The sequence below is a fragment of the Brassica napus genome, chromosome C4, assembly GCF_020379485.1.
Source record: "Brassica napus cultivar Da-Ae chromosome C4, Da-Ae, whole genome shotgun sequence".
In the NCBI taxonomy this organism is placed as follows: domain Eukaryota; kingdom Viridiplantae; phylum Streptophyta; class Magnoliopsida; order Brassicales; family Brassicaceae; genus Brassica; species Brassica napus.
The window spans coordinates 7,065,164-7,209,342 of record NC_063447.1 but is presented as its reverse complement, the minus strand read 5'-3'; the positions used below and the strand labels follow the sequence as shown (position 1 = coordinate 7,209,342).

Here is a 144,179-nt window from a genome sequence, read left to right as displayed (position 1 = left end):
TTTAGGCAACAATGATTATTATTTAATGTAAACGAGGGTGCTTTATAAACATATTTAATGTGGTTTTCCAAATTATGGTCACTGAATATCCCCATTTTAAAAAATCAAATCCGGAAATACAAACTATATTTTGATTGACAAAATCTATCAAGTTTCAAATTTAGAATATTTTAGAATATGCTATACACGTTATTTCCTAATTATTGATTTACCTAACACACAAAAGTTCTTCTTCTTATTATAAATATGACACCATCGACGCTCTTCTGAAACAAACATTTTTCAACCCTTTTGGCCTTGCGCTTCTGTAAAGAATGTTGTAGCCATTACGTGTACTAGCCCTGCGACTTCGGTTTTCCGTAACCGAACCGAACCGAATCGTTGGTTTTCGGTTAACCGAAATTTTTAAAACCTCTTCCGAAATTAACCGAATTAAATTTCGGTTCGGTTATCGGTTAATTTCGGTTTTCAAATTTTTTTTCAAAAATAACCGATTTTTTGGTTTTCGGTTAATTTCGGTCTAATTTTCCAAAAAAATGGCAATTTTCGGTTAAATTCGGTTAAGTTCGGATATTTTCAGGTTTTTCGGTTATTTTCGGATTTTTTCGGGTGTTTCGAATTTTTTTTTGAAACTCGAAAACCGAACCGAACCCAACCGAAAACCGAATTACTTTTCAAAATTGTACCGAACTAAACCGAACCGAAAACCAAAAATCTCGGTTCGCCCCGTTCGGTTTGGACAAAAGTCGCAGGCCGTGTACCATTCCTACCATTATCAGTTCTATTACTAAAGTAGTACTAATATAGTTCTGCTGTGAATAATGATCACTTATTGTTTTTCTTTTGGGAGAAAAGTCATCATTTTGCTTCCTTTTTCATATTTGGATGAGGTATGTAATACGGAGATAGTTCTGTTAAAGTCACATAATATATTAGTGTAAAGCCTAATACACTGAATTTTTTTTTACAATTGTATCAACGTACTTATCTTTTACGGTGGTAGTATTGTTTCACTTTTAATCTGGTTCCTTTCAAATTATTTCAGATTTGAGAAACTCTTCATCTACATGTTAGGATATGTGAAAGAAAACCCTTTTTATTACGTTTTGTGAACAAAAAAAAAAAAGAAAAACATTTCTTATTTTGTAAGAGTAATCGAACCAAAAAAATTTAAAGATGAGCAAACGATTCATACCTTGCGATTTCTTGAGTGTGAAGTCGTCTTTTCGAATATACGTGGTAGACCTTGATTTTCACCATCGTGTTTTTTTTTTTTTTTGGAGTTATAAATTTATTTTTTTACTTTATAAGTAAAGGGTCACTTTTGATGATCGAATTAGGTGCATTGTTGGACCGAGTGATCTAATTTCTTTTAGATAGTTTTAATTTTTTTTACTTATGGGCGGATCCATCAAAAGCCAACATTGTTTAATATAATGTTACATAGATTTATAAATAAAATCACTTTATTTCATTTACACTAATAATAAATAGAACTTATTTGAAAAATATATATTATCATTATATATTTATAGAACTACTGCACATACACACAAAATACATTATATTTTTCATTCAAAAATATATGTTACAAACTATAATATTTCAAAAATAGACAATCTCACGCTTTTAAAGCACAGGTCAAAATCTAGTTTATCTAATAAAAGACAATATCATAATTAGATTTTCATCTTCTTCTTCCACTTTCATATATATTTTGACACATTTTTTTCATATTTTTCATTCCCTAACATGATTCATCATTTCAATATGATATGTTTCGTTTTCTCATTATCAATGGCGAAATATAATAGATATAGATATAAACACCGATTCCAAGCTTGAAACAGTCAAAAAAATTGTTGACTCTGAGTTTTTGGCCGCATATAGTGTAGCAGCGGTTACACACCGCAAAATCGCTTTTCCATGGTGCGTTTTAGAACAAGGCTTATTAACGAACTAGAGATAGGTTTTCTTTGTGTTATAGGTTGAATTTTCAGCCTAAATGTAACATTTAATAGATTATAATCAATATTCTGATAAAATAAGACATAAATATGATTTAAAATATGACCCATACAAAAAGATTGAAAATGGTATATGAATATATTTCAGATAAATACATCTGCATGAAATAAATTCAATATGTTATATTTTACAGTAACTTATTCTTTTCTAAAAAAAACTTATTCTTTTTCTGAATTAATCTATGATTTATGTGTTGTGAAACAAGAGAATATGATATGTATGTTTTTTATTATTTATAAACATATGTAGCCCTTTATATATAAGAAATTACACCGTCAAAGAATAATGGAAAAACTAAATAAATGAAATACAAATATGGAAAGAGTACAAATCATAAACCAATAAGGAAAAGAAAAAAGGTGGCCGACTCTCTCTCCTCTAGACTCGCGACCGACTCTCTCTCTAGCATTGGGCTGGTTATGAATCAGACCGGTTATGGACATCCACAATATGATTTATAACACTCCCCTTGGATGTCATAACCATACAGAGTTTGTAATACGCTTTGGATGTTGCCTCATTAAAACCTTACCAGGAAAACCCAGTGGGACAAAACCATGGTGAAGGAAAAAGAGTACAACACGTTTTACTCCCCCTGTTCTGAACATCACTGAAGGTCTTTCAGTCTACGCATCCCAATCTGATGCGTGAGCTTCCTGAACGTGCAGGTAGGAAGTGACTTGGTAAATAGATCAGCTGAGTTGTCACTGGAACGCACTTGGACCACTTGGACCTCGCCGGCTCGTGCGTGAAGAAGAACTTCGGTAAGATGAGCTTCGTCCGGTCTCCTTTGATGTAGCCATCCTTGAGCTGAGAAATGCATGCTTCATTGTCCTCATATATCACGGTTGGTGCGTCCTTGCCTTCGGACATCCCACAATCAAATCGAACATGTTGGGGCATGGACCTCAACCAAACACACTCGCGGCTGGCCTCATGTATTGCCAAGATCTCCTAATGGTTTGAAGATGTGGCCGCGGTCGTCTGTTTCATGGAACGCCATGAGATGGCCGTACCACCATGAGTAAAGACGTAGCCGGTCTGTGATCGAGCATTGTGAGGATCCGAGAGATAACCTGCATCAGCAAAGCCAACTAATCCTTCTTTGTTATGGTTAGTATAAAATAAACCTAAGTCTTTCGTTCCTTGCAGGTAACGAAGAATATGTTTAATCCCGTCCCAGTGCCTTTGGGTTGGACAAGAGCTAAATCTAGACAATAGATTCACGGAAAAACATATATCTGGTCGTGTGTGACTAGCCAGATACATCAAAGCTCCTATGGCACTGAGATATGGCACTTCGGGACCGAGGACATCTTCATCGTCCATCTTAGGACGGAATGGATCTGTGTCCAGGCCGAGAGACCTCACGACCATGGGGCTAGATAAGGGGTGAGACTCGGCCATGTTAAATCTCTTGAGTACTTTTTCTGTATATGTCATTTGATGCACAAAGATTCCATCTCTTATGTACTCAAGCTGTAATCCCAAACAAAACTTTGTTTTTTTCCAAGATCTTTCATCTCGAATTCTTTCTTAAGATATTCAATTGTTTGGGAAATCTCTCCAGAGGTTCCTAGGACATTTAAATCATCAACATACACTGCTATAATCACAAAGCTCTGGCCGAATTTCTTTATAAAGATACAAGGGCTGATCGGATCATTCTTGTATCCTTCTCTCTCTAGGTACTCACTCAACCTATTGTACCACATTCGGCCTGATTGTTTCAATCCATAAAGTGACTTATTCAACTTTATACAATGTTGTTCTCGAGTACTCGATTTGGTTTCCAACTCTATACCCTCTGGTACTTTCATATAAATCTCATTATCCAGTGGCCCATATAAGTATGCAGTTACAACATCCATTAACCGCAAGTCTAATTTCTCTCTTATAGCCAGACTTATTAGGAATCTAAAAGTAGTAGCATCCACCACAGGGGAGTATGTCTCCTCATAATCGATTTCTGGTCTCTGTGAGAATCCTTGTGCAACAAGCCGTGCTTTATATCTCACGAGCTTGTCGTGTTCATTTCTTTTCCTCACAAAGACCCACTTATAGCCGACTGGTTTAACATCATATGGTGTCCGGACTATTGGTCCAAAGACATCACTCTTCTTTAAAGAGTTTAACTCCACGTTTATAGCTTCTTTCCATTTGATCCAATCTGATCGTTGAGTGCACTCATAAATAGACGTGGGTTCATGATCCTCATTCAAATCCATAAGTTGAAGTGCTACCTTGTATGCAAATATATCATCAATGTCGACATTCTTTCTGTTCCATTGTATCCCAGACAAGACATAGTATATTGAGATCTCATTATTATCAGGACCTTCATTACCTTGAATCTTAGCGTCCCAAGAATCAGTATTAGATACATCAGGGCCGGCCGCATCTAAGCATTCATGATCGGCCGTGATCGTTATTAAGGTTTTGGGATCGGCCGCGGTTAAGTCCCGGGATTTAGGAACGGCCGCGGTCGTGTCTAGGGTTTCAACAACCTCGCTTTCATTCTCTGCACCTTTCTTAGTTTTCCGAGGGTTCTTATCTTTGGAACCTATTGGTCTACCATGTTTCAAACGTTGTCTAGACTCTGTAGCAACTTGATTGTGTCCCTCTTGAACATCAATTCTTATTGGTGCATTAGCAGCTGGTATATATGACTTAGTCACTCTTTTCGGGTCAGCAAAAGAATCTGGCAATTGATTAGCTAGCTTTTGTAAATGTATTATCTTTTGGACTTCTAAATCACATTCTTGAGTCCGAGGATCTTGCCAAGATAAGGATGTTTGATTCCATGTAATTTATTTTACAAGCTTATTATTATCTCCCCCTAATGTTGGATGTTCGGATTCATCGAAATGACAATCCGCATACCTGGCCTTAAATAAATCACCCGTAGTTGGCTCAAGGTACTTAATAATCGTGGGAGAATCATATCCAACATATATCCCCATCCTCCTTTGAGGTCTCATCTTTGTTCTCTGTGGTGGAGCAATTGGCACATAGACGGCACAGCCAAATGTCTTAAGATGAGATATGTCTGGCTCATGACCCGTAAGCAATTGTAATGGGGAATATTTATGTTCACTAGACGGTCTTATACGAATCTGTTCGGCCACTTGGATTTCTTCTTGCTTCCCCGCCAACTGCCCTTGCTCATGGGCCGGAAGCTTAGACCTCATAAGCAATGGTCTAGCTATTAGCTGAATTCGTTTTATGAATAATTCGGCCAAGTCGTTCTGTGTATGTACATGTGCCACGGAGTGTTCCACACTTACCCCCATGGACATAGAGTAATCATTAAATGCTTGGGACGTGAACTCACCAGCATTGGTCTCTATCATTCTGGCCTAAGCATAGTAAAAGGCCAGTAGAGAGTGCATGTATAGACTCTAGGACTTTCTTATAGCTTTGGCCGATCTCTATGATCTGAAGGAACTCTTTGTTTCCTTCACCCTTAGTCTCAATATGAAAGCCATTCATTCGAATGTCTTGAAAGCTCAATAGGCTTCTCTTAGAGCTGGGTGAATACAATGCATCAATATCTCTAGATGCGTAACCTTAGGCAACATGATATTAGTCTGGTCGTAGCCCTCTATGAAACTTTAGAGACTTTTATATCAAAATCTTTCATTCATTAATAAAATAAGTTCAAAGCAATCAAAGCATAGAAAACACAAAGCAAAGAACACAAAAACATAGATGTCGAATTCAACTTCATTCTTTTAAACAATCAGACGTTTCATACTCCATGAGATCGTCTTGTTCATGATTGAAATCATCTTCACCATCTTGATAAGTCATATGAGCTTCATGATTCTTCCCTTTCAAACTCTATTGGTAGAGGTCAACGAGATGTTTGGGAGTCCTACATGTCTTAGCCCAATGATTATCCATACCACATCTATGACACACGGATTTGGTCGAGTTTTGTGGTTTAAATGATGTACCACGGTCTCGGCCATGACCACGGCCTCGGCCATGACCACGGCCTCCATAAGAGTTTCCTTGGCCACGGCCATATGAGTTGCCTCGGCCTCGACCAAACGAGTTTCGGCCTCGTACACCACGTCCATGCCATTTTCCACGACCACGGCCGTGTTGGCTATCACTCTGGACATGGTTCGACTCTTTCTTAGGTTCTACAGTCGCATGTGCCTCAGGTAATGGGGTTGATCCAGGAGGTCTCATTTCACTGTTTCTCATCAACAGCTCATTGTTTTGCTCAGCGAGCAAGAGACAAGAGATCAGAATAGCATAAGTTGTGAAGCCCTTCTCTCGGTACTGTTGCTGTAACAACACATTTCTTGTGTGGAATGTGGAAAAGGTTTTCTCAAGCATATCCTTATTCGTTATATCCTCACCACACAGTTTCAATTTAGAAACTATCTTAAACAGGGCCGAGTTATACTCGTCCACGGACTTGAAGTCCTGGATTCTGAGATTCCTCCAATCATACATAGCCTTTGGTAATAACACCTTTCTCTGGTGATCATATCTCGTTTTTAACTCTGTCCAAAGGTCTAGAGGATTCTCAATAGTCAAATACTGATCTTTGAGACTCTCAATAAAATGATGGCGTATAATTAATATAGCTCAATATCTATCTTTCTCACTTGCATTATTGCATGATCTTAGCATCAAGTGCCCATTGCAAGTAATTATCTCTACAGAGATTTAGGGCAGCAAAATCCAAGTTGTTGATTTTCGACATCTGAAATCATATATTTCATTCTTAGGATTTATAATGTTCTTATAATGCATACAAGACAATCAGATATATAATGCAAATTGGTCACACGACCAAACAGATATGATGCATTTAGTTCATACGATTATGCATGCATGATATGCTAACAAGCCGCACGGCCAAACAATCCGAACATGCATAATGCAAGACAAGCCGCACGGCCAAGGGTATGAACAATGTTAGCAATCGGTTTCTATATGATCTTAATGCAATCGGTTATTCATCTTAGCAAGAACGATTCTAAGTGATCATGAAACCTCAATAAAACAATCAAGCAATGCATCAAGGGGTTTAGTTACTATCAACCTAACGATCATATTCAATGAGATTAATGCAATTAGGGTTTCAATATGAACAAGCCGGTCGGTTTCAAGTTTTAAACAAGATGAGAACTAATCAACTTAGGCGATTTCTATCGCAAGATAACATTCAATTAGTTCATCAATTCAATCAACCAAATTCAAATATGAGATTAATCAATCCTAGCAATCGGTTCTATGTGATGATAATCAGATTCAAAACATTCAATCACATAAACAATCAAATCAAATTTCGATTAGGGTTTGCATGGTATGCATGCGGCTAGGCTTTAGGGAATCAGGGTTTCGATTTTAATCAAGCAATAAGATTCAATTTAGGTTATTAGGGATTGGATCTATTGCCTTGGGGTTTGGTTCTTAGGTTTTAGTTTTACCTAAACCTCAAGTTGGGTTGAATGGACCACCGAATAGAGAAGAACGCAAGCTGATCGTTGATGTCGGGTCGCGAACGGGTTGCTGTCTGTCGCGAACGGATTGAAGCTGAGACGAGTCACAAACGGGAGCAAGCAGCTATCGGGTCGTGAACGTGCTGGCTATCGAACGGTATCGGGTCGCGTCGAGCGAGCTGAGATCGTGTCTCGCGAACAGACTGAAGTCGCGAGCTGAGGAATGGACTGAGGTTGCGTGCTGAGACCGGGAACGCCTTGAGTATGGGGTTTTCGGTTCTCGATCAGATTAGGGTTCGTCGTCGGGATTAGGGTTTATCGCCGGGATGAGATTACGGTTTTAGAGTTCGGACTTTAGCTTAGTTTTGGAGATGCACCTGAGTCTGTCTATGTCGAGCCCAAGCCATCAGATCCTTCAAGGATCAATCAAACTCCAACTTCAAAAACCCACAACCCTCATGTTGTTAATTCTCGGTTTGATTATAACTCTTTTGCTGATAAAGTTGAACTCTTTAAATTTTCAGGAAAAAGAGGTTATCATAGATGGGAAACAAACCTTTATGAGTGGTTTCACTACAACAACATCCAGAAAAAGGAGAGGTTGTCTTATGCCATTGATCAACTAAAAGATAATACCTTTAAATGGTGGGTACAAGAAGAAGATGATAGGCGGTTTTATAAGGAGCCAACGATCAAAACGTGGAGAGCTCTTAAGGAAGTCATGAGATATGAGTTTGCACCAGATTTTACAAGTTTTGAAATCCAGGAACTTTATCCAAGGAGGTATCCAACTCATGGTTCCAAAGAGGCAAAGAGAATGGCGCCACAACAAGGCCATAGAAGCTTAATCCACCAAGACCAGATTCGGCCAAATAAGAGGTCCACAGCTTTATATGATTAATACCAACCTTATGAGGTCCCAAAGGCCATGGAGAAGAAGAACTTGGTCAGCCAAGACACATTGGCCATGCACAAAGAAAAATCAGACAAACCGATTTTACAAGAAAAGGCCAAGGTAAGTCCTATACTTGATAAATTGGTTTATAAATCCTGAGGTCCAGGAAGACACGATCTCCACATCCTTGTTGAGATCAAAAGTTGTCCATGATTTAATTCCAAGAGACAAGGATATTTTAAACCTAAAGAAACAAGGGCTATCAAACCAATGTAAGTCTTCTAACTCTGAAGATTTAAAATATCAGACATGTTATAGATGTCATAAGAAAGGACACTATGCTGTAGTTTATCCTACTAAGCAAGTATTGATAGAAACATCACTAGAAAAGAAAACAGATTTATCTATGAAGAGTGATAGTTTTATTCAATCTGATTTATTGGTTCCAAATTCTTGTGTAATGCACTTGTCTTTGTCAAAAAGTGTTGTAACAGGAATTAAAGAGCATGAATTCAAAGGAGAGGAGCCACCAGGCGCCACACTAGTGATGAACCAGGAGAAGGTTCAAGACACCAAGGTGTCCAAATTGCTTAAAGAAGCAAAACCGGTCATAAAAGTATCCCACCAAGGTTAGTGTCTAACACCACCTAGAGATACTAGTACTGACATGTGTGTTCTTGGTACAGGGAGTGAAAATGAAAGCTATATGCTTACTGAAGTTCCAAGGAAAGAACCAGACCATAAGCTCAGCCATGAACCACCTCCCAAGTGCAAGCCTAAAATTGAACTAAGTGTTGTTCAAAAGCCAAGGATTAAGGTAAGTTTCTCTGATCTTAAAACGTCCAAGACACTTGATTATCCAGGTATAATGCACTTGTATTTGCCAAAAAGTTTTGATCCAGGAATAAGACAAGAAGTAGTTCATAACAACCATGATCAAAAGTTGCAAAAAAGACAGCAAACAAAAACAAGTTGTCCAAAGAAGAAAATCATTCTTCAACTTGTGGAAGCTATCAAAGTAAGTATGGAAATTTCTAATTATTTTTATCAGTGTCCAAACACATATATAATGCACTTGCTTTTTGTCCAAAAAGTTGAGAATTTTCCAGGTTGCAAAGAAGAAACCTTCAAAGAAATCCCACCGGATAATCTTTTGTTGATAGGAGAATCAACTCTAATGGAGACCAGAAACGTGGCCACCAAAACTTTGAAGGACTATCCACACCAGAAGAGATGCAATGTACAAAACCATAGGAGAGGCGTGATCCTTTCACATCTTCTCAAAGAAGAGCCACAAGATGCACCATGCATCACCAAACCGAAATTATACCAAGGTTATCCAGTTTTCGAGGACGAAAATTTGTCAAGGGGGAGGGTATGATGCGGCCATCAAACCAGTACCTGAACCGGAGGTCAACCCAAAGCCCTACTCAACCAGCCAAGGCGCCAACCAGGACATATGTGCACTAAAAATGGCATATCTTACAAACCAGGAGGGTTTAAATGACGAGGATAAATTTTATGGATTCTAAACTCAAGAAGGAGTCCAGGGCAATTGTAATCGGGCCAAAATATTCACGGAGCAGGAAATTATGAATTTTACAAGTCAGAGGTTTCTCAGCCCATCCATCTGCGAGTATCCAACTTTAGAAGATGATTCAAGACCAATGAAGAAGTGGCCTGAAGCAAAGCCCATCATAGGAGTCAAGAGGATTTTATCAGCTTTCCAGAAAGCCCAAGTTCAGGAGAAATGACCACGTAATTATGAAGTTATGATCCAATCTCCGAAACCGGTCAAACAAGTTCTACACTTGCCTCAATTGGAAGCTAACCGGTTCAATCAGCTTCAAACCAGACATTGGCGACGAGGAGATCATTTCAACCAATCAGGAGATATTCTAGGCGTCTAGGAGGAGGTCTACAAGTTCATACCATGCACCAGCAACCATTGGATCAGGAGGATCCTCATTTACTCAAACCTGCCTTATTTGGAGCAAACCGACATTAATGTCCAATAGCTCTTTTCTCTTCAGATCAGGCACGACATCAGTACCTATCAAGCACCCAGGAAGATCCCAGGAAGATCCCAGGAAAGCTCTCTTATCCCCTCAAACCGTCCAGGTTCAAGAAGAATCAAGTTTCTCACTTGGAGCCAAAAACCCATAAAAGGCTCCAACGGCTAGTTTCCGATTTTGTTACTTTGCTTGATTTGTTTCCTTTTCTATTTGTTTTAGAACGTTAGGACCTTTTGTCTCTGAGCCTTATATAAGCTCCTAGACGTGGATTGTAAAGAGCACCCTCAATCACCAAGTTAATAAAAAGTTTATTCAGTTTTTATCAAAGATTGTTCTTTGTATAAAATATCGGTCTTTAGGATTAAAAGAGAGATTATTTGTTGTTCTATTGATTTCGTGAGTCTCGTTTGTTTGTGCAAATAAAAAAATCTCAGTACACTGATTGAGAGAGTCAATCACATTGTTTCCATCATCCATCAGATTGAGAGATTCAATGAAACATTCATCCGCAAGTCCACTTCAATCCATCTTTTGATCAAGGTGAGAGTGATACACATCCAGCAGCTTGATTCCACCATATCTATCATTTTTCTTTGTTTATTTATCTTAGTTTATTCTTCATATCATTCGTATCTCATTCATCTTTCATTTGTTTCAGGTTTTACAATCGATTTCAGACCATATCGACCAACCAGTCACATCTTTGATTGATCCGATTTAAACCTCCAACAACCATTTGGGCGACCCAGATTCCAGCCTGTAACACCATGGCTCCCATCAATCTTATCATCATCATCTCTCTGTTTTCTCTCTCTCTCTCTAGATTACTTAAGATGGATTTTCGACTTCAATTACTTGGTGATCGCCCCCGGTGGGGCAGTTCAACGTCTGATGTTGAATTAAAATTTTCATACGTGGCTATGGTTTTCTTTGGCTGGATAATTGGTTTGTTTCGATCTCAAATGAAGGATTTTTGTTTTTGGTTTTAGCACTGAAAGACTCTTCCCTTTATATTTGATTTGTTTGAATCTGCGTTGTGAATCAGTGGCGGCGTTTATGCTCATGCCTGTTTCCCACCCAACAAATGTCTGGATTGGACCTAACGCTTCCATGCTTGTTGAACTAAACTCCATCTTTATCAAAAGCGTTAAGGTTGTTGTTGTTGTTGTTGTCTGGTTACATCTTTTTGTGTTCGTTCCTTCATGTGTTGTGCTAATTAATGTATTTTTTTTCTATGCATCTCCTCCTGTTGCTGTAATGAATTGGTCTGAATCTCGTTTGGTGTATGTCTCACATAGATCTTACGGGGTAGGTTTGAGATTCCTCATGATTGTTGTGGCTATTTGAAAACCGTAGTTGTATTGATTAAAATCATATAAATTTATTGAACTGGTTTAATTAGTCTCAGGGATGGCCTTACTATCTGAACAAAGGAGCTTTGTTGAATATTTCATATAATGTTAAACCTGAAGGTAGTTCAGTTCGGCTTGTGGTCAATAAAGGTTGGTTAATATATTGTTTTGTGCTATTGCTTGTCTTTCTCCTATGGTTGCATGTTGGTTTGATATTGTCATTAAGGCTGTGAACACAAAGATATACCCTAAGTCACTTCTTTAATGAAGAAGATGTAACCGATAAAACCCTTAGCAAAGTCTTACTAAGGAAATAGAGGTGATAGATGTCTTAATTGTGAATGAGTTGTTTGTTTAAAAGTGTTGCCTTTATAGGGATGTCAACATAATTATTTAAATGCTCTCGTTTTCACAGGAACGGCCACTCGCTGGTTGTTGGAGGAACCTCCATTTGGTGATCTGATTCAAGGTTAGTCAACTACGATATCCAACTTAAGTGCATATTGGTTATCCATGACTTAAGAAAAGTTCTTCTACAGGGGTGGTGTGATTCAAGTGAACATAAGTGAATCTGAAACTTATTATCTTAATGTGGCTAACCCGAACTTGAAGGACATAGAGGTAATAATTACTTTGGTTTCTGTTGTGTTTCTTGCACATGTAACTTGAGATGGTGTTTGTTCAGGTTGAGTTGGATATTGATGTGAGAGCTGTCGTGTATGATACTAAAGAACCACCATTCTACGAGTGTAACTTCAGCAACGGCGAGTGCACAATCAATACAATGCCTTTTGTTGGAACTTCTATTGTTTTAACTTCACCAGCACCTAGACCGGTATGTATTCTCGAGGAAACACACCAGCAAAAGTTATATTATTGTTCTTAGTCTGAGCTGAAGGAATCCTCGTCTTCCACTGTCTGTAAACTCAGGGAGTATTAGCTGAAGAACAAGAATGGTTTATCAGAATCTCGCATCAAGTTAGATGGACTTCATATGCCATTGTCACAGGTAATTTTTTCATTTTGTATCTGAGCATTATAAAATTCTTCTTTTGGTATCAATTACATGTATCATTTGTGCATATACAGGTCTCGTGGTTTGCTTCTTGCTGGTAGCTTTAGAACTGTATAAAAGGTTTGAGCGTGCTGGGGAAGATAGACACGTAATGGATGATGATTCATCGATTACAAGTCTACTTGTACACAAAGATGACGATGTTTCAAGCATGCGTTCCTGGACTGAGTCTTTTGCAGCATATGATGCTGATCGTGAAGACTTTAGTGGCAATGAAAGTGAAGCAAGCTATGGAACTAAAACTCGCTGTGCAATTTGTTTTGATGCAAAACGCGATTGCTTTTTCCTCCCATGTGGCCATTGCGTCTCTTGTTATCAGTGCGGAACAAAATAAGTTGTTATCAATTGAAACTAGTTTGATAAAATACAACCGTCTTGTTGAATATTCTTATCTGGCGTTGAGATATTGATCTAAAGTATCTAACAATGTGATGGCTAATATGTCTACAGGATAACAGAAGCTGTCCCGAATTTTCCAATATGTAGAAAGAAGATAAAGAAAGTGAAACAAATTTATTCCGTCTAAAATATATGAATCAATGTAATGAAAATATAAAGCCTTAATATAATAAAAGTATAATTAAAATTTTAACAAGTCTCAATTTTTTTTCTGTCTTATTTTTTTTTTGTTTCTTGACCAACATCTTTGTGATAAGACCTTTGTTTAACCCAGCATAGGATGAGTATTATATTGAATGTCATATTTCAAAAATGTAACGGAACTCTAAGTTAGTCCCTAGTTTTGTGGTGAAGTTTTTTTTGGGAACATAATTTTTTTTATTAAACATCAAATTTTGTGACTACAAAGGAAAGAGTAGGAGTCTCAATTCGGGCCGGTCCGGTTTGGCCCAGTCCAAACCCGCTGAGCCCGTAAATATTCGAGTCTGGTCCGGTCCGGCCCGAAAATATTTTGGACCTAGAATTCAAAGCCCGGTCCGGCCCTTATATGGCTAACGGCTTTTCGGATTTTTTAGGCTTTTCAAAAAATAATTTGTCATTATCACTTCTATTGTTTTAATACATGTGAATTTTCATAAAAGATCAGTTTCAACTTTTTGTTTTAAAATATTAAGTGAGTTCAAACTTTTCTTCTTTATTAAAAATGTGTTACTTTTTCGTATGTTTCTACATTTTGCTTTTTCATATGCTTTAGAACATATTATAAACTAACCAAGTTTAATAGAATTTAAATAATTAAAACTAGATATATAAGAGAATTTTTTAATGATAAATAGGATCAAACTTTTCAGACTTTGTATGTTGAAAAATACATGTTATAAAAGAAGAAGGACATTTGAAAATTCAAAATGTAACATTTTTAACAATCAAACAATAAGGTGCATTAGCAATTTTCATATTTGTTTTATTAGAGTTTGGATCAAAAAATTAAAATAATATGTCAATACTAATAATGGTTTTGATTGCAAAAATAATAATATTTAAACTAAAATAAAAAGTTTCGGATTTTCGAGCCGGCCCTAGCCCAAACGGGCTTAGGCCCAACATATCCAAGCCCAAATGGGCTTAGGCTAAAAGGCCCAATTTTTTTGGACTTATAAAACTAAGCCTAGGGTAATTTTTAGGACCGGACGGGCTTGGACTGCGGGCTTCGACCCTAATTGACATGTATAAGAAAGATGAACATCTCATTTGATAACCAAAATAAAACAGGTATGGTGGTGAATTTGTTTTTCTCAAAATAGTAAGATAATGAAATATTGATGGCTCGAACAATTTAATCAAATTTTGAAATAATAATAATAATAATAATAATAAATAATAAAAATTTAGTGCAACTTTTAATACGTAAAATATTTCAAAAAAACTGTTTAGGTTAATTCTATTCTATGATGACTTGGGATAGTGGATGAATTTTTGCATTCTTTCCGTTAGTAAGACTAGATGATCGACCGCGCTACGCGCAGAATATTGGTCTGTAAAATCTTAAAAGATGAAATTTCTTGTTTGGATACCAAAAATTTAAGGAATCAATCTTAAGTGATATAAACTGTTTTTGAGTGTGTCATAATAAGATAGTATCGGTTCATGGAAAAAATTTGAATGCTGCTTAGAGCTTCTTTTATTTGTCGTTGGATATGAAGTTGAATGATGACTCCATGTATTGAAAGTTTAGTTTATTCCTTTTTATGAAATCTTATAAGATGACATGATGTCAACGGTGCTGTTGAGGCGAACAATAGGTTGCCTATAGTGAAGAAATTTTTAGAAATAAGTTTTGACATTATAATACCTTTATATAATTATGACATGCTTAAAACCCAAGGAAATTAATTATTTTATATAATATGGATTAGACCATTGAACTCTAAGTTCTAATGAAACCTGTTTTTATTATGTGAATCTATAGGTTCTTATAGTTTTATTTTATGTGCTCAATCATTTTGTTCTAATTTGTACTGAAATTACATAATTTGTTCTTACATATTTTGTCTATGGCTTTAAACCCACTTATTGGTTTAGGAAGTGGAGACGAAATCTAAACCTTTGTTACAAAAAAAAGACAAAATCGTTGGAATTCAAAGACAATTTGTAAACTATTACACATGCACTAAGAATCAGTATCGTTGACCTTTGCCCTCAACATCAGCCTCAATAGTGATGGAAGTGATCTGCTTCACTACATCCGGAGAGCAGAAGAGGCCGATCACATGCTTGTGTACACGGAGCTCAAATCTGTCCCTTGTGTTGGTTCCTACAATACATAAAACACATATGGTCCTCATTCATTATCGTAAGCTTTATAAAACTTGGATTTGATGATTTGGTTGACGCGTCTCACGGATTATCTTTGGCTTCATTCCAAATCCTATTTTGTAACTCTTCTCACATAAATCTATGAAGATTGATGGAGAACCTATCATGGAACATATCCACTTGATAAAATAGCTAGATTAATCCTACTACAATGATTTAAATTAGACTGAAATATATTTATCTACTGTATATATACTGTCAAAAACTAAGCTGGATTACTTAGATTCTGACTCCAAGTGACAACTACAAAGGGAAGACAGTACTTTAATATTTTATAGTGAAATTTGTAACGTCTTTATGTTTGTTCTTTCTTGTTGGTTCTCAGCTGCACCAACTCTTTATCTGGCTTACACTTCCACAGATGAATGAGCCCATATACTATAATATATGCAATGCGTAATGCCACAACCATTCAATCACAATACATAACAGACAATCCATATGAAACCAACTAAAATCATACAAACACAGCTATAGTCTATAGAATAGGAGAGACAACTGCGACAAAAAGGAAAAAAGAGTAACACAAACAGTGAATAGCTTCAAGACTTTTGTCTACTAAAAGCTGACAAAAAAAAACACAACCTTACCTTTTTATAGAGAGGGCTTAGACCTCCCCTTTCTTTTTGTTAGCTGCTTTGTCAAATGCATCTCAATTCGACTTTTGAATTATCAAAACAGATGGAAGATAAGTTTAAGAATAAATATATATACATATCATCTTCTCAAATTTAGAAAGACAAGTATAAGAGGCTCCTATGTTTGAGATACATTTTAAAGAAGCAAACACTGGCCCAACAAGGCAACAACATTGGAGGAATGATTAAAAATCACAGAATTCTAATAGGAATTAACAACATGGCTAATCAAGTGCTCACATTCTTCATTTTTCCTTTTAAATTTAAGGAACCAGAGTAATCCTAAGATCAATCCATTAACCTTTAATGCCTATAAATCATTAAAAAGATGAAGCCAACGATCACGTTATTACATTCTTTATCATGAGGAAAACATGCGTTGTTCAGTAAAATATTTCTCAGGGTATGTTGAAAAAATGGAAGAATAGTGTTAATAACAAACAAAGAAAAAATGTGATAACATAATTTTACGTAAAAGATCTATTTTGTTTGAACCAACTTAGATATTTATTAAGCACCAATTTACTGCAAGGAAAGTATTTCAATGAGTTATGCAACCAAACCAACAATATTGACTACAACTCGAGTATTTACGGGAACTTTAGTAAGTAAAGTAGCACTTGGAAACACACATACAGTAATGAATCATCATTTTGAAAAAGCGCAAACCTGGAGGAGCCGCTCTTCATCATTGGTTGCTAAATCGAAGGTGGCGACTTCTATGGTCTCTCCGCTAACTTTGCACCTTAACATTCGAGCTGCCTATTCCACGTTTGTGCTTCCCAAATCACCTTTCAAAGATAGTAGGTTCGAATTTTTCACCATCAAAGGATGTTTGGTAGTGGAAAAAATGGAGAGAAGCATCTGAGAGTTGCGGATCTTGGCGCCGAGGTCTCAAGCAAACTGAAGGTTTTTACTTTCTTTGGAGAGCAATCTGGCGATTAACTTGGCGGGCGACAAAGGTTGGGCTCAACATTTCCTTAGTCATGGTCATGCCCTCCACATGTTTATCATGAAGGTATCGTCGCTGCTGCAGATCACAGGTTATAAAATTATGTATAGTCAAGGAAAAGAGAAGGTACCACATATGTGTACCAAATAAAGTGAGTATGAAGAAGAAGAAGAAGAGATGAGTAACGAAGCAACCAAGAGAGAAGTCAGAAGATATATAACCTCAGGAATGGAGGGCCTTGGTTCAGTCTAAGCAGCCTTGGTGAGGATGAGGATGAAGAGCATGACAGAAATCCAAGAGCCCTCCCACCAGACCCACCGTAAGTCCGACCCGCTAAAAAGCGTTTAGCTAAAAAACAGCATATAGAAAGCAAAATAGAGAGATCATATATCTTTTTTGCCAAAAAAAATAATATGCTCTAGTTCATTATTTTGTTATCTGGCAAACGGTAATATGCCATTTGTAGAAGTCAAATGTTTTCCATCCTGAAATTACATATGTGAATTCAGAACAACAAATTCAGAACCATGGATTCGTTAATCAAGTCTGAAAACTGAAGTAGAGAAAATATTACTTTCTTTATTTGGACAAAAGAAAATATTACTTTAGAAGTATTAAAATATTAAGAAATGTAGACAGCTGGAAAAGTTTGTAATACCAGAGGGAACCTGATTGTTACTTCTGCCTTCAACAGTAATACCTGAGGCCAACTTGTTGAGAAGAATTCCAAGCATCCCAACTGCGAGAGCTGAAAGTTAATATATACAACAAAATTTTCATTAACAATGTGTCTTGCAGATGTCACACTATTGTCGTTCTTATACAATCATTTTCTAATCAAACAAACAGGCAATCAAAACCACACGCAACTGTACCAAAATAAAACCATACCATTAACAAATATAGATCAATCAACTAATAGCATAAGAGAACATGTAATGGATTGTACTATGTAACCGTAAGCGTCTGATCTCTAAGTTATAGGTGAATCAAATCTCGCTGAAGAGTTGATCCGTCCATGTCTAATTGGAATGGCAGGAGGTGGCTTTGCTCTTAATATTTGGGCCTTTTCTGATGGGCTACATTTGTTAAGAATTATAATACACGAAATAGTAAAAGAGTAGCTGACGTGTAAGTTTGGTTGGATGAGAATATTTGTGCCTATGTGGCATAGCTTAGGAGCTTTCAAATTAGTTTTTTTTATATAGTAGGATTTACGTATTTTTTGTTATCTTTCCTTTTCAATCTAATAAATGATTTTTTTGTGTTTTCGGTTTGTTGTTGTCATTGATATTTTAGTGCAGTTTAGTCGTTTTCTTTTAATTCGTTATTAGTGTTGTAACATCTGTCGAAAATTTAAGATTTGATGTAAATTGTAATATTTTCAAAAAGATTGATATAAAATTTACTAGAGTTATATCTTCTATTACAATATATTAAATATATTTCAAATAAGTACATCTACATGCAATAAACTCAGTACATTATATTTCACAGTAACTTATTCTTCATCTCCATTAGTATAACTAGGTAAGGAACCAGTGCGATATCGCACGGAAACACATTTTATAAAATTAAATATGCCAGATTTTATAAAAAAAAAATTTACTAAATTTTTTTACAATTGTTTTTAAGGAAATACATGTGTTACAAAATTATCTTCCATATATATAACTATATTATTTTATTGATAATACTAAAAATCTCTATTTTGGTTATGTTAATACCAAATACGATATATTTTTTATTATCTGTCTATCTAAGTTATTTAAAAATCTCAAAAACAACTGAATATTTGAAACTAATTAAAAGAAAACGCATTCCAATCTTATCATTTATTAAATTATATTCTATATAAAAACTTCTTAATTTTACTTTCGAGAAAGTTTTCATGTCAAATTGTAGAATATATGTGTTTATATTCATTTATAGATAATATTAAAAATGTATATTTTATAATTTTAGATTACAATTAAAATACAAATACGTCAATACTAATTAAAACATACCTCTTCTATTAGTTTAGGTAAGTTATTCTGAAATTTTAAATACTAGTTAATATTTTCTGAACTAATTAAAATAAGTAAAACATTATAATTTTATCATCTACTAATTTAATAAGGTCATTTATAATGACTAGTATGACATTCATCATTTTTTGAAGCTATGTAAAATGTGTATTATCATAAACATGGTCATATGGTAATTTTAAAAAATCTTGTACAATATATATATGTGTGTGTGTGTGTGTGTCTTTATTGCAAAATAACACATATTCTTCTTTGTGCATTATTTGCATTTTATGCATTCCAAAAAAAATTGATCTTTAATGAACTTTGACAATGAAACTCTCCATTTCTTAATATATCTGTGATTTTTTATTTATATTTTGTTAATTAAGTTGTGCTTTGTCATTATCCATAATTAATTATATAAAAGACTAATGGTTGCAAAAATTGACAGCCAAACATTGCAATGATTAGCTAATGGTTGCAATAACAACACTAAAAGTTGCAAGGACTCATCACTAAAAGCTAAAATTATCAACAACTATAATGGTTTATAACCAAAAATTGCATTAACCCATCACCAAAATATTCAGCCACCAATAGTTGAAATGTTTCATTTAATCAGTTGCAAATTCCATTTAGACAGATGTAATAGTTCACTTAAATGAATTCAAAGATTTACTTAAGTCTCCAACAATATTTTCTCATTTAAGTGTAATTAGAAACTTAGTTAATAAACAATACATATATCAAACTCAAACATAAATTTAAATGTGCATAAATAAATATCTATTTTGTTAATACTTATCTATTAATAAATAAAATTAGGTCTAAACTTTTAATATGAAACCCGAATAAAAGAAACCAAATCAGCCGAAGCAAAATGCACCAAAACATGTTATATTTTATATTTTTTGAATATATGATATTATAAATTATTAAATTATTAAATTACCCAACAAGACGATTATCCAAATATTGTAAAGACATTTTAAGATAATTTTAGAAATTTATATAAATAGATATGAAAATAAAATAAAAACTCATTACAGTTTTTAGAGAATATACACATTATTAGATATTTTTATAAATTCTAAAATGTTTATGTAATTTTTAGAATAAAAGGCACCTATTTAGACTAAACATCTCTATAATATTATTTGATAAGTTAGTTTCCTATGTGTCGCGCTCATATTAATTCTTAAACGGATAATTACCAAAGTACCCTTAACAAATTAAAAATATTACATTTAAATACTATTATTGATTTTTATTTATTTTTCTTTATAAAATTTTCCAAATAACATAAAAAGGAAACATTTATAAAGTTTTAAAAATGAATTTAAAAACGAAAACATAGTATATATAATATGATTTCATTAAAAAGGAAAGTTCACAAAATAGTAATATTCCATTTAAAACATATTTTTAAATAACATAAATATACTTTTGAAGCAATAAATTACTTTTTTCGAAAACAAAAATAGTTTCTTTATATCTATATTTTCTTTGATAAAAAATATAGTTTTGTATATAATGTGATTCAAAAAAAAACTCACACAGATAGTCTTGATATTAGAAAAAGAAATCTTATTTATTTTAAAGTATAATTTTAAGCAATACAAAATAATTATCGGTATATACTCTGACGAGGTAGATATATTATAATTATTAAAATGATTTAATTTCTTTATATTTAATTTACTTTTTAATTTTATGTTTTTATGTTTGTGGAACTTATTATAACTATAATCAAAATACACAAAAAAATCTGAATTCTCATTTTAAGATTATTTAAAATAAATTCCATTAATCTAAGGAAAAAATTATTTAGAATTTATAAAATATTTAATCAAAAATTTATCAGTTACTTATGTATGTAACTTCCTATTGATCATCATTTTTTTTTCTATTTTTTTTTTAAATATCAAGATATAATTGGATAAATATTATGAAAATACATACACAGCGATAAATAAAAATAATTTGATTTGACTTAATTATAATATAGAATAATTAAACCACGCGTTAGTGGTCCAGTGGTTAAACTCAACCTGGGAAGTTATGGGTTCGAGTGCCGCTGGGAGGTGATTATCTTGAGGGACCTTCAGGCCCAATACGGAGAAGCCTGCTAACGTGTGGCCACTAGTGGGATTTACATGGGGTGATCACCAGCTCTCCTGGATGCCTCGGCGGGCTCTCCGGCTAAGCTCCGGTGGACGGTCATTGACGCTAGTCGGATCCTCTCGAGGCTCCGGGTACCAGGGTCATAAAAAAAAGAATAATTATATGTCAGTCTGAAATATATGTAACTCAATATACTCACAATATGAGTGACTCGACTAATCGAATTTATATCTAAAATCATATATTTAACTAAAATAAGAATATATATAATTTTATAATAATTTTTTATTTATTTAATAAATATAAATTATAGGATGACTCAAAACATATTAATAAATGAAAATAACCAGCCGTTACAATTTAGTTCTTTTGTAAAAATTATAATATACTTCAGACTTCAGAATATTATAGTTATATTAATTTATGTAATTTGGAATCAGGCAGTTTTGTTTATTTATATTTCACCCTAAGCACAATATATTTTAAGTTATACATAATCTTACTAAAATACATTTACATATATAAAACAACAACCAACCTAAATGCAAATAAGAAAATTAATTAATACTTTAATATATTTAGGATAAAAAATATTATAGTTGAATTCAAAGAAGAATTTGAAATTTAATATACCCAAATGATAACTAAATAGCATGTAAAAATAACAAAACCGACTATATATAACATATCTAAAATCATGTGTTTAATTAGAGAAATATAATATCATTAATATAAATTATACATATAAATTATAAATTAATTTTAAAATTAAAATTAAATCTCAACTAATTATTAGAGTATGTTTATTGTATAAATATTTATACTTGTGCATGAGTACGGAAAAACTACCTAGTAACTATTTAAAAATCTTTCCAGTTTTTATAATGAAAAATGCATCTATATATATTTTTCTCTTAAAACTTATAAAATTTTAAGATGAAAATATACATCATTTAACATTTTTTTTTGAAAAGACACATAAATATACATCAGTTAACATTTAAGATGAAAATATGTGTCAATATACTTTGGTGAGGCGACATATCGCTACCAAAAATGGCTTTTCCATACGTTTCTTGAAGATGTAAGATGTCTGTCCTGAAGTAGTCTCTAGCGTAGTTGCTGAAGCAGACGTCATGTTGAGTGGTGAAGACCATGTGGATTCAAGGTGCTGAGCTGGAGTCGTGTAGACTTGGAGAGCAAGAGAGTATCTTGGAGAAAAGGCAAGAGGAATAAACTTGGGTAGCAAGTTTATGACTTAAAGAAAGTGGAATAAGTGCAATTCCAAGAAAAGGAAATTTGCACTTATTGTTTTGGAAGATGTCCATATACTTGATGCCTTGGAGAAAAGACATCGAAGAACATGGAGTTAATGATAAAATAGCTCTGAGGATCGTTGGGAAAGACAGAGATACAGAGACTGATTTTATAGAGAGAAAAAAAAACTCTTGAGTGTGGTCTTGGTCGTGCTGAAGCAGTTGCTGAAGTACTGACGGAAGAGAAGCTTATGAATCATTCAGTAGCGTGTGTTAGGGTGTTAACACTAGACGTGTAAAAGCTGAATTAAGCAGATCTTGTAATAGATTGTTTAAAAGAGATTCTAATAAAGCATAAGTATTTGCTTGTAGTGTTTTGGCTCTCGGTTTACTTTCTGCAGTACTACTGTGGTGTCTCCTTTACATCAACAATTGGTATCAGAGCGGGTCACCTAAGTCACTGGTGAAGATCCCAAAGGCAAGAGAAAAGATGGAAAGACATAGTACAGCAGGAAACATGGTGGCTGAGCTTATGCTTGATCCTGAACAATATGGGCATTGGAAAGTGAAGATGAAGGCAAGCTTATAAAGTATTTATCTGGATGTTTGGGCATCAGTGGAAGATAGCTATGAAGTTCCCAAAACAGTAGATAAAGATGGTGTTGTGGTCAACAAACCATTGGCTAAATGGACAAAGCGTGAGAAGGAGATGTCAAGGTGTAATGCAAAAGCTTTATGTGGTATTTTTACATCAGTCAAAAAGAAGCAAATTGATCTGAATCAAGGCTGCAAGAATGCAAAAGAGGCGTGGGATATTCTGCAATTACACTTTGAAGGAACTGAGAAGGTTAAGAATTCAAGGATCAATTTTTTCAAATCAAAATTTGAGAACTTGAAGATGGAAGAACATGAATCTGTATCAGATTTTAGTTCTCACCTCAGTGCGTTAGCACAAGAGGCTCGTGTTCTGGGCCTGGAATACAAGAACAAGAAACTGGTGAAGAAATTTTAAAGGTGTCTGCCAGAAAGATTTACAGGTTATAAGGCAGCAATGTTTGTGTCTCTTGACATATATAAATTCAGCTTTCACGAAGTTGTGGGTATGTTAAAAGCTCATGAGATGGAGCTTGATGGCGTGGGCAATCATACTGAAGTCAACCTAGGAGTTTCTGAAACGACAAGTCAAAAATCAGAGAATGAAGATGAGATGGTTAAGATGATTCGCGTGCTTCACCAAGTACTACGGGAAGTGATACAATGGCAAGGACATGAGAAAGTTGCTGTGAGAAAACAAAGGCAAGAAGATGGCGAGCCATGCGGTAATAAAGATGTGCAATGTTATAAATGCAGAGGATATGGACACTTCAAAAGGGAATGTCCAATGGCCAAGAGAAGAAGATTCAAAGGCTTTAGGTGGAGAAAAATTGGACACAGTGAGATGCAAAAGAAAGAGAGATCCTTCATAAGGAAAGATGATAATGAATCAGAAAAGATGAAGTGCTCAACCTAGTTGCTTTTGGTGCACACAAAGATGAAGCAAGTACATCATCTGAATCAGATTCTGAATCCGAGGAGGGAAAACATGATGAAGGACAAGATGATGATCTCAAAGAGTGCTACAAACAGGTGTGTGGAACGTTAGTAAAGCTTGGAAAAGAGAATATGGTGCTAGTAAAAGAGCAGAGACGTATTGAAGCACTTATTGAAGTTCTACAGAAGGACTTGCAAGTAGAGAAAGAAGAAACAAGACAATCTCGTGTTAAACCTGGTGAAATTCAGAAAAGAAAAACAAAGAGTGTATCCATGACTGCAATGAAGCCAGCAGTTAAGATGCATGCAAGGACTACTTCATATGAAAAGACTGCAGTGAAGACTGCAACTGCAACGAGAACTGCTTCATCGTCTGCTAGAAGGAAAATTCCAGAGGTAAAGAGTGTATCTCAGCGACCCTTCATACCTGTGTGTCATCATTGTGGAGTTGTTGGGCATATTAGGCCAAAGTGTTTCAGGCTATTGAGGGAGAATCGTCATGAGAGAGTATATGATATGAGGATTCATGGTCCAACATGTTATTCTTGTGGAGTTCAAGGACATATTCGACGTGATTGCTTCAAGTTGGTTGATAAAAGAGGCACATCAAAAAGTGGAGCCAAAGAAGCTTGTCAGGAAGTATGTTGAGACATGCAACAAGGAGTACGACATGAAGTTCTACAGCGCGTAGCTGTGAGAAACAAGCCGAAAGTTGTACATCAGTGCACCAACATGAAGGTCAGACAGGAGGTTCTAAAGCATGGGTGGGCAGCTAGTACAAGGAATGAGACTGATCGGTGCATCAGCAACTGTGTCAGGCCAAGCAAGAAGCAACATCAGATGTGTTGTTGGTTCTGTGGGAATTTTGGACACAAGAAGGTGGAGTGTTTTGCTCGTGAGAAGAGCATAAACATGGCCAAAAAGGTGAACAAGACGTTCACTAAACCCAAGAGGGTTGAAGAGGTGTCTTTAGCCAAGAGCTACGTTGCATGGAAGCGTGTCTCACGTACTGGTTCCTGGTTCCGAAGCGGAAACGGAGTCGGAAGCATGCGGAATCGCTCGAAAGTGTGTCGGAATCGCGGTTCCAAAAAAAACCAGATATGGAAGCGTGATGGAAACGATGAATCCTATTTGGAAGCGTTTAAGTTTGATATTGGAATCGTAAATAAAAATAAAAAAGGGAAAATTAAATGTTATGTTTTGTTTTTTTAACAGAAAACCTAGTAAAAAAAGGAAACTGAAAAGACTACGACAAAGTCATCGTTCTCATCTCTTTTACACTTCTGAGTTTCTATCTTTTTTCTTCTATGTACCAAGACCAAACAATCAATCAAGGTAATTTTCTTTAGACTTTTATTTCTTTGTTAATTGTTATATTCTTCTTCTCCTTTACACAAACATGAGATTTGTAGCTTTATATGTATCGTTCAATGATATTGATCGGGTGGTTGCTAATGGTTAAAGTACAACTAAAATTTGCATTGTGAAACTAAGGTTAAAGTTCTATTTTAGTATTAAATAAGTGTAGAGAATCCTTTTTGTGTTTACTTGCGTAGAGTTCAACGAACAATGCTTCATTATCACAATTTTTTTTTTCAGAAGTATGAACCCAACTGATAATGATGCTGTGGATGACAAAGCCCCTTTATGGATTTATGTGAACAAGATTGAAAGGATAGCAGGAGGGGGATCATGGATTTATGTGGGTTTATATATATATATACGCTTCCAACACGGATCCGCTTCCTAGTTTTTTGAAAAAAATCGCTTCTACGCTTCCATACGATTCCGCTTCCGCGTTTCCGCTTCCGTTTCCATGTAAAGTTGGCCAAGAGTGGCTTACTTGATGAGATCAAGTAAGAGACATCAGAAGAAGGATGCAGCTCTGGTAGGAGTAATCTTGAGGTTGATCAAGGAGCATCAAGTCTGCAGCCAGGACGCGAGGTTGTTTGTGGCACAAAGGGGAAGGAGATCGAAGTGCGTCAGAAAGTAATGCGAGATGATCTTCAGGAGGGTGATAGTGAAATCACTCCAAGATAATAGCAACGAGTGCAGAGGGCACTCGGCGTGGATGGGGAAGGGCTCATGGTCAAGAAGACGACAAATGACGGAAGCCAGGTCCTCAACACAAGCTGTTCGAAGGGTAGTTCGACAGGTGCATCAGGTCGTGATGCAGTACTTGTTATTCCGCTGCAGCAGGGATTGTGTCATGATTATACATGAAGAAGCAGACGGTTGGGTTTGTAAGATTTGACATCTAAGCATCTGTTTTAGCTTAGTATGCATTCAAGTAGGGGGAGAATGGTGATGTTATGGTACAGAGAATGCATATCTCATGGGGGAGAAAAGCATGGTGTGGTGCACATCTCGTGGGGGAGAAAAACACATTTGGTGTGGAAGTTTCCAGGTGAGGAACGTGATTGCTAAACCATAAGATTGTTGTGCTTGATCGGCACACAAAGCTAAAAGGGGGAGATTGAAGATGTAAGATGTCTGTCATGAAGTAGTCTCTGGCGTAGTTGCTGAAGCAGACGTCATGTTGAGTGATGAAGACCATGTGGAGTCAAGGTGCTGAGCTGAAGTCGTGTAGACTTGGAGAGCAAGAGAGTATCTTGGAGAAAAGGCAAGAGGAATAAACTTGGGTAGCAAGTTTATGACTTAAAGAAAGTGGAATAAGTGCAATTCCAAGAAAAGGAAAGTTGCACTTATTGTTTTGGAAGATGTCCATATACTTGATGCCTTGGAGAAAAGACATCGAAGAACATGGAGTTAATGATAAAATAGCTCTGAGGATCGTTGGGAAAGACAGAGATACAGAGGCTGATTTTATAGAGAGAAAAAAACTCTTGAGTGTGGTCTTGGTCGTGCTGAAGCAGTTGCTGAAGTACTGACGGAAGAGAGACATAAGCTTTGTAGCTTAGGAATCATTCGGTAGCGTTTGTTAGGGTGTTAATACTAGACGTGTAAAAGCTGAATTAAGCAGATCTTGTAATAGATTATTTAAAAGAGATTCTAATAAAGCATAAGTATTTGCTTGTAGTGTTTTGTCTCTCGATTTACTTTCTGCAGTACTACTGCGGTGTCTCCTTTACATCAACATTTCTTTGGTGTTGTAGATTGAAAGAAGAACACAATTTGTATATCTGAACTACACGTCACACTTGTGAAAACGTCCGGCCATGGAAACTTTGTCCTACGGATTTGAAATTTCAAGCTCCGGCTGCGCATCGGGAAAATCAATTTCCAAATACAAATAACATTTATCCATCACTCCGAAATGTCCGTTCTCTACCCCGTACCCCGGCGATGGCGGTTTTAATGACAGTCCTATTCTTTTTTTTTCTGAACAAATAAACTCCAACGATAAACATGTATCGAGAGAGACAACCACCGTGGCACATGTAGCACGGACTAACACCGGTGAAGACATAACCAAGATATCGAAACCTAATGGCCGGACAATTACACTCTGGTAGAGAGAGTACACATAAACCGATAAACGTCTTTTGTTAGCCGTGAAGAAACCAATTCTAAATCAAAGGCTAAGAAGAAGTCGTTGACAAAAGGCTGATGAACACAGTATATAATCAGTTTGAGAGCCATCAAAGACATCAGACTATGTCTTATCCAAATTACTGTACAGCCAAAACAATCAGAAATCTTTATCGCAAGTGGCGTAATTGTGTTGGATGGTCACGTATGATGAGTCGTGAGGATTAAAGGCCGAAGTGGACATAGGAGTAGTGAAAGCGATGCCAACATCATAATCCATTGAAATGATCCACAAGTTAATCACCGATAGAGAATATGATCAACCATGCTGAAGACAAACCATCACAGCAACACTGAAGCGTCAAATGATTTCAACTTCCAGTGCTATGATTACATGGAAAGTTGAATTTTATTAGTTTTTGAAATGTAAAATTAAATATATTTTTTTATGAAAAGACACAATTCTTAAAAATAATAATTTTAAAAAAATGAAAAGAATGAAAATACACAATCTTTGACATTGTAATGAAAAGACACAAGAGCTATGTTACATGGAAACGGAAGCGGGTACGTGGAAGCGGAAGCGTAAGGAAGCGCAGAAGCGAGATTTTTAAAAATATTAGGAAGCGGGTACGTGTTGGAAGCGTATATCCATATATAAATATAAATATATATGTATATATATATAATTTTTAAAAAAAATTAGTTCTAAAAATTATATGATTTAAATTTGAAATAAAGCATTTATTCATTTATAATAATTTTGAAATGATTTTATATTAAAACTTTAAAAATACACATGAATTAAGTTTACAAAAAAATATTATATTAATTATTTTCAATACTTCATAAATAATTGACAAAATATATTTCAATATGTGCTATATCTTTAATAAAAAATCTCAATGCATAAAGATAATTTATAGTATTATTTTTTGTATATTTATAACTGAATATTCAGTACTATTATTATTTTTTATTTTATATAGATTAAAACTATGGTTTTATATTTTATTGATATACATTGCATTTTTTTTAAAACGGAAGCATGATTCCAAAACAGAATCGTAAGCTTCCAACATGTTTTTAAAGAGAATATTTTAGAAACGTTTTGGAAGCGAGATTCCGCAAGCTTCCACAAGGTTCCGATTCCGATTCCGGTTCCGAAGCGGGAAGCGGACGTCCGATGAAGCTTCCGTGCAACGTAGCACAAGAGTATAGATACACACATCATTTCATAATTTGACAATATTTTAAAACTAATGTCAGTTTTCTAATGAAAAAACATAATCTTTCACATTAATTAAAATTCCTTACATAAATATTTACGGGTGTTTTATGTCTCAAAGTTAATATAAAAATTAAACCTCTTAAGATTTTTAATGGAAAGTTTCATTTAATAGTTTTTGAGATGGAAAGTTGCATTTATTAAAAGACATATCTAAATGAAGAGACACATTTTTATATATTTTAAAAATATATAAAACAAATGTAATATTTAGGATGAAAAAACATATCCTTTCACATTTTTTCTATGTTGCACGAAAGCTTCATCGGACGTCCGCTTTCCGCTTCGGAATCAGAATCGGAATCGGAACCTTGTAGAAGCTTGCGGAATCTCGCTTCCAAAACGCTTTTAAAATATTATAATTAAAAACACATTGGAAGCTTACGATTCCGTTTTGGAATCACGCTTCCGTTTATGCATTGAGATTTTTTATTAAAGATATAGCACATATTGAAATATATTGTGTCAATTATTTATGAAGTATTAAAAATAATTAATATAATATTTTTTTCGTAAACTTAATTTATGTGTATTTTTACAGTTTTAATATAAAATCATTTCAAAATTATTATAAATGAATAAATGCTTTATTTAAAATTTAAATCATATAATTTTTAGTCCTAATTTTTTTTAAATCTTATATATATATATATATGGATATAAGCTTCCAACACGTATCCGCTTCCTGATATTTTAAAAAATCTCGCTTATGCGCTTCTTTATGCTTCCGCTTCTACGTACCCGCTTCCGTTTCCATGTAACATAGCATTTTTTGCATATATTTACTATTAATAGAACCAACAATTGTTTCATTCTGCATACAAAAAAACAATAAATTAGTATACATAAACATTAATTGAAACTAAATTGAGATATTATTATCCATAGGTTTGTTGGGTTTGTTCATACAATCTACATTATAATAGGGCAGTTGCATCACTCCTGATGCGACACATGTGGATCCCACTTTTAAAAAGTGTGACTCGAACCCGGGTTATTGAGATCTAAACAACAACATTTATACCACTGAGCTAAAGAATTCTTTGTACATTGATGGCTAAAACAAATATATATTTATGAAGGTCGGAAACCTTTGATTCTTCGGTTTTCTCTGTAGGACCCACACTTATTTATTTTATCTAATGATTTAATAAATACTTTGTAACTCACGTTTTGAAATGGCATTTGTTAAAAAAAACCCAATAAACCTCTTTGGTCTGTAAACGTTCTCTTTAATGGAAGTTTAGGGCTTTCAATTTTTAATCATTGGTTCATGACTCATCTAAGGAACACAGATTGGCTCTTTAAGTTTTATGAATCAGTTTTTCTTCTTTAGTCTCTACATCTCCCCATCTTTAATAAATTCATCATCAGTTCTTTTATTTTGCCTGATAAATCATGATTGTGTGGTTTTAATTTTCCTTGGTCATCCTTAGCTTGCACCCTTTGATCTAACCAAGAAGAAGAAGAAGACATTTGTCGTTCAGGATGCCATCGAGGACTCAGCTGAGTCACACGGGAGACATACTATCCATTGCCTGATTGTTCAAGAAGAGTTTATGTGATATGAAACATATTTGTTTCTTTTCATCAGTTGCTTTGTTTAATCTTTTTTCCTGCAAATAATGATAGCTTTGACAATTCATTCACGGGAGCCAAGAAGTAAAAGAAAAAGAAGCCAGTGAGTGTTTGACATTTTCTGTCTTCCTGAGTTTTTTTTCATCCATTAAACTTGGATTTTGAAGATTATGTGCCTCACATTCTTTTTATTTTGATGGTTGTTAGGTTGAATGAAGATCATTGAATAAAGAAAATGTCATTGCTCCTGAAGATTTGGAGGGTACTTTATATTTCTTTCTCTGAAAATTCTAGCGATATAAATTTGAACCTTACATAGGGTATATTGCAGAGCATCCTAATGACGAGGAAGAGGTGGAGGGAATTGATCTGCACCAGCAACATTACCCGTGGGAGGGAAGTGACATGAATTACTTATACGACGAGGTAAGCATATCATTAGATGGTTTGCGATCCATCTTTGAGAGCCGTCGATTGTAAGTGTCTATCGTTTTGAAGTTGTACGACACTAAGATGTAAAGAATTACTAATCACGATTATCTTACTAGCAGAGTTCTTTTGCACATCTATTGTCAATGGAATTAACAATGGAAATTTATGGTGCTATATTTCATGTTCCAAATGCTAACACAAGCTCCAATGTTGATTCTCAGCTTTAACATGCCAAAATCACAATGCAGTGGGTGTTGTAAGGTAATTCAGTAGGCACAAATGTTCAGTTGAAAAAAATTCTAAACTGTATGTATGCATCAAATTTATCATCCGTAACATAATAATATGCTTTTTCTGTGCTAGGAACCGTTTGTAAATAAATGACTCGGATGTATATGACTGCTTAGTTTATTGCTTTTGACAGTGAAATCACTAAGCTTGCAATGTGTCTGGACAGCAAAAGCATCTCAACTGATGGTTAGCTTTACAATTTCGTTGGTTTCTTTTTCTTATTATGTTGGATAGATTATTTTAGCTAACAAATATCGCAACAGAGCCCTGACAATAACTCTAATAGATTTATATATACATTTAGAATTGAAAGTTTGGTGAGAACAGGAACAAGTACTTCTGTCACGCTATTGGACACTTATACGTCATTTCAAGAGAATTGATTTCTTATATTTCCCATAATCAGTAAGAGTTTAACTATTTTGTCTACTTTGCATTCATACCTCATTCTCCATCTAACTTCTCGGTGCTACTATATAATGATCAAGTCATTTTCTGCACAAATAGGCAAGTGGGGATGTTACGTTGGGTGCTTGGTTTATTGGGTTTGGCTATACAAAGTCTGTTGTGACTCTAAAACTTTTACCTCATTTAACATTGATTCTGGTTCTTGGGAGAATTTCAGATTGTGAATGAAAGGCACAAGCAGGGAACATATGTGTAGCTGCGTTCGACTCGACATGTAGCTGGATCTGCAGATCCGCTGATCACATTGTGGAGGTTAACATGCAATGTGCTGACCTGGAAATTATTATTGGGAAGCTACATTTCGAGGCATTTCCTCAACATATAAATAGACCATAGACAGAGTTTGATATTTATAATACTCAGTGATCATGGAGTCTGCAGAAAAAAGTCCTTTTGCATATTCTATATGGAACCAAGAGATATGTCATTTGTTTGATGATTGTATTATGATAGCTACTAACATAGGAGATGACTAGAGAAAGAGAAATGAGTATGAAACTCTTATATGGGTAGCTTTTGTAAACACATTTGAGTTTATTAACAGTTGTGACAAGCAATTATGTTTATAGTAAAGGAAACCCGGCGCAGCGTCAATAACAAATGCGTCTGTTTTTTGGTTGTTTGGGATTGAAATAGCTTATGGTTTTTCTAAATCAATATAATTGATTTGACTAAAGCTATCTTGGATGACAAAAAGAAGGATTGCAAGTTTAATAACTGATACTTTAGACTTTAATTTCAACTAAATTATAATCAGTCTTTTATCCATATCATTTTAGTTATAATCGTAAGGATTTATTAGAATAAATAAACAGTTTCAATAATATTTAATATGTGATTTAATAAACAAAAGAACATGTAGGATTTTTAGGATTTAAAGAGATTGGAGACAATAGTTAATAAATATGAAAAGAATACGAAGCAAATGATGAAAAATGATTCGAGCAAATTAGTGGCAACACAAAGCTAAACGAGATAAAAATATCAATCAATAAAGAATGAAAGAAGAATGACCAGGGTTAAGTTATTACACAAGCCAAAACTAAGACAAATCAAACGACAGAACGTGAAAACAAATGTAAACAAGACAAGAGGAGATGGTGAAGATAAAATGCATTGAAAAACTGAATACTAGATTAGTAAGCAAAAGACAAAAATAGATTAAAATGCAAAAACTCTGCGCCAAGGCGCGGGTAACGATCCCTAGTAACATGAATGACAAAAGGGGCTCGGTAAACCACAACCAAACGGATAAAAACAAAAAAAAAATACTCTATTCATTATTTTAATGTGCTAGCTTAAAATAATCAAACAAAAATCTATTTTTACTATTATAAAGAACACGTTAACTCTCTTCTTCTTCTGCCATGTCACTAAATAGGAAGAGGAGAGCCTTCCACGTGTCTCACTCCATACAAAACTCACCGTTTCAATAATTCAAAGTCATCGTTTCCTTTGGGCGGCTTTAATATTAACTGGTGATTTGGGTTACGAAATATTTTCAAATGGGCTCTAATACACATGATGAAGCCCAACAACTCATGTTTTCATCTTCAAAACTGTAGACGAACCGTTTCTGCAGTTTCTTAATTAAATCTCCCAACTTTTTCTACGATTCTCATTCAATGCATTCCTTCTTTTTTTTTTTTTTTGTTTAAGTCGGTGAATCTTGGGATACAAAGAGGTGAGTCTTCAATCAGTAAACTTCATCATTCTCATTTCATTCATCACAATCAGTACTCTTCTCTCCTCCTAGCCGGTTCGTCAGCTAAGAATTTGGGAGGCCAGAAACGTAAAGAGACGCGGTGTGCGTATGGTCGTCTCCCGCTTCCCTTACGCGATCCCGACTCTTCCCGGAGGGAAGAAGCCTCCTTTTGTTTCTGTATTCCTGAAGCCGTTGGGGAACACGCTTTTGACAGATCAGAGTGGCGTTGTATTTCCTGGCGGCGACTGATGTTGCGGACTGGAGAAGTTGGTGAAGTGTAAAGATTTTAAGGCGAAGTCGGCGGAAATGGTTGTGAACGGAAGCCTGATGGTGCTGGTGGAGCTCCGGTGAATTGAAATGGCTTGCGGATTGCTTAGTTATCTTTTTCAGTAGTGAAGATTGGGCAGCAGCAGAAGCCTTGGGGAAGTTAGCTACGGTGGAAAGAAATGATCTTTCCTCCATTAGATCCCTTGTGTCTATTGGCTTTGTTTGGATGCGTTACTTCATTTTAGGTGATGCAAGTTCAGTTCCATCGCATACAAAATCACACCTAAGAAAACTTAACAGCGGACACATGAGAGATGTATAGTGTGGAATGGATGGGTATGTATAAAGTTCTCTTCTCTTTAGAATTTGATACCCCCGCGCCTTTTGAATTCTCGGATGGATGGCGGTGAAGGAATGAGAGCAGGTCGCATGTGGAATTGGTGTCCGTCTTCACGGATTAATTTGTCTCTTAATTTTGTCTTTAGAACTGCAAATAATGGAGCTTTTGTTCAGCACTTGATATGAAGGGTCTTTAGAAACATTACGTGATTAAGGCAGGGGAAGAAGATTTTGGAGGAGAGATGGATCAGGTCAAGCTGAGGTTGAGTTTGAGTTTCTTCAGATTGGTCAAGAACAAGAGGATAACTATTCCAATCTCATGGTAAATTACTTGACATTAAAGTCCTTACAGCTTTTATGGGAGACATATTGATGTCATATGCCTTATCATGATCTTAGTGTCGTTGATGTCTTTTCTGCTGTTGTCCGTCAAGTGACAGCTTTTATGGTTTGTATTATCGGTTTTTATTGGGATTTAACGGTTTTTGGTTTTATCTATTTAATAGATAAACTGAATGAAGTGCGAAACCATTTGTAAATCGTTTTAGTTTCTACTCTGATTAATTTGATGTCATATTCAGTTTGGTATGGGAACTGCATATGTAACAAATGATACTATAATAGTTAATATTGTATTTGTATATTACGTTTGTAAAATATATGCGAATAAATTAAAATAAATAATATATTTTGTTTTATATCTGGTTTAGTATGGTTACACTACACTTGCAATAAAAACTAAATAAAATGTATAAATTTGTTAATTAAATTCGGTAGCCGAAGCTAAGTCGACAATAACATCAACATATACCCACTAATGATTAACTCAGACATGTATAACGACTTACACGTGCTAGCTGCAATTTGCAGGCTTATCACACTCGAGAAATACAAAAGTATTTTTATAACAACACCGACGATGGCATAGCGCATATCTACATAGCATCTAAATGTTTGTATAAAAGTTCTATTTACCTACACTATATAATAATGTTATGTAGAAGTGAATACAGGTCTGGAAACAATATTGGATAAACTTGGATAGAAACTAAATAAAACAAGCGTTACAGTTGCTAGAATCAGATGTAGGCATCATTTTATGGAGAATTAAAATAACAGACTAATGCTTTTTGACGAAGTGTAATAGTGTAAAAGAAAACGATTTTATGTCATTGGTGAAACTCTGAAAACCGGTATGATACATGTTAATACTACAAGTAAAAAAAATTCAAGATTTAAGAAATACCAACGCCGGATTACAAATGGTAAAATTTGGTTTCATAGTTTGAGCTAAATATGTTAGCTCATGGTTAGGGAATACTATTTTGAAAATAATTTTTTTTGAATTTTAGCAAATGCCAACGCCGGATTACAACTTAGAGTTAAAATTAAGAATTGTAAAGTGTGGACTAATGCAAACTATGCAATAAACCCACACCTCAATTGTACATTCGAAAAAAAATACAATTCTACTACACAAATTTGTAATCACACAAGTCATAAAAGAAGCGTACGAAAATCTGGTCCGAACCAAAATGAACAAAATTCCATAAATTTAATAACGAACTTAAGAATATATTTGACAAAATATCAAAATTCCGCGCGGACTTCCCCTAATACTCTATATATGACATCTATTTTCTTAAAAAACATATCAGCGATGCACAAATTTTCAAAATAAACCCCACTATAGTGACCTTAGCGAGTACTTTAGAGTTTAAAAATATAGTAACTCCAATATGGCCACCGACCCTAGGCTTCGTGTCTTAGGCACCGGTAGCTGATCATAAACTGGAACCAAGGTCACTGCAGTGTGTGTTTCTTGGCTATAGCCCACAATACAAAGGATACAGATGTATGTATCCACCTACAGGGAAGGTCTATATATCACGGCATGTGATCTTTGATGAAGAGTGTTTCCCATTCAGAGAAGCATACAAGAACTTGGTGCCTCGTTATGAGACTACGCTTTTGAAAGCTTGGCAGAAGGCTACGTTTCAGACTGAAGAGCCAGTGACAGAGCAGATAACTAGGATTCTTCACCCGAATCATATTGAGTGGTCTCAAGAAAAATGTGTCCATGAAAGTGTATATATGACGAAAACACAAATTGTATGTATGGAAGCAAAACTTTTCATCTAGTAAAAGAAAATTGAGACTAATGATTTCATTGTTTCGTTTAGGATTTTTGGCTATCCAAACACGTAAAACTCTTCCTCCTATTTTTTGTTGACAACGTTTCAATTGAATATTTTCTAAAAATTTGTAACCAAATAACTACATAGAATTTTTTTTCACCATTTTATAATTAGTTAGATTAGTGAAAAATTTACTTTGATAATTGCATAGACATCGATTATTTATACATTTTGAAAATCTATTTGAATAGTCACTTCTTTTTAATTTAAATGGTCACATCCTTTCAATTTAAATGTAGTTATTTTGAAAGTATACTATTATGAATAGTCACAACTTTTCAATTTTAAAAAGATATTTATATGATTGGTCACAACTTTTCAATAGTCACAACCTTTCAACAAAATTATAATTCACAACCTTTGAAATTAATTGGAATTGCTATTATTAGTTGATACACCGGAGATTTCATGCTATAATTGCTTACATGTAATCTACCTAGTGGATTTGCGGATATTATACATTATTTCTTTCCTAAATCAAAACAAAAGCTATGCTGCAGATACTTTAATACATCTACTACTTTATGACTAAACTACCGATGCATTACATAATACTTTAAATCTATCTACCAAAAAATCTACAATACCTTCTTTCAAAATCTATGAAAAAAAAATCTATTAGATTGATCTAAAGTATCTAACATTGTGGTGGCTAATATGTCCACAAAATAGCCGAAGCTGCTGAGAGTTCCCAAATCTATAGAAAAAAGATCTGGAAGGTGAAGATAATATATACCGTGTAAGGTGTATGAATCATTGTAATGTTGGATCCATAAAGCATTAACAATAATAAAAATATAATTAAGTATTGACAGTCTTAGATTCTTGTTGTGTGTTATCTTTTTATCTCTTGACCACCATCTTTATTGTGATAACACCATTGTTTAACCCATCATAGAATAGGAAGCATACTGAATGCTACATTTTGAAAATATGATGGAACAATTAGTCCCTAGCTTTGTAGTGAAGTTACATACAGTGATGGAAAATTAGTCCCTAGCTTTGAAAATATGATGGAACAATTAGTCCCTAGCTTTGTAATATTGATAGGAAGCATACTGAAGGCTACTTACTTCACCTAAGTTTCAAATATATTTTAGATGGCAAGTAAAAGCACTCAACGTCTATGTATGTACCATTTGTTTCTCCCCCATTTGCAGGAATGAACAAGTAACAAATGTCGTATAGTCTTGTTACCGATTCCACTTCAAAAGTAGTTCAAATATCATACAATACGATGATTACATGAATACAAAATTGTTTTGAAGATGTCCAAAAATTCAGTAGCCAAAATACAAAATCCCAATGGAGCCCAAAATTATTTATATAAAAATTAGCAATAGGATGCATCTAGCTTACACATAATTAAAAATATATATACATTGAAGGGTAAAAGAGCTTTCATGAGTTTTGGAATCATATTTAACAAGACGTTTTGCAATTTTTTTGTTTCAGAATTTCATATGATTTAGGAAGATAGATACTAGTTTGGGTAATCAGGTGAAAATGTCAAAAGCTGTAATTGGTGACCATGTTTTAAGAAAAAAAATATGATGAATTTGTTATTCTTCTAAAATGATACCAGTTAACTTGAATTTTTTTGTCAACTTAGTAACATGTGGGTTACATTTCATTATTTACTTTTCCTCATATAAATTGAACTAATGAAGAAATATTTTTCTCCTCTAATTTTTATATGGAACCTTTGTTTTTCTAATCCTTAAAAAGAGGTTCGGTCCATAAATATGTATAGTTTTGAATAGGGATGTCAAAATGGGTAAACCAACCCAAACCAAACCATATCCAAATGGTTTTAACTAATCCATAATTCATTTAAGTTAATGAGTTAATGGTTTTAATGGTTAACCCATGAACAATAATTTTATAGCTTAAATGGTTACTAAGTAAAAATATTATTTTGGGGCTGAAAACAAAAATAATACTTAGACTTTTGATAAATACAATTATACGGTTTTGGTGTTAGAAACAATTTTATTATTTTAGTAGGGAAGATAATTTTGTGATTTTAGTGAAAAAACTATATTTAACATTTTGGCGGAAAAACTAGATTTTATGTTTTAAAGGAAATACAATTTTACGGTTTAGGCGAGAAAACACAGTATTACGGTTTTGGCCGAAAATACAATACTGCGGTTTTGGCGGGAAAACAAATTTTTGTGGTTGTGACGGAAAACACAATTTTTACCGAAAAACACGATTGTACGGTTTTGGAAGGAAAACTCAATTTTACGGTTTTGACGGGAAAATCGATGTTGCAGTTTGGTGGGAAAACTCAATTTTGTCGTTTTGGCGGGAAAATCAATTTTTGGCGGAAAATTTCAATTTTACGGTTTTGGCGGAAAAACTCATTTTCTTGGTTTTGGCAGGAAAACACGACTTTGCCGTTTTGGCGGAAAAATTTGATTTTACGGTTTTGGCAGGAAAACACGACTTTGCGGTTTGGCGGAAAAACTTGATTTTACGGTTTTGGCAGGAAAACATGACTTTGCAGTTTTGGCAGAAACACACAACTTTGCGGTTTGGCGGGAAAACTCGATTTTACGGTTTTTGCGGGAAAACTCGATTTTACGGTTTTGGCGGAAAACTCAATTTTACAGTTTTGGCGGGAAAATACGACTTTGCTATTTTGCAAGAAAATATGATTTTCTGGTTTTGAGATTTAGCGTTTTGATGAAAAAAATCCAATTTAGAGTTTTTTTTTGGTAGGCAAATCCAATTTAGAGTTTTGGTGGAAATTTTGATTTTATGATTTTGGCAAAATTTATGACTAAATTTGATTTATTAAAAACTGAATATATAATAGTTTTATATATATGAAAAATTGGGTGTTGACAAAATTTATATTTATATGTGTGTGTGTATATGTGAATAATTGGGTTAAATTTAGTTTATTAAAATTTAGTTATATATATGAAAAAATAAATAAAATTTGGTGTAGTAAAATTGGTTTAAAATTTTAGTTTGGTTATTTTTTGTTTATATATTTGATTTGAGTTTTTGTTGTTATAAATTTTTGTTGGTTTGGTTATGGATAACTCATTATCCATTACAATCCAAACCATTTTAACTCAATCTACTAAGTTCATTAACCCATTTAATCCATTTGTACCCAATTATTCTATCCATTAAGATCCATGGTTTGGATTGGTTTGGGTTGACCCATAAACTCTTACTCATTTTGACACCCCTAGTTTTGAATCAACCTATATAAGAATATTGTTTTATTCCACTAAAATGTAATTACTAAAGGTGGACAATGAATTCATAAATTTTGATCTAATCCATCATTTTTTTTTCAATCTGAAAAATTTAGATATCTACATTTGTATGAATCAAATTAAATATTAATATCAAATAGCTTTTAGAAATGAAACAAAGCACATTTCAAATTCAATATCCCTATATGTAAACATATATATAATTATATATATATATATATATATATATTACATAATCATTTTTATTTTTATAAGTTTTCATTATTTTTATCCACAAAAATATTTCTTTAATTTTATATTTATTAAAATAAATTTTATTTATATTAATTATTATTATTTTGCGTTATACTTTTTAAAATTTAAAATTTTGTTTTTGTAGTTTTTTTGTTATAAGTTGAATCGAGTAATTAGGTAAAATATTGATTTTATCGGAGGATATTTGACATAATAGCAGAACAAATCAAATAATAAATATTTGATTCAGACAAAACTAAACGGATCGTATATGCGCATTTCGACTTGTAGAACGCTTTCTCTCTTCCCTCTGTTCTCCCTTTAATATCTTTTACAGAGATAACGACGAGAGACGTTCATGGTTGCTGGTTTCTTCTCCGGCTCTGACTCCCGGTGATCGGGCTTCGATTCTGGCAAGGGGCGGCTTCTTCAGCGACGACTTGGCCGGCTTCTCTTCTGGCAAGCGATGGCTCCTTCAGATTTTCTTGGCTGGCTTTGTCTTCGGCATGCGACGGCTTCCACAGCACCGTTCATGGCCGGTTTTTCGTCTAACTTTCATCGCTCATCTCCGATGTCTGTTATTGATCAGATCCGGTTTTTTAGTTTTTCTCTCTTGATCGTTTACAGTTCTATCGCCGTTGTTGTTTGTTCTGGTCTCGAGCTTCCTGTCCCGGTGTGTTCCGGTGGAGTGCGCGATTAGACATCCGACGGTGATCTCCGAGCCGGTGAAGTCGACGGCGTCTCTGCTTCTAAGCCACCTGGTTCTCCTTTGCTTACGGCAAGGCACGTGGTTATGTGCTGTCCCGCGGAGATGCATTCTTCATCATTTGGGCTTTTATGGTTGGGTTGTATGATGTGCCCTTCTTTTATATTTTCGTCTGGACCTTGTTCTGTTAGACATTTTTTTCTTGTTCTTTTGTACTTTCTTGACTGTTTGGTCATAATAAAACGAGATGACAAAAAAAAAACGGATCGTATATAAAGCTTCAAATTCTGGATATCCGTTTTGCGACCATCCCTAGTAAATAATGAGACTTGGGGGTGAAGCTAAGGCTACAACTGGTCGCCGACAATTACGAACCACACAATATTACAAAAGTATACTTAACCGAAGGTTCTCGCAATGGTGATGAAATGTCAACGCAATACAATCGTCACACTAAGAAGATTGTAACATGACCAATGAAAAGCAGTCAATGGCTTAAACCGAAAAATAACCCAATCAAAAATTTAAAGTTTGCATAAATGGCTTTAGATTTTAGTCAGAAAATATAAATAACGCTCACCAATGTGTTTCACTTTTCTTTTTTTTGCGGCCAATGTGTTTCACTTAATCTACTAGATTATGCGGTATATTTTCTCTTAAATACCACATTTTATATTTTGTTTCCAATTTATCAAAATTATATTTTAATTTATAAATAACATATATGAAGGATTTTGACAAATTTTGAAGTTTTTGAATCTTTGGAAACAATTATAGTATTTAAAAAATTTACGGAAAATCTAAGTATTATCAAAGTTGCATTTTTAAAATTACCAAAAAGAGAATGGTGATAAATCTAAGGCAAATTTCCAAAATAGCACATTCTAAGTTTATGTCACAAAAATAGCCTTCAAAAACTAAAATGACCAAAATACCATTTTATCTGTTGAAAAATTTAAATTTTTTTATTTTTCAAAATTTGAAATCTTATCCCAAAACCCCACTCCCCAACTCTAAACCCTAAAACCTAAACTCTAAACCCTAAAGCCTAAACCCTAAATCTTAAACCCTAAACCCTAAATCCTAAATCTCACCCCTTAACTCTAAACCCTAAACCCTAAACTCCACCCCTAAACCCTAAACTCTAAACCCTAAACCCTAAATCCTAAACCCTAAATCCTAAACTCCAGCCCTTAAATCTAAACCCTAATGTCTAAATTAATTTACCATTGGAATATAAGTGTATATTTATCTCTTTTGATAAAACATTAAGTGTTATTTTGATCATTTTTTATTCTTAGATGCTATATTTGTCACAAAAAAAATTTATTACTATCCTAGTCATTTTCTCATGAATCTATTTCAAATACGTTTGATTGATTATAATTTATAATTGACAAGAAAAATATTTGATTGATTATATCTCGACTGTCGAATCTAGAATAGTATTACCTGAAAGTGATTATTACATTATGAGAAGAAAACGATAGAAATATCCGCATCCCTGAATCTTATCACAAGTCAAGTTGTTGATATATTATATACTTTAATTAGAGGCTAATCCTGTTTTCAATAGGCCATTAAAATAAATAGAGTACTAAGAACAAATAACGACACATTTACCGAAAGCTTTTTCTTTAATATTTTTGTCAAAAGAAAAACAGAAAAAAGTAAATAATATTTGAAAAAATCCAACAAAAGAAAAAAAAAAGTAAACGCGTAGACAGATGGCGACATGAGAAAGAGAGAGTGGAGAAGAAGAAAAGAATTACGATCAAAGAAATAAGACATCTTTCTCGAGACGTTTTCACATTACAAACTCAAAGCAAAAAAAAAAAAAGAGAATTGTATTTTTCATTTTCGATCTAAAAAGTGAAAGCCTCTCGAAATCTAACCTTTACTTTAGTCTTTAGAGATCGCTTGGTGATTCTTGTTTTTATTTTAGTTATTTTCTTGATTAGTTCTTGATATGGATCAGCATCAGCTTCACCAGCTTCACTACCTCAACAAACATCATCACCAACTTCATCCTCAATCTCAAACGCCTGAACTAGCTTCTCCGGCTACAGGGGATAGGTTTCCACAGTGGAGCGTAGAAGAGACTAAGGAGTTGATAGCCATAAGAGGAGAGCTGGATCAAACTTTCATGGAGACAAAGAGGAACAAGCTTCTTTGGGAAGATGTCTCTAACAAGATGAGAAACAAAAGCTTTCTTCGTAGCCCTGAACAGTGCAAGTGCAAGTGGAAGAACCTCGTCACTCGCTTTAAGGTCGACCCCAACTTAATCCTCTCTCTCACTCTTTCTTTTCATATTGTGGATGTTATTTATATTTAATTGTGTTGTGTGTTAGGTTGTGCATGAAACTATGCTAATACGCAAAATGAATATACATGTTACAAGAAATTAGTATTTTCCCTAGTTAGCGATTATTTAAGTAGATTAGTTTATACATGCATGTTATCTCACTGGTCATGTGTATCCAGGGATGTGAGACAATGGATGAAGAGATAGCAAAACAACAATTCCCTTTTTATGATGATATGCATATTATATTTGCAAGTAGAATGCAAAGAATGATATGGGCCGAATCCGAGGGAGGAGGGGGAACAAGCGGCGCAACGAGAAAGAGAAGTCAGTCGGAGCAGTTCTCTTCAGATGAAGAAGAAGAGAACGTGAATGAAGAGCTAGTAGATATCAGCAATGAACCCAAAACCCAAAACCCGAAAAAGAACATTGCAAAGAAGCGAAAAGGCGGTATTAGTAATAGTAGTGGTGGTGCTAATAATAGTGTAAGAGAGGTTTTAGATGAGTTTATGAGACATCAGATGAGAATGGAGAATGAGTGGAGAGAAAGATGGGAGGCTAGGGAGAAGGAGAGAGCAGAGAAAGAAGAAGAGTGGAGAAGGAAGATGGAGGAGCTTGAGAAGGATAGGATGGCCATGGAGCGGATGTGGAGGGATAGAGAGGAGCAAAGGCGGTCGAGGGAGGACCTGAGGGCAGAGAAGAGGGATTCACTTATCAATGCATTGCTTGCAAAGCTTACTAGAGATGGTTCTCTTTAGCTCTAATGTTTTTTTAACGTAAGTTAAGTTGGTCTTTCTATGCATGTTTGAGGTGTAGGTTTAGTTATTTGGTGGGAATAGTTAGTATATTCATGGGAAAAACTCGATACTCATATTTGAGTTTTTAGTGGGACTTTAGGAATATATTAACCCCACATTCTTTTTCTCCATGGTACTACTGATTCTGGTTAATCTTTTGGGCCATGTTATTTGCATACCATTTAATCTCAATGTGATAATGGTTTTCCAAGTCGGTCACCGACCTCTTATGGTTCATGATAAACTAAAAAATTTAAATGGGTATGTTCTCAGTAGTTTGTAATCATTTAATATTATTTTAAAAAAGTGAATTATATTTTGGAATTTATGATTCAAAGAAATTTTCGGATACTGAATTTTGCTGAAAATATGGTACAGAAGAAGTGGCGGACATAGTTATTTCTCCCACGTCTGGATTCATAATTTTTGAACAAGATTTTGTTTGTTTCTTTTGTATTCGATATCAACATGGTAACTAGTTACATGTAATTATATCTTCGTGGCCCATAAGAATATCAAAAATTATAAACATATCAAATGTATTATGCATAAAGAAAAGAAGGTTCACGCGTTTAGCTTTGGCCTTTAGGTGAATGAATGAGAGAATCGTGTATCGTTTCGTTGAACTTGAAAGGGACAATAAGACATACTGTCACTGACATTGACATTGACCTTTTTGTTGGGACAGCAAATGCCACAACTTGTCTCCTTCAGACTCTAGGTCGGTCCTCAAACTCGATTTTCGATTGAGTTAGTTGTACGTAATTTATACTTGCACCCTTTATTAACGATTTCTATTTAATATATAGTTTGCATGTGTACACTCTCTTGAAGATTCACACGTCAAGCAAGATCACGCAACTAGCTTAACGGCTACTAAGATTTTTCACCCATACGATCAAATCTTAGAATGAATAGTAACCATCAAAATCAATATTCAAAAAATCACTAGAAACTACATTTATATGGGATAACTAGACCAGTTTTTGAATGGCTAGACCGATTTTTCAAAAAACCATTCTGAAAATATTGTTTTGTTTTGGTCCGAATTGCCTAGACCAGGCAGACGTTTAGGCGCGACCGATTTTTAAAAACATTTATCAATATCAGTCAAAATGGTATACTCTTTTGTTAATCGAAGAACCCAAAATGCATGTGCAAGTCACATTGTCTGCTCATTTTAGGTGATTAAACATACCTAAAATCTAACCAGAGCATTAAATCTTCTCAACAGCACCTATAAACCGGTCTTAATCAAAATTCAAAACTGAACAAGAATTAAATGATACAACTCTTATGCTCTCTTTATATAGAGAAAAAACAGTCCTCAATGTCGTATGCAGCTCTTTAGAGTCAGCTCTAGAAATAATATAAAAAAGGATTACGATTCATAGAAACAATAGATTTGGCAGCCTTCACAACATAGCCACTCTCATTTTATTACCCTATCTACTTCCTGCATCGTATACTTCTGAAGACGCCTCCCTTGGTGTAAAAACCCCCTCCCCTCCCTGAATTTTAATCACCGAGAGACACATCAGAACATGTTGCAACAGAAGTGATTAAGTTATAGGATTCTTACACGTTGCCATATTTCTCATTGCTGTTTCTTATGGAACAACTTCATCAGAGATAACAGCCTTTCCCAAATAAACCTGTTGCATCTCCTCTTTCCATATCTGCATCAACTTCCATAAATCAATTTGTTTTCCAACAAAAAGAGATTAAATTTTGTGTAGAGATATCAAAAGTTTGTGAACCCTTACCGTGTCACGGAACTCCACCCTGATGTGAGGTACATTTGTTTTGTGAATGTCGTTTCCATCAGGTCCTCTTTTGTAGTAGTCTTTTCCAATCCAGTGCGACTAAAAAAACATGTCAAAGAATCAAAACTAATCAGCAGACAGGAGAAGAGACAAGTACCTGATACTATATAGTCTATGTGTGTGATATAACAAGTACCTTGAGGGCATGTGAGAAACCTGACTGATACACTGAGTTACGAGCTATCTCGCACAGGTCACACGAACTCAGCTTCCAAACCTGAAAATTTCAGTTTTAATCTTTAGTCAATACATCAAGGACTTAGATCTAAAGATGATTAACTTTCATTGTCTATGATGTGTGACAGGACTTACCGAGGCAGCAATGCTGTACTCTTCCACGAGAGGTTCTTTGGTCAAGTGAATCTGAAGGGGATCATCCGTGGACAGGGAAACATTGAGACCTCTTAAGAAAAACACAGGAAACGGGTTTCTGTGGTAGTCTAGAAACAGAGAGTTGTTGCTCAGTGGAGACATGGCCAGACCAATCTGTCAAAAAGAAATGTCCAGTCAGATATTCTTAGACTAGACACAAATAATACAAAGCAGGCAGTCTCTGCAAACCTGGGCGAGGTAGTAAAGATACTGAAGCACAGGAGACTTTCGTAGATTGATTCCATGAGCGATGCTGTGGCATGTGAGGAATGTAGCAGCCAAGTGGTCAATGTCACCAGCCTGAAAATTTGTACACATCTTAAACATCCATTGAACTGAAAGTGAAAACACACAAAGGAATAAGTAAGTTACCTCCCCAGAATGTGGCCGTAGTGTGATCGTTGTCATGCCCTTTGACTCCCGAAGCTGGATTAAAAAAAATAACAACTACTCCATATAACAAAGTTTTGGAATCATAATGTTAGTTGCAGCCTTGCAGCAGAGATGACGAATGGTACCTTGTTTAGCACATAGAGATTAGCGTAACAGTAGTAGACATAGTACGAAAAGGCAGGATTAAATGCGTTAGTCCATTGAGCTGGAGTGGGCATGTGTTTCGTGGGACGTCTCTCAGGTTTGCTTTCATCATCGACCAAATCAAATCCAACAACCTGAAATCAAATAAACCAAAGAAGCAATCAAACAAACAAGAAACAACAACTTTTTAATAGTTTTGATAGATATATAGATGCTAACCTGCTTCAGAAAAACATGGAGCTGGGGATGCGAATCCGGATCCACCGTGGCTTCAAACAGAGGAATGAATATATTGTCAAGGATATTCTGGAACGATGTCACAATACCCATATCCTTGTAGATGTTGTACAAGCGTGGGAGCTAGTGAGCATACAGACATAAAAGTATAAGTCAGTTAGCAGTCATGTGACAAAGAGTGATAAGAATCAAAAAGATAGCCAACCTGAATCAACCAGACAACGTTCTCACTGTATAGATCATTGTTCACAATCCAACTAGCCAGTTGGTCCCACTCGCTCATTTTTCTGCCGTATATAGATATTCTGTATTCAGCCATCTGCAGTGTTCAAAAGTTACCTCATCAGGTTTTTATTAGTTATCCATTTCACTGTAAGTTGTAACAGTGTTCTTTTGTTATCATGTCCTTTCTTAATGCAAAAGACTACTACATCTATCTGCATGTGGTGTTTACCTGATATTTGCTAGCTTCAAGGTCGGAGAAAACTTGTTTTGTTATCTCACCAAGAAAACGACCTTAATCCAAAAAACAAAATAGATGTCAAAACTCAAAACTGCATACCTTGACGCATCAACTGAACTAAAAATGGTGCTAAGAGGGACAAAGATATTTAATTACCTTGGATGAGATTATCCTGTTTAAGGAAAATTTCTCTCAGCCTACTTTGACCACATGGATTGTACTTGAGGTTGAACTTGTCAAAGCGATGAAAGGTGCTCTTATCAGCGTGAACATCCAAAAGGTCCACGTTAAGATCATATCTGCGAAAGGAGAAAAGGAGTAATTTTAACAATCTTGCAATTGGAATGTTAGATTGACTTGTAATAGTTATTAATATTGGAAATGTAAATTACCCAGTCAAATCCAGGCTCTCAAAAACTTCTTTTAAGGTCAAATATGTTCCATCCCTAAATATGACAACCTGCATAGAGCAAAAAGGTTATCATACCTGCAAACCAGTAAATCATATGATGGCTCCAGTAGTTACCTCATCAGGTTCTTTCCTGAGCTTCGACTTGATAAACCTTAAGAGGTGTTTCTGGTTCATGCAAGCTGAATGATGAACATGAGTGTCGACTTTCCTAACGTTATAGAAATCACGATGCGGTGCACTTTTTTGGGCGAGGAACTCTTTATCCGCATTAAGCATCAAATGGAGATTAAATTTCTAAAACCCAAAAAAAGTCATAATGTTAACCAGATGAAACTTGCTTAGTGAAATTGATGCTTCTTTAAAAATAAAAATCTTACCTGTTCTAGGAGCACTAGACGACGGTGGCACAGAGTCCTCATGTTTCCAGCAGCTATGACTTTGAGTACGTGGTGCAAGTCAGTGAAAAAGGCTGTGGCATCAGCTACAGGGAAGAGCTCTTCTTTGACTGAGAATAGCGAAACAGAACACATGTCATTAAGGAATGTAACCAAATCAACTTCCAATATTTGTGCTCTTACCATCTTTATTAGGAAACACGTGGACTACTCCATCTAGCATCTCAAAATGATGCTGCAGAAAAAAAAATGAGGGAAGTTAAATTTATCAAAATGCATAGCGAAGTTCCATGGAAGAACAAAGGAGAAAAGAGCTCACATCAGACTTTCCCTGAGGATAATGTGCAAATGGCTCTAAGTTAGGCTTTGGGGTACTAGGATCAGATATGACTTCTTTTTCCCATGGCGCAACTGTCTCTTGGAAGACATATCTCTTCCGCAGTTCAAGACATTCTTGAAGACATTTGTAGGCTTCAACCTCATCAGACGTTGGAACCTCTGAACACATCATGTGTAAAATCTCAATAAGAATACAAGGTATTATTTTTTAAACTATGGTTTAGAGATTCAAATGTTCAGCTCCTACATAGAGTAAAGCTTTAACTAACCCTTTCTTATCTCACTTAAGATTAATAGTGAATATCTGTAGTGCCAGTTAACTCATTTCCACTATCAAATATATTAAACATGTCATGATTTGTGATAACAGGAAAATAAAAACAAGTAATGATTCTTACCAAGAGGAACATTAAGACGGACAAAGGTCTCTTGCTCCGGCTCTTTACGGAGAATATCAGCAGCAATAGGATCCGGCTGAACTCCATGTAGGTCACCAGACACACTGTGTGAACGAATCATGCTTGAAGCAGCCATAGATATTTGCTCTTCAGTTGCATCCGCAGGCTAAGAACAAGATTAAAGAAGTAAGTAAGCCTTTTGCTTTGCTCATTCAATCAACAAAAACAAGGATTGAATAAGAAACGCTCACCAAGTCCCCATTAGTTTGCAAGTAAGAAGCATCCAAACCGGCAGTATCAGTCAAATTATCATCATCATCTGACTCTCCCATACTCTCAAAGGCACTCGCACTAGCAACAGGAGACTTGGGAGAGATTGGTCTAACAAAGCTTCCAGTTTTCCTGATACTATTAGTCCCATGTACAGAAGATCTCCCTGCACACATCATCACATACCATCAGAGAACCAAAACACACTAACCCACATAAAAAGTTTGGATCTTTATAAATAAATCACACTAAAAACTTATCTCCAAACTCTAATCTTATCAATCCACAACACTCAGAGAACCAAAAGACTCTAACCCAGAAATAAAAGTTTGGATCTTATTCAGACAAATCAAACTAAAACTTATCTCCAAACTCTAATATGATCAATCAAGGGCACTCAAGAACCAAAAGACACTAAACCCATAAATAAAAATTGAATCTTTTTCCAATAAACACTAAACTCTAATATGATCAATCCATGACAAGTTCTCAATACCTTCAGATGGAGTATGAAGCCTAGGCAAACCAGGAGGAATCTCATCGACACAAACATGGCCGTTGGTACGCCCTGCATCACCGCCGCCGCCATCGGTGGCGGAGGTGAAGGGAGTAGCATCCGGAAGAGAAGCGGGGCTGAGTCCTTTCCTTCTGACTTGGCTCCGCCGCCTCGAAAGGCTCTGACTTTGATGCTGCGGCGAGTCTCCTCCTTCGGTGTTGTTGTTGGTGTCTTTCTTCTCTCTACCACGCTCGAGGACGAGATTCAGGGCCTTGAAGTGCATGAAGAACCCTGAAACAGCAACGAAGGAGGCGCCGAAGAGAGCCGCGAGGGCAAGTTGGTAAATATTGGGTTCCATGATGAAAACCAGACAGAATCTCTGTTTGTGTTTGTGTGTTCAGGTCAGAGTCAGTAAGCCACGAGTTTGGTTCGAGTGGCGATGGGATATTGATGGAGAGGAAAAAGGTTTTTGTTTTCAGATATTTATAGGCCCATCCAGCCACGCCACTTGCAGGCCTTTTTGGTCTTGATGAAAGTAAAACCTTTTTAGGGTAAATAATAATTTAAGTTAAATAAAAAAGTAAGTGGTGACACATAGCAACTATAGGACAAGTTTCAATTATTTCATTAGTGTTCAATTATTTCATACACTAACCTTTTTTATGATAAGGTTTAACACAGATACATCACCCCTGATCCTAAGGACAAATTATGACTTGAGAGTTTCATAGAGACTAGGGTTTTTGGAAGTGACGATGACACTGACACTTTAGTCAAAGTTATAAGAGAATTAAGGTTTTAACGCTCACATGTCAAACGGTCTAGAGAGTTAGGAAGACTGATTCGGTCATAATCCTAATAGAACTAAGGTTTAACGATGAAAGACCAATCATTACTCCAATTAGAAGAAGGAAGGTTTAACACTATCATCTAAAGCAAACAACTAGGTTATATATGCACATTACGTTTTCCCTGGCTAAATCGTTGTCATCCAACCAAAGCTTTGGCTACGGATAATATACTTATTTATTTAGCTATACTCTACCCTCAAAAGTTGATAGAGTTTATTCCATGGCATATTTGGTGGTGTACTTTTTTGGCAGCCAAGAAAAAGGAAGGGAGGGTGCAGACTGTAAATCTGCATCAAAAGTGGACAGAGGCTGAACAAATGGTTGCATCAAAAGATGCTCAAGAATGAGAAAGTTCTATTTTTATTAAGGAAGTTTTTCTATATACATGTGTTTTGTATAGCTTTGCTTTGTATCAGCTGGGTTTTCAGTGGCTCCCTTGTACGCTCATCTTTTTAGGCCATTTTATCACAAGAATATGGTTGGTTCAGTCTCCAAACTTTTTCTCATGAGTAGTTTAAGTTCAATCATCCAAACTATAAGAATGAGAACTAGTTTGTGTTGTGTTCAAAAAAAAAGAAGAGAGAACTAGTTAAATATAGCGTAATTCTATTTTAACATATCCTCCACCACTAAGTTGCAAAATTATTTGGCAAATATAGAGTAATATTAGCACATATAAAACCTGAAGAAATTATATTCATTACAAACAAATCATAATGTAAATGAATATTTCTTCTGAGTTTAGTTTGCAAAATCAAAAAATGGTTGTTAAAACTGCTATTACATCAGAAAAAATGAAAACTGAAGTTTGTACCTATACAGAACACAACTTTTTCATGTCTCTACAACACCAAAAGAAAAGAAAGAGAGATAAAAAGAAAAGAAAGCACATACCGAGATTTTTATAAAACAATAGTGACACCTCTAGCACCATGAACATAAGAAGGATGAGCAGCTTCTTGATCTCTCTCAAACTGTTGCATCTGCGTTTCATGCCTCGTGGCATCGAACTTCTCTCCATCTCCCCAAAGAGCATAAGCTTCTTCTCCATGAGCAGCATCGTCTCCAATACCAAGCTCTTCCTCAGCCATTCTCAACGGTATGAACATCTTTATAGCAAGGAGTATGAGAGTCGTCGACACTACATTCCAGACAGTAATGAAGGCAGCTCCGACCAACTGTTTCAGAAACTGTTTGCCACCATTGCCGCCGTAGAAAGCTCCGTTGGTGTTCGGGACAGGAAGTAACAAGACGCAGAGATCAGGATGTGCGAACAAGCCGGTCAGTAATCCACCTAGTACTCCAGCTACTGCGTGTGTGTAGAATACCGCTAATGTATCATCTACCTGTTTATTTAATTCGATCAAAATAAACACAATCGTTATAGAACAAAAGAGTTTTAAACTTTTAAGGGTGAAGATAATTTACTTGTTGGAGGAGTGTAGATTTCTTGTGAATGATCATCATAGAGGCCCATGGAATTGATCCTGAGAATATTCCAATTATTATGGCCGCCCATGTTTGGATCAACCCTGCAATACATTTCGTCTGTTAGTATAATATAGCAACAGTGCCATGTGTTTCTGTTTGATTTTAACACAAGAGTCACCAACCAAACACACGCACACACGTACCACTAGTATCTCTTATCCCTAATGTTTTTTGTAACTATCTTTGTAACCAATAAGATCTAATATTGTTTCTCACAAATTTTTTTTAATTCAATCAATAATGAACGACAGACTATTAACTGAGGTTAGAAGACTGGGACCTGCTCCGGGAGTGACGCCGGCGAGGCCAGTAACCATGCCTTGAATGGCTCCTATAACTGAAGGTTTGCCAAAGAAAATAACATCGAGGCAGGTCCATACGAGGAGGCTTGTGGCGGCAGAGAGGTTGGTGTTGAGCACGGCGATTGAGGAGGTTAAGTTGGCGGCGTAAGGAGCTCCACCGTTAAAACCGGACCATCCCATCCATAGAAGCCCAGCTCCGGCAAGCATTAGAAGAACATTGTTCGGTGGGAATCTTTCTCTGTCTGCCTGAGGCCGGGGTCCCACCTACAACATGTCACACATATTGAGTTTAATTCAGTCTAAGTTATAATCAACTCAATATAAATAATTCAACAAGGTAGTAATATAGTCATGGCACGTGTACGAATCTGTTCTCGCCTATTGTTTGCTGACGATTTTCCCTTTTTCTTTTGCATAGTTATATTTGTATATTATGTAGACTTTTTTTTTTTTTTTGATCAAAATATATTATGTAGACTATTAATTTATTTTTGTTAGTGTGCCGATCAATCATTAAACTGATCTATAAATTAACTAAGAACCATGAAAATTGAATACGTAATCATTTTGAAAGAGAAAGCAAAACAAGACTTGGTAAATTGTGACGAGTCCACATCAAAATATACTTATTAGAAAAATTTCCGGCTCCATGACCATGAGGACCATGACCAATGCCGTCTACCGTATATTTAGTTAAATTTAAATCCAATATTTTCAACAACCATCAATATACAAATATCTTGTTCTCCAATGTTACCATTTTTCCAACCCACTATTTTTTATTTATCTATATTATTATAAGGAAAGGAATCTTAAAAAATCTAATTATATAAAGTTGTTTGACCCTTTCATTTTTAACTTAACTTATTATAAACAACATATAATAACATTATTCAATAATACTCTTATACGTTATATGTAATCTACTATTGTTATCCATATTTTCGCTCAACGGTATTGGTACACATAACATTTGTCCCCATAATACATACTTATTCCAATAAATTTTTAAATTTGTCTCTATTCTAATAACATCAGAAGACTAATATGATACATGAAACCGAAATAATATCATAGTCAAATATCAAAGTTCACCTAATATTAAAGTACAAACCTCTACAAATGAATTGTTCAGTTACACATGTTGATGGGAAACACAATGATAATTCGTAAAGTGATATCACCAATTTTCTTTATTAATGTATTTACGTTCGACGATTTCAGACTTGCAACTACATTCTTTTAGAACTCTGCAACAGGATTTAGATTGATTCATAGTTATAGTTTGAATTACATCATTCTCATGCACTATTTGCTTACATGGCATATTACTTTTTTCTTATATTAGAGCTCTAATGTAGAAGACAATTGACAAACATACTACATTAGAAAAGGATTTTGGTGCAGCAAACTATTCAAGTGGACATAATAAAACCTTGAAACAAGTTCTCTGCGGTAAGTTCATGTCTTCCACATATGAGAATGATCTATACAATTTAAAATATAATTGTAGCAGATTAAATTGAATATATTAAAGTTCAAAATCATCAACTGCACATTTGAGAATATACTATCATATTCTCAGTATTTATTTACTAAATATTTTCTTAATATAAATCAATCATAGTAAAAAGAAATCTATAAAAAATATCACGGGTACATTTATACCAGAATTTTTGGAATCCTTTACCATGTTAGGTTAATATTTTTAGCCCTTCAAAATGGTAACAACCAAAATATTAGGCGAACAAAATCTTAAAATAAAATAAATATTTTCAGATAACAACCAAAATATACACCGTAACCTAACACGTTATTTAAATATTTCAGAAAAAGATATCTAAAAGATATTTTTAACAATAAATTTTAGTTTTTCTATCACCATTTTCTTCATTAAATTTAAATGATATAGTAAAGGTATTATCAAAATTAAAAAAGAAAACAAATCATATAGTTTATTCAAATTTATGTACTATTAAAAATATATAAAAGGTGAATCATTTTAAAAACAAATATCATCAAATTTATATGGGTTTTTATCGGATAAACCAGTAATGAAGGATTTTAGGAGGTTAACGGGTTATTTACTTTTTAAATATCGGGTTTTAACTAAATCTGAACTAGATTATATATATGGATCACCGGATTTGCAAGTTCGTCCACGGGTCTGTGTCGAATATAAAAATATTGGTAAAAATATTAAAACCCCTACAAATACTATTAAATTAGTCTAAAATATGCCAAATAAATCTTATGTTTCATTAACTCAACCAATGAAACTCTTACAAAATACTTACAAAATATAAAGATGATGTTGTAACATAAAAGTTTACATACAAAATCTCAAATAGAAAAAATTGATAAAATTAAATAATTTTAAACAAAAAATCATCTATATAATACGAATTTTTAACTTAATAATGTATATTATAATCAAAACACTAATTCATATCACATTTTTATTAATCGAAGCGCGGATCAAAATCTAGTTGTATTATTAAATCCCAACATGACTCAGAAACTAAATAAACCAACCAAAAACCTTTCAGTGAATACTCAATGGTAAAGACACAAAAAATTAGGTCTAAAATTATTTTGGTCACGAGTGGAAAGAAATATAATTAGGACAAATGTACGAGAAAATTTAATGTAGTTCTTGAAAAAAACCATAAAACTGAAGACATTTAATTTTCTTGAAAACGTACCCAGTAAGCGGCGACGAAGCCGGCAACACCGGAGGAGAGATGAATAACATATCCGCCGGAGTAATCAATGACACCCCAATGGTACAGAAACCCACCGCCCCATAGACTATAAGCTCCGACCGTGTAGCTAAATATCAACCACAATGGCACAAAAGCCATCCACGCTTTAATATTCATCCTCCCCAACACCGACCCGGCCACAAGTATAGTCGTTATCGCCGCAAAAGTGAACTGAAAATAAACCAAAGTCGCCATCGGAAAATACGGCATCGTCGCTTCTTTCTCCGTCGTACCGTTCCCAAAAATCCTGACAGTTTCTGGAATCTACAAAAAGGAAAAAAAGAGTCAACCAAAGGCATTTTCTTACAGAACACTTTTGTGGATATAAACTAGTTTCAAGACCTTGGCTTGTCCCTTGAGGTATCCTTGGTCGAAGGCGGGACCACCTTTACCCCAGAAAGGCAAAAGCTCATCTCCGAAAGCCATTTTGTAACAGAGGAGGACCCAACAGAGGAGAACGGCTGCGAAGGCGTAAAGTGCCATGAAAGCGGAATTCACGGCCCATTTCTTCTTGACGATGGAGGCGTAGAGGATGACGAGACCTGGCATGCTTTGTAGACCGACCAGAGTCGCCGACGTGAGCTGCCACGCGTTGTCTCCTTTGTTGAGCCAATCAGGAACACTCGGTAAGCTCGCATCGTAAGCGCCGGCCATGTCTATCTCTCACGGAGACGATCCAGATGATGTGATGACTCTGGTTTCTTGAGAGGTCTCAAATGTTTGTAGTCAATGGTAAAGAGCATGAGATGGTTGGTGTGAGAACCTTTAGTTATAAACTTATAATAATGTGTGTAAACTAGACAAGTCACACAAGTGGTGTTTCGTGTTTTGTTGTACAGTTTGAAAGAGAAAAGTCTTCGAAGATCGATGGATATATTTCTCATTCCTCAATTTTAGAATCTTGATATTTCAGAGAAGCTTATGTCTACGCGTTACTGAATCGATAAAGTTACCAGGATAAAACAAATAGATGTGGACCATGTGGTGTGGACTTGATATTTATCTAAGTCATAAAGTCATAATTATTTTTAAGAGTTTGAATGAGTTAGCAGAAAGCATGTATATTACTTTTAGGTTGTTGAAATTTTATTCTATCTTCTCCTAGTTGGTTTAACAAAAATATTCTTATATTTGGTCTCTATGTATAAGAATGAAAAAACTTTGAGACCTTTATATTTTTAAGTAACATCAAAATATTTATGAATTTGGTTATATGGAAAAAAAATACATGTAGTGGTAGAATGATATAATTCGTAAAGTTTTTTTTCGTAAAGTTATTTTGTTGTCTTTTACATATATTTTGAACATTTATTTAAACATTATAGTTTGAATGAAAGATGCGCTCCAAAAAAAAAAAATTAAACATTATAAAAATGACAGTAGAGGAACATTAGCAGATGGGTATTCATAACCAAGTCGCATTCGCCCATATCAAAAAGTTAGTCCATTGCCGAGAAGAGAAGAGCACACAGTAGCGCCCCGTGCGTCCGGGCGCGTGCCAGCGCCAGTGGCTCCCTTCCTTGTCGATTCAGTCTAGGTTTCCCTCTGTGTGCTTCGATCTGTTGTCCTATCCGATATATTTCTGGATCTGGGCTAGGATTTTGCTCCGGGAAGAGTTCTGCTTATGGAGACCTTCAAACGGCGGCAATTCCTCTTTCTCTGGATTCGTGGTGAGGAAATAGGACGGCGGCTAGTCGCGACAGTTTTCGTTGGAGGTTAGGGTTTGCTCCGGGAGGTGGAGGCTCCGTTAGTTCCGCCGTCGCCGATTAAGTTTCCGGGGGGGGGCGTGGAGGCTTCCTCAGCTCTGCGTCGCCGGCAAAGTCTCCGGGAGGTGGAGGCTTCCTCAGCTCTGCGTCGCCGGATCGTGCTCCGAAGGGTGAAGGCGTTCTTTACCTTGCGTCGTCGGCTTTTGTTTGCTCTTTAGATTTGTTTTAGGGTTTGTTTTTATGTTTTTCTTGCGTTGTCGGTCGAGATCCGTGGATGAACTCTCGTTGTTGGAAGAGAGAAGTGTCCGTTTCAAGATGGTGATGTTCCGTGCGGCGGTTATGTTTCTCTGGTGTGTGCTTGAACGGTGGCGGTTGTGATCTCGCTCCGGCGATTGATCTTTCCGGTAAAGATAACACAAGAGTAAAACACGGTTGCGGTTTAGAGGGTGTGGAGGTCATGGGCTCAGGTTTGTCACGGTGATGCATGCTCCTGTAGTGTCCGGTGAGACGCGTTCTTGCTCTGACGTAGGTTCTCCCGGTGGTGGCGACGACGCGGGTTCGTATCTCGAGGTAGGGCGAATCGCTCGTTGTCGGTGGATGGGTTTGTTGGGTAATGGGCTTGGGCCTAATCTGTTTGGTTACTTTTCCTGGGCTTTGTGTTTAGGCCTTCAGGTGGTTGTAAGGTCTCGTGGGCATCGGTCTTTTTTGTTTTTTAATAAAATTTTAGATGGAAAAAAAAAAAGAACATTAGCAGATGCAAGGTTCAAGTTATGTTTCCACCCCTTACCATTAAAGATACTTCCACTTGATGCATTTTCTATCTAAGCAGTTGTTGCGAAATTTCTATAGTTTCAGAAATTAGTTTGATTCTGACGTTGCGCGACATTGGATCGTGCGACCATGTTTGATACTGAACAAGTTGACCCAGTGATACATTGACTGTTTAAGAAGCAAAGATTCATTCGTATGTTTGTAAAATTAAACATGATACTGGCCTGAACGTTGTATTTGGTACGTCGAAGGCAAATAGATTCAATTAAACAACAGAATCAGTGTTATACTATATATTAACGAGACGTCCATTTCATACGGATATAAGCACTACCTTGTTTGTATAGAATAAAACTCTTCAATGATCTATTGGAGACAGACCAATGTTCTTAGAACATCTCCATTACAAATATTTACGGTGGTTTTTTCACAATTAAAAATTTTAATAATTAAAATAGAAAAAGAAGAAAGAAAAAAATTGAAGTTATCAAATGAAGAAAACTAAGAATTTTTGAAAAAAAAAATCATGAAAATCCCATGATATACTTATCTATTATTAATTATTTCACTTTGAAAAATAATTAATTATAAATAAGATATTTTATTATTTGAAAAAATCTTTAGAGTTTCATGGAGAGTGCTCTCTTGAAATAGTTTGATTAAATTAAAATTATTACTGGATTACAGGAACCAATCATAATCAATGAAACCATATATAAAAGTTAAACATGTAATAGGTTATTCTTGTTTACAATTCATTACGCTTAATAACATTAGTTTATAGTTAAATCTGTATACAATAACTAAAAAGAAAAAGATTATGCCCGACCTTTTATTGTAACTTTGGCTTTAGTTTCAGGTTCAAACGTAAAGCAAGTATGATGTTTGTGACCAGACGAACATTATCTGCGACCCTGTGGTTCCAGCTAAAGCGTGCATCCAATCCATATCCATATGCACTAGACATTTTATAGCCCAATGTTAGCCCAATGTTAGCCCAACAAACAGCATATTTGCTTATGCAACTATTATTTTTTCTCAAAAAAAAAGCATTCAAATTAAAAACATAAACATAACGAAACAAGCTTAATATTAAGATAAGCACTAATTTAGAGAAAAAGAAACTTACTGTACATCTATCCTACTATATAAAGTAGGATATAAAAGAAGCTAAATTGAGAGCTTATAACGGGTGCCACATGGGCAAAATAATCCCTACCAATCATACTGCCATGTCACTGGCGGATTTGGCTTTCAATTAAAATTGCAATAAAAGATTTGGACTTGGTTTTGATTACAAAATTGGCTACAGCGAGTGGGCTTCAAATTAAAGTTGCTTTGGTTACAAAATTGGCTACAACGAGTGGGCTTCGAATTAAAAGAATGAGGTTCGAATTAAAATTGCTTTGGTTTGGTTACAGCGAGTGGGCTTCGAATTAAAAGAACAATCTCGCAGCCCAGCCCATTAATTATGTGTACCTGTTAATTATTCACTAAGAACACGTAAACAAATTGCAATGCATGCAAACAATAAGGAATACGTCCTTTACGAGTTGTCTTATAATAAAACAAATGCATGCATGAATTGGTTTTTGTCGAGCTGTTAATTATTAGATAGACTTCTGGCTATACACGTCTAAATCAAAAACGATTTCACCAAGTTTAACTGGCCCCATAATAATATTCTTCTAGCAAAAAATCCTCTTGCATTCACTAAGAAGTAAATAACATATATTCTGCCATTAATACAAAAAAAAAGATATGGAAACAAAACCATAATGTTAATCAAAATATATATTCAAGCTTTGACTCTAAGCTCACCATAACATTTATCCGTCGTCTCTCCCTCTGCAGAAAATCAGTCTAAGTTATTCAACCTAATTGTAAGCTATTCAAATGATTAGTCTATAGTATTGGTATTCCGTTTAAGTTATCAACATCTGCACGTAGATACAAAATCCCACGAGAAAACCTCCTAACGTCATTTGGTAAGAAATCGTCTACGATCAACCAGCTCTACCCCTTCGTCGCAAAAGCCAAATAGGTAACCCTTTTTTTTGGTGGTCGATCTGAATAATCATTTTAATATTCTTCCTTTTGTTTAAGGAAGTGCTGATCTCAACACCATGGTCAAATCAACATCTAGAGATCCTCCCCTTCTAGGAGGTATTTTATATTTACAAGTTCCTTTTTGAATCCAAAAATTATTAATATTGATATATTAATTTAATACTTAAATCTAAGGTAGATTTTCTTTCAGATAATAGTGATTTTTTGTATTTAAAAATACAAACTATGAACCATATTAATTTTACAACAACATATTTATATTATACATTTTTAAAATAAAACATCATTAGTATTTATTATTCAACCAATAATAAAATATAATGTATACTAAATAACTGATTTGACATAATGTTGACATTACTTCTTAGAGTTCCTTTTTATTATATTTAAACCCAACAAAATAATTAAAAATTAACACTTCCAAATACTCATGCTACGTCCTTTTGATGGGCAATAAAAAACAAACAAACAAACTATCTTCACTTCAAAAATCCAATTTTTAAAAATTAAATTAAATTTTGGTCACTCCAAATACATATTCTTTAATTATATTAAATTAAATGAAAGAAATCAATTTTTTTTAAAAAACAAACAAATTATAACTATGTTCACTTCAAAAAATTAAAAACAAAAGGTCAATAAAAAATAAATCACACTCTAATCTGTGCAAATCATGCAGCCGAAGATCACAATAACCGGAGCAACAACCTCGGACCACAACCAATAATCACTAGGACCATTAGGATGTGGCTCATCACAAATCACAAAAATAAAAATACTTTCCTATGAACAACTTTCATTTGTCTTGACATCCAGGTTTGTCAACAGGAACAGAAAATGGAAGGGAGGGTGCCTATTTCTACGTCGGACAAAATGTACCAACGGTTCGAAGAAGGGAAAATTTATCACATTAGATATTTTAATCTCCTTCCCAATAACCAACGGTACAGTCTTACAGTTCAACCCTACATAATCAATATCAATGAGAAAACAATTATTACACAGATTGAAGAAAACATTCCACCAATACCTTCATAAATATTCCGGCCCCAACGCTACCCCCAATTGATCAGCTTAGCAAGTGCAACCAATTTCCTCCCAGGTAAAAAATACCATTGTCGGGGTCTCGCAAACAAATAAATTCTCTTTTTCCTCACTATAAAAAAATATTATTACAGATGTTGTTGGTCGAATATGCCTCATCCAAGGAAGTGATTTATATAACAAGAACACATATTCTAAGATCATCATTGGATTACGTTTACACAGGTACTAACACTTTATTAAATAATATTTATTTTAACTAATAAATATATAATACAATTATTTTTAGTAGATCCAAAATGGTACGTCTAACTATCTGGGACAGTGAGACGGCAAATTTTAGGGAGCTAAATCACATATCTCCCAGAAAAAAACCAAATCGTAATCATCACAAGTATCATTCCATGGTTACATGAAGGTAATAAACTAAACATAATATTTACGTCAAAATAAATGCTTACAAATATTTCACTTTTACAGGAAAACTATCACTCACAACCACACCTGGATCGCGCTTTTACTTCGACACCGACATTGATATCATACAACGCTTCCAAAAGAGGAATAAACTGCTATACTAAGCTTGAAGCCATAACACCACATGGGATGATCAACAAGACATCAAACGACACCGGTCAACTGTTTTAAAATTTAAATTACTGCTTTCTACGTCAATTAAAAATGTCCACTCATATACTCTTTTATCCTAAAAAAATTGTTTGCTCAACCTAATATATTATTCAAATTTACTATTTGGTTCATTCTACAATACACACAAAAATAACTTCCAATTTCTAGAACTTAAAAATACCAAAAATTAAAAATTTACTTCAATTGAACATGTTATCCGCGCGTAGCGCGGACTCGGCTCTAGTATATATAAAGAAGGGTTTCCTTCACTCCTAGGCCATCCACATCAGATTTCATCTCACTAATTCGGAGTCTGTGGTGACGACACGTATCACGGTCAATCAAAAGTCAATGTTTCGTTAATTCTTGAATTTAATGGGTTTTATGTGTTTACAACGGTCCCTTACATCTTCCTTGAAAATAACTTAGGGAAAGTGGCCGTCGAGCAATAATTCTCGTTCAGTCAACTGTCAATAGAAATCCAACGGTTTCATTGGTGACGAACGATTCCGATCAATGTCACTCGGAAGCCGAATAGACTTCTTTAATCTAGAGCCGTTACGGAAATTAACTTGGTTCATGCATCTTCATTAACATTCACATTAATACCTACTCTCTACTCCTCACACGTTCTCACATTCAATGAATCTCTTCATTCATTCCTTTGTGTTAATCCTCCATTATAAATATGAAAGTTTTCTTCCAAAAAAATCAGCAGTTCATTTCTTTTAATAAACAACACTAAAAGGTGATGAAAAAAGATTTGCTAAGCTCATCGTTGTACTTGACGGATTGTGACAGAAAAATGATAAGAAACAGAAAAAATGAGATGAGAAACAGAATAAACAGAGAAGAAGAGAAAAGAGAAAGACGATAGAAGAGAAAATATGACTTTTTTTAGTGAACTTTTTTTTAAAAGATCTATTTATCTTTAACTCATAATAATTTTCAACATCTTGGTGTTTATTTTTCATTATTGTGGCTTCCTAAAAGGTTGCTAGCCCTGATCTCAAGGATACAACAGTTAGTGCATACACTTATGGATATAGAATCATGTGTAAGTATGCATGATTGTGATTTGTGAGTATATTTCAATTACATCTTTACCATACCGACTACTGGATTGTGAATTCTATTTAACTTGGTTGTTTCTGTGTCTCTAAAATTGGCTGAGTTTTGATAGATACATAGAATGCATTTTTCTTATTATACTTCCAAGTTTGAGTCTGCATATATCACAATAAAATGAGAACGGTGGACAAATTAGATGAGTGTGGAATACTAAACATGTTCTTACATTAAATTGAAGCGTTGTAGTTTTGTCCAAACACTAACTTATTCCTTATTTAGAACACTCACTTCCCATAACATATGTACTCTTTTCTCGACAAATGATACCTGCTAACCTAATAAAAAAACAATCACAACGTTAACACATTTGAAAGAAAATTCGTCCAACCGCACCTCCTATTTCAGATAAAAACAACTAGAACTAATACGATATGAAAAACAATAGTTTCAAATATATATATATATATATATATATGAAAATGTTTCATTGGACATCAACCTAAAATAATCTTTTAGCACATAAACATTTTGAAATACTCTTTAACTGATATATTTATGTATTTTTGGTTCCCGACTTTTGGTTCCCGTAGCGTAGAGAGAGAGAGCGAGAGAAATTATGCTAATAATAAAAAATAGTTTTTTTTGTTAATTTTAAATTAAGAAAATAGTATATCTCATATACAACATCACAAACCACAAATCATATAAAAATAATAATCTTGATTACAAGTAAATTATATCTCGCCCGTAGGACGGACCGACCCTAGTAAGCTAAGAAAGAAGAAGGAAACACTAGGGAGTTGGAAGATGGTATCCCGGCCTCGCCGACCTCATTTACCCTTTTCTCATATTGTGGTATATTCCAAATCTTGATATTTTTGAAGTCTTCCACTTCTTATTTTCTCTTATTTTTTCATTTCCTTATCTATTGTTCTTACCGAAATTTTTTCATTGGAAAATGATGGAAGAGAGAGAGAATGTAACATATAACTACATGCGCAACCGCGCTGATGCTTTTTCACCTATATATATATATATATTAAATGTTTATATTAGTTCTGTAAACACAATAATTTTATTATTTACATTTTTGTCTATTCAATTAATTGTTTGAATCCACAACAAGTATTTTTGTTGCTTCTTAGTATTATAAATCTATCTTATGAGATTTCTATTTAGTTATTTCACGAACTAATATATACTTTAAAAAAAATCAAATGATTTCATATTTAACATATTAAATTGTATATGTAATTTTTTACACTACAAGAAAACACAAATTTAGCAAGGAAAATTAACGAGGAAAAGTATTCCTCGTAAATGTACGTCGACTTTACGAGGAAATATAAAATCATCGTTATTTCCTCGTAAAGTTACGACGAAATGATTTCATCGTAAAGACGGTGTAATATCACGTGGCTTTAACGACGAACTACTCTTTCCTCGTAAACTCGACGTAAATATAGCGTGTAATTTACGAGGAAATATTTTACGTCTACTTAGCGAGGAAATTTTGAATCCACTAAATAACATGTTTTTCCTAACTAAATTGCGTCGTAAATTCGAAGGAAAATTGCAACTACCAGATTCAAAATTTTCCTATAAATATGGACATTTGAACATCATTTTAAACACACCAACAAGAAAAAAAAACGTGAAAAAAAATGTCGGGCTCCGGAAACATTTTTGAGTTGCAGAGGTGGATGTATATGCATAGAGATGCTAACGGGAGAGTGACGAAAGAATACTTTGCGGGGCTGGAGACATTTATGCATCAAGCAGATTCCACACCGCTCGCCCAAGAAAGTGGTAAGATGTTCTGTCCTTGTCGGAAATGCAACAATTCGAAATTGGCAAATCGTGAAAATGTTGGGAAGCATTGAATAAATAGAGGTTTCACGCTAAATTAATATATCTGGTTTCAACATGGAGAAAGTTATAATTATGATCAAAATGAAGCTAGTGGTAGTAATAGCAATTTTCAGGAAGAACCGGTTGATCATTTGCATAATGAACATAGTTGCCTTCAGGAAGAGCATATGGTAGATTATGATAGGTTTCATGATATGGTAGCTGATGCATTCGTAGCTCATGATGAAGATGGAAAACCTAATATTGATGCAAAAAAGTTTTATGAAATGTTAAATGCAGCGAATCAGCCACTTTACAGTGGTTGTAGAGAATGTCTCTCTAAATTGTCGTTGGCTGCTAGAATGATGAATATTAAAATTGATCACAATCTACCTGAAAGTTGCATGAATGAATGGGCAGACTTGTTTAAAGAGTATTTGCTGGAAGACAATGTGTCTGCTGATTCTTATTATGAGATTCAGAAACTGGTTTATAGTCTTGGGTTGCCTTCGGAGATGCTAGATGTTTGCATCGACAACTGCATGATATACTGGGGAGAAGATGAGAAGTTAGAAGAATGTCGATTCTGCAAGAAGCCACGATTCAAGCCGCAAGGACGGGGACGTAATAGGGTACTGTACCAAAGGATGTGGTACCTACCAATTACAGACAGGTTGAAAAGATTGTACCAATCAGAGCAGACTGCTGGAAAGATGAGATGGCATGCTGAGCATACTCAAACGGATGGTGAGATGACTCATCCATCAGATGCAAGAGCCTGGAAATATTTTAACAAAGTACATCCGGATTTCGCTAGCAATAGCCGGAATGTGTATCTCGGATTATGCACAGATGGATTTAGTCCATTCGGAATGTAATATTCATTGTGGCCAGTCTTTCTTACGCCATACAATCTGCCACCGGAGATATGCATGCAAAGAGAGTTGCTATTCTTGACCATATTAATACCTGGTCCGAACCATCCAAAAAGGTCTCTGGATGTTTTCCTACAACCACTGATAAAAGAGTTGAAGGATTTGTGGGCAACAGGGGTGAGGACGTATGACTGCTCAAGGAAGACGAATTTTACGATGCGAGCAATGCTTTTGTGGACCATAAGTGACTTTCCTGCCTATGAGATGTTGTCTGGATGGACTACACATGGGAGATTAGCTTGTCCATATTGTAATGGAATGACAGATGCGTTTCAACTGAAGAATGGTAGGAAGACAAGTTGGTTCAATTGTCACCGTCGATTTATGCCCATTGGCCATCTGTACCGAAGAAACAAGAATTTTTTTAGGCACAAAAGGGTTGGCAGAGACACTGCTCCTCCATATCTAACTGGAGAACAAATTGAAGCGCAAATCGACTACTACGGAGCTAACGAAACAGTTCGTTGTAGTGGTAATTGGCATGTCCCTCGTAATATGTCTGATTCTTACGGTGTTCATCACAACTGGCACAAGAAGAGTATATTTTGGGAGTTGCCATATTGGAAGGATCTTCTTCTGCGCCACAACCTCGATGTGATGCATATAGAGAAGAATTTCTTTGAGAACATCATGAATACAATATTGAATGTCCCAGGGAAGACAAAAGACAACATAAAATCGAGGTTGGACTTGTCGGATATTTGCTCAAGAAGTGAGTTACATATAAAAAACAAAGGACAAGTTCCCGTTCAGATATTCAGATGTCGGATATTTGCTCAAGAAGTGAGTTACATATAAAAAGCAAAAGTCGGTGTTGTTCAACTGGGTGGCATCAGAAGTGAAGTTCCCCGATGGGTATGTTTCAAATCTCTTTAGATGTGTTGAAAATGGTCAAAAGTTCTCCGGGATGACGAGTCATGAATGTCATGTCTTTATGCAACGACTACTTTCCTTTACATTTGCGGAGCTACTTCCAACAAACATACATGAAGCACTTGCATGTAGTATATTATAACTCATTAATTTTATAATGGCTTAGTTTGCAATAATATATGACTAATATAATGTGTTTAATTGTTTTTCGGATATACAAGGCATTGGAGCATTTTTCAAGGATCTGAGCACACGCACTCTTAAAGAAGAAGTCGTGGAACAGCTTTAGCAGAACATTCCCATCTTATTGTGCAACTTGGAGAAGATATTTTTTTACGTCATGGAGCATCTAGCTGTCCACCTCCCATATGAGGCATTGCTTCATGGACCTGTACATTACGGATGGATGTATCAGTATGAGCGAGCCATGAAATATTTTAAGGGAAAAGCAAAGAACCTCGCAAAAGTTGAAGGTTATATAATTGCTGGAAGTTTGACGGAAGAAACTTCTCACTTCACATCGTACTACTTTGGTTCAAAAGTACGTACCCGGAAAAGAGCTCCAAGAAGATATGATGATGGTGGTGTCGCGCCAACATATGCAGTTGCTGGTGTTCTAGACATCTTTAGCCAGATTGGACGACTCGGTGAGAAATTAAAAGAAGTTTGGTGGTCGAGTTCAGAAGACGCTCATAGTGCACACACCTATATTCAACTCAATTGCGAGGATCCATTGATGCGTTATTTTGAAAGGTAACATATATGAACACTTCTTAACACATATAAGTATAAATTATATAATTGCCAAAGATTAATTAATATAAAATGTGATTTTACAGCCTATTTGTTTCTCAAGTCGAAGAAACATTTCTAGGTATATCCACAAGTGACGTAGACAAAATGAAAGATCAACACTTTATTAAGTGGTTGAAGAATAAGGTATTAACTCAACTCTTAATTTTTTCATACATTATCTGTATTTCAACGTTCTCTTTATTTTTGCAGGTTGATTATCCTAAGTGGTTACATGAAGTAATTCAATCTCCACTTGTAAAGGTCACCACATCACATATGTATTTCACACGAGGCTATACTTTTCACACATTTGAGTATGGTAGACAGCTGACGACCAGTAACTATGGAATATGTGTGAAAGGGGAAACAGATTTCTATGGGATCTTGACGGAGATTATTGAAGTCGAATTCCCAGGGATATTGAAACTGAAATGTGTCCTCTTCAAATGTGAATGGTTTGACCCCGTCGTTAACAGAGGTGTTCGGTTTAACAAATTCGGTGTAGTTGATGTCAATGGTGGACGAAGGTACAACAAATTCTTTTTTTGCCATACATGAGGTTGTTAAATTAATTTCAACGTTTTCTTTATTTTAATTTGCAGGTACAACAATTTCGAGCCTTTCATCTTAGCTTCACAAGCAGACCAAGTTAGCTTCCTTCCATACCCTCGGATGAGAGAATCAAGAATAAATTGGTTGGCCGTGATCAAAGTTACACCACAAGGACGAATCATCAGTGGAGAAGAACCACCACTGCAAGAAGAACAGATAAATGAAGTCGAGGAACCTGAACAAGAAATTGATGACATCCTTCTCATTGATCCGCATAATCATGAGTACAGAGATCTTACCGACGATGCCACGGACGACGCTGTTGAAGACAAGTTTAATAAAAATGATGATGTTTCTAGTGATGACGAGAATGTCGATGTATCCGATTGATGTATTTGTTTTTAATAAGATTTATTTTCAGACTTAATGCATGTGAGGTACGAGAGTTTGTATTAGACTTTGGGGTTTGGAATGGAAATAATTTGACTTTGTGTAAGGTACGAGAGTTTGTATTAGAAATAAAAGATTGAGATTATAAGTTAAAGAATTGTGGTTTTAGAATTTGGGGTTTGGAATGGAAAGAATAGATTGAGGTTAAAGGGAAGATGGGTTTGAGGTTTGGAATATATGAAGTAGAATATAAGGAAGATGGGTATGGGGTTTCGGATTTTAGGGATTTAACCATAATCCTCGTAACTTCCTCGTAAGTTAACGATGAAATAACGACAAAAAGAACGCGGGACTCGTTAATTCCACGTAGGCACAATTCGTCGTAAAGACCTCGTAACCGGAAAACGCGGGCCTCGCTATTTCCTCATAAATAAAAACACGGGTCTCGCTATTTCCTCGTAAATGAACGACCAATAAAAAAGAAGAGAAAAAAAGAAAGAGAAGAAAGATACCGGAATCATAGGAAGGGAGAAACAAGGCGAGACCTACGTAAGTCTAGCCTTGTCTCCGCCCACATGTGTTCCCGTATCTTTCTCCCCTTTTTTTTTCAAATCTTTCTTATTTGAGAAGCAAACTGGTGAGTTATCTCTGATTTGAAAAGAAAATTAGTGAGTTTGTCTTTGATTTGAGAAGCAAACTCGTGTGTATTTATAGGAAATTTCAAAAGATTTTACGACGATTTAGCTTCGTCTCCTACCTCGTAAATCATCGGTATTTCCTCGTTAGCTAATGAGGACTTTACGACGAAACTTAAAATAATTATCTAATTTCTCCAATTCGTCGTAAAGACCTCGGAAAAGGAAAACACGGGCTTCGCTAATTCCTCGTTAGCCAACGACGAAATTACGAGGAAACGAAACGCAGGCCTCGCTAGTTCCACATAAGTTTACGAGGAAGTTACGAGGAAACGAAACACGGGCCTCCCTAATTCCACATAAGTTTACGAGGAAGCTACGAGGAAACGAAACACGGGCCTCGCTCATTCCACGTAAGTTTACGAGGAATTTACGACGACTACTAATTTCTTATATATTCACGCGAGCTTCGTCTCCCGTTTCCTCTCCACTTCCTCTCCCTTTCGTAGCTATGGTACTTTCTCTCTCTATTTCCTCTCTAATTTGTTTCGTTTAGGGTAGATTAGGTGGTTCGTGTAGGGAATTTAGATAGGTTTACTGATTAGTGTTGATTAGGTGGTTAATGTAGAGAATTTAGCTAGATTTATAGAATTTGTTAATTACTGTGGATGTTAATTTTAAATTTTTTTTTCAGACGATTCGAAAGAACAGACTTACTCCCCCATTACAGACAGATGTTCACTGAGCCTGGTAGTCATTTAGACCTGTCGTCTTCTTCAGCTCCCGGTTTTTCTTCAGCTCCCGGTTCTTCCGGTCAGGAGACTGTCCCCGAGACTCAGCCTTCTCAGAGAGTCTCTCGGTCGCATTCTTCTAGTGCACCATCTGTTCCTCCGATGGCTCCTCATGTGCCTCCTCCGATGGCTCCTCCGATGCCCGCCGAGATTCATCCCGATTTGATGGTGCCTCCGAGTGCTCCTTACTCGCAGTACACTGTCGAGGACATTCTCAGTCAGCCAGGCAGAGAAGGTTTACCAGTCATAAACCCCGACCGACCGGAGGGAACTTTGTGGTATGTTACATTAATTATTTTTTTTTTATTTTTTAAAAATTCTTTTATAACATTAATAAATAATTTATTCTTTAAATTTGTTTTTTTTTCAGGTTTAGGGTTGACGGATGTCTTACATTGGACATAACCGACACGATGAAAGGTTACTTCTCCATGCCACATCGGAACTGGAAAAAGACCCCGATCTACGTCAGAAAGACGTGGTTCAAAATTTACGCTGTAAGTTACTATTCATTAATTATATATACTTTAATTTTTTTATGATTTATATATTTTTAAAGAAAAACTTATTATGAATTAAAATTTATTTTTACACCAAAAATATCATTGGTCCATGGGGGTCACTGAGAGGGTGAGGAAAATGTTTTACGCGAAGGCGAAAGTTCGCTTGTTGGACACGATCTCCAACTGGAAGGGTGACTGGATCGTGAAGGGATATGAGCGTGGCAAACCCGCTGAGCTCACCACAGATGGGTGGGATGGCCTCATCCGTTATTGGCGGGATCCTGCGTCCATCAGAATCGCCCAGTCTTGCTCTGCCTCCCGTAACACGGTAGATGAGCACGGTCACGGGCCGATGCTTCACTCTACGGGCCAAAAACCCCACGCCGTTGTCCGTTTGGAAATGGTAATTAAATAATTTATTTAATTAATTTTTAATACATATATATATATATATATATATATATTTATATATATATATACGTATATTCTAACTTTCTTAAATGTTTTTAGGCCAAAGAGACGGGACAACTCCCGTCTCTTATGAAACTTTACGAGAGGATTCACAAAAACTAGGCGGGCCAATTTCTAGATGGCAAGTCCGAGCAACTCTTCAACGACTTGGTTGCTCAGGTTGAGGACCGCCAGACCCAGCTGACCCAGCAGTCCACCGATGGATTACCCGTCACCTTATCCACACTTGAAGTGGATAAGATTTACGAGGAGGTAAATTTTTTCAAATTTTAATTTTTTTTATTATTCATTTAATTTAACTTTAAATTTTTACAAACAATATTTATTTTTTGTTTTTAAGGTTGTCCCTAAGAAAAAGGGACGTACGTTGGGGATTGGTTCTGGCAACGATGTTCCGAGAGCGACATCGTCTTATGGTCAGACACATGATGATGAAGTCATTCAGCTGCGTAGAGAGTCCGATGAGCTGCGTAGAAAGTCCGCTGAGCTGCATCATGAGTTGGCCTCGACGCAATCTGCGTTCATAGCTCGTGTGGGTGGACTCGAGGGCTTCTTGGACGTTGTAGCGGCCACAAATCCGGAATGGGAGTCCTTGTTGAGGAACTTGCGACGATAAAATCTCATTCCAGGCGAGTCATCATCCCACACACATGCCGAGGTGGATGTAGAGAGGACGAGTGATGAATTCTACCGGGCGATGAACGACTCTTAGTTTTTTTTTTGGTTTTTGTATTATAAATTCAAAACTTATTTATATATAAAATATTTTGGTATTGATTTTTTTTAGAATTTTAATTTTATTAATCAATTAAATAATTTTAATTGTTTTTAAATTATATTTTTATATTCTGTCAAATAAAACAAAGCAAATTCGTAGCTAATTTACGATTTCTTTACGTGGAAACTTAACGAGTATTTTACGAGAAAAACCTTACGAGGAAATGACGAGGAATAATAAACGAGTACTTTACGAGGAAATTGTTTCAAGTTATTTACGTGTTCTTTACGAGGAAATAATTTCGACATATTTACGTGTAATTTACGAAGGGCACCTTTCGAGATATTTACGAGGAAATGAAGCGACATCCTTACGTGGAATATTTACGTGGTCTTTACGACGAAATATTGTTCTTTGTCTTTACGACGAAATCATTTCCTAGCTAAGTTACGACGAATTGGCGAGGAAATATGCGTTACGACGAACGTTTAACGACGAAACGTATTTCCTCGTTAATTTCTCGTAAACCCGATTTTACGAGGAATTAGCGAGGAAAACCGCCGTCGTTAAATTTGTGTTTTCTTGTAGTGTTAACTTAAGTTATAAATAATAAAAAAATACTATTTATAAATTATATTATAGTCTTGAGGAATATAAATAATGATCTTAGGACTCTAATGATATTCATTGAGTTTAATAGAGAATCAATCTTTTAGAATATGAATGATATTGTTTATGTTTTTAATATTTTGTGGCAGATTAACTAATATATTTTATGTTTAGTTTACATGTGTTTTAAGATAATTAAAATTTATGGTCAAGATTCTTAAATGTACACATTAATTGATTCTTTCTGATTTTATAGGAAAGTAGTTATTATATCGATAATATATGAAGTGATTTAATAATGATGTCAATATTTTATTAAGAAATAAATGAAATATAACTTTCTAAATGATTCATTTTTTAAAATATCACACATGAATAGAACTTGTGAATTTTATTTTAGTAGAATAGAAATATAAACGCTAAAAGCCTTGTTTACAAAAAAAAAAAAAAATATAAACGCTAAAGGTAATATATATCGGATAGTAAACCGCCACCGTAAAGGTAAGCCGTAAACTACAACACACACAAAAATGAATTAAGAAATAAATATTTTACTTGTGTTGCAAAAAATGGAAGAAATATTTTACCTTGGTTTAAAATTTTAAGAGAAGGTGTGAAAATACTATAAACTATGAAGTGTTATTTGGATGATTAGGAAACTAAACATGTATAATATTTAATTAGGGAAAATTAGTGTGTTCTATGTATATATAATTAGTTTTTTTTTTGGTTAAGGGTGTATACAATTAGATAGCATGGGAAGCAGACGGACAAAGAATCGAATCACCATGCAGCTAGTAACATTTTTTTTAATATATATGTGATGATACAAATTGGTGGTATCAAACAAACTCAAAATGTTTATATATTCAGACCTTTTTGTTTCCTTTCTAATAATATTAAATAAAGTACATAAATACTTAACAATAAAGGCACTGATATTAAGATATTATTGGATAAGTACCTCAGGATCTCACTTAGAATTTGTCTCATTCTTACCTATAATTCATAGAGTCAGATCCAGAGTACTTGCCTGTCCAATCTTAACCGTCCGATCCTCTTCATCCGTCTTGATCACTCGGCTCTTTTTCCATGAACATAACGACAACGACAACGTTTGATCCGTTGTTGTTGCTGTTTCTGTCTCTTCCAAAGTTGTCTCCTCGGGTACTCTTACCTTAAGAGAGAGATCAAGATCGAGGCTGGTACTTGCGTTTCTTTTGCCCGTTGTCTTGTTGCAATAAACATGGTTGGTCCTCTCTTCAATACCGGTCTCGAACTTCTCAAACGTTCTTGAATGTCCTTGAATGCTGTTGAATGTGGCTAAATTTGTCCGTTCTTGATGGTTGTGTCTTAGCTTTGGTAAGTGATTAGAAACTGAAGAAGAGTAGGTGTTTGGGAAAGACCTGTTGTTAGTCCAATATTCACTTCCATGGATGTTATTGCTAACCGACGAGCCGCGAATTAAACAGGTTCTATCTATTAAACTCCGGTTTGTCTCATGGGAGCTAGAGTTCCACAATGAAGCATTTGAAAATCTACTTCCATATCTACACAAATAATTCAACAAAATGGAAGACTATTAATCGAGTATCAAGGTAAAGAGATCAAAATGAAAATAAAATGATGGGATACATAATATAAACCTGAATGGAGAATCGTGGCTATGATTAGTGTTATAGCCTCGGAACATCGGTAGCTGACTTAATTTATAAATATTCCGATCTGTGGAACTCTCGATGAAATGTCTGTTATCACCTATGGCTGCAAACAATTGATGGACACCTCTTAGTTAATAAGTATGAGGTAACAAATCAAAACCCTAATTTATTCACATATATGTTAATAACTAAATAAAACAAATACAAACAATCAAATACCTTGCCCTTGATCATCCATCTTCTTGCTCCGGTACATCTAAAATTCCCCAATATGCAATTTAGTGAGAAACTTTTATATAATTTTCTCAGATTCTTAGAAAAGAAAAAACCATAATAACTAAGCCCTTTGATAACTATGTATAAGTGTATATGGATGTACCTGTAGATGGCTCTTGACATGAGCAATACTGAGCCCTTTGATATTCATCATCTGTCGGACCAATTTTGGAGTTGCTCCTATATATACATAATCCAAAAAAAAATTATTTCATCAAGCAAGCAAAAGGTTACAAGAAATAACCAAGGAATTGCATAAGCTTTATATTTGGAAGAGTTGATGAAGAAAGTAGCTAGGGACGTACTTTCTTGACCTCCAAGTCTTTCGACAGCACGGACAAAGCGGAGATGAAGATCAGGAGTCCACCGGAGTCGAGGGACTTTAGATCTCACATAAGGCCTCACCTTCGTCTTCTTACCAACCTCAGCTTCTACTGTAGTATTGCTTGAAACCTTACTCTCTTCTCCTTCTCCTTCTCCTTCTCCTTCACCGTCTTCTTCTTCTTCTTCCTCCTCCTCCTCCTCCTCCTCCTCTTCCTCCCTGTCAGTAGTCTTCCCGCTTCCATCCATACTTGGGATCATTTTCTTTGTAAAGGGGCGGAGATATGGAGCCTTTAGACTTTGGATATAGGTTTTGGAAGAAGTGGATAGATCAATACTTTGGTTTGAGATGAAAGAGATAAAAGACAAGATGAATTGTGCTTGGTTCAAAGCATGGAGATTTGGTCTTTGTCTATGAGAAACCCTAGATCAATATACACTTCAGATTCCCTCCTCTCTCTCTCTCCTCCTCCCGGAGCATGTAGACAAACACTCACCTAAATCTTGTTGCAGATGCTAAAAAGTTTTTCTTTTCTGTTCCCAGCTAATTGATTTTGGCATTTTTCTCCTGTAGACAGCTCTATATATATATATATATATATTTGTAAAATGTTATATGCGATGTATGCATGCATAATGTTAGTATTTAGCATGCAGGGAGAAAACTATATATTTATTATTTAAAGTAGATAGATTGATATATTTACCTATAGCATGAAATACCAAAGAATTACAAGTAACGCTTATTTTTTTAGTATTGTGTCACCAGCAAGGATGAAAACTGATCCAAAAGATAGAAATTACGCTCGTTTGCTAATATTCTAAGTAGTCTAAATTACCCTTGATTCATCAAACTGGCCTTTCATTAGTATGATAGATATAAATAAAATTCATGTATCGGGACTAACACTATATCAAATGCATTAATTAGTATGAATGTATGATTAAGATATTATTTGCGTTTAGAAACAAACAAAACACCAAGAATCTAAAATATGTTGACACCTACAGAATCAATAGTTTAATGCAAAATAGAATTCACAAAATTAAAATATACCTAGAGTAGTTTTGTCGGAATTAGGATTTAAAGTTTAAACTTTCAAGAAATTGAATAAGACCTTTGTCAATTAATGTGCAAGTCATGGATGATCGAGATAAATAATTTTGTTCTTAAGATCTTTGATTTTGATTTTTTTTTTTACTTAATTCTCCTTTTACCCGTTTTTTTGTTTGCAACTTTATTTTCGATCCTTAATGTTTTAGAAGATTCAGTACGTGACATCAATAAATTTTATAGAAAAATATTCATTGTATATATGTACAAGAAATGCCTTTTGAAATTGGATTTTTTTTCAATTGGTTTGCAGTAATATAACGATCAATTGGTAGTCCAGAGAGTCAATACATTATCTGTTCTCATACACATTTTGAAGAGCAATTGGAATAACACAATTACCAGTGATAAACTCTAATAGAAACTTTTAAACCAAAAAAAACTTATGTGATATAACAAACTAAGTCCCACATTGGAGAATTAGACAAAGAGAGTCTAATATATAAAGAGATGTCCAACTCTAATAGTATGAGGCCTTTTGGGAAGGAAACCAAAAATAAAACCATGCAGGCTTGCCTAAGGCTCAAAGTGGGCAATATTGTACTAATCAGAGAATAAAGAGTTGGACACGGGATTCTGGAAGTCAGTTGTGGGACACGAGATGAATGTGATCCTTAGTTTGAAGGGGAGAATGTGATATAACAAACTAAGTCCCACATTGGAGGATTAGACAAAGAGAGTCTAATATATAAAGAGATTTCCAACTCTAATTGTTGGGATTGTGAAATCCCGTGTCCAACTCTTTATTCTCTGATTAGTACAATATTGTCCACTTTGGGCCTTAGGCAAACCTGCATGGTTTTATTTTTGGTTTTCTTCCCAAAAGGTCTCGTACTATTAGAGTTGGACAGCTCTTTATATATTAGACTCTCTTTGTCTAATTCTCCAATGTGGGACTTAGTTTGTTATATCACATTCTCTCCTTCAAACTAAGGATCACATTCATCTCGTGTCCCACAACTGACTTCCAGGATCTTTTGACTTGATTTCTGCCACACACACCTCTCAATCCTAACTCGATGGGTACCGTTCCTATTCGAAGGGTATTTTGGTCTTCTTGCAGATTTCTCGTCAACCGTTCTGATACCAATTAAAGTTGCACAAACACAAAGATTATAAGAACTTCTCTTCTTGTTAGATTTAGAAACTAGCTCCTCGAGTTAATTGGAATTATCCAACAGTTAACACATGAATAAATAATGGTACGTAGAAATATTTTCACAACAAAAAATTGGATATATTTTCACAAAACACATTGATGAGACGATGGGATTTAGGGTTTTGCATGGCATTTAATGCTAACGGCAAAAGACAAACGAGAGTGGTAGATAGACAAATAAATTAGATTACAAGGCGTGTGACTGCTCAGCTGTCCCTGATGTAGACTCCATCACACAAATATTTCGTCTTCTTTTCTTTTCCAACGGGAATCACGGGATATTATTGCTCCTCTCTTACACAAAATTATATCTCCCTACCTCATATTCATTTTATAGATTCGTAACAAAACTTTAATTTATGTAACCAAGAAACTAAATTAGTGGTCCTTGCTTGGTTTGCGATACACATCCGACCCCCGTGAAACGATGAATAGCGTTGTTAGTTGAGCCGTTTTTAACATCTTTTTAAAAGCTTGTTCTACAAACTTTTTAACCATGTTATACAGAGGTTGAAACGTTTGGAACAATTTTTCTTTTACATACGGTTCCATTAATATCATTTAGATCCATATACGAAGTCCGATTGCAATTACAGGAGAACCTGGTAACTCACATGATTAATCAGTACTCTTTTTTGCCACAAAATAGTGAATATGTCGACGAAAGTTATAACTGTTTATATAGTCAATTTCAATCAATTTTTGGTGTATCCTAAAATTAAGTTTGGTTCCAAATGAGTATATGTTGTATCATAGATAACAAAAAAAAAATCTCCAATAAAATAACACCACGGAATGTAAAATTCTTCAAAATTAACATGTGAACCAAAAGAAAGTTGTTGAGGAGAGGGAAGAAAAGAATGGAGGAAACTGTAAGCCTTGATGAAGATGAAAAAGAAGAACTTTTTCATTCCCCCCACGTGTAGAGAGGCTTCCCATCGATCATTCACAAGCTTCTTGTCACCAAGCCTTTTTCTCTTCATTTATTTGCATATGTCTCCATCTGCTGCTTCTACACGTCTACACATATGTTTCGGTATCCATATATCTTTTCTATTTGTAGGCACATCTAGATTACTAGATTTAGGCTTGTACATGCATACAATGCTAATTTCATTTATGAGCATATCTGGAGTTTCGATGCATCAGCGTCAAATCATTTTGCATTTTCGACTTTCAGCAATGTGGGCATCTATAATTGAATCGATTTGACGATGTCTTAATCGGTTTAATCGGACCATTGAAGAAAAAATTGTTTAGCTGATGTTTCCATGTGTTTTAAAAAAACGGTCTGAAACGACTACTCATAACGAAGATCTTTATGGACATATATTCCTAAATTCCAGAGAAGTGTATTTTGTCATTAGGCAGAATTAGGCGGTTCTAAACAAAGTACGCAGTTTCAGGCGGGTTTAAACAATTTTACAAAATTGTTAATTAATTATTATTTCATTTTAGTTTTTAGTTTGTTTGTTTGGCTGCAGTTTTCCAAAATTTAGTTTCATAAGATCAAGTTACATTAATGATTTTAACTTCATATGTATATGGTTATACAAGTTCATAGGTTGGTGTATATGAATCTGATGATAACTAATGAATTCTAATTTTCATTTATTTTTTAAGTTTTGACATCCATTTATTTTAATTTGTTAATTTTAAATTTTAAACTTTTTGATATATTTATGAGAGAATATCCATAAAAATTAGGTGTGTCTTGACGAGATTCTTATACACCCGGCCTGTGAACTATGAAGTCAACCTGTACGTAAGAGTTAATTTTTACTCCTACAAATACGGATCCAACATTATCTTCAGTAGTTACAACTTGCAAGTATGTCTGTTTCTTTGCTCATTTCCAAACCCATAATTAAACAAAAATACATATTCGGATCATATTATACACACATATCAGTATCATCTCAAATCTCACTGGCAGATTCTCTCTCATATTTGTGTATAGAATATATATTACAAGATGTTTATTTTAATACAAAACATGTGAATGTGCGGAATCCAAAGTTAAAAATAAAAAAATATTGTTTTCGGACAAATCTAGGTATAAAATATTAGTAGGCATGTTAAAATCATATGTATCACCATATTATGAAGCTCACACACTTCAATGTAACTGCAGTATCTTATATATCGTTAGAGCCTTTGTAAAATTTAATAGTTTTGATTGGTATGTTAGTTGGACAATAGAATAATGAAAAAAACAGATGAAAAAAAATTTAGAAAAAAATGAACAGAATAAAGTTTTCTAAAATAAAAATACAATATTGAAAAGTTATTTGTAATAGATTAATCACTTTTTTGTAGTTACAATTTTAGTACTCTCATAAGATATAGTGTAAAAAAAAACTAAATGTGGAAATACATATTTTTGATAAATGTTATGAGTTTGAATAATATGTCAGCCGAATAATGTAATATGAGAATAAAACAACGACCGAATGCTGAAAATAATTCTATCGATAAAGTTTCGTGAAATAATTATAAAATACACAAAAGCTAATTTTAGTAACAATATCTCATTTTCTAATTATTGTTCTAACGTGCTCATAGTATATACAATTTTTTCCGTAATTTGTGCATCCTCGATGAATGCCGTAATGGTAAAAAATGGCAGGAAGGTAAAAAAAAAATTAGTTTTTTTTGTTTCTTGTATAAACCAGATGCATATATTAATTTACATATGGATAAAGCAATGACTAAAAAACTATCGTTTGAATATGGTTATATTATATATGTAAGTTGGACGCGAGACGATGACCCTTTCAATTTTCAAAAGTTAATCAACGTGTACTGAGATTCGAATGCTAAATTGATAAAGAATGTATCTATTGGGTAGCTGAAAATTATTCTGATAGCGATCTCAGTTCCCTACCAAACCGAAAATCAATATGGAAAAATACATTGTTTATGTGACATGTTTGAAGAAAATTGCATTTCTATATTCTCATCTGAGTATGAAATTCTTTTACTCTTGTCACATACGTTCATGATGTTTACATTTCACCGGTCTAATTACGTCTCCGTATCGTTTTATTCTTATAATCCTTCCAATTTTAATTATTACAAAACTATCTTGTAGTATCCCATGAAATAATATAAACATAGTGTATCAATATTGAAAGCCTCAGTCTAAACTCTATGAAATGGTGCGAGTCATGTGATCCAAATTAGAAACTAGAAATTTTGTTGTCAGTGCAGCCTACAAACTTTTTAACATAAAAGAACATTAGTTAAAGCATTGTACAAGATGGATCTGTAGACAACTGATATCCTAGTTGTTTGTAGTGACTGTTTTTTTATATAAAGCAAATAGTGAATAGTAAAGTTTCGCTTAAGCCCATTGAGTCTTAAATATAGTATACAAAAAGTAAATAGTGAACTTCATGTTTTTGTTTTTGTTTCAGATTTTATTTAATGTTTGAAGACTTGGCTGAGAGTCGTGTTGAGCTGTAGCAACAGAGAAGGGCTAGTGTCTAAGGTTGCAGAGTCGATGAATAAATACATCGAAAGCAAAAGCTGTGAGAGCTGAAATCATGATAATAGGTGGAAGAACCAGGTGTGCCTTTGTTCGTTCAAGTTGTACATGGGAATGAAGGATTGGCTAGCCTAAAAAACCATTGAAGTGAATGTCATCATCATAGAAGACCGTTGTTGACCAAACAGCAATGATGGTATTCTGGATACTTTGTACATCTCTAATTCTCCTAATCAATCAGAAAAAGATTAGATGTGTAAATGTAGAAAACAATCTCTTTATTTTCTTCCTCCGAAGACCCAATCATCTTGTTAAAGCTTTCTTCACTTGGGTCCAATTGAGGCCCAAATCCATTATTTTTCTTTCCAGAGAGATTCCATGTAATCTCTCCCCTATTCTAGATCAACATCTCTTTTAACAAGCAAGCATCTATGGTCAGTCAAAACAAAACAAGATTCCGCACCCTGGTCTTTATTTCCAGCTATAAACCAATCAGAGTATCACACAACGGGAAATAAAAAGACAAGCCCCCAAATGAACAAGACACCAACAACACACGTAATAACTACAGAACATATGAAAACAGAAAAAGAAAAAGAAAAAGAAAAACAAGAAACCAAAAGCTAGAGAGAGAGGAGGAAGATCATTCTTTTCCTCCAATAACCTCCTCTCTACTTTTACGGGGAGAAATCGAAAAAAAAAAAAAAAAAAAAACTAGTCGGGAATCAACGAAACAAGAATATCGAAACTGATGAAAGTTAGACTTGCCAAAAAACACGTTTTCCGATTAACAAAAAGAATCACAATTAAGCAAAATCGTGAGGAGGGGGAAGTGGTTTCCGGTTAAGATCTCTGATTTTCCGGTTAACCCCATCGAATCGAATCAAAAACTCTCGAAAGTGTTCATCTTTACGAGCGAAACGATGCAGCCTAATCTCTTCACAACGATGCGAAGTCTGAAGCTTATCGAAGGATGCAAAGCCACGCAGGTCTACGCTCTCAACAACAACCCTTCTTCCTCTCCTCCTCCGCCCACCACCAGCCTCCGTGAAAAGGTATTACAGCATCTCCAAGACCACCTTCGCGTAAACTCAATCCGATCCAAATCCTCCCGTACTCACCAAAACGCCGCCGTTTCGTTAGACTCTCTCCTCCCTCACGGCCTCCCCGTCTCCGATCTCCTCGAGCCTCGCATCGATCCTTCCCTCAAATTCGTCGATTCGATCGAGAAGCTCGCCGAAGTCCACCGTCGGATAGAGAACTCCTCGCAGCTCGAAAAGTCCGAAGCTTTCTTAGAGCAATGCGCGATCTTCCGAGGCTTAACCGATCCGAAGCTTTTCCGGCGGAGTCTCCGGTCAGCTCGGCAGCACGCCGTCAACGTCCACGCAAAAGTGGTTTTATCCTCTTGGCTTAGGTACGAGAGGAGGGAAGATGAGCTTATTGGCACCACCTCGATGGATTGCTGCGGAAGAAATCTCGAATGCCCTAATGCGTCTCTCGTCTCCGGGTACCACCCGGAGTCCGTTTACGATCGTTGCCTCTGTTCGAGAGTTGAAACCAACGGTGGAGATTGTGTTTCGGAATGTTCGACGTCTGAGGTGGATTACGATATATCCTTTTGCATAGGTGATGAGGAGGTTCGTTGCGTGAGGTACAAGATTGCTTCCTTGTCTAGACCCTTTAAGGCGATGCTGTACGGTGGGTTTAGAGAGATGAGACTAAGCGCGATTAACTTCACAAATAACGGAGTCTCAGCGGAAGGGATGAGAGCTGCTGAGGCTTTCAGTAGAGTTGGTAAAGTTGAGATGTTTCCTATTAATATAGTCTTGGAGCTTCTCACGTTGGCGAATAGGTTCTGCTGCGACGAGTTGAAAACAGCTTGCGATTCGTATTTGTCACGTCTTGTTAAGGACCTTGATGGTGCGTTGTCGTTGATTGAGTATGGATTGGAGGAGGCTGCGTACCTTCTGGTGGCGGCTTGTGTTCAGGTGTTCCTCAGAGAGCTGCCTAGCTCGATGCGTAACCCTAACGTTGTGAAGATTTTTTGCAGCGTTGAGGGACGTGAGAGGCTGGGTTTGGTTGGGCACGGTTCGTTTGTGTTGTATCTTTTCTTGAGCCAGATCGCTATGGAGGATGATATGAAATCGAACACAACGGTAATGTTGTTAGAATGTTTAGTTGAGTATGCGGTTGAGGCGTGGCAGAAGCAGCTCGCTTGTCACCAGTTAGGTGCTGTGATGCTCGAGAGGAAAGAGCATAAAGACGCGGAGAGATGGTTTAGCTCCGCGGCCGAGGCGGGTCATGTTTACTCCCTTGTTGGTGTAGCCAGGTCTAAGTTTAAGCGCGGACATCGCTACTCGGCTTATAAGATCATGAACTCGCTGATCTCGGATTGTTCAGCTGCTACTGGATGGATGCACCAGGAGAGGTCCTTGTACTGCAGCGGTAAAGAGAAGCTGCTGGATTTGGACATGGCCACTGATTTGGATCCAACATTGACTTTCCCTTACAAATTCAGGGCAGTGTCGTTGGCCGAGGAGAGTCAGTTCGGTGCTGCGGTCGCGGAGCTGAACAAGATCATGGGGTTTAAGGTTTCTCCTGACTGCTTGGAGATGCGAGCGTGGATTTCTATAGCTATGGAGGACTATGAGGGTGCTTTGAAAGATATAAGAGCGCTTTTGACGTTGGAGCCGAACTTCTTGATGTTTAACAAGAAGATTCATGGTGATCATATGGTGGAGCTTCTCCGCCCGCTGGTACAGCAATGGAACCAGGCTGATTGCTGGATGCAGCTATATGATCGTTGGTCATCTGTTGATGATATTGGTTCTCTAGCTGTTGTTCATCATATGTTGGCTAATGATCCGGGGAAGAGTCTTCTGCGTTTCAGACAGTCTCTTCTTCTTTTAAGGTACATCCTTTGTTTGAGAAGCTTAGGTTTACCAATGTTCAAGAAATAACTAGACGCTTTGTAGAGAACTAGTGACCGGGTAGATTATTGAAAGGTAACGAATTATTGATTTATTATATATTTAGTATTTATATAAGATATTTTAATTTTTGGGTTTTAATTATAAAATTATTTTTGATGAATTATTAAAATCAGATATACAAAACAGAAAAATTAGACAATTTTGTGGAACGGTTTAAAAGATTTAAACTAATTTAAATTGATATAAACCGATTAAATTGATTAGAACGGTTTAAACCGATTTGAGTCGTATAAATCTGATTTTTTTTTTTAAAAATTTAAGTTTACTATTTTTAGAACCATGAGGTTTACCATTCAAGGTGGTTTCAGTCAGACAGTTGATGATGTGTTGGTTTGATGTTTCAGGTTAAATTGTCAAAAGGCAGCAATGCGTAGCCTTAGGCTAGCTCGAAACCATTCAAAGTCAGATCATGAGAGACTTGTATATGAAGGATGGATACTGTATGACACAGGCCACCGTGAGGAAGCCCTTGCCAAGGCCGAGGAATCTATTTCCATACAAAGATCCTTCGAAGCATATTTCCTCAAAGCTTATGCTCTTGCAGACTCCGCACTCGACCCTGAGTCCTCAAAGTACGTGATCCAGCTCCTTGAAGAAGCACTTCGTTGTCCATCAGATGGTCTTCGTAAGGGCCAAGTAAGTGAAAGAAACTGTTTCGGTTCATTAAAATTACACTTTTATCATTTAACAGTTTGTTGTATTTTTTTTTGCAGGCTTTGAACAACTTGGGAAGTGTGTATGTGGACTGTGATAAGCTGGATCTTGCAGCTGATTGCTACACTAACGCGCTAAACATCAAGCACACACGAGCTCACCAAGGGCTAGCTCGTGTGTACCATCTGAAACACCAAAGGAAATGGGCGTACGATGAGATGACGAAGCTGATAGAGAAAGCTCGGAACAATGCATCTGCCTTTGAGAAGCGGTCAGAGTATTGTGACCGAGAGATGGCACAGAGCGACCTAGGGATGGCCACACTGCTAGATCCTCTGAGAACTTACCCGTACAGATACAGAGCCGCAGGTGCGCTAAGTTCCACAGTCCTTCCTTGTTTCTTATTTCTGTTTTTCTAATGAAACCTGTGTTTACAGTTCTAATGGATGACCATAAAGAAACCGAAGCCATTGAGGAGCTGTCGAGAGCCTTAGCCTTTAAACCTGACCTTCAACTGTTACATCTACGGGCAGCATTCTATGATTCAATGGGTAAATCCGCAGAGGCTATCAGAGACTGTGAAGCAGCTCTGAGTCTTGATCCCAACCACACAGATACCATCGACCTCTATAACAAAACACGCGAACCACAACCATAGACAAACTAATGTGCAATCTTATTTATCTCCTGAACTACGGCAAGAGCTTCTTCCCTCTGAAACAACAGATGCACTATGCTTATAAAGCCGTTTCATACCCATTCTGAACACTCCAATGGAAAACTAAAGCTTGGTTCTTTTGTAATCAAGAAGTTTTGATAGAAGGGAACTATATACTGGGAACAAACCAAAGGAGCAGTGACATAGATTGTAAATATAAACTTTATATTTTTGTGGTTTTGTGATTGATTCTGGTTTGTTGACCGGATAAGATATATATATATATATATATATATATATATATATATATATATATATATATATATATATATATAGTGCATAGTGTTTTCTGGACAAAGGGAGAAATGAAAAAGAAAAATTATTGTTGTCTTGTTCTTCTTAAAGGTGTTTCACTTTGTGATGTTCTTCTTTATGATGCTTCTTATTTGTCTGTCCTCTTATATATTTTCTTTTTTTGCTAAATACCATTCTTCTTATATTTATTTAATGTGCAAGTGTATGTTTAACTTCAGTTTTCTATGTTTGTTTTGTATTGACCAATGTTTTAAAAATCAGTTTCCTAGTGAGCAAAAAAAAAAAACAGTTTCCTTTGACACCAAAATACTTTCATGCTTCAATGTCGTTTCATATCCGTACCGGAACATTCCAATAGGAAACTAAAGCTTGGTTCTTTTATAATCAAGAAGTTTTGATAGGAAATGTGAACTAACCAAAGGAGCAGCAACATAAAATTGTAAATATAAACTTTATACTTTGTTTTTTATTCTGATTTGATGATTGCATAAGGTTAATACTTAATCTATACTATTATTTGGGAAGTAAATTTTTACAACGGAGCTATCATGTTGAAAGTTAGAGCGGTCAATATCTATACTACCCTTAATGAATTTAATATATAATTTATTACATAATCAAATTTGTGAAGTAAAATTTAACAACGTAGCTCTCACGTTGAAAGTTAGAGTGATCAAACATGATGATACCCTTAATGAATTTTATATATAATTAATTATTTAATCAAATACGATTTTATTAATAATATTAATTTTTATTAAAAATAAGATAATTCTTATATATTGTGTTGTTATCTTAAAGCATATTTTTCAATTATAAAAGTTAAAAATAAGATATAAAAACAATTTAAAATAATTAAGTGGTTAAAGTCAATATAAACCTTAATGAGTTATATATAATTAATTATATAATTAAAAACAAATTTTTATTAATAATATAAGAATTTTTTAAATAAGATAATTCTTACATATTGTGTTGTTATCTTAGAATTTTTATTAATAATATTAGAATTTTTAAATAAGATAATTCTGATATATTGTGTTGTTATCTTAAAGTTAATTTTTTTTTTCAATTATAAAAGTTAGAAAATATCATATAAACAATTTATAATTAAATATTAATCAACTAAAAACATTTTGTATAAAGATATCTCCTAAAATATTTCTAATATTTGAATGTAAAATTTCAACCCAATAATAAATATATATATATATATATATATATATATATATATATAATTTGATGTTTAATTTAATTTTTTGAAAACAAAAATAATAAATTATCATGCTAGTTTCTAAATTAATAAAATATAATGTAAAACGATTAACCCAGCACTATCGGGCAAAACACCTAGTATACAGTTACTGCATAGTATTTTCTAGACAAAGGGAAAACTAAATAAGATTGTTTTGTCCATTTCTTTTTTTTTGTTATTTATGTTTCATTTGTGATGCTTCTTCATCTTTTAAGTGCAATTATATCTGTAACTTCAATATTCTCATGTTTGTTTTGTACTGACTCTCATTTAAAACAAGAAACATAAAAGTGATTTGTAGTATTGAAAACAGTTCATATTTCTTTTGTAAATTTGATAGTCTTGGTCAGAACATATATAAAATAATCAAACACCACATCTTCCACCTGGTCCTCCAAAAGAAAAGGACTTTCCAGTCTCATTGGTGTAATCCCGACTTATTAGTGTAAAACACTTAGAATCTGCAACCCCCATTTGTGTTTCAGCTTCGATGCTCTGATACTTATCATTCGTAAGTTTCACATGAAGAAAACTCGAACTCCTTTCATAGTCATAGATCGGAACATGACCATTTCCCATTGGAGGACTAATCCCATCTGGAGACATAAATGTGTTTCCTCCAAAACGCACCCGAGAAGCTCCTTTGTTCAAGTGTGTAAATAGCTCTCCGGGCCAATATCCAATTATTTCGTCGTCTACTGTCAGTGCCCAGTTTCCAAAAAAGCCCTACATAAAATATTGAAGCAAAAAGAAAAACAGTTAAGAAATACTTGGTAGAAACTATATACACTATACTCCCATTCCCAAAACTAATGTCAAATAAGATGCATATAGAAGATTGTCAATAAATTGTTTACCTGAACAACTTGTGGTGTGAAAGTTACTGGCTTGTCACCATACACGGAGGATTGTTTAAAAATGCTTCCAATCGAGGGTTTTCGAGTAATAATAATAAATCCAGGACATTCTGTATTATAGCATCCAGTTTTCTTATAGCCATCTCCCTAATAAATGAAAGACAGATTGATACAATATATTATCCGTATTAGTATTATGTAGAATAAAAAGTATGGTTAGATACAAACATAACTAAGAAAAGTACTAGTTTACTCACGGTCCAATATATAGTCAATCGTGTAGCACTGTCTCCATACACTCTTGGATGTACCTACGCAAAATATGGGATGGGATGTGCCGTCTTGGTTCCACTGCATGTGTATTATGTATAAAGTTTATAAAGACGTACCGCCCAGCCAACTTGTATGCTGTTGAGTTCGGCAATAGGTCCATTCTCTAACCAAATTTGACTTTTACTGTATTGGTTATTTTGTAAAGTTAGGTTATGAATACTTATATCAGCTTGTGCTCCTCGATAGATGGTTTCAAACGAAGATGCATCCATAAACGCAAACTGTACAAGAATGTATAAACGTCACGTCTTGCAAGTTTCATAACACACTGAATAGTTTGAATTATTATTTTTTATAAGGAATGAATATATACTCATTTTCAAAAAAGAGGATGAATATATACTATAAAACAGGAAAAGAAGGATATACATGGTGGCCGAATTGATAGATTGTGTCGAGATGAAGGCTCTCAGTTTCACTTCTTTGTCTTAAGATTGCCACGGTTCCTTTTGGACAACTTTGATCATTTGTTTTATATTTATTTTTTCTATCAAAACTTTCATTCGAAGTGAATTTTTCCTGAAACATAACAGATGATAACACGATTAATTTAGAGAAAAATATAGGTCAAATATTTCTAACTTGTCCAATTTATTTCATATTTTATTAAAGCAATGTCACTATCATACCGGAATCTTGTGGTGTTTCAACAATGGATGTTGAAAAGCGGGTTGTTTGTATATATCAACACAATCGAACTCCTGTAAAATTGATGAATACAAAAAAAAAAAAACTTTAAAGATCAAGTGCTAAGAAATGGAAAACAAAGTAGAAGTCGTAAACTCTAACATCAATGTTTCCTAGGGTCATATGCGTGAGAACCACATAAGAAAATATAACCAGCATTTGACGTGTATCCATTTTTAAATTTTACTTCTATTTCTCCATCGATATTTATCGGTATATATAATCAGTCGGAGTCAACTACTAATCAATTCGTTGATATCCATATTAATTCACCTTTTATCTCTTACCAGAAGTGTGACGTACAAACTCTTATTTAGATTTTCTTACTAGATTTGTTGAATTATTTTTTGGTCAACTCTTATCCGTTTCCGTAATTATCAGTAAATGGATAACACTAGTTTAAGGTCCAGATCAAAAGAATGAATGGAATGGTCAAGTCTTATTCATTTCTTAGATTTGATACTATTTATAAATAATATTTTTTCTTTAATTTTTCTTCTCATTCCTTTTAGTTTAAGGAAGCACAGAATAAAACTATTTCTTATCAAATCCGGGATGGAATAATAAAGAACAAGTTTTCTATTATTTTACTTTTTTCGTTACTTTCATTCTTATTCCTATCATACTATCTACGTATTTTTTTTTGTGTTTTGTCTTCATTTTCTTTTGTTTTTGTTTTGACTTAATAAGTACTTTTACTCAAATCTATGGAAAGTAGAGAGAAAACATGAGGATGAGAGTTTTGTTACTATTTATTGTGTTAATTTTGTCACTTTACAAATGAGAGTATACATTTATATGAACATAATCTATACTAATAAAAGAAAAATAGTCCAAAAAAATCTACCAATGAAATGTTACTGCACTCTTTCTTTTTATTACTTTTTTAGTCTTTCCCTGTATATTATAACAGCCTGTGCCAAATATTTCACCTTATATATGTATCCGGTTTCTACTCTAACTATAAATTGGTTACATTATTATATAATTGAACCATTTAAATCTATTAGTAAACCATCGTACCAAAACAACCCTAATATCAACTCGTTGTTATATCTTATATAAGCGCATGTCTCACAAATCTCACGAACATCGCATGTCTCACGAATCTCACGAAAATAAAACCTATCCAGAAAGACAAAACAATTAAAAATTGCCAAAGTGGTTCCTGCACCCTGTTTTATGAAGTCATTGCAATACACATGGCCAACTCATGAAAAGGAAAGTTCAGGTTTCAACACCGCATTGAATTCTTTTAACCAAATCATCATATTATTTTCTGAAGGAGTTAGGCACATGACATAATGTGACATCTTGAGAGCATAAAAAAAGCATAATTCTTATGTTTTCATGTACGTGGCTTTTACATATTTTTTATAGTCTACTTTAATTATATCTTCAAAATCTTATTATGGTTTCAAATATGTTTCAGAGATCCACAATAAAAAAAAATATTTTTCAAAGACCGGAAAACATTTTGTCAATCTCTTTGATGATCAAGATAAATCTAAGTTTTTGGTATGGATGGAAAATAACAAGTTACATCATGAAATAGAAGATTTTGGGAATCCAGATTGCTATGCCAAAAGTAATTTTCTTTGGAATCCAAAATCTAAAATGTGGAAACCAAAATTTGAGATTTGAAGCATATTATCAATGTACTCTTTATTTGTTTTCTTATTCAGTTTTTTTTTTTGAATTATATATTTATCAATCAATAATAAAAGCATTTGGTTATTGGCATCAATCAATATCAATAATAAAGGCAGTTTCATGATAAAAAATATCAATAATAATAATAATAAAGTCAATATTGATTCGCCTCAAAAGGATTGTAAAAGAAATATGGACATATAATCATCAATACTATTAAAACATGATAACGTTTTATCTATTTGCAAATAGTCTAGGTTGGACCAATACATTAATTTAACTTCCTATTATTTCTTCTCCAACTAATTTAGTTATTATTAAATATACTACAGATTTTTTCTCCACTTCGCGCGGATTGTGAATTTTGAAATATTTACCATTTTTACTTATATATAAATTGTTGCATTTATATTTTATTTAATTTTAAATTTAGTATAGTCAATTTAGAGCTATATCATTTTATTGTTTGACTAAATGACAATCAAATACATAACACTACAAGAAAACAGCGGCATACTGAGGGAAAAAATCGTCGGTATGTCGTCGGAATAACGCTATTCCGACGACATACCGATGAAAAAAGTCCTCGGAAATAACTCCTCGGAAATTCATCTTTCCTCGGAAATCCCTCGGAAATTTGCGACGGAATTCCGAGGAAATGAATTTCCTCGGAATATTCCGAGGACTTTTTTCGTCGGAAATTCCTCCGAATATTCCGAGGAATATGTCGTCGGAATATTCCGAGGGATACACTTCCTCGGAATATTTCTAAAATTCAAAAAAAATATTATAAATTTATTTTTTTAAATTGAAATTCAAAAATATAAAATTAAAATTGAAATAGAAAACATATTTAAAATACAAAAAAATAATAAAATAGTTTTTATAAATAAAAAAATGTTTTATAAATACAAAATTAGTTTTAGTAAATATAAATATTTTTATAAATATGAAATCATCTTTTTATAAATACAAAATAGTTTTTATAAATACAAAAAATAATAAAATAGTGTTTATAAATAAAAAAAATGTTTTATAAATACAAAATTAGTTTTAATAAATATAAATATTTTTATAGATATGAAATCATCTTTTTATAAATACAAAATAGTATTTATAAATACAAAAAATAATAAAATAGTATTTATAAATCAAAAAATGTTTTATAAATACAAAATTAATTTTAAAATATGAAATCATCTTTTATAAATCCAAAAAATGAATTTATATACAAAGAACGTTTTGTATATTTAAAAATAGTTTTTATAAATACAAAAATAAAAAAATAGTGTTTATAAATCAAAAAAATGTTTTATAAATACAAAATTAGTTTTAATAAATATAAATATTTTTATATATATGAAATCATCTTTTATAAATCCAAAAATCGAATTTATATACAAAAACGTTTTGTAAAATCGAATTTATATAAACGTTTTGTAAATACAAAAATAATAAACAATTTATAAAAAAAGTTCTAAATCAATTCAACACAACCAAATCACAATTCTAAACCTATTACACAACAAATCACAATCCTACCCAATCACCCTAACAAAAATCTATCAAAAAACTTCTAAAATCATCAAATCTACTTAAGAACCTAACAAATAGGACCTAAGAGAGTGAGATAAGGTCCTTACATGATTTGTAAAGGAATGGAAAGGATTCACCGGAGAGATCGTCGCGAGAGAAGGTGGAGAACGCCGGAAGGAGAGAGAGATCGCCGGAGAGGAAGAAGAGAGAAATGGGGAAGAAGATGCGGTTCGAGTTTATAAAACCTTGGGTCTGACGGATATTTTCCGTCGGAATTCCCTCAGTATTTTCAATTTCAATTTTCGCGAAATATTTGGCGGCTTGTTTGCCCGGTTAAATGAAAATATTCCGAGGAAATTCCGACGGCCACTTAAATATCCGTCGGAATTTCCTCGGAATATTTTCATTAATTCGAGGAAAAAGAATATCCTGTGCATGTATTTCTATTAATTTATATTGTTCCTCGGAATTTCCTCGGAATATTCCGAGGAAATACCGAGGAACTAGTGTTTGGGGTTTCAAAACATCAATTTTTTTGCCGTATTTCATTTCTTATACAATTGTAATGCATACCATTGAAGATTCTTTGTATAGATGAGCATAAACCATGAAATAACAAATTTCAAAACGAATTGTAAGTATTCCCTTTACCGTTCATTAAAGTGTATAAGTGTTTCTCTTATGTTGTGGGGATTTCGTTCATACAATCGGAAAAGTGTTTATTATAGGGTAATGAACAAATTTTTGACTTCATAATGAACGTAAGACACTTAATAAGGGTTATATAGGTGTTATTCAAACCGCAAAACATTGTTTTCGGTTTAAAAACCCTATTTCCTCGGAATTTCCTCGGAATATTCTGAGGGAATTCCGAGGAAACCCTTTTCTTCCTCAGAATTCCGTCGAAATATTCCGAGGAAATTCCGAGGAACTAGTGTTTGGGGTTTCAAAACGTCAATTTTTTTTAAACGGATCGATCGATGGATATATGTCCAAAAACGCATCGATCGATCACTAAGATGGACCAAAGCGTAACAATGTGATTGATCGATGAGATTATCCCATCGATCGATCGAGGATATCAAGTGTTCCTCGGAATTTCCTCGGAATTCTGAGGAACTAGTGTTTGGGGTTTCAAAATCTCGAATGTTTTTTTATAAACGGATCGATCGATGTATTTATGTCCAAAAACGCATCGATCGATCACTAAGATGGACCAAAGCGTAACAATGTGATCGATCGATGAGATTATCCCATCGATCAATCAAGGATATCAAGTGTTCCTCGGAATTTTCTCGGAATATTCCGAGGAAATTCTGAGGAACTAGTGTTTGGGGTTTCAAAATCTCGAATGTTTTTTTATAAACGGATCGATCGATGTATTTTTGTCCAAAAACGCATCGATCGATCACTAAGATGGACCAAAGCGTAACAATGTGATCGATCGATGGGTATATGTCCAAAAACGCATCGATCGATCACTAGTTCGTCGGAATTTCCTCGGAATATTCCGACGGATTGATGTTTCCTCGGAATTCCGTCGGTATATTCCGAGGAAATTCCTCGGGAAATTCCAAGAATTTCATTTTCCGTCGGAATGTCCGTCAGAATACCGATGTTTTCTTGTAGTGTAAATTTTAAGAACCTAACCTATTTTGCATTCGGCATTATGCAAGGCACAAAATTTGAAAATTGTGGTGGAAAGTTTAGCAAAAAAAAAATTATTGTGGTTGAATTTATGTTTGTCAGAGCTTACACTTCATCAAATATTGTATTTATATTTTCATAATACGTTTAGAATTACGAAGTCATCATTTTACTGTATCTCTCAGTATGATAATTGTGAAAACAATGCTAAAATAGTATTTTAGAGTTTGAAAAGAGATAGTATTTTCAAACATGATTTTTTTTTTGAAGTTACTGGAAATTTGAGATATTTTCTTAACTAATAACTCATTTATAAAAATACTAAATTTTCCAACACGTTTTAGAAATATTATATTTGCGTAAAATTATAATTTAATAAGAATGGTTTGACATTTTAAACGACTAAACATCAATCTTTTAGCTATTATGTATCTTTTAACTTTTCATATTTATTTAAAAGCCAGGTAACTATCCCTAACTGGACATTTTCTATCCCTAACTATTACAAATAAGTTTGTCAAGAATTATGGCTTTTAGGTTATCAAAATCTTTGGAACTTTTTACAGTTTTATAAGACATAATGTATGTTCCTTTTTTTGTTAGTTAGACATTTTTGTGTTGAATTTTCAGAGAAATATGATATCAGATCCATGTAGTCCTTGAGAATAATATAATTATATATGCCATTAAGCAATTGCTTTAACTTTCATTGAGTACGTGGCTACTCCTCAGAATAAACATAATACCCTCAATACTCTACCCTCTCCGTAGCAAAAGGATACTTACTTCTCTTAGCATACAAACATTCTGATACAAACATTCTGCCTCATCATTTCAAAGTCGCATTTTGGATGTTTCACATGTTTATGGTGATGAGTTATGCATCAAAGTGACGCATATAAGGTTTAAATACCGAGTCCATCAAACTCTGAAACGTAGTTGGAGCATTAATACGGTTGAATGTCATCACTAAATAATTGTAGAGACTATTGTGAGTCTTGAAATTTTCTTTTAATTTGTTATTAGGTTAGCTATTTTGATATTAATTAATTATTTTATTTTGATATATATAATTTGTATATTTAGACATACTGTAGGATACATTTTGTCGAAGAATTTATGTTTGATATTAAATTTCCAAAGAGTTAAGTTAAAGTTTTAGAAGGATATATGTTTCCTTTGTTAGCTTAGTTTCTTATTTTTATTTGTATTTTAATTGTATAAATATGATTCTTTAGATTTTACATTTATGAAGACATAAGTTACTTTCTATTTTTTATATATATTAATTTTTAATTTTGTTAATTTAATATTTTTATTGATTTTTTAAAGATGTGATTCTTGTATCACCTATCATATAAGAAAATTTATGGACATAATATTTATGTTTTGTTAAACTATTTTAATGTTAATTTTTAATGAGTTAGCACACATGTAAAGTTAATTGTTAGATAATTTAAGTTCATATAGTGATATTCTTTCAAAGTCTTGCATTGTATAAAATCCTGCATTTTAAGGCATATTTTATGTTCCTTTTCCAAATATTTAGTATATAAACCAATTTAATTTCTTTTAAAGACTTATAGTTTGTTATTCTGTCTTATTTTATATTAATTTCTGTTTTTTAGTTTACCTTGTTTGATATTACTTTTATTTTATTTTGAAATAAATATTTTTGGAAAATTTAATAAAATTAAATGCTGATTTGGCATAATTTTATTTTTAAGTTATGTGTGAAATTTCTCATGTCATATAACCTCAACTTTATTTTTTATTTTTAATATATTTTTAATTAATTCTTTGAAAACTGGATTTAAAAGACAAAAATAGTTTTGAGAAATATTTTAGTTATTTTTATGTAGGAGTTCCAAATATTTTGTATGGATAGCAAGATTTTTTTTTGTTAGTTTACGTTATTTTATATTTATTTCCATTTCTAATCATTTCAGGATTTCTTGACATTAAAAAATTTCGTGTGATTTTGCATATTATGATTGAAGGTTATAAATTTCGTGTGAACATTTTCAATAGCTTGTAGCCTCAACTTTTAAATAGTTATAGCTTTAACTTTTGAATACTATAGCTTAAAATTGTTCTTTTAAATACATAAAATTGATAGAAGACTAATTTATATTTTTGGATTTTAAATTTTCAGTTTTGACCATTTTGTTAATTTATTGATTTTTAATGTTTGGTTGTTTTGTTTATATATTTTTCGTGTAGTTTTATATTTTATTTAATTTCCCAGAGAGGAATATAGTCATACCTCTACATTTTCGTGTTTAAGTTTTATATGGTTTTACATTCTGCAAAAGCCAATGTCATTCTTGACCAATTTAAAAAAAAATCAGTTTCTAAATATCATTTCCTTTGACACCAAAAATATTATTATGCTTCAATGTCGTTTCATATCTGTACCGGAACATTCCAATGGGAAACTTAAGCTTGGTTCTTTTGTAATCAAGAAGTTTTGATAGGAAATGTGAACAAACCAAAGGAGCAGCAACATAAAATTTTAAATTTAAACTTTATACTTTGGGTTTTTTTTTTGTTTGATTCTGATTTGATGACTGCATAACGTTAATACTTAATATACAGTTAGCGCGGAGTGTTTTCTAGACAAAGGGAAAACTAAATAAGATTGTTCTGTCATTTTCTCTTTTGTTATCTATGTTTCATTTGTGATGCTTCTTTCTTCTTTTAAGTGCAATTATATCTGTAACTTCAATATCTCATGTTTGTTTTGTATTGACTCTCATTTAAAACATTAAACATAAAAGTGATTTGAAGTATTGAAAATAGTTCATATTTCTTTTGTAAGTTTGATAGTCTTGGTCAGAACATATATAAAATAATCAAACACCACAACTTCCACCTGGTCCTCCAAAAGAAAAGGACTTTCCAGTCTCATTGGTGTAATCCCGATCTATTAGGTTAAAACAATAAGAATCTGCAATCCCTATTGTTGGTTCAGCTTCGATGCTCTGATACTTATCACTCGTAAGTTTCACATGAAAAAAACTCGAACACCTTGAATAGTCATCGATCGGAAAATAACCATTTCCCATTGGAGGACTAATCCCATCTGGAGATATAAATGTGTTTCCTCCAAAACGCACCCGAGAAGCTCCTTTGTTCAAGTGTGTAAATAGCTCTCCGGGCCAATATCCAATTATTTCGTCGTCTACTGTCAGTGCCCAGTTTCCAAAAAAGCCCTACATAAAATATTGAAGCAAAAAGAAAAACAGTTAAGAAATACTTGGTAGAAACTATATACACTATACTCCCATTCCCAAAACCAATGTCAAATAAGATGCATATAGAAGATTGTCAATAAATGTTTAACTGAACAACTTGTGGTGTGAAAGTTACTGGCTTGTCACCATACACAGAGGATTGTTTAAAAATGCTTCCAATCGAGGGTTTTCGAGTAATAATAATAAATCCAGGACATTCTGTATTATAGCATCCAGTTTTCTTATAGCCATCTCCCTAATAAATGAAAGACATATTGATACAATATATTATCCGTATTAGTATTATGTAAGAAGAATAAAAAGTATGGTTAGATACAAACATAACTAAGAAAAGTACTAGTTTACTCACGGTCCAATATATAGTGTCAATCGGGTGGCACTGTCTCCATACATTCTTGGATGCACCTACGCAAAATATGTGATGAGGTGTGCCGTATTGGGTCCATTTGCATGTGTATTATGTATAAGGTTTATAAAGACGTACCGCCCAGCCAACTTGTATGCTGTTGAGTTCGGCAATAGGTCCATTCTCTAACCAAATTTGACTTTTACTGTATTGGTTATTTTGTAAAGTTAGGTTATGAATACTTATATCAGCTTGTGCTCCTCGATAGATGCTTTCATCCGCAAATGCGTCCATTGCCGCAAACTGTACAAGAATGTATAAAAGTCACGTCTTGCAAGTTTCATAACACACTGAATAGTTTGAATTATACATTATTATTTTTTATAAGGAATGAATATATACTCATTTTCAGAAAAAGGGATGAATATATACTATAAAACAGGAAAAGAAGGATATACATGGTGGCCGAATTGATCGACTGTGTCGAGATGAAGGCTCTCAGTTTCACTTCTTTGTCTTAAGATTGCCACGGTTCCTTTTGGACAACTTTGATCATTTGTTTTATATTTATTTTTTCTATCAAAACTTTCATTTGAAGTGAATTTTTCCTGAAACATAACAGAAGATAACAAGATTAATTTAGAGAAAAATATAGGTCAAATATTTCTAACTTGTCCCATTTATTTCATATTTGATTAAATCAAGGTCACTATCATACCGGAATCTTGTAGTGTTTCAACAGTGGATGTTGAAAAGCGGGTTGCTTGTATATATCAACACAATCAAACTCCTGTAAAATTGATGAATACAAAAAAAAAAATTAAAGATCAAATACTAAGAAATGGAAAAGAAAGTAGAAGTCGTAAACTCTAACATCAATATTTCCCAGGGTCATATGCGTGAGAACCACATAAGAAAATATAACGAGCATTTGGCATGTATCCATTGTTAAATTTTTACTTCTGTTTCTCTATCGATATTGATCGTTATATATAATCAAGGGGCCCTATAATCAATCGGAGTGAACAACTAACCAATTCATTGATCCCCATATTAATTCGCCTTTTATCTCTTACCAGAAGTGTGATGTATTACAAACTCATATTTAGATTTTCTTACTAGTTTTGTTGAAATTTTTTTTAGTCAGCTCTTATCCGTTTCAGCTGTAATTATCAATAAATGGATATGTAATGACCCAACCCCAACTCCAAAGGCCAAAGGTAATGCCTTTAAAACCCCACCACCTCCACCTTCTCCCATTTCACAAAGACTTGGAAAATAAAGAAAGAATTAGAGAGAGAGAGCTAAGAAGAAGTGTGATTATTTTATAGTCAAAGAGTCGCCGGAGCTCGTCGCCGGAGCAACCGTGCGCCGTGATCACGTTCAGCTTGCCACCACCGATAAACGCCCTAGGTAACCGCCGGAAACCGCATGCCTTATGTTCAGTTTCATTTCCATTTAGTAATTCACCCATAACTTCCTAACCATTGATCATCTCGTGCATCCAAGCCCATCATCGTGTTCCTCTCGCCGAGACGAAGCCGTAGACACCAACCACGCCTCAAACGGAGCCCGGACGAAGCCGCACGCGCCTCCCGAAGATTCGCCTCGGCGCGCGCGTGAAACACACGCGCCTCCGCCGTCCGCCGGAGCCACCGCGAATTCCGGCCACTCGCCGCCGTCTCCGACCAACGTTCGCCGGAGACGCCGTGACCGAACACCGTCCGTTTGCCGCCGAGAAGCTGCCGCCGCGTCGCCGCCTCGCCGCCGTTGATTTTTCCGGTAAGCTGCCGCGTCGCCGTCGCCGCCGGTGACCGACACCGGTGACTCGCCGGTGACTAGCCAACTCGGCCGAGTCAACCCGGTGAGTCAACTCGGTGACTCGGTCAACCGGTGGTTTGACCGGTTTAAATCGATTTCGATTCGGTTAGGTTAAACCGGTCGGTTAAAATCAATTGGAAATCGGTTAGGAAAAACCAGATTAATTAATTAATTAATTAATTAATTAATTAAATAATTAATCTTTGACCAGCGGGTTGACTTTTCCGTAAATACCCGTTTTAAACCGTTCGAAAGGCGTTCTGACTCGAAATTTCGATCTGATTTCAGATTTGGAGTCCATTTGAGCAGCTGGAGTTCATAGATACCACCTCTTATTGTTGCTAAGGTGAGGGTTTATTCCCGAACTTCTCTTACACGGCTTAGGACCTCGAATAAATATAATTTATTTCTAATGTGTTCCGTCTGCTTGAAATCGAGTCTGTCATTGCTTGTTTAGTTTTAGGTTCTTTGCATAAACCAGAACTAGGGGGTTAGAGGATTCAACATTGATTGTTTCACTTAATGTAAATTCTTAGCTACGATTGTTTTTGTTTGGAGACGGATACAGAGACGGACTGCTGTATGCCGGATTGTATGGAGGTCACAGCCAACTTTAGTCGACCGGTTGAGCTGTAGACTGGAAGTGTCGATAAATCGTCTACGGGCGTGTGTTACCGAGCACTTTTTCGGTGTGTGTATGAACCGAGCACCTTTTCGGTAGTGTTTTGGCCTGTTAGTGGGCGGCGAGTGTGCACCTCGCTAGGACCATTGTTTGTTGCTTGAGTACTTTAGGTACTGTGTTTGACATGCATTAGAATTAAATTATATTTATTCGGAGTGCTATGTCCGGGTCCATGGACTTCGGGGTAGCATCCCATACCTCGCTGAGCGATTCCCCTGTCGCTCACCCCTCATTCTTTCCCCCTTTTAGGTGAGACCGATGAGCAGGAGTGATTATCGGACCGATGCTATTGGGCTTTTGGGCTTCTATTGCTTTTACCGCTTTTATCTTTATCGGGCCTTTAGGCCTTTGGACTTTTATCGTTTATGTTATTCCTATTTCAGACTTTCGGTTTATGTCGTATTTTATATTTCGAATGTTATCGATGTTGGGCTTTTAGGGCTTTTGGAAACGTATTGACTTTTATATTATGATATGAAGATTATTATTATTTGAGTTGTATTATTATTTTCGCTTTTATCAATTTATTATATTTCAAAAGTGGCGGGTGTCACAATTTGGTATCAGAGCGGGTTCCGTCCCGGCTCCGACCCGGGATGGCGATTTTTGGAGACCTGGTTTTATTCGGTTTTGACGGTTTTAAACGATTTCAAAATATTTTCGGGGATTTGGGAATTTTGAAAATAAAAATAAATAGCACCTTTCCGTTCGATATCACTGCTCCTTAAATGTTGGTATCCAAAGTTCAGTGTAAGTTAACTTTTCGCTTTCCTTTTAGATGCCGCCAAGGAGAAGAACCACCCGTGCCCAGACCGCCAGAGCCGTTAGAGACAATGTAGATGAGCACGAGCAGCCCGCAGTTCCACCACCCGCGGCTCCACCAGTTGATCAGGATGCATTGAGACAGATGGTTCAGGATGCCGCTAGACAGGCCGCTCAGGAAGCACTTCAGCAGATTGCCCAGGAGGCAGCCAGACAGGCCGCTCAGGAGGCCGCCCGAGTAGCTGCTCAGGAGGTTGCTCGTCAGATGGCTGCCGTTCAGCAGGGACCGCAGATTCAGGTTCAGCAAGTTCCACTGGTTCAGGTCCAACAGGATCATCAGATTCCAGCTCAGCATGATCATCAGGATCCCGTTCAGCAGGTTCCCCTTCCACAGGTTCCTCTGCAGCAGGGTCCAGTTCAGCAGTTTGCTCATGGTGTTCAGGATCTACCGCCACCACCACCGCGACCTCATGTTTACCCGGTTTATAATGAGAGGTTCTACAGGCTGACATGTCAGATGAGAAACATGGAGATGGAGCATTTTAGCGGGACAGTGGATGCTGTAGCTGCACACGATTGGAAGTTAGCCTTGCAGCGGAAGCTGGAAATTATTGAGTGTCCACCAGAGTTGTCGCTCAGATTGACTATGCAGTACCTTCGTGGAGATGCTCTTATATGGTGGGAGGGAATACGATTGAGCCATTTTGGGCCAGAGAGACTTACCTTCGCTGATTTCATTCGAGAGTTCGATAGGAAATACTTTCCGAAGGAAGCGATGGATAGGAAGAAGTGCGAGTTCGAGCATGTAAGCCAGGGAGTGATGTCTATCAGGGAGTATGAGGTTGTGTTCAACCAACTTCGCAGATTTGCAGGAGTGGGCATTTCAGAAGAAGACTTGATTAGAAAGTTCTTGAGTGGGATGCGAGTGGAGATTCGTAACAGGTGTCGCGTAGTCACTTACCACCGGTTGGGAGATTTGGTGGAGAAAGCTGCAGAGCAGGAGGCAGGCTTGGCGGAGGAGCAGGAACTCGCCAAAGCAGTTCATGTTAAGTCTGGAAAAGCTCCAGAGTCTCAAAGGAGAGCAGGGGACCCGTCGGGATTACCGATATGTCCTCGTTGCCATCGCAGTCACAGTGGGCAGTGTATGAGGTGTCTTACTTGCGGTAGGATTGGACACATTGCAAAGTTTTGTCGGGCTAGGCCATTGGATATGCCACCAGTCAGACAGATTGCAGCACCAGCAGCACCAGCAGCGGCACATGTTTGCTTTGGCTGTGGTCAGCCAGGTCACTTCATTAGAGATTGCCCGAGGAAGGGCAATGCGGCACTTCCACCACCACCTAAGCGTCTAGCCATCGCTCCACGTGTGTTTGCGGTTGGAGATCCTCAGGGAGCTGAGCCGATAGCAGGTATGAGTCTTTTCCATACTTGTTTGTGTTTGGGTATTTTGGCTCGTGGTTGTCATGTGTAGTTAGTAAAAATCTCGTGTAGGATCGGTTTTAGTTGGAGGAGAGTCAGCTTATACCTTATTCGACACGGGAGCCTCTCATAGTTTTGTGAGTCCGCGCTTAGTCCAGTCTTGGTCTTTTCGGGGAGTCTTTGAACCGAAGGCTAAGCAGATCCAGACTGCCGGCACGGAGAAGTTGGGTGCAGTTGGCATTCATCACGATGTACCAGTTCTACTTGGAGGAGTCGAGTTGCTCGGAGATTTGACGGAGATGGAGATGAGCTCCTACGATGTTATACTTGGGATGGATTGGCTGTCGCGACATCGAGTAGTCTTGGATTGTCCGAAGGCAAGAGTTAATATCCCTAGAGAAGAAGGAAAGATCATTTGCGAGGGAATTCAGACACACCGGGAAATTCCTATCGTCTCCATGTTGCGTGCAGAAGAATTATTGGAAAGTGGAGCAGAGGGATTCTTGGCAACCATTTCGATGGTTAAGGAGGACGGTCAGCAGAAGCTGCATGATATACCAGTGGTCGCCGAGTACGAGGATGTTTTTGAGCCTTTAAAAGGGCCACCACCAGCTAGAGCAGACGTTCTTACAATAGAAGTAGAGCCAGGAGCAGCACCAATTTCACGAGCTCCATACCGTCTCGCACCAACTGAGATGGCAGAGTTAAAGAAACAATTGGAGGAGCTATCTGATAAGGGGTTTATCAGGCCGAGTACGTCACCGTGGGGAGCACCAGTGTTGTTTGTGAAGAAGAAAGATGGGAGTTTCAGACTTTGTATAGATTACAGAGGTTTGAACAAAGTGACCATCAAGAATAAGTACCCGCTCCCGCGTATCGACGAGTTGTTGGACCAGTTGCAGGGAGCTTCATGGTTCTCTAAGATTGACTTGGCATCGGGATACCATCAGATTGCGATAGCTGAGGGAGATGTGCGGAAGACGGCATTCCGTACCCGTTATGGACATTACGAGTTTGTGGTGATGCCATTTGGGTTGACGAACGCACCAGCCGCGTTCATGAAGCTTATGAATGATGTATTCCGTGAGCACTTGGATAAGTGTGTGATCGTTTTCATAGATGACATCTTGGTTTATTCTCGGAGTAGAGAAGAGCATGCTGAACATTTGCGGATTGTGTTGGATAAGCTTCGGGAACATCAGTTATTTGCCAAGCTGAGTAAGTGTAGCTTTTGGCAGAGGAAGATTGGATTTTTGGGTCACGTGGTTTCAGAAGCAGGAGTTGCCGTAGATCAGGAGAAGATTATCGCCATTTCAGAGTGGCCGACACCTAAGAGTGCGACGGAGATCCGCAGTTTTCTCGGTTTGGCAGGATACTACAGAAAGTATGTCAACAATTTTGCTAGCATTGCAAGGCCAATGACACGGCTAACAGGAAAAGACACCGAGTTTGATTGGACAGAGGAATGTTCGGGGAGTTTCACTGAGTTGAAGCGACAGCTGACCCATGCGCCAGTTTTGGTACTCCCGAGGCCAGGGATACCATATGATGTTTACACTGATGCGTCAGGCACCGGATTGGGATGTGTACTGATGCAGGAGGGTCAGGTCATTGCCTATGCATCACGACAGTTGAGGCCTCACGAGGCCAATTATCCTACTCATGATTTGGAGTTGGCAGCAGTTGTATTTGCATTAAAGATTTGGAGGTCATACTTGTATGGAGAGAAGGTGAAGATTTTCACGGACCACCAGAGTCTGAAGTACATATTTACGCAGACGGACTTGAATTTGAGGCAGCGTAGATGGATGGAGTTGTTAGCAGACTACAATTTGGAGATCACATATCACCCGGGAAAAGCCAATCATGTGGCGGATGCCTTGAGTAGGCGCAGAAGCGATGTATCGGGAACCAAAGAGGTCCAGGAGCTTACTGGGACACTTGCTAGTCTCAGATTATGTGCAGTTACTGTAGAGGGAGAGTCAGTTGGCGCTGAGGCTGTAGGGCGGGCAGACTTACTATGGAGGATACGCAAAGCTCAGGATGGTGATGAAGCTTTGCGTAAGCAGATCGAGATGGAGTGTATTGGTTTTCATACAGCCACCAGCGGGATGTTCATGTATCGAAACAGGGTTTGTGTGCCCAATGATGAGTTGTTAAGAAAGGAGATATTACGGCAAGCACACCACTCGAGTTTCTCTATTCATCCAGGAAATACCAAGATGTATAGGGATCTGAAGCGATATTACCATTGGCCTGGTATGAAGAGAGATGTTGCTTCAACTGTATCGCAATGTCAGACGTGTCAGATGGTTAAGGCCGAGCATCAGGTTCCTAGCGGGTTATTACAAAACCTGCCATTACCGGAGTGGAAATGGGACATGGTAACTATGGATTTTGTGACGGGTTTGCCGACTACATCAGGAGGGAAGAATGCCATATGGGTAGTCGTGGATAGACTTACAAAGTCAGCCCATTTTCTAGCGGTTAAGAAGACAGACAGAGCTGATCAGCTAGCACAGACTTACATCAACGAGATTGTAAGATTGCATGGAGTTCCGGTCAGCATTGTATCGGATCGGGATACAAAGTTCACGTCTGAGTTTTGGAGAGCCTTCCAGAAGGCGCTTGGGACGAAAGTTCATATGAGTACGGCTTATCACCCGCAAACAGATGGTCAGTCAGAGAGGACTATTCAGACTTTGGAGGATATGCTCAAAACTTGTGTTTTGGATTGGGAAGGTAGTTGGGTGAAGTATCTACCTCTAGCCGAGTTTGCCTACAACAACAGCTATCATTCGAGTATTGGGATGGCACCATATGAGGCTCTATATGGTAGACCTTGTCGCACACCACTTAGTTGGACGGAAGTGGGAGAGCGACGTGAGATAGAACCAGCCATGGTTCAAGAGACAGTCGAACAGGTTGAGATGCTCAAGATGCGGTTTAAGGAAGCCCATGACCGTCAGAAGAGTTAACGCAGATAAACGGCAAAGAGATTTGGAGTTTCAAGTTGGCGACCTAGTATACCTGAAAATGAGGACATTTCAGGGAGGATCTAAGACTCGGAAACTAGAGAAGCTTAAACCAAGATATATGAGACCATATCCTATTTTGGAGCGGATTGGAGCAGTTGCTTACCGACTAGATCTATCAGGAGAGTTATCAGATTTCCATGACGTGTTTCATGTTTCCGTTTTGAGGAAAGTAGTGAGGGAGCCAGAGCTCATTTTGCAGCATCCACCTAGAAACCTTGGCAAAGGTTTACGTGGATTGTGCCAGCCAGTAGAGATATTGGATCGCCAAGTGAAAGCAGATCGTGGAATGATGACCATGTTGGTCAAGGTTCGTTGGGAGAGAGACGGGATTCAGGAGGATACCTGGGAGTCCGAGCCCCAAATGAGGATTGATTATCCAGAGCTGTTTCGGGGTGTCATTGGAGAGTTTGGTGACGTGAATTCGGGGTCGAATTCCTTGTTAGTGGGGGAGAATTGTAATGACCCAACCCCAACTCCAAAGGCCAAAGGTAATGCCTTTAAAACCCCACCACCTCCACCTTCTCCCATTTCACAAAGACTTAGAAAATAAAGAAAGAATTAGAGAGAGAGAGAGAGCTAAGAAGAAGTGTGATTATTTTATAGTCAGAGAGTCGCCGGAGCTCGTCGCCGGAGCAACCGTGCGCCGTGATCACGTTCAGCTTGCCACCACCGATAAACGCCCTAGGTAACCGCCGGAAACCGCATGCCTTATGTTCAGTTTCGTTTCCGTTTAGTAATTCACCCATAACTTCCTAACCATTGATCATCTCGTGCATCCAAGCCCATCACCGTGTTCCTCTCGTCGAGACGAAGCCGTAGACACCAACCACGCCTCAAACGGAGCCCGGACGAAGCAGCACGCGCGAATTCCGGCCACTCGCCGCCGGAGCCACCGCGAATTCCGGCCACTCGCCGCCGTCTCCGACCAACGTTCGCCGGAGCCGCCGTGACCGACCACCGTCCGTTTGCCGCCGAGAAGCTGCCGCCGCGTCGCCGCCTCGCCGCCGTCGCCGCCGTTGATTTTTCCGGTAAGCCGCCGCGTCGCCGTCGCCGCCGGTGACCGACACCGGTGACTCGCCGGTGACTCGCCAACTCGGCCGAGTCAACCCGGTGAGTCAACTCGGTGACTCGGTCAACCGGTGGTTTGACCGGTTTAAATTGATTTCGATTCGGTTAGGTTAAACCGGTCGGTTAAAATCAATTGGAAATCGGTTAGGAAAAACCGGATTAATTAATTAATTAATTAATTAATTAAATAATTAATCTTTGACCAGCGGGTTGACTTTTCCGTAAATACCCGTTTTAAACCGTTCGAAAGGCGTTCTGACTCGAAAGTTCGATCTGATTTCAGATTTGGAGTCCATTTGAGCAGCTGGAGTTCATAGATACCACCTCTTACTGTTGCTAAGGTGAGGGTCTATTCCCGAACTTCTCTTACACGGCTTAGGACCTCGAATAAATATAATTTATTTCTAATGTGTTCCGTCTGCTTGAAATCGAGTATGTCATTGCTTGTTTAGTTTTAGGTTCTTTGCATAAACCAGAACTAGGGGGTTAGAGGATTCAACATTGATTGTTTCACTTAATGTAAATTCTTAGCTACGATTGTTTTTGTTTGGAGACGGATACAGAGACGGACTGCTCTATGCCGGATTGTATGGAGGTCACAGCCAACTTTAGTCGACCGGTTGAGCTGTAGACTGGAAGTGTCGATAAATCGTCTACGGGCGTGTGTTACCGAGCACTTTTTCGGTGTGTGTATGAACCGAGCACCTTTTCGGTAGTGTTTTGGCCTGTTAGTGGGCGGCGAGTGTGCACCTCGCTAGGACCATTGTTTGTTGCTTGAGTACTTTAGGTACTGTGTTTGACATGCATTAGAATTAAATTATATTTATTCGGAGTGCTATGTCCGGGTCCATGGACTTCGGGGTAGCATCCCATACCTCGCTGAGCGATTCCCCTGTCGCTCACCCCTCATTCTTTCCCCCTTTTAGGTGAGACCGATGAGCAGGAGTGATTATCGGACCGATGCTATTGGGCTTTTGGGCTTCTATTGCTTTTACCGCTTTTATCTTTATCGGGCCTTTAGGCCTTTGGACTTTTATCGTTTATGTTATTCCTATTTCAGACTTTCGGTTTATATCGTATTTTATATTTCGAATGTTATCGATGTTGGACTTTTAGGCCTTTTGGAAACGTATTGACTTTTATATTATGATATGAAGATTATTATTATTTGAGTTGTATTATTATTTCCGCTTTTATCAATTTATTATATTTCAAAAGTGGCGGGTGTCACAGGATAACAGTAGTTTAAGGTCCAAATAGTGATCAAAAGAATGAATGGAAATGGTCAAGTCTTCTTCATTTCTTTGATTTGATACTATTTATAAAAAATATTTTTTCTTTACTGTTTCTTTTCATTCCTTTTAGTTTAAGGAAATACAGAATAATTAACTATTTCTTATCAAATCCGGGATGGAATAATAAGGAACAAGTCTTTTTATTATTATTATTTTTGTTCCTTTCATTCTTATTCCTATCATACTATCTGCGTATTTTTTTGTGTGTTTTTGTTGTCTTCAATTTCTTTTGTTTTTGTTTTTATAAGACGTAATAAGTACTTTTACTCAGATAATATATAAGAGTCGTAAAAATGGGTAGAAACCAAATCTTGTATCAAATCTATGGAAAGTAGAGAGAAAACATGAGGATGAGACTTTTTTTTTACTATTTATTGTGTTAATTTTGTCACTTTACAAATGAGAATATACATTTATATGAACATAATTCATTTCATTAATTTAGATGGATCCAGGTCTCTTTCCCCAAGTAAAAGAATTCTAATTTAGTGATCACCAAGTTGTTTAGTTCTTCCTTGAGAAACATTGGCATGTGTTTGTAGTAGCTTATCCTCTGTTCTATGTCTTAGCAGCTTTAATAATGTTTAAATGTCAAAACTTTGTGTGAAAGAACGAGACTAAAGCTTGGTTCTTCTGTAATCAAGAAGGGAACTGGGAACAAACCAAAGGAGCATTGACATAGATTGTAAATGTAAACTTTGTACTTTGTGGTTTTGTGATTGATTTTGGTTCGATGACGGGATAATATTAACTTCTTATATATTAATTGAAAAACATTACAACATTGTTTTGTAGCTACATCTCACCACAATGATGAAATTCAGAATTCTTAGAGAAATTGGTTGATCCATCTTAACTTATATTATACTTTTTATTAAACTAACTATTAAATTGACAAATAGTATACAAAAGAATATTTTCGTACTTTCCTTAAATAAAATCTACGGAATTGCCTAATATGATTAACATATATATGACAATTAATAATTATGAATAATAAATATTTGATAACAATTTTTGTATCTTATCTTTTTTTTTTAATTTTATATTATGAAAATATATTAAACAACCACATTAACCATATAATAAAAAAAAATTCTTATATGATATATTTTGAATCACTAAAATGACTATAAATTACTAAAATCGTTAAATATCTTACACTAAAATTTTATGATTAATGATTTAACTTTTTGGTAATAATAAGATATAAATAATCATAAATCGTATGAATATGAAGTCTCATTTACTAGACATTCATATTATATATTAATACAGTTTAAAATTAAACTATATAACATAGAAAAATACTTAAATATGATAATTTCTAAATTTGTATTGAAACCTTAATATTTTAATTTTAAAATTTGCATTAAAAAATCTCACATTAAAATTTTTGTGTTTATCAGGTAAGTATGAATTTTTAATAATAAATATTTATATTAAATATAATATATATTTATGTCCATATTATTGAAATTTAGGTATATACCATATAAAATAAGTAAAATGATTGTTTTGATTTATTTACCAAAAAGTATCGTAAATAAACAAAATGTGTTGTTTTGATTTATGTGTTTACTCTAATTTAATTATATAGATAATCCGTAAAAGAATAAAATAAATATAGTATATAAAAAAAATTATATATAACATTCATCCTGCGTAACTGCGCGGGTCTTAAGCTAGTATATATGTATAGTGCAGTGTTTTCTGGACAAAGGGAAAACTTAAATATTCTCGTGTTTGTTTTGTATTGACACTCTCATTTAAAACATGAAACATAAATGTGAGTTAGTAAATATAAAATGATTTGTAGTATTGAAAATAGTTCGTATTTCTTTTGTAAATTTGATAGTCTTGGTCAGTACATATATAAAATCATCAAATACCGCATCTGCCACCTGCTCCTCCATAAGAAAAGGACTTTCCGTTCTCCTTGGTGTAACGCCGGTCCATTAGTCTAAAACACCTAGAATCTGCATTCCTTAATATTTTTTTAGCTTCGATTGTCTGATACCTATGATTCGTAAGCTTCACATGAAGAAAACTCGAACTCCTTTGATAGTCTTTAAGCGGAAAATGACCATTTCCCATTGGAGGACTAATCCCATCTGGAGATATATATGTGTTTCCTCCAAAACGCACCCGAGAAGCTCCATTTTTCAAGTGTGTAAATAGCTCTCCGGGCCAATATCCAATCATTTCGTCATCTACTTTCAGTGCCCAGCCTGGAATAAAGACGTCCTACTTAAATATTGAAGCAAAGAAGAAAACAGTTAAGACATATTTTTTTTTTTGAAAACTGGCCTAGCTAAGAAATATTTGATAGAAACTATATATACTCCCCATTCCCAAAACTAATGTCAAATAACATGCATATAGAATATTGTAAATAAATGTTTACCTGATAAACGTGTGGTGTGAAAATAACTGTTTTATCACCACCATACACGGAGGATAGTTTAAAAATGCTTCCAATCGAGGGTTTTCGAGTTACAATAATAAAACCAGGACAATTTGTATTATAGCATCCAGTGGTTTTATAGCCATCAGCCTGATAAATGAAAGGCAAATTCATACAATATATTATCCATATTATTATGTAAAAAGAAAAAAAGTATCGTCATCTACAAACATAACTAAGAAAAAGTATTAGTTTACTCACAGTCCAATAAATAGTAAATCGTGTGGCACTGTCTCCATACACTCTTGGATGCACCTACGTACAATATGTGATGATATGTGTGCGTATTGATTCCATTGCATGTATATTATGTATGATGTTTATAAAGACGTACCGCCCAGCCAACTTGTATGCTGTTGAGTTCGCCAGGAGGTCCATTCTCTAACCAAATTTGACTTCTACTTAATTGATTATTTTGTAAAGTTAGGTTATGGATACTTATATCAGCTTGTGCTCCTCGATAGATGCTCGCATCCGGATATGTGTCCATCACCGCAAACTGTACAATAATATATTATATATCACATATAGAAGTCGCGTCTTGCATGTTTCATAACACACTAAATAGTTTGGATTATTATTTTTTAATAAGGGATGAATATAAACTATAAAACAGGCAGAAAAAGAAGGGTATACATGGTGGCCGAAATGATCGTCTGTGTCGAGATGAAGGCTTTAAGATTGCCACGGTTCCTTTTGGACAACTTTGATCATTTGTTTTATATTTACTTTTTCTATCAAAACTTTCATTTGAAGTGAATTTTTCCTGAAACATAGCAAAACTAACAAGATTAATTAAGAGAAAATATAGGTCAAAATATTTCTAAATTGTCTACATTTATTTATTTCATATTTGATTAAATCAAGGCAGTGTTAAAAAAAGGGTTAAATCAAGCTCACTATCATACCGGAATCTTGTGGTGTTTCAACGATGGATGCTGAAAAGCGGGTTGTTTGTATATATCAACACAATCAAACTCCTGTAAAATTGATAAATACAAATAAAAATTCTTAAAAATCAAATACTAAGAAATGGAAAACAAAGTAGAAGTCGTAAAATCTAACATCAATGTTTCCTAGGGTGATTTGCGTGAGAACCACATAAGTAAGTATAACGATCATTTGACGTGTATCCATGGTTAAGTTCTACTTCTATTTCTCAATCGATATGGATCGGTATATATATAATCAACAACTAATCAATTCATTGACTGTAATATATATTAAATTTGTTTTTTCTCTTCTGTTTTTGGTCAACTCTTATCAGTTTTTTTTTTAATTATATAGTTATGACATTAAAGGCAAGGCACGGATGACATATAATTTCTTACAATAATTCTATGTAACTTCAAAATAACTTAGGATGTATCACGCAAACTTCCAGTAATTATAATTCTTTTAAATATTAATATTTTAATATAAGGTACTGTTATGTTCATATAAATAAGTTATCACTAAAACCGTAACCCTAAATTTAATTCAGTTGACTAAAACATTTAAGTTCAGCTATATAGAATGTAGTTCAGTTGACTAAAATATGTTACGCATGTTAATAAATAAAACGTTATCATAAACATGACAGTAGAAATAATAGAACAGAACAGAATCAGTGTATAATTTTTACTTTTATTTTGGTTCTGCCTTCATTTTTGTCCACATTTATTTCATATTTGATTAAATCAAGGTCATTATCGTACCGGAAACTTGTGGTGTTTCAACAATGGATGTTGAAAAGCGGGTTGTTTGTATATATTAATTCATGAACACAAAAAAGCGGGGGTTTTTAATTAATTGTTTGTATATATCAACTCTTATCCGTTTTTTTAATTATCAAAAGATGGATGGCACTAGTAAATCTTATATGCTTACGAAACAGATCTATACTATTAAAATAGAATCTTTACTATGATTTCGTCCTTACTTTTCTATTATAGTTACAATGTATGATATAACTTGTTTACTATAAAGAAATGTATATTCATTCTCGTTACTGTAAACTAAACATTCTAACAAAACTTTTGTTTGTTTTATTTTAAATATTATAGTTTTAATTTTACTCTTATATGTTTCTTAACAATGTATTTTATATTATATTTTTCGGACAGTTGGTTGAGCTCTTTTTTTTAATTCAGACACTACAAGAAAACAGCGGTATTCTGACGGACATTCCGACGGAAAATGAAATCCTCGGAATATCCCGACGAAATTCCGAGGAAAAATGGGTTCCTCGGAAAAAACCGATGAATTCCGAGGAAATATTATAGCCGTTGGGGGATTTTACAAAATTCCGAGGAAATTCCGACGAACTAGCCTTTTCCGTCGGAATTCCGTCGGAATTTTCTCGGTCTGTCGGCAGGATTTAAACTATAAATACAAGCACTCCTCTTCCTCTTCATTCACTCCATATCTTCATCCTCCCTCTTACTCTATTTACACACGAATTTGATTCATAAAAAATATGTCTTCTTCAAATTATTTTCGTTCTTGGATCGATCGACCTCATTTGGATCCGAACACGAGATTGCTTACGGAAGAATACCAACGAGGTATAACCGAATTCATGGGGTTAGTTCACCGACAACCGGAAGAAAAAACAGGTATGTTAAGATGTCCTTGCTCTAATTGTAAAAATAGAAAGGTTATTAAAGAGTGGGATGTTTGGACTCATCTATATTTGAGTGGGTTTACACGAAGTTACAAAATTTGGTATCATCATGGGGAAACTGATTATGAACATGGTAGTACTAGCGAACCTCAGCCAGCGGTTAGATTAGAAGAACCAATTAGAACGGATGTAGATTATGGTGTAGGTACTGAGCAGATGGTAAATGATCATTTTAGAGGGGAAGATTTACCCAATGCAGAAGCTAGGAGATTTTATGATATGTTGGATGCTGGAAAGCAACCATTGTACGAAGGTTGCAGAGATGGTCATTCAGCTTTATCATCTGCTACAAGATTGATGGGCATTAAAACAGATTATAATTTGGCTGAAGACTGTGTGGATGCGATTGCTGATTTTGTAAAAGGTATTCTACCCGAGGATAATGTAGCTCCTGGTTCATACTACGAGGTTCAGAAACTCGTAGCTGGTCTTGGTTTATCGTATCAGGTAATAGATGTATGCAGCGACAACTGCATGATTTATTGGAGGGCGGATGAACAGCGGGTTACATGCAAATTTTGTGGAAAGCCTCGTTATAAAGATACGAGTGGAAGAGTTCCAGTGCCATATAAAAGGATGTGGTATTTACCTTTGACGGAAAGGTTGCAGAGGTTGTATCTGTCTGAACGCACAGCGCAACCAATGAGATGGCATGCGGAGCACTCAACAGATGGTGAGATCAGACATCCTTCAGATGCAAAAGCGTGGAAGCATTTCCAATCAAAGTATCCCGACTTTGCGTATGAGAGAAGAAATGTCTACCTTGGATTATGTACTGATGGTTTCAGTCCGTTTGGCAAGAGTGGAAGACAGTATTCTCTATGGCCCGTCATTCTTACACCATACAACCTACCCCCAAACTTGTGCTTGCGACGAGAGTTTTTGTTTCTCTCGATTCTCGTTCCCGGACCAGAGCATCCTAAGAGATCACTTGATGTGTTTCTTCAGCCACTAATATATGAGTTGCAACAACTATGGGCTCAAGGTGCTGAAACATACGATGTTTCGTGTAAAGAAAACTTTCAAATGCGGGCAGTACTAATGTGGACAATAAGTGATTTTCCAGCATATGGTATGTTGTCTGGATGGACAACGCATGGAAGGCTATCATGTCCATATTGTCAAGATAACACTGATGCTTTCCAACTAAAACACGGAAGGAAAACGTGTTGGTTTGACTGTCACAGGAGATTCCTACCACCTGATCATCCATATCGTAGGAGTAGGAATTTGTTTACGAAGAACAAGAGGGTGTTTGACAGTCCACCTCCGGAAATTTGTGGGAAAGATTTGAAGATACAACTAAGAGATTTTGGTGCAGAAAGGACGCCAGACGTCGGTGGACATGAGCGTTTTCCGGTAGATGCTGTTGGAGAACTACATAACTGGCACAAAAAAAGTATTTTCTGGGATCTGCCATACTGGGAGGATCATCTGCTAAGGCATAATTTAGATGTCATGCATATTGAGAAGAACTTTTTTGACAATCTCATGAACACGATCCTTAATGTTCAAGGTAAAACAAAGGATAATTTGAAGTCAAGACTGGATTTAGTCGATATATGTGCTCGTTCAGAACTTCATGTTGATGAGAATGGTAGGGCTCCTTTTCCCATATACCGACTTGATGCAGCGGGAAAAGATGCGTTCTTTGATTGGATTTCAAACGATGTGGAATTTCCAGACGGTTACGCATCAAATTTGCGTAACTGTATCGACAGAAAGGAAGGAAAGTTTACTGGCTTGAAAAGCCACGATTGCCATGTAATGATGCAGCGCCTCCTTCCGTTCGCCTTCAAGGAACTATTACCACGAAATGTTCATGAAGCAATTGCAGGGATAAGTGGTTTCTTCCGCGATTTATGCACGAGATCAGTGACTCTTGAAGGTATTGAAAATTTGAAGACTAACATAGCCGTGATTCAGTGCAACCTTGAGAAGATATTTCCTCCCTCATTTTTTGATGTTATGGAGCATCTTGTTATTCACCTGGCAAGAGAATTGGAACTTGGTGGTCCTGTGCAGTATAGATGGATGTATCTGTATGAGCGGTATATGTTCCATTTGAAGAAGATGGTGAAAAATTTAAGTAGGGTGGAAGGTTCTATAGTCGCACAGATGATCAATGAAGAAACTTCAAACTTTGCCGAGTACTACTTTCCAGCAGAAGTTCAGACCAAAAACAGAAGACCTGCTCGGCATGATGATAGAGGCGAACGGGCAACATATCATGTTACGGTTCCAGACATTTTCACAGACGTTGGACGACTTAGCGGAAAACCAAAGGACCGTCGACTTACTGAGCAGGAGCGCAGTCATTTGCAAACATATTTGCTCACCAACTGCGAAGACGTTCTTCAATATGAGAGGTAAATAAATGAGCTTACAAATTTTTATTTTAACAAGTTGAAATTTAAATCTTAATTAATTACATTATTGTCATCATATACAGGATTTTCATGGCAGAAAAGCGGTTCGAGTATAGATACGCCACAGAGGACGAACTAGAAGAAATGAAGCAGAGAGAATTTACTGGATGGATGTTTACTTATGTGAGTGCTTTAAACAAATTAAAATATATTTTATCACATATTTATACTAATTCACATTTATTGATATAACATATATATATGTGCTATTAATAGGTGTCTGCTGGTTTGGCCAGAGGTGAAACATTTGACGATTGGATACGTGAGATGGTCGTTGGACCAAACTTTGTTGTGAAGTCATATCCGAGATTTTGTACTCGAGGATATGCATTCACAACTCAGAAGAGGAGACGTTCGAGTACGACTTATGATGCTGGCGTTTGTTCTGCATCAGGAGATGATGTATACTACGGACACATACATGAGATTTTGGAAATCAAGTATTTGGGCATGGTTGGATTGCGCTGTACTGTTTTCTATTGTGATTGGCACGACAACACTCCAGATCGAGGTGTGAGAACAGATGCATTTGGTGTTACATCAGTAAATTCGAGGCGAAAGCTGCAATATTATGATCCTTTCATTCTTGCTTCTCAGGCCGATCAGGTAATTAAATGTTAATTATTCAGAATGATTCATCATCATGTGTATTAATTTATAATTTTTCTAAATGTTACAGGTTTGTTATATCAAGTACCCCCGGGTAAGGAACAGAGATGATCCATGGGTTACTGTTACAAGACTCAACCCGAGAGGCCGAGTTCAGGGAAGTTCTGAGCTGGAAGACCCACTACAACCAAGCACATCCGGCAACTTAAGTGCAGCAGAAGATTTAGCTGGAGTTGGCCTTGTTGTCGATTTAACCGACTTTGGAGAGGAAGCCGTCGTTCACGTAGAGGATGAACCAGTGATTGGAGAGTTTCACCAAGATCCAGATTCAGATTCATCTGGTGATGATGACTCGGAAACAGACTACCATTGATTTTTTTTTTTTTTTTTAAGAAATACCGAGGAAATTCCGAGGAACACTTGATATAACCTCTTTCCTCGGATATTAGTTATTTGGTTTATCTAGCAAGGCAAAGCTGAATACGAATTAAAAACTACTCAAAAAAACAACCAAATAAAACGAAGAAACCATGTAAAAGAAATACGAACTCATAATTAAGAAAAAAAAACTAAGTTCAAAATTAACAGAAAATAAGACCATAAAACGTTAGAATAGAAAAGAAAATAAAATAGCGCGGTCGGAAATCAAATGGCAATACTGGCCGGTGATAGCTCCTACTCCTCGTCTCCTGCTCCAGATGTTCCTGCATCGTTGGGTCTCTTGGACCTCTTTCTTACCCTGTGTGTACCACTCGAACCCGAACCAGAGCTGGATGGAGAGTTGTCCCGATGAACTACATCATCCTTTTGGCAACGACACGGCCTGATACGTGAAATGGCAGCCCAGATCTTGTGTAGCATGTCGTTGTTTGTCTTTATGCTCTGATCTCTCCAATGTTGTTGCTGGCGCGAAGTGGCGTTCGGTGGAAGCTCTTGCAGCTTGTACTGGCTGGAGTCTGATGGGAGTAGCTGATGGGGTTGTGAATCATCTGGAATGGCTTGTGCAGCCTCATCTTCTCCTTCTTCATCAACCACGGCCTTGCCTTTGGTCTGATATTTTGGCGTGAAGAAGGATGGCTTGTCTACTAGTGCGGTAGCAGGGGGTAGGAACTCAACTGCAGCCTCTGAAAGTAGAGCAGTCAGGCCGATCTGAGGCAGGTGGCAGTAGAGTGTTTTCTTCGCTCGGTCCTGGAATACGTAGACGTAAGGACCATCCCGATCGATCCTCGAGTGGGGACCAGCTATGAACTCCTTACTTACAAGAAATGACATCCAGGTAGTTCCAAGCAATGTTGTTCGATCTGTCCAGTGCTACCTGCTGGTTCTCGCAGTCTACACCCACATGTCTAAGGATCCGAGTAATCACTGCACCAAATCCACATGCATTGCTCTTGGATTTGGTTACTTTCCCCTTGTATCCTGCTAAGTTTGCGGCCAGCACCGCTCCCATGTTGAAGGCAGTAGCAGGTGGGAATGTAGAGTTTCCAAATGCCGGTAGCAAATGCCTCACACCTTGGTACAGGAGGCACAACTCCCATTGCGTGACTGATGCGGCTGTGGTTGTCCCGTATAGCAATGAGCCAATGAGGCGTGTGGCATATCTCAGTACTGGGCTCCGGATAAGTGACTCCTTTGCCTGAGAAGATCTATAAACCCCTGTGCCAATCGTTTCCCAGAAGTTCAACAGCTCTGAAGTCCAATAAAGACCAGATGTCCTCTCCCCTGCACTCAATCCAAATAGTCCGCAGAGGTCTGTGAAAGATACCTCATAGTATACTTTCTGCACTACGAATGCCAGAAAACCTTCCTGATGGCTATCATCGGGACGGCTGACGTATGCGGATGCTATGAACTGGCGTACCAACTCCGGATAAGTGGGTTCGTTGAGGTTGCATAGTTGGCCTAGACCCATGTTCTGGAACAGCCCTTCAATGTCTGCTTTGATTCCCAATATTGTCATCGTCTCAGGACATGCTAGTTGTGTAGCCGGAACGGCTACCTTCTTCATGTTGTTGTAGTGGGTGGTATCAGACTTATCCCACTTCTTTGGCCTTTGCTTCTCTCGCTGAGACGAACCCTCTTCTTGTGTGTTCTTCTTTGCTGATGTTTTCGTGCGCTTCATTCTCTACAAAATAGAATCATTGCTCTCAACATGGTTATAATCAATTAAGAACTCAAAGCAACATGAAAATGAAAGGCGAAATCGAGTTGTGATAAAAAAAAACCAAATTGAAAAAAATTCTCAATCCCTAAATCATCTCAAATCCTGTTCCAAACTCGTTGATCACAGACAATTGTGTTCTATTCCATGTTTAAACATCTGTTTCATGCATATTTGATCAAGGAATCAACACGGAAATAAGAAATTCACAAAACCCAAAAAATTGCTCTAGAACACGATTTCAGAATGTGGAGATTCGCGGAGTATACCTGTCTTAGGGTGAAAACGAGTATAGGAATCAGGTAGAGCTCGAAAAATCAAGGGGAATAGAGCCCAAAATTGTTCAAATCGGATGATTATAGAGAGAGAAAGGGGGGGGGGGAATTATAGGGGAAATCGGAGGGGATGAGAGTTCTGAGGTTTAGATCCAAAAAAGGTCGGGCTTTGCCTTATAATTCTGCTTCCCGCACACGCATCGATCGATGTGTTTTTGAACAAATACATATCGATCGATCACATTCTTACGGTCCGGTCCATCTTAGTGATCGATCGATGCGTTTTTGGACATATATCCATCGATCGATCCGTTTATAAAAAAACTTACAAGATTTTCCGACGACATTCCGAGGAACATTTGAGATTCTCGATCGATCGATGGGATAATCTCATCGATCGATCACATTCTTACGGTCCGGTCCATCTTAGTGATCGATCGATGCGTTTTTGGACATATATCCATCGATCGATCCGTTTATAAAAAAACTTACAAGATTTTCCGAGGACATTCCGAGGAACATTGAGATTCTCGATCGATCGATGGGATAATCTCATCGATCGATCACATTCTTACGGTTCGGTCCATCTTAGTGATCGATCGATCAGTTTTTGGACATATATCCATCGATCGATCCGTTTATAAAAAAAATGACGTATTGAAACCCCAAACACTGTTTCCTCGGAATTTCCTCGGAATATTCCGAGGCAATTCTGAGGAAGAAGAGGGTTTCCTCGGAGTTCCCTCGGAATAATCCGAGGAAATTCCGAGGAAATAGGGTTTTTAAACCGAAAACAACGTTTTGCGGTTTGAATAACACCTATATAACCCTTATTAAGTGTCTTACGTTCATTATGAAGTCAAATATTTGTTCCTTACCGTATAATTAACACTTTTCCGATTGTATGAACGAAATCCTACAACATAAGAGAAAAACTTATACCTTTTAATGAACGGTAAAGGGAATACTTTCAATTAGTTTTGAAATTTGTTATTTCATGGTTTATGCTCATCTATACAAAGAATCCTCAGTGGTATGCATTACAATTGTATAAGAAATGAAATACGACAAAAAAAATTGATGTTTTGAAACCCCAAACACTAGTTCCTCGGTATTTCCTCGGAATATTCCGAGGAAATTCCGACGGATATTTTACTATCCGTCGGAATTTCCTCGGAATATTTTCATTTTACCGGACAAATATTTCGCGAAAATTGAAATTAGAATTCCGACGGAATTCCGACGGATAATGTCCGTCGGACCCTAGGTTTTATAACCACGAGCCCCTTCTTCTTCCCCATTTCTTTCTTCTTCCTCTGCGCGACTTCTCTCTTCTCTCCGGCGATTTCCCCCTGAAATCCGACGATATCTCCGGCGATCTCCCCCTTTTCTTACACAAATCATGTAAGGACCCTATCCCACTCTCTTAGGTTCTATTTGTTAGGTTTTTGTGTAGTTTTGATAAATTTGTGTTAGGGTGATTGGTTAGGATTGTGATTTGGTTGTATAATAGGTTTAGAATTATGATTTGGTTGAATAATTTGTTTTGTTGAATTGATTTAGAATTTTTTTATAATTTTTTTATTTTTTTGTATTTATAAAATCGATTTTTGTATTTTACAAATCGATTTTTCTATATAATTTCGATTTTTTGGATTTTACAAAATTTGTTTAGTATATAAATTCGATTTTTTGGATTTTACAAAACATTTTAAATATATATAAAACTTTTTTGTGATTAAAAACTATTATTTGGGATTTAAAAATATTTTTAATATATATATATTATTAAAACTATTTTTTGTAATTATTAAACTATTTTTATTTATTAAAACTATTTTTTGTTTATTAGAACTATTTTTATATATTTATTAAATATTTTTAATATATATAAATCTTTTTTTGTGATTAAATTATTTGGGATTTTTTTTTTAAAAAAAATTAATTTATATATTTCTCTATTTATTAAATATATTTTTTTAATTTACAGGTCTCATGATGATCAGACCCGGCCTCGACAGCGTCGTGGTCGTGGTGGTACGGGGAGCCAGTCTCGGGATTCCAGCCATTTTCAGGATTCCCCTTCGCCCCACAGCTCCAACCATACATCTCCCTCTGCTGCACCCGCTCCTGCTCCTCTCGCTCCCGCTGCTGCATCCGCTCCTGTTCCTCCGGGTCCTCCGGGAGTGATGCGTGTTGCGGAGTTGGTTCAACAGCCCGGTCGTGACCATCTTCCGTATCTCACTCCGTATCCACATGGACGGGGTCAAACATGGTAATTAAACATTTTTTTTTCTTTAAATTTGGATTCATTATTAACCGTTTATTCTTTTTATTAGGTTCAACCGATCCGGGAACGGGATCAGCGCATGGATCAACCGTATGATGTACTCGGCCCTCGACAGTGGACATCCGACTTTCACTCACTTCCCTACCGACAAGCAGGTTCTGTGGTTTCGTCAGTTTGCGGTAAGTATTCTAATTTTTTACTTATATTTTTAATCTTTAATATAAATTTTCTACTAATTGTGTTTTTTTTTCAGCAAGAGTTCAACTGGAATTCCGATGAGACGCTCTTTATCTATCACCACTTCGTCCATAAAGTTATGGACAACTATGGGAAGCAGATCCACGAGTGGAAGAAGAAGTGGGAAATCAATAAGGTTCGATTTAATTTATTAAACAATTTTTTAATTTATTAAACTATTTTTTAATTTATTAAACTATTTTCTTTTTTTTTTTATTAAAAGGTCCCAAAGTCGATGAACGACACGGTCTGGAAGGAGTTGTGTGCGCATTGGGATAAGGAAGAGACGAAAGAAACTTCTTCCACCAACTCCACCAACCGCAGGAGCGACCGTAAAGGGAAGGGCATCTACAAGCATAACTTGGGTGCTCAATCTATTGCCACTCTGGGAGATCGCATGGTAAGTTCAACCGCTTTTTCTTCAATTATTTGAGTTTCAGAATTTTAATTTATTGTGCATTTCTTCTAATTTCTAATGTTTCTTTAATTTATGTTTTTTTTCAAGGCGGAAGAAAATGATGGCGAGCCGGTTGATGATCTCGCCCTAATGAGGAGGGCGTATACCAACAAGAAGACCGGCCAGATTGATGACGGTCTTGTGAGGGACGTGGTCGACCTGGTCCAAACTCAGGTGGTAGACGAAGTGTCTCAGCTTCAAACCGAGGATGACGCTTCGACGGCTTCGACCAACTTGTCCCGGTTTCGAATCAACGAAATCGTTGAATCCGTAAGTTTTTTTTTTTTAAAGTTCAATTCATTTATTTCTTGGTTTAAATTTGTAAATTTGGCTATTTTCTATTCAGTCGGTTCCAAAGAAGAAGGGACGTTTGGTCGGTTTGGGTCGTCGCACCCGGTCGGTTCCTCCTTCTTCTGCACCACCGCCCTTTGTTGATCCAGAAGTACTTACGGCTCAGTTGAAGGACAAAGATGATCGTATATCTTTGTTGGAGACCCAGATGGCGGCTCAACAGGCAGGCTATGAGGCACAGATGAGGCTGAACCAGCAAATGATGGGGATGATGCAGAGGATGTACCCGAACGAGGTGTTCCTGGACGTGCCAGACCCGTAGTTTTTTTTTTTTCCAAAAACTCGGAATGTTTTATTTTTATTTGTGAAACTTTGAATATTAATTAATATGATTTCAATTTTAATTTTAATTTCATATTTTCGAATTTAAATTTCAGAAATTTTTTTTTTTTAAAAAAATTAATATTTTTTACATTCCGAGGAAATTAATTATATTTTTTACTCGATCGATCGATGCGTTTTTGGGCATAAATCCATCGATCGATCTGTTTACAAAAAAACGTTCGGAATATACCGAGGAACCGGTTCCTCGGAATATACCGAGGGAAATGTCCCTCAGAATATTCCGAGGAATATGTCCGTCGGTATATTCCTATCGATCGATGCATATATGTCCAAAAACGCATCGATCGATGAACGTCCGAGGAAATATCCCGACGAAGTTCTCCCTCGGTATATTCCGAGGACATTTCCGACAAACTAGTGATCCTCGGAATTTCCTCGGAAGATTGTTTCCTCGGAATTCCGTCGGAAAATTCCGAGGGATTTCCGAGGAAAGAAGAAATTCCGAGGAATTATTTCCGACGACTTGTTTCGTCGGTATGTCGTCGGAATAACGATATTCCGACGAAATTCCGACGATTTTTTTCCCTCAGAATCCTTGCTGTTTTCTTGTAGTGAGAATGTAAGTTTTCTTTTTTATTTTTTTTCTATATTTATGTTGATACAAAAAAAAATTATATCATAAAAACTAATGTGTTCATGATTTATTGTAGTGGTAGGTATTGCATCTATTTGCAAATTATATACTTATTTTACTATAAAAGTTCACGAAAATATAATTGTTTTATTTTAATGTTGATATACCTCCATTTATAATATGGTATATTTTATACATAATTTACAAACATGTTTAAATGATTTGAAAACACATAATCTCAATCACGTAAATTATTTTATGTAACTGTGTAAATTTACTGTAAGTAATTTCATTTTCCATAATAAACTAAGATAAATATTTAAAATAATTTAGGTAATTGAGATTATGTGTTTTCAAATCATTTAAACATGTTTGTAAATATATATTTTTGTTAGTAAAAACCCACAATATCTTTATTTTTGAAAAAAAAATATTAATGATACATCTCTCACTTTTAAAAACGTGTATGTAGTTTTATATTTCAATATTTCAATTAATAAATATGAGTGGAAATATAAATAGAACTGGTGTCCAAGAAAAAGCTCCAAAATCTCATTAAAAATTCAGACTATGTATATAATATGGAAGTATTATAATATGGTGAAAACCAAAAGGAAGTATTGTAATATTATAATACCATATAATAGCTGAGGTTCACTATTATGTTTTTTAACTTTCAGGTTTTGGATATCTGAGAACCTCATTATATATGTTGGTTTCTATGATTTTTCTAAACAATATTACATTGTGTTTTGTTCCTTGTATAAGGAGGACGCACCATCTGATGTAAGTATGTAACAAAACTCATGATTTGTTCATGTTTCCTTCAGAACTCATATTAGACCATTGATAAGATTCTAGGTTTATTAATTAGTTTTTTTCTTTTATTAATAAGAGAAATTAAAATTCTAACAATGAATGAATTAATTCATATTTGAAAAACTTGTATAAATATTCTTTATTTTCGACTTTCAAATTAGATTTTTTTTGGACTATCTGGATATTTATTTGTATTGTGTATGTATTCCTACCAACGATTGTCGACCACCAGATTCGCTTGTCTGCAATATTAAAAGTATTTTATATTTGAAAACATATTTCTCTTCTGTGGTCTCTAAACTTCAGTATAATCCTAATTTTATTCCGAGAAATTAAAGATTGTCAGATCGATACCAGAGGTTAAAATGTTGGAGGCTAAATTTTTGTGTATTGGTAGAGTAATGTTATCCAAGAATTAGTAAACCAATATTTAGGAAAATGGAGTCAAGCCAAAAATACTTAAAAGCTAAGTTAAAATTATAGAGAAGTGAGTGACACGGTGTAGAACATAATTAAGTACAACGTGACATATTACAAAATCATGATGAAAATTTTGTGACTGTACATTAGGTTGAAAATTGTTATTGTACTTACCACTTTCTTTAAAACTAAATGAAACCCTTGTTTAGGCCTTCTGTGATTCTATCCTTTTGTAATGTCTATCTCTTTATAGCAAAGAAGATTAGACTTATCATAAGAAAAAAAGGTAAAGAAAGTTAGGAATATAGTAATGGATAAAAATATTACATTACAATCGCAGTTCTTTAGATACAAAAAAAAATTCTTTGGAAATTTTTGATCGTGGCCACTAACTAAAAAAAAGTAAGAAAAAATCACACTATTAGTTATATTTTATTTTGAACAAAGGCATGGAAATCATAACTTGAGAAGTTCTCAAGGTCATGTCATTCAAGAAGTCAAGCTCTCAGCTTGCTTCAGTATTTGCAGCTGCTACCTCTGTTCACCAACTCCGGCCACACTGTACATGTAAACGAAGAGTACATTTTTGTAATTATATATCAAAATTTTACTTTAGTCCAGTGGTTAGAGTGTATTTTTTAAAGTGTATCAATGCATCTGTTCGAATCCTATAATGAGCATATTAATAAAAAAACTATGTCCGACTTACTTCTATTACATGTTTTAAAAAGAGTATTTTTGAATTATAATTGAGTTGAGGTAGTATTTAGCACTGATCATTTGTTCGGGTTGTATTTGGCACGCCTGAAATTGTTTGGGTTGAAAAAGACCTTTTTCCCGTCATAGTAATCATCAAGTTATTATTTTCATGTCTTCGTAGTAGCTTATACTCTGTTATCCTCTGTTCTATGTCTTAACATCTTGAATTCTGCTTAAATGGCAAAGCTTTGTGTGAAAGAACGAGACTTTAAGCTTTAATGAAGATACATTTCAAATGGGTTTTCACTAAACGTTTATTTGCAGGCAAGGGGAATGAAGAAACATCTCAAGAGGCTTAATGCCCCCAAGCATTGGATGCTTGACAAACTTGGTGGTGCCTTTGCCCCCAAGCCATCTTCTGGACCACACAAGTCGAGAGAGTGTCTTCCCCTTGTTCTTATCATCCGTAACAGATTGAAGTATGCTCTCACTTACCGTGAGGTGATTTCAATCTTGATGCAAAGGCATATTCCGTTACCCTGACCCGCTCATCAAACCCAACGACACCATCAAGCTAGACCTCGAGGAGAACAAGATTGTGGAGTTTATCAAGTTTGATGTTGGGAACGTTGTGTTGGTGTGATCAAGAACCGTGAGAAACATAAAGGAAGCTTCGAGACCATCCATATTCAAGACTCTACTGGACATGAGTTTGCCACGAGGTTAGGGAATGTGTTCACGCTTGGGAAAGGAACTAAGCCGTGGGCTTCTCTTCCGAAGGGTAAAGGTATTAAGCTTACCATTATTGAAGAAGCTAGGAAGAGGCTCTCTACTCAACAAGCTGCTTAAAACTGTCTTTCCTCTGTTTAGTCTTAGACTTGTAGGCCTTTGTTTTACTGACTTTATATTGGTATCAGTGAGTCTATGGCCTATTTTATATTGGACCTTTAAGGTATCATTCAGTGTTCTAAAGCGCTTAATTATCTTCTAGCGATTTCTTATCAAAAAACATTACAATCAAGTCTCCACAATACAAACACTTACATTTTGAGAAGTCTCAGCAATCGACAGAGTAAGCAAAAGGGATACTAAAGAACACTTGCACCGCCTTGCTTCACAGGTCTCTTGGCTAGTAGGGCATGATGACCTAACACAAGCAAAGAAGACCACAAACTTTTAGTCTGAGGATACCAAAAAAAAAAGAAGACTAAAGAACTTTGCTAGTTATGGAAAAGTTAAGTACCTTTTCACAGCAGAGCAAGAAACGTTCTTCAGTGGCTTTATCTTCCCACTGAACCATTGATCATCACTGTAACTGATGACAAGTTCATCACCACCAACGCAACTCCCAGAACTAAGTGGAAGCTTTCTACACCAATCTTTATTAGACAAGGGAATCGCAGATGTCTCTTGTATATGCTCTTCAGCATCGGTAAGTTACTCAACTCAAAGCCTTTCAAGTTTATCAAACGGACTCTTTGTCCCTCCCGCGCTTTGCTCACCTGCCGTTTTCCTCTCTATTAGGATAGTATAGTCATTGTACATATACCACGTATACATACTCTCTATATACTTGTATAAATACCCATGTACATGATTCATTAATGTTAAGACGCAGTTTTAAGTTTGTTACTCTGTTATAGTTTGTTATGGTATCAGAGCACATACTTTTCTTCCGCCATTTTCGATGATCTTCGACCTCGCGAGTTGACTCAGTACTCATGAGCGTTCCGATTCGTTGCTTGATCATTGACTCTGTCTCTTCCTTGCTTTCATTGATTCTCGATACTCTTTACATCATCTCTTTCATCATCCTTTTCCCCTTTTTTCGTCCATTTTTGATCTAATCGATCTTCGATCTTCATCGCCATGTCTCGTTCGCCATCTCGCTCGTCTTCCTCTTTACCGAAAGATCACTATGAGAATCCGTACTATCTTCACAACTCCGATCATGCTGGATTGATTCTCGTTACGGGTCGTCTTTCTTCTGGAGCTGATTTTCACTCATGGCGCCGATCTGTTCGTATGGCGTTGAACGTCAGAAACAAACTCGGCTTTATCGATGGTACAATCCCTAAACCTTCTTCTGATCATAGAGAATTTGGAGCTTGGTCAAGATGCAATGATATGGTTTCCACTTGGCTAATGAATTCTGTATCGAAGAAGATTGGTCAAAGCTTGTTGTTTATGTCTTCTGCTGAGAAGATTTGGAAGAATCTATTGACTCGATTCAAACAGGATGACACTCCTCGAATCTTTGAGATTGAACAACGTCTCAGCGCTTTACAACAAGGATCTCTGGATATTAGTACCTATTACACTGATTTGGTGACATTGTGGGAAGAGCATCAGAACTTTGTTGATCTCCCTATTTGCACTTGTGGGAAGTGTGAGTGCAATGCAGCTGCATCTTGGGAGCATCTTCAACAAAGAAGCCGTGTTACTAAGTTCTTGATGGGCTTGAATGAAGCTTATGACTCAACTCGTCGTCATATCTTGATGCTCAAACCGATACCATCTATGGAGGAAGTATTTAACATGGTAGCGCAGGATGAGAGACAGAAGATGATCAAAGCTCCTACCAAAATTGATCATCCCGTCTTCCAAAATTCGACTTCTTCAGATGCTACACAGAACTTTCCTCAAGATAATTTGGCATATGCGGTGGCTTACAAGCCGAGGCAACGTCCAGTGTGTACTCATTGTGGAATGGTTGGTCACATTGTTCAGAAATGCTACAAATTCCATGGATATCCTCCTGGTCATCGTTTGTTTAACAGCAGCAACAATGCGTCTCAACGTTCCTCTGGTCACACTTCTCAAGGACAGTTGAATAGAGCTCCTATGAAGACCAATGCTGTTGCTAATGTTGAGTGTGGTTCTTCGTTGGATCTCAGTCAATTTAGCAATGAACAGGTGACTCATCTGCTTCAGCAACTACAGTCTCATGCTACTTTCAATGCTCCTGCTGTTAACTTTACATCTGCGAATGTTTCCATAACAGAGGATGGCATTGTGTCTGCTGAATCATCTTGTGGTACTGTTCCTTTTCCTTCTTCAAATCTACGTTTTGAACATGGTGTTCTTACTTTTCATCATCACGCTCTTCATACTCTTGCTCAGAAAATTTCACCCCAAACTTGGATCATTGATAGTGGTGCGACTACACATGCTTTGACTTTACATTGTTTAGTACTACTTCTCCAGTGTCTGGTATAACAGTCACACTACCTAATGGCACTAGGGAACATATCTCTCATGTTGGTACAATAACTATATCTGATGCATTAGTCCTTCGTGATGTCTTGTATGTTCCTTCGTTTAGATTCAATCTTCTGAGTGTTAGTAGTCTTCTTAAACATGATAACTTCTCTGGTCACTTCTTTCCTGATGCGTGTTATATTCAGGACCATACTCAGGACTTGATGATTGGTAGAGCTTCTCTGCAACACAATCCTTATGTTTTGGACAATGGTGTGCCTACTTCTCTTGCCTTTTGTGGTTCTGTGACAGTAACTGAAGACATTTGGCATCATCGTTTAGGTCATCCTTCACCATCAAGATTGCATCTTTTGTCAGAGTCTTTACACTTGTCTAAGTCTGTTTCTGAATCAATTCCTTGTTCTATTTGTCCTCTTGCTAAACAAAGACGTCTACCATTTGTTTCTCATAATAATTTGGCTAGTTCTCCTTTTGATCTTGTTCATCTTGACGTTTGGGGACCGTTCTCTGTTGAATCAATTGAAGGATTTCGTTATTTTCTAACGCTTGTTGATGACTGTACTCGAGTTACTTGGGTTTACATGTTGCGTAATAAGAGTGATGTTTCTGTGGCTTTTCCTGCGTTCATTACTCTCATTCAAAATCAATATAAAACTACTTTGAAATCAATTCGTTCTGACAATGCTCCTGAGTTGCGTTTTCCTGAACTGATTCGACAATATGGAATTCATCATCAGTTTTCGTGTGCATACACACCGCAACAGAACTCGGTTGTAGAACGCAAACACCAACATCTTCTCAATGTTGCTCGTGCCTTATTGTTTCAGTCGAATCTACCATTAGCTTACTGGAGTGAATGCATTCAAACTGCTGTGTTTCTTATCAATCGTATGCCTTCACCTTTGCTTAAAAATGTTAGTCCATATGAGTTACTCGTTAAAAAGAAACCTGATTACTCTGCTTTACGCTCTTTTGGATGCTTGTGTTACGTTTCTACTCTTCTTAAAGATCGTAACAAATTTTCACCTCGTGCTTCTACTTGTGTATTCATTGGTTATGCGTCTGGTTACAAAGGTTATCGAGTACTTGATCTTGATACTAATGTTGTGTCTATTACACGTAATGTGATTTTCCATGAAAATACATTCCCTTTTAAAGAAAAATCTGAACAAAAATCTGTTGATTCTTTGTTTTCCAAGTCTATTCTTCCTTTACCTGTTCCTGTTGCTCTTGACATACCTGATTCTTTGCCTACTATGATTCCTGCATCACTTTCAACATCTATACCTAGTGCCACATCTATTCCAGTTGTGACTGTTGTTCCAGATGCATGTCAAGTAGTGCCTCCAGTTCGGTCAAAGCGTGCAGGTAAAGCTCCTAGCTATCTTGCTGATTATCATCTCAACCAAATATCTTGTTCTTTTGTTCCTTTATCATCGATTTCCGACCCTTTTACTTCCTCTCACTCGCCTTCTTCTTCTTGTTCAAAAACTTCCACGCCCTTATATCCTTTATCTTCCGTCCTTTCATACTCTCAGTTACAACCCCACTATTAGTTTGCTGTTCTTAATGCTTCTTTGGAACAAGTACCATCCACGTTTCAGCAGGCCATGCAATCTGATGTTTGGAGGAAGGCTGTGAATGTAGAGTTTGACGGTATGAAGTTGAACAACACATGGACTGTGGTTAGCCTACCGCAAGGGAAGAATATCGTTGGTTGTCGATGGTTGTTTACATTGAAGTATAATGCCGATGGCACGATTGAGAGACCTAAGAGTCGTCTGGTTGCTCAGGGGTTTACTCAACAAGAAGGAGTTGATTTCACTGATACCTTCTCTCCTGTTGCTAAGATGACAAGTGTGAAACTTCTTTTGGCTCTTGCGGCTAAACAGGGATGGTCATTGTCTCAGATGGACGTGACTAATGCGTTTTTGCATAGCGATCTTGATGAGGAAATCTATATGCATTTGCCTTTAGGTTACACACCTGGCCCTGATGAAGTGTTGCCTCCAAATCCAGTTTGTCGATTGAATAAATCGATCTATGGCCTCAAGCAAGCTTCACGCCAGTGGTACTCTTGTTTCTCTTCAGTGCTTCTCAAACATGGTTTTCTTCAGTCTCCTGGAGATAACTCTCTCTTTGTGAAAGCTGATGGTCCCAGTTTCACGGCTCTTTTGGTCTATGTTGACGATGTCTTGATTGCCAGCAATGATGATGCTGCTGTTGTTGCTTTGAAACAAGTCCTTCATCAGGCTTTCAAGATTAAAGACTTGGGACAGGCGCGTTTCTTGGGATTGGAAATTGCAAGGAACTCAACTGGTATCTCGGTTTTACAACGCAAGTATACTCTTGATTTGCTCGCTGATACTGGTTTCTTGGCCTCCAAGCCTTGTGCTGTCCCTCTGGATCCGAATGTGTCTCTCAGCTCAAAGACTGGTACTTTGTTACCTAATATCACTTCATACCGAGAGCTGATTGGTCGTTTACTCTATCTTACGATCACACGTCCGGATATCACATTTGCTGTTCATCGTCTCAGTCAGTTTCTTTCGGCTCCAACAGTTGTTCATCTCCATGCTACACATCATGTTTTGCGTTATCTCAAATCGAATCCAGGCCAGGGTCTCTTTTATCCTGCTGATTCTGATTTGTGTCTTAACGCTTTAACCGATGCTGACTGGGCTACGTGTCCTGATACTCGATGATATGTCACTGGTTTCTGCATCTATCTTGGTCGTTCATTGATTAGTTGGAAGTCGAAGAAACAGCATATTGTGAGCCGTAGTAGCACTGAGGCTGAGTACCGGAGTATGGCTTTAACGACGTGTGAATTGTTATGGTTGCAGCAGCTTCTTAATGATCTTCATGTCACAGTTACACAAAGGGCTAAACTCTTTTGTGATAACAAGTCTGCGATGCATATTGCGACTAACCCGGTGTTTAATGAACGTACCAAACATATCGAAGTGGACTATCATACTGTTCGTGACCAGGTTAAGCGCGGGTTCATCACACTTCATCATGTCTCCAGTTCGTTGCAACATGCTGACATTTTGACTAAAGCCTTACATCCGGGTCCTTTTCATTCTATACTCAACCTGTCTGTTTCAAGCCTTTTCTCTCCTACTGACACTCTGAGTGTAAAGGCTTGAGGGGGGTGTATTAGGATAGTATAGTCATTGTACATATACCACGTATACATACTCTCTATATACTTGTATAAATACCCATGTACATGATTCAGTAATGTTAAGAGGCAGTTCTAAGTTTGTTACTCTGTTATAGTTTGTTACTCTCGCTTATGATCTCTTCCACCTCGTCTAAACGCTGAAGCTTAAGGTGAGCAAGTTTTGGAACAAACAGGAGCCACGTCAGATCCTTGAGTCCACCGCAGCCAGTTATAGTCACGCTCGAGAATCAGAAACGTGTCGTATGATTCCCTCCCAATCTCAATCTCCACTATGCCACAGCTCTTTATGACGATTTTACGGAGCTGCTCCATCGTTGTCGGCAAAACTAGATGTGCTTCGTCTCTCTGAAGATCTCTAATACATAACTCTTCGATGCCAAGAGCGCTAAACAGTTTCTTCAAAGCGGAACCTGAGGAGATGTCTATGTCTATCTTTAAGCTTTCTAGTCGTTTCAAGTGTTGCAGCTCCTCTATAGCGCTAGCGTCCAGAGTAACGTTCCCCTTTGTAGCCGTTTTAGTAATACTTTCAGATTTGAGATCGTTGAGCTTCTTCAACATCAAAGACACAGTTGGATCTTAAGTTCTTGGAACATAACCCACTACGAGACAGCTTTTGAAGTTCGGCAGTTCTATTGGTAAGCAGATAACTGACTTTCCTACTGATGTTATCAACGTGTTTAAACCATACCATGACTTGTGCAGTCCGTTGCATACTTCTGGTTTCCTCTTCGCTCTCGACCCTTCTCAACACATCAGTTTGTCTTGCCTTGAGCTCTTCCATGTCTCTCTGCATAGCTGCGAGATTCTCCTGGAGACTATTAATGTAACTCGGTTTGAAGCATGAAACTTGAGAAACATCTTTCGATACTTGATCACCTGACAATGGAACAGAGAAAAATCCTCCCATAGTTAGAAAGAGTGTTCCAAAACAAGAAACCTGAAGCTGGTTTCACCTGCTACACACACCGTTTAAATTAGCAAAAAGAAATCAATTAGTCTAAGTCTTTTTGAACTATTTTTTTTTGTCTGACCGAAAACACGGTCTCCTTTTTTTTTTTTTGTCACAGAAATTTCATTTAAACTAAGAAATAGAGAATTGGTCCAAAGATGACCCAACTCTTGAAGTACATTACAAAGATAAGAAGGCTTGAAGAGCCTTTTTTTGCTAAAACATCGGCTGAAATGATTACCGAACTAGAGAAGGAGAATAATGCAAAACCAGAGGAGATCGAACGGATGTCTTTCACAAAACCGATGATTTCATTAGACTGGAAGTTGCCGGAGATAACTCTGATGAGCGTTGAATTGTTGGAGAAATTTTTTGAGTTTTGGGAACTTTAGGGTTAGCGCCATGTGAAGGGCTGATGGCATCGCAATAGCCTCTACAATTAGGGAAGATCTGATGTAACTTTGATCCAAGGATCCATGGATCGGAGCTTCAAGATCGTGGTTGAGAGACTCTCCTTTACTTCATCTAATAAGTATGTAACTGATGGAACCATTGGAGGATGAGATCGTATCGGGTTCTCGATGGACTTTTGTCGGAAGCTGTTGGCCGGCAAGAGCAGCTGAGAGTCTCTAGAACCATAGCTAATTAAGAGCAGTTGGGAAAGGCCTTCTTTGCCTGAATATAACTCTAATATTCATGAGAAATGGATCGGAGACTGTGTAGACTCGGATGGCCTGTGATAGTTGACAAAACAGTGGAACAAATTCAAGCACAACATCACAGCTCTAGGCTATGTGAACCCTGTAGACTGAAGCTAGATGATGGACATACACCATTAACGAACCATTGAAGACATCGTACCAGACAAGAGAAATAAGCTTAACGGGATTTAATGATAGAACATAGACTTTGGTTAAGTCAAAACTTTGAACATCCGCATTACCGTGCGGGATCCAATACGCTTTGTCAGAACTGGGTCTGAATCGCTGGTCATCAGATTCCATCAAGCTGGAGTTGATGTGTGGGTTGTCTGGACTGAGAACTGAGGCTTCTAGGTTCAGCAAGAGAGCCCTTAATTTCTTGGATTTAGAGTTGAAATTCCATGTAGCTGAGGTGTTCTCAAGGAGTAGAAGACCTTTCTGTTCACTGTGATGGAGAGAGGCGGAGCAAAGTGACGAGATCTGGCGGTGAAAAGCATTGGCCCAGAGAGTCGGTGGAGGGTCGGGGGGGGGGACTGGAGGGTCTGGCGGATCCACCGGAAGCCTAACGTAAAGCTCTGCATCTGGTGGTTCAGGGGGCAAGCAAGGAGAAGGAGATGAACCAGCTACAGGGAGATCCATTGGAGGAGATGAAGAAGAAACCTTTGGGATGGTGTGGACGTCGACGGCAGCGGAAGAGATTCTCGAGCTTAGGAGGAGCTATGCCGGATTGAGATCTTCATTCTGGTGGAGAAAGCTTGTTGAGCGGCTGCCTCGGACTCCGTGCCTGGGAGAGAAACGAACTAGGGCGGAAGAGAGTGAGGTAAACACGGTCTCCTAGGTCTTAAAATATTAGACAAACTCTATTTTTTCAGTAAAATATTATTCTCTTGAAGAATTTGCATAAAACACGGATTAGGAAGTTACAAGGAAGATCAGGAATCAAAGACTAAAGCCGTAAGAGTGATCACTAATGTTTTTATTGATGGAGAGACTAAACAAATCAAAGAGGAGTAACTTGTCTGGAAGCTAAAGAGCCACAATAAAAGTCAGTGTGAAACTTATCATTAGCCTTTGCAAGCCACAATGATTAAGCTTAAGAGCGCGAAACATTTACTTTCCTATAAGAAAATGAAAGACGGTTCTAAAGTTGTTCACAGAGACAAATTCATCAGACAAGTGGTGTGCACTTGGTTCCACCAACTTTTGCTTTGAATTGTTATCACACTTTGCAAGCAGCACGATCCATGTGGAAGTATCAGTTATAAACCCTAGACTGACAAACCAAACACGAATCCAGACACCATAGTAACGGGGACATAAACACCATCACTATCTGTCAAGTAAACATTCCTATTTTGTGTGGCGGGTAATTATATGGCCGTTATTTCAACGGTTAGCCTACAATATGTTTTGATCCGACGACCCAAATATTGCAAAATTTTCAACTTCTGTTGGCTCGTGTTCATATACTGAACCGGTCTAAACCGTATATTGTTTTTGTTAACGTTTTTTATTTCTTTAAAAAGATATTGGTTTCATATGTTACAAACTTACAAGGGACTAGTTCTAGATTTTTACGTAATCTGTCCAATGCTTTTTTTTTTTTATAAAATAAAATTTTAAATAGTATTAAATTATGTAAGAAATTAGCTACTACTATATAAAAAAAAGACATTTAAAATTACAACAATATTTTGCTTTTGTTAAAAAGAAATAAATGATGATTTTAAGGACAAACGAAAACTAAAGTAGTTTGAAAATCAAGCTTTTTCATAGACAATGCATGCAAGACATCCAGCTAAGAAGCTTCGAGACCTTCCATATTCAAGACTCTACTGGACATGAGTTTGCCACGACTCACGAGGTTAGGGAATGTGTTCACGCTTGGGAAAGGAACAAAGCCATGGGTGTCTCTTCCAAAGGGTAAAGGTATTAAGCTTACCATCATTGAGGAAGCTAGGAAGAGGCTCTCTGCTCAACAAGCTGCTTAAAACTGTGTCTTTCCTCTGTTTCAGAAAACTTATGTTCTGTTTTTGTTTTTTGCATCTTGCTATTGAGTTCCTTATTCTCAGACTTGCAGGCCTTTGTTTAATTGACTTGCTGTTGGTATCAGTGAGTCTATATTGGACCTTTATGATACTATCCAGTGCTCTAATTTAGTCTAATAATCAGCAAATCAAACTTAAACTCAACGATTTAAAAAAAAACAGTTTTGACACTCGTCTAATCAATAACAACACCCTATAAAGCGTTCAATTACCGTCTAAATTTTGTTTATTATCACTTGGGGATATTTTAAATTCTACTAAAACTTATGTAGCTTCCAATTACTTCTTTCATACTACTCCATGACCAACAGCTTACCTTTACTCAGAGTACCTATTTGTTTCTCTACTTGTTATATGTTTTGTTAAAATGTACCATGAGCGATCTAAAGTAAAATATTTGTGCTTGATCTCTGCTTACTGCAACACAATTCAAGTACCAACATTCTTACACATTAATAAGTAAAAGGTTTGCTTCATCAGGTGTTGTTTAACACAAAGTGCTAAAAGCATACATACAAAAACTAACTTGGTAACACTCGTTTTATTATTAATTGGTACCATAAGTTAGAATTTATCAACACTAAAACCAGACCGTATAACCTCATAAGCATCTCTGCTCCTGCTTTTCTTCATCCCTGCCGTGAAATACACCTTTGATGGGTCTGCTGAGATACAAGTCACTTTCACCCAAATCATCAACTTTGTTTTCAAGCCTTCCACTTCAGCTAGCTTCCCTTTCTCCAGGTAACCCGTCACCGTTGTCGAAAACCGCAGGACCGATGAATCCCTGTACCCAACCTCGCAGGTCTCAGGGATGAAGACAGTCAACTTGCCCGTCTCTTCGTTGAACTCGTAGTTTGTGGCGTCCTGTGGAAAGATCCCAACAGGTAAACCAAATTCCTTTAGCAGCTCAGGTAATGGCTTCTGCATTTTTCCTATTTCAGAACAAGATAAATTGTTAATAACCAATTTATAAGCAATGCTAATTTGACATATACTACAAGAAGTGAAGGAGAGTCACATGATAGTACTCAGTTCTGAACTAGATACTGTGTTCAACATATCTGAACTGGAAGAAGTTGAAAAAAAACAAACCTTTGAGTTTGTTGACCAACCACTTGGTACCTCCTTCAATACTGCTAGACAATGACTGCAAGAAAGAATCATCAATCTCAGGACACTTTTGTGTTCTTCGAGAAATAGAGACCAAAAGTAATAAACTTTATTCAAGATATGTTACCCATAAGTACAAAACTGTAACAACAAGTGCTAAATGGGATTCAGGACCAAGTGTAAACATATATATAACCAATCTTCTTCTATCTCTAGTATCTTCTACAAGGGTTTTCAGTTAAGGTACGAGTAACGATAAAGCAGTGAACTTTCAATTAAACACACAACAGAGTTTTCGATTATGTAATAATAAACTGAAACTATTAAAAGCAAAGAAAGAGATAGGGAAAGGGAAGGATACATTAAAGTCGTCACCGACGGAATTGAACTCTTTGTTTGCCTTTTGTCCTAACCAATAAGAGCCCACCTTGTTCAGTATCTGATCCATCTCTCTTCTGTAATAATCCGCCCAGCGAGATAGAGAAGATGGTGGCTTGCTTTGGCGTTCTACTTTGACGCGTACGAAGAAGACTATTTGTACCACGGAACAGCTAAAACAGCACAACGTTCACTGTTTAATTCATGAAACGACAAGAGTTTCCCCCTTATCTTGCCGTGTTCTTTAAAATGTTTTGTATTTAAGGAAAGAAATAGTCAAAGACCCTTAAGGTCAACTTGACCACAAAAAGTTATAAAAGCGCCTTTATCACGCTTCAAGGAGTCCATTTTTTTCTTAGGCAAGCTCATTTTCTTGCCGTGTTCTTTGGAATGTTTTGTATAAAATCTCAGTATTATGATTTCACATATATTAAGTTTACAAGGGTTTAAAAAAAAAAAGTATTTACATTATTGCTTTTAGTTATTGTGTTAGTAGCCTCAATAGTGTTTCAAAAAAAATTGTGTTACAAAAAAGTGTGTTAGCCTCAGTTCTTGGTGAAATGATCTGGGATTGAAGGTGGACCTCTCGTACTTAATTGCATCAGTTCTTTGGAGTATCTCCGATGTACACTCGAATGTATGCCTATATAATATAGTTACTATATTTTAGAGAAAAATAGAGAAATCTTGCTTTTTGTCTCTATATTTGGAGATGAAAATAACAATTCTGTATATTTTCATAAATAGAGTAATTCTATTATAAAAACATACATTTGAGTAAATCCACCTCTATAGTATGATTTCTCTATTTTAGGACTAGATGGTCTTATGCTTATGCACGAAGTAAAAAAAAAATCTGATACATCATAGTCACATTAACCATATGACATATATATATGATATGATTACTGAAAAGTTGCTCTTGCCACATCTCAATCATCTTCAAATAGCAAACACACTTTGACGAACTCTCTCCCTATTTGGTGCATCACATGACATATGAAATGGATCTGAAAGCGCATATCTTTCTCGTGACGTGAAATGGAAGAGAGACGGATGCTTTGTATATTGCATAGTGTATATGTTAATCAACGCAATGCAAGGATTTTATCAGACAAACTTGTTCCATCTACTCGTTCATCAAGATAATCGGATATAATTAAATATTACATTTAACTACCTAGATGTGTGTTGGAAGCGTGGTATTATGATTCAGAGTACTAAAGTTTAATGTTCATTGTGTATAATTATTGTATATCCACACAAAACAAAACTAAAATAGATATATTTTCACACTCAACCGTAAACTTTACGTTAATTAATCTATAACTCTTTACGTTTAAAAATATATATTAATACTCAATCGAAATAACTTTTAAAAACTAGTTATTTATAGGGTTATTATATTCAAAAACAAATTCAATTTTTACGAATTTAGATATACAGTATCACCATTTAGATTTAACTATTCAAAAATTTCAAGACAAGTATCAAAAATTCAAAAATTGCATGATTTCGTCCAGATTTGTGGTAAAAATGTAAGAAAACTATAAATTCATTGATATATGTAAAGACTTTTAAAATGCTGTGTATTAAATTATTATTTATTAATAATACACTAAACGAGAATTATGGTCACTTGCCAATTTATCCCAATTTATATATCGTACCGACCAGTCAAGTCAACAAATAACCAGGGGCATATCCGTAAATTAACGAAGAGCAACTTGCTATATTTTTGTTAACGTTATCACCACTCATCACATGAACTCTGCATTAAAAACTCTCTCTCTCAAATCCATAGGGCACAGCCCAACTTTTAGCAAGTCGCTGTAAAGTTGATTTTGCTTCCTTTTTTATATACTCACATCACATCTTCTCCCCCTCAACACCTTCCTCTTGAATCCTCCATCTTGTCTTAACCCTAAAGAACCATATCAAAGATCCATCAAGATTGTATTAAAACAAGAATATCGACCGTCACCATATCTCATATCAACATGCTAGCCGTTCACCGCCCTTCTTCCGCCGTATCAAACGGAGACACCGTCCAGATTCCGATGATGGTCGCTTCTTTTCAAAAACGTTTCCCTTCTCTCTCACGTGACACAACTGCCGCTCGTTTCCACACGCACGAGGTTGGTCCTAACCAGTGTTGCTCCGCCGTAGTCCAAGAGATCTCCGCTCCTATATCCACCGTATGGTCCGTCGTCAGACGCTTCGACAACCCGCAAGCATACAAACACTTCCTTAAAAGTTGCAGCGTCATCGGCGGAGACGGTGGGAACGTTGGTAGCCTACGTCAAGTCCATGTCGTCTCCGGCCTACCCGCCGCTAGCTCTACCGAGCGTCTTGACATTCTTGATGATGAGCGTCACGTCATCAGCTTCAGCGTCGTCGGTGGCGACCATAGATTATCTAACTACAGATCAGTCACGACTCTTCACCCTTCTCCGATCTCCGGGACCGTCGTTGTTGAGTCCTACGTCGTTGATGTGCCTCAAGGGAACACGAAGGAAGAGACATGCGACTTTGTGGACGTTATAGTACGATGCAATCTCCAGTCACTTGCTAAAATAGTTGAAAATTCTGCGGCGGAGGTGAAGAAGAAGACGTCCATGTGATGAGGGTTTGTTCGAGACTTCGAGTAGTTTGGTTAGATCCGGCGCCGTTTTGTTGTTTTTAAGCCGTCGTGTGATCTATGTTTTTGCCGGCTTATTGTGTGAAAAAATACATTACTAAATTAATCTATCATATGCATCATAATCTTATTATCATTTACTTATTTTTGTACTTTATATCCGTAAAGAACCTATTCGGACTTTCACCACCCCATTCAGTAAGTATATACTGAAGATTACAATGCGTAGTCGACTCAGACATATAGCTCATAACATTTGTCAAACTTATGTATGTATAAACATCTTTTGAGAAAATTCGATGATTAAAGAAAATTTTAAACCTAGGCATGATATATAAAGTCTTCCTTTCCTCGAGGGTTTTAAATCGTTCCTACAACTTTTATACTTTCTTATGATTCCATGCTAATTAAAAAAGGATTGATATTTAAATTTTTTTTTGCAAACAAGAAAAGTTAAATTTCTTCAAAATAAAAAATTGCTTGTTAGAAAATAAATTTAAGTGGAAACGGTTGATGTTTTTTTTTTTTTTTTGACGAGAAAAAGGTTAAATCCGGGTCTATTAAAGACACAGACCTAACCCCCGGGTGGGAGGTGTAACCCACGGATGGATCCTCTCCCGGGTATTCAAATGGGCCGTAAGCATGGGCCCATATCCGCGTGGCCACATGTGGAGCTAATAATTTCGCAGTAGAGGGGAATCGATCCCTGGCCTGGACCAACAGGGCAACTCTTACTCTAGTGGAAACCACTAGACCACCACTGATGTGGTTGGTTGATGTTTTTTTTATAATGGAAGATTCAAGGGTAAAATTAAAATGAACAAATCTATCCACACATATATGCATTTGATATATAGCATAGATATGAACATGTTACTGACATAAAATGAAATTAAAAAATCGCAAGTGGTAACCCAACAAGCCAAGCTGTTTATTCTAGACAATAAAAAAAGGAATGCAAGTTGCAACTTGTTGATCTTCACCTCCTTTCTTTATGCTTCTTTCCAATTGATAAATATAAGATTAATTTTAGTAATACTAAAACAATATAGATTAGAGAAGAGAACAAGTTGCACGTCCTTTTTTTTTGGCAACAAGTTGCATGTCCTTTTACATCACGAGAGTCGCGATATGTTTAGTTTGGGTTCCAAGTGACTCCTTAAAGAATATACCAACATTTAAACAGATTTTGTTATAAACGTTTAGAAATCTGTAAATTGTGTGTATTATTACTCAATCATAAGGTACCCTTATATATAGGAGTTACAAAAAGATAAAATGAAAGATATAAATATGAAAAGTATACAAATACAAGGAAAATAAAATAGGGTTTCATTTTCTCTAAAGCCTAAGCCGTCTCTCTCTCCTCTTCATGCGGCCGCCTCTCTCTCTCTCTCTAGGGTTGGGTTGTCTCTCTCTCTTTTGGTATTGAGCCGGTTATAAACCGGATCGGTTATGGACATTCATCATATGGTTTATAACACTCCCCCTTGGATGTCATAACCATACAGAGTTCGTAATACGTTTTGGATGTTGCCTCATTAAAACCCTACCAGGAAAACCCAGTGGGATAAAACCATGGTTAAGGAAAAAGAGTACAACACGCATTACTCCCCCTGTTCTGAACATCACTGAAAATCTTTCAGTCTACGTATCCCAATCTCCGTATATGTCCTTCAAGTTGGCGCATCCCAACCTGATGGTTGAGCTTCATGGATACCAATGACTAATAGTCTCAATATCAAGGCAAGGCGCCAATAGTACTTAAGGTTAGGGACGTGTATGTCTTTAGTGCCTTATGGTCGAACATGAGCTAAACATATAGGAGATTCTCGGCAAGAACACATGTCCGGCCTAGTATGGTTTGTCTATTACATCAAGGCGCCAATGGTACTTGGGTAATGGACTTTACCGGACCAAAGACATATTTCTTGTCCTTATTGGGACCAAAGGATTCATGTCCAAGTCAGGGATATTCACGACCATGTCCTTCTTGTGGACCAAACAGATCAGTGTCTAAAGAAAAACTTATGCATCGTCCATCTCAGGACTAAATGGACTTTTTTATCGTCCACCTTTGGACTGGATGGATCAGTGTCCAAAACAAGTGATCTCACGCCCATGTACTAGATAATGGGTGAGACTGGTCCACATTAAATCCCTTGAGTACCCTTTTCTGTATATACTATTTGATGCACAAGGATTTCATTGTTAATGTACTCAAGCTGTAGTCTCAAACAAAACTTTGTTTTCCATGATCTTTCATCTCAAACTCTTTCTTGAGATATTCAATTGTTTGGGAAATTGTACCCAGAGGTTCCTAGGATATTCAGATCATATACTTTGATGATTATCAATATTGTTCTCGAGAACTTGCTATACTTTCAGCTCAATACCCTCTAGTACTTTCATTATCCAGTGGATTATATAAATATGCAGTCACTACATCAGTTTGCTGCAAGTCTAATTTTCTCTCTTATATAGCCAGACTTATGGAAAATCTTAAAAGTAGTTGCATCCACCACATGGGAGTATATCTCCTCATAATCTATTACTGGTCTTTGTGAGAATCCTTGTGCAACATCATCATTATATCTCACGATTTATATTCCTCACAAGAACCATTTATATCCACTGGTTTTAACATCATATGGCCAAATACGTCTTTCTTCTTTAAACTATTTAACCCCACGTTTCCATTCAATCTGTTCTACGAGTGCGCACTCATATATTGACGTGGGTTCATGATCCTCGCTTATATTCATAAATTCAAGTGCTACCTTGTATCATCTTATGTCGACATTCCTTATTGTGTTCCATTATGTTCCAGACATGATATAATCGATTGAGATTCATTATTATCAGGACCTTTAATACTTTGCAGCTTGGCGTCCCAAGCTACATTGTTTGGTACCTGTACCTTAGAGCCGGCCAGCCTTATCTCTATGTCTGGGATGGTTTCCTTGACCTCGGATTTGTTTTATCATTCTATGCACCTTTCGCTTTTGTTTCCAAGGATTCTTATCTTTTGGAACTTATTGGTCTATCTTGTATAGACTCTGTAGCAACTTGACTGTGTCTCTCTTGGACATCAATTTAGTTGGTGCTTTACAAGCTGGTTTATATATGACTTAGTCATTCTTTTTTGGGTCAGCAAATGTGTCTGGCATTTGATTAGCTAGCTTTGTAAATGTATAATCTTCGGACGTCTATTTTACATTCTTTAGTCCAAGGATCTTGCCAAGCCAATGATGGTCGATGCAATTATGTTTCTCTTACCAGCTTATTATTTTCTCCCCCTAATGTTGGATAGTCGAATTCATTAAACTTACAATCCGTGTTCTTGGCCACTAAATAGATCACCCATATTTGGCTCAAGGTACTTCATTATTTGTAGGAGATTCATATTCAACATATATCCCCATCCTCATCCTCTTCTAAGGATCCATCTTAGACGGCACATATATTTGTGGTGGCTTATCCAAATATCTCATGATGTTATATGTCTGTCTCATGACCCGTAATAAATTTGAGATGGGAATATCTATGCTCACTTAATGGTCTGGTGCTTATTAGTTAAGATGCATGTAAATTCGTGTGTCCCCAAGTCTTGGACTGAGAGTTTGGACCTATGGGTAATGACCAATACAGATTTATAAAAGGATTCAGCCAAGCTATATATAGTATGGACATGTGTGGATTTGTCCTCACTGCCCCCTCATGGACATACTATAATCTTTAAGTGCTTTGGGACATCATGGCCTAATGAGTTTCCCCTGTGTTCATGCTACACACGTGAGATTCTAAGGGATAACTCTTTGTACCCTTTTCAATATCAATTTCGCATCATGTTTTGGACCAGGATGGCCAATCCGTTCATACCATAAAATGTATAATTTCGTGGGTAAACCATTCTGGTTAACATGACTATTGCCTCTATCATACTGATCATGGCATAGTTTAGATCAATAGAGAATGCATGTGTAGTTTTTTTGCACTCATTATGGCCTTGGGCGATTTTATACATATATCTGAAGGAACTCTTTGTTTCATTCGCCCATTGTTCCAATATGGAAACAATTCATTCTTATATCTCTATATAATCTAAATGGGCTTTTCTGGGTGAATATAAAACATCTAAATGCTTGCCTTTATACATATCTGGTCATAGACCTTAATGTGTACCATACCCGCAATTTATAAACTCATATTGGCGTTTGTTTTAATAAAATCATTCATTCCTTTTATTAAGTTTTAATAATACAAGTTCGAAGAAATGAAAACATAGAAATGAAAAACATCAAAACAAAGAACATATAATTTAGATTACAAATGTCGAAATCAATCTTCAGTTTTTTTTTTAAACAATCTGAAGTTTAATAATCCATAAGATCGTTCTTCTCATGATTGAAGTCATTTTCATCATCTTGGTAAGTCATATGGGCTTCAGGATTCTTCCCTTTCAAGCTCTCTAGATAGAGGTCAACTAGATGCTTGGGAGTCCTACAAGTCTTAGCCTAATGATTGCTCATTCCACATCTATGGCACACGTATTTCTCTGATTTAGTCGAGTGTTGGGGTTTGAAAGAAGATCCACGGCCACGACCATGGCCTCGTCCAAATGAGCCACGGTCCCGTCCATGGTCTCGACCATTTCCTCGCCCGCGGCCAAAGGATCTTCGACCGCGGTCACGTCTGTTCGATTTGTCTCGACCACGGCCATGCTGGCCGTTTCCTTGGACGTGGTTGGACTCTTTATTGTCCTCTGTAGCGTGTGCATCAGGTAGTGGAGCTGATCCAAGTGGTCTCATCTGACTGTTTCTCATCAATAATTCATTGTTCTGCTCAGCGAGCAAGAGACAAGAAATAATATTAGCATAGGTCTTAAAACCTTTCTCACGGTATTGTTGTTGTAACAACACATTGCTTGCATGGAAAGTGGAAAAAGTTTTCTCAAGCATATCCTGTTCCGTAATACTTTCACCACACAGTTTCATTTTTGAAACAATCTTAAACAGTGCAGAGTTAAACTCATCCACAGACTTATAGTCTTGGATTATGAGATTCGTGCAATAAAACCGAGATTTTGGTAAGATCACCATTCTCTGGTGATCATATCTTGATTTCAATTCATTCCAAAGATCTAGTGGATTCTCAATGGTTAGATACTGATCCTTGAGACTCTCAGCTAGATGATGACGAATGATCAAGATGGCTCTGTAATGATCTTTCTCATTATCATTATTGTTCTCGGTGATACATTCACCGAGACCCTTGGATTTCAGGATGATCTTAGCATCGAGTGCCCATTGAAGGTAATTATCTCCAGAGAGATTTAGGGCAGCGAAATCCAGGTTGTTGATTTTCGACATTTGAAATCATAGATTAATATCTTTAGGTCTTTAGGAATAAGGTTTAAATGAACACGATTTTAGGTTTAAACAATCAAACAAGCCTTCACAACCAAGATCTATGCCTCACGACCAATGAGCAAGCCGCACGACCATGGATGCAAGCTAGTTCGTTTTTATGCATTTAGTTTGTCGTGTAACTGCAATCCTAACATGGTTTGTTTCTATCAGTTCATGATGCAATCAAAACAAGCAAACCTATCGGCCAAGCAAAGATCAAGCCACATGGCTATTTGATTCAATTCAACACCATTCCTAGAATAAGTTCTAAGTGTAATTGCAATCAATCAATGTGATTAAGTTATGGTATGAATGCAACAAGGCCATATGGCCACGAGTATGATCAAGTCTAGAACAGTTTAACCTAATATGTAGTTTCAGATTTTGATTTTAAAATAATATAAACTAGGTCATTAGATTTTTAGTTTAAACAAGCCAAACAATCAGATTCGAGTTTGAACAATCCTAACAATAGTTCTAGGTGATCCAATCAAACAATCAATGTTCAATTTCAAACAATCAAAATCGATTTTCAGAATTAGGGTTTTAGGGTTTCGATTTTATTAACAAGAAATTTCAATTTCAGGATGATCAAATTCAATCTCAATCAATCAATCAATCAGTTTAATTAATCAATAGTTTTCAAATTAAGGTTTAGGGATTTCAAAATTTTGATCTTAGATCAAAGGGATTTGATTTGAGATTCAAAACCTTTAAGGCTTTGATTTTAATTGATCAATGGATCAATCTCGATTTTAGGGTTTGGGGATTGAGCTTATAGAGCTTCAATTTACTCATTAGGGATTGATCTATTATCCTATGGCTTTTATCTTTAGAGATTAGGTTATATGGTTTCATTCTTTACAAGCAATCCAAATTCGATTTTCATGTTCTTAGAATTTGAATTTACATTTAGTTTAGTTGTTTGTAGAAACTGGACCACCAAGAATGAACCTCGAGCTTAGACATGATTGGGACGCGAGCTGGCTGGGACGCGAGCTGGCCTGGAACGCGAATGGATTGAGGTTGGAGACGCGAGCTGCTTTTATCGGATCGCGAGCTGTCCTTGATGTAGGATGGAGCTGAGTTCGTCTAGGATCAGGAACGCCATGGGGCTGGATCTGATCAAGTGGAAACAAGCTGGAACGGATTCGCGAACGGATTACGGTTCGTCGGTATGGTCGGGTTCAGATTAGGGTTCCAAAGTAAAACGGCGCGCACTGTATCTGTGCGTGAGGGCGCGTCAGTGGTCAGATCGACAAGCGGTTTGCACTAACTGATTCATCTCGGCAAGGGCTTCGATTTGATATCTAGATCGTTTTCTGGGTCCTCACGGTTTGGGAGAACGGCCTCTTTGAAGTTCCGAGGCAGATTCTTTTTCGTTTAGGGTTTTAGCGATTTGGTTTTAGGCTCTGGGTGTTAGAGGCTATCGTGCTGATAACGTGTTATAAACTTAAGGTTTAGGAATCTGTAAGTTGTGTGTATTATTACTTAATCATAAGGTGCCCTTATATATGAGAGTTACAAAGAGATAAAATGAAAGACATAAATATGGAAAGTGTACAAATACAAGGAAAAGGAAATAGGGTTTCCTTTTCTCTAAAGCCTAAGCCGCCTCTCTCTCCTCTTCATGCGGCCGCCTTTCTCTCTTTCTAGGGTTGGATTGTCTCTCTCTTTTGGTATTGGGCCGGTTATACACCGGATCGGTTATGGATATCCATCATATGGTTTATAACAGATTTTATTATTTTTTGTATACTCAAGTGGTTTTAAAACATTAAATCATACATTTTTATCCACATAATTTTTAAAGATTCTAGTTGTTATATTTTTATGCTTGCAATAAATGTAATCCAAAAGCCTTGTTCAAACATAAAAATAACTATAATCCTGTTATAAATCATGGAGTGGATTGCCATTAACCAGGCCCGGTCCAAGACCGGCCCAATATCTAAAAGATGGAGAGACGGCCGAAGCCCTAGAGAGAGGAGAGAGAGAGCCGATTTCAGGAGAGAGAGAATGGCGGCCACAAAGCTTGGAGAAAATAAAACCCTTTCCTTTTCTTAGTATATGTAATATTTCCATTATTATGTATTAGTAGTTTTCCTAATCCTAGTAAGTTTAGGTTTTGGATACTTTCCATTTATCTTCATCTTGTAATCCTTATGTGAAGGAACCTCCTTGATCATTAATAATAACATAGAAATATTCAGTATCTAAACACTCTATTTACAACACGTTATCAGCACGATAGACTCCAAAACCCTGAGGCAAAACCTAACCTAAAATCCGTCACAAATAAACCCTAAACCAGGCGCAACTTAAAATCGATCGATCTCTCAAAACCTGAGGAACCAGACGATGAACCACATATCAAATTTAAGCTCTTGACGAGAAGAATCCATC

General features: G+C 36.0%; 9 protein-coding genes, 1 long non-coding RNA gene and 2 pseudogenes across 11 annotated transcripts; 6 read left to right on the top strand and 6 right to left on the bottom strand.

The window, feature by feature from the left end:
- Positions 1 to 10,307: 10,307 nt before the first annotated feature.
- Positions 10,308 to 13,269, top strand: LOC106408667 (annotated as a pseudogene).
- A 26,481-nt stretch (positions 13,270 to 39,750) lies between these two features.
- Positions 39,751 to 40,616, top strand: LOC111205234. Its single transcript, XR_002657694.2, has 2 exons — positions 39,751 to 40,187; positions 40,276 to 40,616. It is a non-coding gene; the product is annotated as an uncharacterized LOC111205234 (long non-coding RNA).
- A 1,430-nt stretch (positions 40,617 to 42,046) lies between these two features.
- Positions 42,047 to 43,667, top strand: LOC106409235 (trihelix transcription factor GT-3b). Its single transcript, XM_013849895.3, has 2 exons — positions 42,047 to 42,623; positions 42,839 to 43,667. Exons 1-2 carry the CDS (start codon positions 42,324 to 42,326, stop codon positions 43,415 to 43,417), a joined length of 879 nt encoding a protein of 292 aa, XP_013705349.1. The 5' UTR covers positions 42,047 to 42,323; the 3' UTR covers positions 43,418 to 43,667.
- A 1,072-nt stretch (positions 43,668 to 44,739) lies between these two features.
- On the bottom strand, positions 44,740 to 49,666 carry LOC106410605 (AMP deaminase). Its single transcript, XM_048753499.1, has 20 exons — positions 49,202 to 49,666; positions 48,687 to 48,871; positions 48,436 to 48,601; positions 48,018 to 48,196; positions 47,882 to 47,933; positions 47,681 to 47,808; positions 47,418 to 47,597; positions 47,284 to 47,351; positions 47,048 to 47,190; positions 46,883 to 46,944; positions 46,634 to 46,747; positions 46,411 to 46,551; positions 46,173 to 46,325; positions 46,027 to 46,080; positions 45,844 to 45,954; positions 45,595 to 45,768; positions 45,419 to 45,499; positions 45,223 to 45,321; positions 45,039 to 45,135; positions 44,740 to 44,967 (listed from the first exon to the last, which is right to left on the bottom strand). Exons 1-19 carry the CDS (start codon positions 49,557 to 49,559, stop codon positions 45,067 to 45,069), a joined length of 2,517 nt encoding a protein of 838 aa, XP_048609456.1. The 5' UTR covers positions 49,560 to 49,666; the 3' UTR covers positions 44,740 to 44,967; positions 45,039 to 45,066.
- Positions 49,667 to 50,735: 1,069 nt separating this feature from the next.
- On the bottom strand, positions 50,736 to 55,518 carry LOC106411537 (ammonium transporter 2). Its single transcript, XM_013852321.3, has 5 exons — positions 54,953 to 55,518; positions 54,551 to 54,874; positions 51,824 to 52,109; positions 51,481 to 51,584; positions 50,736 to 51,398 (listed from the first exon to the last, which is right to left on the bottom strand). Exons 1-5 carry the CDS (start codon positions 55,262 to 55,264, stop codon positions 50,955 to 50,957), a joined length of 1,470 nt encoding a protein of 489 aa, XP_013707775.1. The 5' UTR covers positions 55,265 to 55,518; the 3' UTR covers positions 50,736 to 50,954.
- Positions 55,519 to 71,816: 16,298 nt separating this feature from the next.
- On the bottom strand, positions 71,817 to 74,350 carry LOC106408982 (myb family transcription factor PHL8-like). The gene is made up of 5 exons (XM_013849675.3): positions 73,268 to 74,350; positions 73,066 to 73,142; positions 72,906 to 72,942; positions 72,672 to 72,789; positions 71,817 to 72,575 (listed from the first exon to the last, which is right to left on the bottom strand). Exons 1-5 carry the CDS (start codon positions 73,542 to 73,544, stop codon positions 72,032 to 72,034), a joined length of 1,053 nt encoding a protein of 350 aa, XP_013705129.1. The 5' UTR covers positions 73,545 to 74,350; the 3' UTR covers positions 71,817 to 72,031.
- Positions 74,351 to 79,623: 5,273 nt separating this feature from the next.
- LOC106411201 (ethylene-overproduction protein 1) lies at positions 79,624 to 83,854 on the top strand. Its single transcript, XM_013851910.3, has 4 exons — positions 79,624 to 81,957; positions 82,384 to 82,675; positions 82,753 to 83,062; positions 83,131 to 83,854. The coding sequence occupies exons 1-4, from the start codon at positions 79,970 to 79,972 to the stop codon at positions 83,349 to 83,351; spliced, it is 2,811 nt and encodes a 936-aa protein (XP_013707364.1). The 5' UTR covers positions 79,624 to 79,969; the 3' UTR covers positions 83,352 to 83,854.
- A 1,368-nt stretch (positions 83,855 to 85,222) lies between these two features.
- On the bottom strand, positions 85,223 to 88,951 carry LOC106408670. Its single transcript, XM_048753498.1, has 7 exons — positions 86,901 to 88,951; positions 86,741 to 86,812; positions 86,481 to 86,630; positions 86,168 to 86,332; positions 86,036 to 86,089; positions 85,779 to 85,925; positions 85,223 to 85,647 (listed from the first exon to the last, which is right to left on the bottom strand). Exons 1-7 carry the CDS (start codon positions 86,970 to 86,972, stop codon positions 85,288 to 85,290), a joined length of 1,020 nt encoding a protein of 339 aa, XP_048609455.1. The 5' UTR covers positions 86,973 to 88,951; the 3' UTR covers positions 85,223 to 85,287.
- A 33,406-nt stretch (positions 88,952 to 122,357) lies between these two features.
- LOC106408672 lies at positions 122,358 to 122,969 on the top strand (annotated as a pseudogene).
- A 102-nt stretch (positions 122,970 to 123,071) lies between these two features.
- On the bottom strand, positions 123,072 to 131,257 carry LOC106410562. Its single transcript, XM_022702258.2, has 4 exons — positions 130,425 to 131,257; positions 129,221 to 129,408; positions 123,364 to 123,622; positions 123,072 to 123,267 (listed from the first exon to the last, which is right to left on the bottom strand). The coding sequence occupies exons 1-3, from the start codon at positions 130,819 to 130,821 to the stop codon at positions 123,401 to 123,403; spliced, it is 807 nt and encodes a 268-aa protein (XP_022557979.1). The 5' UTR covers positions 130,822 to 131,257; the 3' UTR covers positions 123,072 to 123,267; positions 123,364 to 123,400.
- Positions 131,258 to 132,614: 1,357 nt separating this feature from the next.
- Positions 132,615 to 133,955, bottom strand: LOC106410564 (uncharacterized protein At5g01610-like). Of its 2 annotated transcripts, none has more exons than XM_013851082.2 (3): positions 133,705 to 133,955; positions 133,326 to 133,380; positions 132,615 to 133,165 (listed from the first exon to the last, which is right to left on the bottom strand). In XM_013851082.2, the coding sequence occupies exons 1-3, from the start codon at positions 133,789 to 133,791 to the stop codon at positions 132,795 to 132,797; spliced, it is 513 nt and encodes a 170-aa protein (XP_013706536.2). In that variant the 5' UTR covers positions 133,792 to 133,955; the 3' UTR covers positions 132,615 to 132,794. The 2 variants fall into 2 exon arrangements, with proteins under 2 accessions (XP_013706536.2, XP_022556235.2); XM_022700514.2 differs by having other exon boundaries at positions 133,471 to 133,840.
- Positions 133,956 to 135,413: 1,458 nt separating this feature from the next.
- Positions 135,414 to 136,506, top strand: LOC106410561 (abscisic acid receptor PYL4). Its single transcript, XM_048753497.1, has one exon. It carries the CDS (start codon positions 135,722 to 135,724, stop codon positions 136,343 to 136,345), a length of 624 nt encoding a protein of 207 aa, XP_048609454.1. The 5' UTR covers positions 135,414 to 135,721; the 3' UTR covers positions 136,346 to 136,506.
- The last annotated feature ends 7,673 nt before the right edge of the window (positions 136,507 to 144,179 follow it).

Coding starts and splice junctions, on each gene's coding strand:
- LOC106409235 (XM_013849895.3), top strand. CDS start 42,324: ATGGATCAGCATCAGCTTCACCAGCTTCACTACCTCAACAAACATCAT. Junction 42,624..42,838: donor ACCTCGTCACTCGCTTTAAG/GTCGACCCCAAC, acceptor ATGTGTATCCAG/GGATGTGAGACAATGGATGA.
- LOC106410605 (XM_048753499.1), bottom strand. CDS start 49,559: ATGGAACCCAATATTTACCAACTTGCCCTCGCGGCTCTCTTCGGCGCC. Junction 46,081..46,172: donor ATCTCTATGTGCTAAACAAG/GTACCATTCGTC, acceptor TTTTTAATCCAG/CTTCGGGAGTCAAAGGGCAT. Junction 45,769..45,843: donor ATCTTTACTACCTCGCCCAG/GTTTGCAGAGAC, acceptor TCTTTTTGACAG/ATTGGTCTGGCCATGTCTCC.
- LOC106411537 (XM_013852321.3), bottom strand. CDS start 55,264: ATGGCCGGCGCTTACGATGCGAGCTTACCGAGTGTTCCTGATTGGCTC. Junction 54,875..54,952: donor ACCTCAAGGGACAAGCCAAG/GTCTTGAAACTA, acceptor TCCTTTTTGTAG/ATTCCAGAAACTGTCAGGAT. Junction 51,399..51,480: donor AATCTACACTCCTCCAACAA/GTAAATTATCTT, acceptor TTAAATAAACAG/GTAGATGATACATTAGCGGT.
- LOC106408982 (XM_013849675.3), bottom strand. CDS start 73,544: ATGATCCCAAGTATGGATGGAAGCGGGAAGACTACTGACAGGGAGGAA. Junction 72,943..73,065: donor ATGTCAAGAGCCATCTACAG/GTACATCCATAT, acceptor GGGGAATTTTAG/ATGTACCGGAGCAAGAAGAT. Junction 72,576..72,671: donor AGCCACGATTCTCCATTCAG/GTTTATATTATG, acceptor TTATTTGTGTAG/ATATGGAAGTAGATTTTCAA.
- LOC106411201 (XM_013851910.3), top strand. CDS start 79,970: ATGCAGCCTAATCTCTTCACAACGATGCGAAGTCTGAAGCTTATCGAA. Junction 81,958..82,383: donor CAGTCTCTTCTTCTTTTAAG/GTACATCCTTTG, acceptor TTGATGTTTCAG/GTTAAATTGTCAAAAGGCAG. Junction 82,676..82,752: donor ATGGTCTTCGTAAGGGCCAA/GTAAGTGAAAGA, acceptor TTTTTTTTGCAG/GCTTTGAACAACTTGGGAAG.
- LOC106408670 (XM_048753498.1), bottom strand. CDS start 86,972: ATGGATACACGTCAAATGCTGGTTATATTTTCTTATGTGGTTCTCACG. Junction 86,813..86,900: donor TGACCCTAGGAAACATTGAT/GTTAGAGTTTAC, acceptor TCAATTTTACAG/GAGTTCGATTGTGTTGATAT. Junction 86,631..86,740: donor TGAAACACCACAAGATTCCG/GTATGATAGTGA, acceptor GTTATGTTTCAG/GAAAAATTCACTTCGAATGA.
- LOC106410562 (XM_022702258.2), bottom strand. CDS start 130,821: ATGGATCTCCCTGTAGCTGGTTCATCTCCTTCTCCTTGCTTGCCCCCT. Junction 129,409..130,424: donor AGCGTATTGGATCCCGCACG/GTAATGCGGATG, acceptor TTCCATTGTCAG/GTGATCAAGTATCGAAAGAT. Junction 123,623..129,220: donor AACGGACTGCACAAGTCATG/GTATGGTTTAAA, acceptor GGAAAACGGCAG/GTGAGCAAAGCGCGGGAGGG.
- LOC106410564 (XM_013851082.2), bottom strand. CDS start 133,791: ATGGATCAGATACTGAACAAGGTGGGCTCTTATTGGTTAGGACAAAAG. Junction 133,381..133,704: donor CCGTCGGTGACGACTTTAAT/GTATCCTTCCCT, acceptor TCTTTCTTGCAG/TCATTGTCTAGCAGTATTGA. Junction 133,166..133,325: donor GTTGGTCAACAAACTCAAAG/GTTTGTTTTTTT, acceptor GTTCTGAAATAG/GAAAAATGCAGAAGCCATTA.
- LOC106410561 (XM_048753497.1), top strand. CDS start 135,722: ATGCTAGCCGTTCACCGCCCTTCTTCCGCCGTATCAAACGGAGACACC.